Source organism: Protobothrops mucrosquamatus, unplaced genomic scaffold, assembly GCF_001527695.2.
Source record: "Protobothrops mucrosquamatus isolate PMUCROS unplaced genomic scaffold, P.Mucros_1.0 scaffold7, whole genome shotgun sequence".
Lineage (NCBI taxonomy): Eukaryota > Metazoa > Chordata > Lepidosauria > Squamata > Viperidae > Protobothrops > Protobothrops mucrosquamatus.
In genome coordinates, this window is record NW_015386394.1 from 248,419 (window position 1) to 353,711 (window position 105,293).

Genomic DNA, 105,293 nt, shown 5'->3' on the forward strand with positions numbered 1-105,293 from the left:
TAGGGAGGATTTTATTTAGGGTGATTTTAAAAATAATTTTAAATAGAGACACAGCTTCTAATATTCGGTTTTTTAATCTGGTTTTACAGGGGTTTGTATTTTTATGCTTTGTATTTGTACTGTTTTTAATACGCTGTGCACCGCCCTGAGTCCTGCGGGAGAAGGGCGGTATATAAATTAAATTATAATAATAATAAATAATAATAAGAAAGAGAAGAATTTACTTTTGGAGTTAATAATGTTTAAATAAAAAAACACTTGGGACACCTGAACAGTAAATGAATATGTTAGTTTAAGATTAAATATTTGCAAAACTAAGAAAGCATGATACAGGATCTTTGGGATGGATAATGAGTTTATAAACTTTTATTGATTAATAAAATTTATATAGAGTGATACATTTAATGGAAATCTGTTTTAGAAATGTTTTAATGAGCTTATAACAATATAAATAGAGAATGTTAGTTTATTTTTAATTATATAACTTGGATGAAATGTTAGATTATTGAATGAATTGGTTTTAGAAAGATATTGACTTGATTATAATGTTTTTAAATAAATGGAGTTTATGAAGCTTAAAAGTTTAAATGTGTGAAGAAATATAGGTCTCTATAGATTAAAACTTTTTATTGATTAATGAAATTGCTAGACATAGTAATGAATGAATTTATTTGAAAATGTATTAATTTGATTATAATATTCTATATAGATAGAGAGGGAAATTTTTAAGAACTAATGGGTATATATTTATTATGTTATTGTTTGTTTTTAAAAAAAATTGGATCACCATGTTTCCATGTGGGTTCTTAAGCTGTGTTGGTGTAAAATGGAAAACTAATAAAATTGTTTTGAAAAAAAATTGTGTAAGTGAAAAGTTCATCTTAAATTCTGTAACTTCCTGCATTAATACATTTTGATTATTTCTCTCTGATGTTTCTTTTCTATAGAATGTTTGCTGTGCTGAGACTAACAGTTATTTTCAGGCATAACCTGGGGTAATAATCTATATAATTATGGAATTATGGTACTAATATAGTATGTAATTTTAATATATCTGTACATCCTCTTTGTTCTGAAGAAAATTCTGACACTAAATGTTTGAATCAGTTCTGAGATGTGCCCGGATTTGTTTTGGCTATTCCTGTTAAAAAATTGTGATTGGTTCTCTCTTCACAATGAACACTCTTAACTAAGTTTGAAATACAATTAAAACTCAAATATCCACACTAGACCTAATTTTCATCCATAATACAACTTGGCTACATTAATACTTGTTAGATTAGTACAGATTCTTTTGAAGTAATAGAGACATTTACAGGAAAATCAGAACGTTTATTAATTTTTTGTATTTGAAAACAATAAAATTAATTTAATAATAATAATAATAATTTTTGAGAAAAACATTTTTACTAGTTTGCTGCAAAATAAATGTGGAGAAATTTTGTGACACACATACAGAGTGTGTAACATCCTTAAATTGATCATCATTATTAGACCTAATTGTGCCCACAATATAAGTCAATTGTTCAACCACATTTCATTACTAGCTTTATTTATAATTCTAGACTGAGTATTTCAATATCTTAGAAACAATTATATTGGCTAGGAACTGTAAATGAATTTTAAGTTATCTATATGTTGTCTGTATAAATAATAGGTGAGAGGAACAGGTGGAGACTGAATTATCTTAAATTTGTCCTTACAACATATATGTAGAATACCAAAATGAGGCCAAATGTTAAGATGAGCACAAAGGCACTAGCCAAAATGACTTCTACTTCATTCTAGTAGGTTTTTTCACAGACAAGTATAGTAAAAATTCAAGGGGAAAAGTAGTTTCTTCTGACCACAAGGATCAATGGAAATTGAAAGCTATAAACTGAAAGCCAGAAGATGAATTTCTGTCAAAATTGACAATGCTCCAATAATCTTGGAATCCCTCTTTGATAATCATGCTGATGGAGGATACTTGGCATGGATTCAGATGCCATTTTTTTTATTCTTCGAACTGCAATTTCAATTAATCTGGTATTCAATAAGGGATTAGTAGGATGGGAGTAGTGATGAAGGATAATATTGTTATTATCTGGGCATCCGGGTAGAAATATTACCTGGAATAAGCAAAACAGGAAACAGAACAGAGCAACTTGGAAGTACAGATTTTATAAGTCTTGATACTTCCCGATCACTTATAACTGTCTTCCTTTCTTCTGAGCACATGTAAACAAGCAGCCAATTCACCCTTCATTTCCCAAAAGCATTTTCCTGCTTATATTCAAGTGCTGCCATCTGAGAGGAAAAGGTTCCAGCACAATTAATCACTGCAATGTCCATTTGCTTTGAGGGATATGTACTCTGCCTAATTCCTAACCAAAGCATTTTTATTATAACTGTAACAGTCAGTTTAGTCTTGTGGTTAAGGCACTGGGATAGGAAGCAAGAGACTGCAGGTTCAAGTCCTGCTTTAGCCATGAAAGGTAGCTGGGTGGCCAGTCACTCTCACTCAACCCACCTCACCTCACAGAATTGTTATTGTGGGGAAAATAGGAGGAGGAAGGTGTATTGGATATGTTCCACAACCTTGAGCTATTTGTAAAAATAATAAAGGTGGGATACAAATAATAATATAAAAATACTGGGCAGCTAAAGAGGCATGTGGCTTTAATGTTTTTCCTGTTTGCTAATTTTTTATTTTGTTAGGGCATCTCTAAGCTGAGCCACATGTATTTCATATTTTTCACATCACAGCAATCCACTCCTAGAGTATTACTTATTTAGAAGTTGTTTAGTGTGCTACATGTTTTAAAAAGGGAAAAAATGTTCATTACTGCTTTCTTCTTAATAATTGTTTCCTATTCAGCTCAGATCGCAACAAAATAATGTAGCAATTGGGAAAAAAGAGACAACCCAGCAATCCAGCACTGGAAGATAAGATACAGAAGATCTCCACAGCTATCATATATTTTCCTTGGGTACTCAAGTAAGTGGGGACAAATGTGAACCAAACACTACAAAATACCAACATGCTGAACGTTATAAGTTTGGTTTCATTAAAACTACTTGGCAACTTACGGGCAAAGAAAGCCACAGTGAAACTGACTATTGCCAGGAAACCCATGTAGCTCAGGACACAATAAAACATGACTGGGGATGACTCATTGCACTTCAAAACAATCACTTCTATCTATCTATCTATCTATCTATCTATCTATCTATCTATCTATCTATCTATCTATCTATCTATCTATCTATCTATCTATCTATCTATCTATCTATCTATCTATCTATCTATCTATCTGCAATGACACTCCTGTGCACAGAGATGGAAAGATCTACAGATTCCCAAAATAGAAAAATCAACGGTGAAGTTCATGGAACTTATTGAGATGGCAAAAGTAACTACTTTGTGTTGTTGTTTGTTTTTTTTTAAAAAAAGAAGCTTTGTCTAGTTTTATTTCTATATGGAATCCAGTTTTTCTATTTTTTTGCTTGAAAATGATATGTTATTTTTGGGATTTATCAGAATTGTCTACTATTATAGAAATACTATGTTTTGTTAAATTTTAGATCAAAAAGCTTATGTATATAATATCTGCAACTATCAAAGAAAGTTGGAAGTTATTCTTTTCTTATTTTTTCCCTTTTTCTTATTCATTTGCACTTCCCTCTCCCTATTTATTCCTTTTAAATTCCTTTTTTTCTGTTTTTCATATTTTATTTCTTTTTTATAATATTTATAATATTTTAAAATATTTTATAATAGTTTATTAATATTCAATACATTTGAGTATTTAAAAAGCAATGTGGTGATTGGGTTAATCAATAATTCCATAACAAAATCTTTAGTGCAAATCTCAGGTTACAACAACAGATATTTCTTCTCTTTTTCCCTTAACATTTACTATCTCATATTCAGGCTGGTACATTTCTAATTATATCAACTCATTAAAAACATCATTATTAAATTTATCAATAAATTTAACATATATATATATCTTAATTACATCCAATCTTCATAAACAATCCATATCCTGTTATTAATCTTTATATAATTTTTAACTTCTCATTAATATTTCAATTTAACCTTTAATATCCATAATTTTCAAACCTTGGGTAACCAAGATTTCCCTTATCTCACTTCATAACAAATTATAATGTCCAAAATACACCTTTTATCTATTTAAATATAACCTTGTTCTATTTCCTAGAAGTTATCTATTTCCCACCATATTAAATCATCTACTTAATAATACAATATCCCCTTTAATAAATCAAAACCATTATATAAGTTTCCTGGGTTAATCCATAAGTAAAACATGTTCATGATAATTAATTTTCTTTTCCCTTTCAGACCTAATTTTTCAATATTAGACAAATCAAATCCTTATTTTCAACTAGTTTCCAGCTATTTTAAATCTAATAACCAAAATTCCCCTTATCTCAACATCTCCCTTTAATCCTCTAATTGAGAATATAAAATCCCCTCTAGTGGATCAAAACCCCAATTTTTTCAATCTTATTCTAGCTTTCTTCCTTTGCCAACTAGGCTTCCATATCAGCACTTTTAAATCATCAAATAAATCTCCCTCCATTTTTATATATATTAGTTGAATTAAAGGAGACTATTTGATTGCCAGTTTTCTGGAAGGACTAGCCCATTTGTATTCATTTAGTTGTCGCCCTGGTATTCCAGTCCCTATGTTTGCTCTGATGTATTTGTCTTCAATTCAATATGTTCTTCTTCTTTCTCAAATTTCTTCTGATTTGTATAGAAAGTCATTTCCATTTTCAATGTTGTTACTTCCTTGTCAGGGTCCATCAGCTGTACTTGTTGGATAATTGAGTCTTCTGTCTTAATATTTAGTTGTTCCACTTCTTCTGTTATCTTCTGCATTGTTAGTTCTTTGGTTGTAGTCAAAGTTTGGCTTTGTACATCTAAAGTGGCATCTTGGTCTTTTATTTTAGGTCTCATTTTCTCAGAAGCTAAAAGAATAGTTTGATGTATTTTTTTCAACATACCAAGAATTTTTTCCTGGTCTTCATCCATCTTTCATGTGTTTGTAGATAGTCTTTCTAGTGAAAGTTGTTTGTTAAGCAATAGTCAGTAAAAGTTTACATTCATAGTTCAAGAAGGCCAATTTCACTGCCCAGCTATTCTCTTGCAATTGAATCTCTCGCAGGTGGTGCCAAGGTCAGAAAGCTTATCTATGTTCTGGGCTCTGAGCCAAGTCTCTTTTTAGGAAATAGCAAATTGCCATACCAAGCTTCACCACAAGATGTCACTGATACCATTTAAACTTTTCTTCTTTTTTAAAGAAAAGTCCCGAATTTTTCTAATTCTTTATCCAGTTTTATTTCTTTTTTTCTTTTTGTAGATAAAAACAAAAGTTTCCAGTAAAGATAGGAAAGTTTTTGGTCACCAAATCTCAGAAACACATGAATCTAATTAAATTGAAATTGTTCTTTTAAAGCTTTGATTCCCCTAGGTAGTCAGGTGCTGCCATTCTTAGAGGGTGGGATAGAAATTCCTTTCCCTCTCTCCTCACAGGGGGAAGATACTTCAAAGAGCTTTCACAGGAAGAAGATACTTAGGGTAAAGAGAAGATAAGATCTCACCCACTTTCATCCTCATTGCTTTCAAAGTACTTGGTAGTAAATTTGATTTTGGCTGTCAGCAGCTTAGTGACGAGCCATATTGCTATGGCCGGTCTTTTCCCTGTCGGTTTGAAGAGATGCCCCGGATCAAACGGAATAGATTCTGCCCTTCCGTGATCAAATGGGATTCTCTCCTTGCTCATCACCCCTACAGGGTGACTTTTGACCCTTTCCAGGGTCCCCAGTGGGAAAAAAACTGGACATTGGAGACGAGGCTTGCCTCCATGTGTCCAGCAGGGCTGCAATCATGAACTGGACCACATTTTATTTCTTGTACATTTTAAGCAAAGTACATTTTAAACAAAGGGCTTTAATAAAGGATGGTTATATTTTATCATAATCATCCATACATGCTTTGTGTCATTTTCAGTCAAGAATAATGGGGGTCCAAAATTTATTTTTCCACAGTGGAAAAATGTGTTGTGGCAATAACAATGGTACAGAGAATCAGTTTTCATTTTATAGTTGAGTCATCAATTTCTATGTAATCAGAATGTAATCCAAATTAACATGGACACCCATAACTTTTAGAAGTGGTCTAAATGTCAAATTATTATATGAAATGATTTCTCCCCAGAATATAAGTTTAGGAAATTACATATTTGAATATAACCACTCTGTAGATCATATACTTTTTTTGCTTTCTATCTTCAAACATGAAACACTGACAAACCAGATTCGTTTTGGAATGACTTACTATCCAAAAATGATAAATGTTTTTTATGTTTATATTATCAGATTATTGTACATTTAAACTATAGAAGAGAATCAGTATGTTGTAATGGTTTCATTCAAATGGGTACAAGTCAATATTCAACTATAGAGCTCTTTCTGTGAATTTAGGAATGTTGCTCTCTTGAAAACCCCAATGTCATAAGCCTTGGTGTCTCAGACACAAAGCTAGATAAATGGCAACTCAAATTAATATGACTATTAATTAATGCATTTTTATATCATTGGCTACCAAACTTTTGAAATGATAACTTTTTTTGTTCAATTTATAAATTATGTAGAAGAATAAAATGGTTACAGAAAATATCAGGTTGTTGAATCATAGCATAAATGTTTAAATTTTGTTCAAGAGCTGAAGTCAGAATTGGAAACTGGTTTTCTTTATTCTTTTTCTTAAACTTTAATAATCAAGAATGACAATCTTTGAGGGGAAAGCACAGGTTTTATATATGATAGACAGACAGACAGACTGACAAACAAACAAACAAACACATGATTGTCCTGAGGCCACCATTTCTTGATATATCACCAAGTGCAGGGTTTAAAAAGATCTAAATAATGTACCCTCCCTTCATTTTCTTTTAAACAGAATTGTAAAATTGGTGAGGATTGCTTGTTATTTAAGTCTTACTTCTTCTTAGTTATGCTTTGATTACTTAGTTTTATGAATATTTTGGATTTTTTAAAAAATGTGATTATTTTATTTTAAATAGTAGTTACGTCTGCAAACAGTGACTTTCTGCAGTATACATAAATCATATGTGGAAATTATGCCAAAGAGTGAATTGATTGATCATAGAAAATGAAAGTGTATAAACAGCTAAAGTTAGAACCAAATATGTTTTTATAAATCACCAAATTTATATTAGAAATGTAGATGTTCTCATCATTTGCACAACAATGCTAATGGTACTTATATTTTATTGATATATAGTAAAATGTTAGAAAAACATTTAGCATGCAGTAAGAAGAATCTACAATGGGATATTGTGGATAGTAATCTGAAATCATTAAAAGTAGCTAGACATTTCAGATGTAAATAATAGTTGCTTGTGTACATTTTATAGCACTTCTGCCTTGAGGAACTCTAGTTGTAATGAAATAGAAATCTTGACTTGCCATATCTATCTTGTTAAGTGTGCAAATAGAGACAGAAAACTACTTTTCTTTGCCCTCTTCTTGTCTCAATGTGGGAATCAGATGTGGATCTCTTTTCTTCCACTCTGTTTCCTTAGCTAAACAACTATGTAATGTAAAAAGCCAAGAGAGAATTGAAATTTATTCAGGTGTCAAGACCCCTTCAAGACCAATTGCCTGACAAATGCCAGAGGAATCTATGTCCATACTACCTCTTTAATCATACAAGCCCCATTTTCCCATGATATGTTCTTCCTCCTTCCCTGATCTTGTTGTAGGCAGTCAGATTATCTGAGCATTAAAAAAAAAGGGGGGGGGAACTAAAGCTGAGAAACAAATATAAAGTTTGTGCAATCTTGCAGGAATGCAGATAATTCAATTACATAGTTGAATCAAATATTCCAAACAGCCAGACCCGCCCTAAGAATCTAGAGCTTACTCTGCTTCTATGGAAATATGACCAATTAGTGCAGATTAAAGGCAATCCTTTCCTATAATTTTGAAGGTGTGTAGCATACTTTAAAAAGTTTTAAAAAAAAGTTTGACTACTGCTTTTTTCTTAACAATTGCTTTTTGTTCAGCTCAGGTTGCAGCAAAATAATGTAGCATTTGGGAAAAAAGAGACAACCCAGCAATCCAGCACTGGAAGATAAGATACAGAAGATCTCTACAGCTACTATATATTTTCCTTGGGCACTCAGGTAAGTGGGGACAAAAGTGAACCAAACACTACAAAATACCAACATGCTGAACGTTATAAGTTTGGTTTCATTAAAACTACTTGGCAACTTACGGGCAAAGAAAGCCACGGTGAAACTGACTATCGCCAGGAAACCCATGTAGCTCAGGACACAATAAAACATGACTGGGGATGACTCATTACACTTCAAAACAATCACTTCAGGTACTGAATGCATGTCCATATCTGGGAAAGGAGGAGAAGTTGCCATCCACACCAGAGAGATGCTTACTTGAAGAAAAGAGCAAGAAAGAACAATTGAACAAGCCAGGCTGTTCCCTACCCATTTTTTGAGCCTGGATCCTGGTTGGGTTGCCATGAAAATGAGAACCACAGTGATGGTTTTTGCTAGCACACAAGAAACAGCCAATGTGAAGATGATGCCAAAGGCTATTTGCTGGAGAAAACATGTTGCCTTCTTTGGTTGGCCAATAAAGAGCAATGCACAAAGGAAGCACAGTACAAGGGAAATAAGAAGCATGTAGGAAAGGCCACGGTTGTTGGCTTTCACTATCGGAGTATTGTGATACTTCAGAAATATTCCTAGTATCATAACTGTTACCAATGAAAATGAAATGGCACTTGTGCCCAAACTGATACCCAAAGGTTCTTCATAAGACAAGAAGCTTATTTTTTTGGGAATACAGGTATTCCTATCTTCATTAGCATAGTAATCATCAGGGCATTTAACACAGTCAGCCATGTCTATGAAAGAAAGATTTTCAAATAAAATTATATTACATTCACTGCAGGAAGTTAAAGGAGGCATTGAGACAAAATCTGCTTTACTATTTAAATCTGTGCATATCCACCTGAAAGATGGGTGGAGTAAATTGCCATACTAGCATTTTGTGAATAATTCATTTGTAGAGATTAGAATAAAAGGAAGAGAATAAAATAAAGAGTCATGGAGAGAGGCAACAATATCTAAAGTGACTTTAAAACAGAACAGCAAGCTAGATCTCTCTTCCTACCTTCCATTCTTATTTTTATTTTCTTGACACAATGCAAATATATCATAAAGCACAAATCTGATACATAAGTGGTTAGCAGTGAAGAGCATGGTTAGATATATGAATATGGCAGGGATTGTATGACCTATCTCTATATCTTCCATAAATGTTTGCTTTGAAAATAAACTGTATAGTTGTATATGCTAATACTCACCTTTGTAGTGGGATATTGATCCTTTGGCACATGCAATGCAATCATAGCAACAGAAGGGTCTCCCTTCTTTCCTTTTTTTTCTAGATCCAGGTTGGCAATGGGCATTACAGAGAGAAAGAGGCAATGTCTGTCCAGCAATGAAGAAAGAAGAAGTTAATTAAATGGGATCTAATTTCATATTAATTTATTAAAAATCTGTGGTACAATTTTCATCATTATCAGGAGGACAGTAGAGGACCAAATCATGCAAGAACCAGGAGATCTGGCTACTCTGCTGTAGTTCCTACACTTGGGAATATTTTCCCTTCAAGTATCAGATCATTTTGAAATGCTATGAAAATGTTGTGTGCCCAGGTTTGGGGTTCTGTTTCCTGCCTGCATTAACATCCATAGTAATAATTTTATTTGGTGCCATGTGTATTTTTTTTCTACTATCTTAATTGTTTTTAATTATTTTTCTTTTTTGATATACTCTGCCCTGGATCACTTGTTGAGGTGGGTGGCTATATGATGAATTGTTCTTTTTAATTTTATTATTTATTATTGTTAAATTTATATGCCACCCAACTCTTTGTCCAGTGAGATGGTGAACTGTTCTATTAAAGGCTTGAGTCTAGTTTGCATCAGAAATTATAATCTAACCAAATTTGATGTGAAAATCTTGTATCAAATTAAACCAAGGTCGGCAGAAAGGAATTAAACCTATCTGGAACTGAGATTTCTAGGTGAGCCCTATTTTAAAGAATCATGGTATTCACCTAACGTTTTTTTCTCAACAATTTGAAGAACATAATGCTTTGAAAATGAATCAAAGATACATGTACTTTGTACAATACTTACTGTAGGTAAAATGCTTCATTTTCAGGTTTGGTATCCTAGAGTTTATAGTATAGAAATTATTCAATTTTGTTCTGTTATTCTAATTATTCCATTTTATTATATTATTCTATTTACATAAAAAATCTATGTCCAATAATTTATTTATTTATTATTTATTTATTATTTTAATTTGTATACCGCCCTTCTCCCATAGGACTCAGGGCGGTTCACAGCATATTAAAAACAAATAATATACCCAAAATACAAAAAATACACAATACAAAAATACAAAAGATATTTGGGACTATTTTCGGCTTAATTTTGGTTTATAAGGGTCGACACAAAGGCTAATTTATACTTTTAAAATTATCCCTACCTAAAATCCTCCCTAGGTCAGGCCCGCTTGCTGGAAAAGCCATGTCTTGAGGGCGCGGCGGAAAGTAAGGAGATCCGGAATCATCCGGATCTCGGGGGGTAGTTCATTCCAGAGGGTGTTCTCCTTTTTTTCCCCACTTGAAAAAATATACTCCTTAATGATGTGATGTCATTAAAGGAACCCTAAACCCACAGGAAGAATTTTGGTTCCATTGTTCAAAATTTACCTCATATTTCCTATATCATATTTCCACTAAGAAAAATACAAAATAGTTTTCGGGGGAAAAGTCAGAAGTGCATTGACTGAATCAGTGACTAATTCAGGAAGATCTGCCTTGACCCTCAAATAGTGCCATCTAGTGAGATTTCTGCAATGCAGATTCTTCATACTACCCTCTACCTTTTGGAAACAATTTCACCCTGGCAGGCTTTCCAAAAACCTGTAAAGACCTGACTTTCTCTACAAGTTTTGGGATGGTATGAAATGAACTGTAGGGAAACTTTATGGTTCTGATATATATGTGCTTCTGTGCTTTGTTGTGGATATGTTGAGGTTTTTTTTAATGCTTTCTATTTTTTATTATTTTATATTTTATATTATATTGTATTGAGTGTTATATAAAATGTTACTGTGTAAGAAATTTTATGAACTGGAATAGCACAGCAATAAACCAGCCAATGAGAACTGTTTTTGTTTAAGACACAGTATTGGCTGTGAGAGGCATCTGATCCAGCCTAGATCTGGGCGTGTCTTGGTCTTCTCTGTATTTTTCTCTGATCTCCAAGTTAAGAGTTGTTGATGTTCCCCAGAGCTGAATGAAACTGTATGTATGTACAAATATATATATAAAATACTTATTTCAAAAAGATTTGATACAGAGGACGAGTAAAACTTAAACACGAATAAAACCCCCGAATAAAAACGTGACCTTTCGACATTTTGAGATTGTCCAATACCCGGGTCCAGGGTCGATCGGGAACGTGTGTCAAGTCTGTGAAGAAAAAGATTGAGGCTCAACATGGAGCTGTAATTAAGCTGAAAGACTATCTGAGTTAAATTAAGAAAGAAAAGGCAAAGACTCAGCTGAAGGCTTGCAGGGTGGCTGTTGATTTAAAGGAGAGCTCTCTGCCTCAATTGGGACAAAAGAATTATCTTATTTGGGCTGCAAAAATGGAATGCTTTCTGAAGGCTAAGATGCTCTGGGATATTGTGATCCACCCCGAGGCAATTAGCAGCTGCAGATCAACGGAGGCATGATAAGGCACTAACTTACATCATCTTAAGTGTGGAAGATGAACAATTCTTAAATGTAGCTGACTTAAAAACTGCTAAAGAAGTTTGGCTGAAGATGAAAAGCATGCATGTGAGTGAGTCAGCATGCAATATAGTGCAATTATTGAGGCAATTGTACAGAGCCCGGCTGCTGCCATATGAGCATTTGTTCCACATGCAGAAACTGCTTGTTGAATTAAAACAGCGAGGAATGCAGATTCCTGAATCTCAGAAATGCTGCTGGTACTAAATAGTCTTGATGAAATGTGGGCCATCATTTCAGCTGTTTTTGAATGTAGACCAGAACAGGGATTAAGTATAGAAATGCTTAAGGCCTGTTTGATTTCTGAGGAACAGAAACACCATTTTAGAAGAAGCCACCATGAAAAAATTCCTGAAGTGGGGATCCAAGGAGCAGAGAGAGCAAAACAGCAGACTGACTGACTGTCATCTCAGCAGAGAATTCCCAAGAGGAAAGAACATGAGAAAAATAAATGTTTTATCTATGGAGCTGAAATTCATTTAAAGAAAAACTGTTTACAAGGAAGAAACCCAGCAAATGGACAAGCTGCTGCTGCAAAAGTTAGCTATTGTAATAGCAAAGACAAATGATTAATAGATAGTGGGGCTAGTCAAACAATTGTTAATAATTCTAAGTTGTTTTCCAGATTGGATTCAACTGAAGGAGATGCAGTGGCCTCAGCAAATGGCCAGAAGGCAAAAGTCATGGGGAAAGGCAGTGTGCTGATTCCATGTCTGGAGTAAAGGTTTAATAATGTATTATGTGTGCCTGAAATGGAGCATAATTTACTGAATGTATCCAATCTTGATAAACAAGGGTTTCAGACCACATTTATAAATGGGAAATGTCTCATAAAAAGAAGTAGCAGTGTATGTGCACAGGACATAAAACAGGATAATCTTTATGTGTTGCAGGCACAAAAGGTTCTATGTGCCCAAACATTTGGTAATGTGGCATAGCATGATTCATGCATTCATCTCTTGCATAGAAAGCTTGGCCATGCCAGCTTCAGAGTGTTGCAAAGGATGCCAGAATTTGCAGAAGGATTAACCTTAAAACTATGTAAGGCATCCTTAGACTGTGCAGTATGTAAATAATTGAAATCCAAGCTATTCCCAGTAAGCAAGAAGAATACAAGGCTGACAACAAGGGTTCTAGAGCTGGTACATGCAAGCCAGCTTGGGAGGAGCCAGGTATGCACTAGTCATTGTAGATGACCATAGCAGATTTGGGTTCTGCTAATTGCTTAATAGCAAAACAGAGGTGCTGCAGAAGTTCAAGCAATGGATGAGTTTCGCAGAAAGAAAATATAGGCAACAGGTATGCCAATTGCAAACTGACGGGTTCAGAATTCATGTCAGCAAGTTTTCAACAGTGTTTGGGGCAGCTAGGAATAAGACACAGATGTACAAATCCGTACACAGCAGCTGAGAATGTGTGGCTGAAAGACAGAACATAGTCTTGCAGACCATGAAAGACTCACTGCTGGAGGATTCTGGTCTGAGCAGGTCGTATTGGGGTGAAGCCATGTTAACTGCAAATTATTTGGTCAATAGGCTGTGGAGTTCCTCTTTAAATGATACTCCATATGCTGTGCTATATGGGAGAAAGCCATCTCGAGCACATATAAGGGTATTTGGAAGCAATGCATGAGTGCATATTCCAAAGGCAATTAGGAAAAAAAGGGCAACCAAAGGCTAGAAAGCTCAGGTTTATGGGCTATGAGCCTGGCTCAAAGAGCTATCACTTTAGTGATGGGAGCAGAAGTATAGTAATTTCCAGATCTGCTAGCTTTGCAGAGCAGAATTGGGGCAGAATTGATGCCAATTCTGGGGATGATCCACTTAGTGACGGTAACTCACTTAGTGATGGTGTCAGCATTCAGGGAAGAGAAGCTGAAAAGGGATAAGAAAAGGAGTCAGAAGAAGATGGTGACTCTGATGTGAAGCAGGAATGGGTTGACAGTCAAGAGCAGTCAGTACCATGCAGGTCAGAGCAATGGAACAAAGGGATTCCATCTGATAGTTATTCCACCTGACAATAAAGGTGTGTAATGTATGGTATGAGCCAAGAAACTATAAAGAAATATTGGCACTACCCAAAGGGGAGCAAGTGAAGTGAAAAGAGGCCAAGGACAAAGAAATGAAATCCATGGATGAACATAAATTGTTCACCTCTATGACTTTGCCACAATGCTACAAAGCTGTAGGATGTAAATGGGTATACAAAAAGAAAGTGTTACCCAACAGTGAAGTCCAATATAAGGCAAGTTTAGTGGCACAAGGGTTTTCTCAGAAGAAAAATGTGCACTATGATGAGGTATTTGCTCCAACGGTAAAAAGTGAAACTACAAGATTGGCACTAGCATTGGCAACGGCACGTGGGCATAAAATTTGGCACTTTGATATAACCACAGCATTCCTCATTGCAGAGTTGGAGGAAGAAATTTACATGGTTCAAGTACCAGGGTATGAGAGTAAAAGGCCTGGCACTGTGTATAAACTGAACTAGGCCATTTATGGGCTGAAGCAATCAGCCAGAAACTGTAACATCTGTTTAGATGTAGCAGTGAAGGGTCTTGGGTTCAAGAGTTGTAAGGCTGATGGTTGCATATATACTGCAAGGTTCCACAGTGGGGATTGCCAATTATTAACATTTGTGGGTGATCTTTGCTTCATTGCAAAGGATCTGGCTCAGGTGAATGAATTTGTTAATCAATTGGACAAAAAGTTTGAGCTGAAAAGTCTGGGTGAAATACAAAACTATCTTGGTGTAGAGCAGAGGTGTCAAACTGCCGGCCCGCGGGCCGGTTTCATCATACCGGAGTCGCACCCACCCCATTGCCAGCAATGGCGAAAAAGCTCCGATACGTCGCGTGACATCACGTGACGTTGCGAGTTTGACATGCCTGGTGTAGAGATACAAAAAAACTGAGAAAGGTAGCTACATTCTCAGTCAAAGAAGGAAAATTGAACAACTGTTGGAGAGATACAACATGAAAGATTGTAATTCTGCTCCAACACCTATGAGCATCGATTTTCACAACACTTTGGGTGAGGACAAAAGTGAAGCCTGTGATCAGGAGATATATCAGTCAGCAATAGGAAGCCTGTTATATCTGTCACAGTGGTCCAGACCAGACATAGCTTGTGCAGTAAGCATCTTAAGTCGCTTTACTGCCACACCAACACAATTGCATTGGATGGGTGTGAAGAGAATTCTCAGGTATTTGAAGGGAACAGTGAATTTGGGTCTTCAAATACAGGTCTCTGGAGAATTGAAGTTAAAATGTTATGTTGACAGTGATTATGCCAATGATGTGCAAACCAGAAAGTCCAATTCTGGGTTTGTGGTATTATCTGGAGGGACTTTGAATGGATGGAAGTCGAGAAAACAAACAACTGTAGCTATTTCTACTGTGGAGGCAGAATTTATTGCTCTGTCTGAACTTTGTTCAGAGGTAATCTGGTATGTACACTTGTTAAAGGATTCAAGTATAGAAGTTAAAGAAGCCGTAGCAATATTTGAAGATAATGCTGTTTGCATTAAAATGGCAACAGGTAACAGAGTGAAAAGTAGAAGCAAGCATGTGGACATTAAGTATTGTAATGTCAGAGAAGCCATAAAAAGTAAACTAATTCACTTGCTTCACTTTTCTTCAAATAACAATCTGGCAGATGTAATGACCAAGTCATTGAGTGGAGTGCACCATGAGAAGAGTATTAAGTTATTTGATTTTATGTCTATTCCAGTCCATAAAGGGAGGAGTGTCACTGTGTAAGAAGTTTTATGAACTAGGATAGCCATAGCAACAAACCAACCAATGAGAACTGTTTTTGATTAAGACACAGTATTGGCTGTGTGAGGCATCTGATCCAGCCTAGGTCTGGGCGTGTCTTAGTTTTCTCTGTGTTTTTCTCTGATCTCCAATTTAAGAGTTGTTGATGTTCCCCAGAGCTGAATGAAATTGTATTTATCATGTTTATATATAAATAACATTTTTAAACTATGCCTCCTGCTAATTTTGAATGTGTGCTTATTTTGGGGGCTTATTTTTGCGCTGGAAAGCTGTAAAACTCTAACATAAAATAAGCTGCTATACAAATCTGTTAAATTAATAAATGAATAATTTTTCAAGATTCATAAAATTTTACCTCTGTATTGAATGGAACCCTTGAATAAAGTGATAACAAAAGAGAGAGAAATAGACAGAGACAAATCCTTGTCATTCATCTTGCTGAAATATGAATATGGAAAATATGTAATATTTTCAGTTAATTCCTACCTGGTTAAACCAACTGTGCCATATCATTGCATCTTCATTAATGGTGAATGCTTCCTCTGGAGGAGATTGAGGATCCACTTTTCCAACTTCCATTCCAGTGAATGATTGGTTGGGAAATATAACCCAGTTGATGATGTCCAGTTCTTGAACAAGTTCCCTATTCTGATCAAAGAAGATCTTTTCACCAGCACTGTTATTAAATGATACAGATCTCATAAAATGGAATATCTAGATCACAAAATAAAATAGTTTTAGGAAGTTTGCATATAATATCTGTACAATTATTAATGTGGTTGGCTTTTTCATGATTTTATGTATGTCCATTATTTATTAGATTTACTCTAACTGCTCTCTTCAAAAGACTCTGGGTGTCTACAACATATCCAATATTCAATTAAAACAATTACAGCATAACAACAAATTATAACAGATCCAACAAGAGAAGAACAGTCAAAAACATTATACAGAGTAGATGTACATACTAAACCTGGGCCTAAATCAGAACCAAGACATAAGAGCCTCCTGAATCACATTACTGAGGCTCTGATGACCAGGTTTATAATAAGGAATGTTAAATTCTCTCCCAAAAATAGATAGATGAACCAAAAACAAAGAAAAACAGTCATGTAATATTTCAGAGACTCAAGATTTCTTCTTCTCCAAACAATTCTGCTCAATTTAATGCAATTCTGCTTGATACTATTGAAAGGAAGTCACATTGGTAAAAAAACAACAACATAGTGAATCGTCTTTGAGTGATATACAGTGAATTCATATCACTCAAAGATTATTTATTATGTTGTTTTTTTATATTATCTACCAATCTTAGTTTCACATTTCATAGTGCTTGAGGTTTTTCATTGTTTATGAATTGAATCTACCTTTTAAAGATTGCTACTAATACTATTCATTCATGACTTTTCAGTGTTTGCTTCAGCATATTTCTATTTTTATAATTGTGTTATAACTTATAACAACTCTATGAACGGAAAACAAATGCCTTTTTTGGAAAACTCTGGTACCAGGGTCTTTATTCAAAACTTTTCTTAATGGGATTCCTATTATCCTTCTAATCTTTAATTAGTTCTTTATGTAATAAATTTAATGATAGCATAATATTATTTATTAATATTTTATATAACTATTTCCAATAGATACATCTTCAGTGTGTGGGAAAAGTAATTCATTTATCCATTTGATTTTACATTTCTTTTGCAGATGATAAATTCATTCTTTCCACACATACTGTTACCAAAACTAATCACAATTTCTCCCACATTTATTTTATACACAGTAATTGCTATGAAGGTGGCCATCACTTCTATTTCCTAGAAGAAAATCTCTCAATACATGGTCTAGACAACTATTGAGTCCATTACCATCCAGAGCACAGGATTATGAAGCTTCCTTCCTTTTTGTCTCATTATAAACTTTCTTTCAGGTGTGGAAGAATACATGGCTTGCAGAGCATGAGCCACAGCATACACAGCATTGTAGATGCTATAGCTGTGGCCAGTTACTCTTTTGGGAAAAACATGTTCAGGAAGGCTCTCTAACTTCTCCTCTCCACTGCAGATATTCTCCTTCTCATCTCCCAGATTAGAATCCTGAAATGCACATCCAAATGCATGACTCCAGAAATCCTTGATAAAACCATCTTCTTTTATAGCGGAAGGCTTTTGATCTTGAATATATTGTTTGAATCCTTTCAGTTCTTTGGCATGAATGGTAAATGATATTGCACCATGGAAGTCCTGCAAATCCCAGGTTTTTTTACTGGTAAAGAACTTCAACTCCATCCCAACAGTCAGGATCCATACTTTCCCTTTTGGATTTCCAAATAATTCTTTATAATCAATGTTTAGTAAATATCTCAAAAAGATCATGGAACGTGTATCTCCATTAAAGACCAAGACACTGACTTCATTATCTATTATTTTTTCATAAAATGCTACTACACAGTTGAAAAAAAATCCTGTATTGGCATTATAACATGAACTGCTGAACAACTCTATGAAGGCAAAACAAATGCCTTTTTTGGAAAACTCAGGAACCAGGGTCTCTATGAACCAGTCTAAATTCATTCCATTTGCCACCAAGAATCCAATCCACCTCCAACTGAAATGTAGAAGTAAGTGGAGGATACCTCTATACTGATACATTCCATTTGGAACCATTTGGTAGAAGGAAGGGAGATTGGAATCCCCTGCTTCAACTCTAGCAGATCCATACATGAACTGCCAAGAAACAAAAATAATGGAATTATACAGCAGAATAATTTTAATATGTCATAAGTATTTAAATAGTATAAATATTAATTGTACAACAGAAAAGACCAAAAAGATATTGCATTTTAGAGTTTATATAGTGTAGCATATAATAAATGTAATGCAATCTCAAAAAGTAATAATGCACACCTGTCAGTTCTCTAAAGCAAACTACCCCCCCAAAAAATGCAGGGGAACAGTATAGGAATTGACTGGTTAGGTAAGACAAAATCTTCCTCCCCCATTCTTCCTCCTTCCTCCTCTTCCCATAACAAAGCAACGATTAACCACTGCATGCTATTGAAAAAAAGGACATCATATTCAGTTCTATGTAGTCACCAAGAGTCAAGTTTCACTCTTGAAACTTATAAATATATTTATACATTTCTTTATATATTTACATATGTGCATATGTGTGTGAGTGTACATGTATGTATGTATGTATGTATGTATGTACATGTGTATGTATGTCCCAAAGGTCAAATTCAATTAATGTAAAGTTGATTGTCTCCTTTCTATGATTATCAGATTAGGTACCACTGAACGATGTATGAACTAGCCAAGGACAGAACTCATTCTGTATGAAAGACAATATCAGCTAAAGAACTGGATTTCAATGGGGGGGAGGGGGGAAGAGGAGGAGGAGGAGGAGGAAGAGATGTCAGACTATAAAACAATTGTCAAACCAATACCCATAGTTAAAAATTGTTAATAAGAAAATAAAGACCTAGTAAAGAATAAAAAGAGACTTGGCAATGCCAAGAAATATGTGGCCAATACACAGAAAGAGTGACACATACATAGAGAAACAAAGAAAAAACAAAACAGAGAACAAGATCTGACAATGGGTAAGAGCAGGAAAGTTAAAAAAAGAATCAGAACTGCTAATTCTGGCTGGACAAGACCAAGCTTTAAGAACAAATCCATAATTGAGAAGATAGCAACAGATAGTTAATATAGCCTCTGAAAACAGTGAACTAACTGATTAGCTGCTATAAGAAGATCATTCTGATTGGTTACAAACAATGGCATTACATATTAGCACCAATAGGACATTGGAATATGTTCAAGAAATACTATTTACTTTCAAGTAAGAACTGGTGGGACCACAAGATAGACCTAGTGATAGAAAATGAAAAAGCTAAAAGTGCTCCAGGACTGTAGAATTCAAATAGACAAGCACCTGTCACATAATAACCAAAACGTAACAATTCTTGATAAAGATGACAAAAAAATCTGGAGGTTACATTATCTCTTCTAGAATAGAAGAGAAAGAACTGGAGAAAATCACAAAATACAAAATCCCACAAACAGAAATAGAACAACTGTGCCCAAAAAGGAAAAGATTGTACCAATAGTAAAGGTGCTGTAACAATAGTAAAGGCACTCTGAAGCATTAGTTGAACAATTGGTATTGTCAAAATCACCATCAGTTAATTGCAAAAGACAGCTTTATTTGTAATAGCTTACATCCTGCCACAATAACATTAATACCTGAAAAAGAAAACTGCCTATTCCAGGAACTTGGGGAGGACTGGATAAATAGATAAAAATGCCAGATCCAGTCTAAAAATCTGGCTCTGTGACCAGTCCTAATAAGTGCAAAAACACATAAATCCAAGCATACAAAAATGACTTTAGGTGAGAGGGGAGAAGGGGGAACTTACCTGTGGAATTTTATAAAGACTCATAATAATTGGAAATTGATGCATGATGTCTGAGATCAATCCCTCAATAATTGCAAAAAGATTGTCTTGAATTATGCACTTATAGTTGGGCAAAAATTTGCTATTTGGAGAAATCAACTGCATTGCTGCATGGTAAGTCCACTTTGCATTCAGGTGACTGTCATAAATATTGAATCCCAGGGTAACATTGGGTAACATTTGGGCATTCCCATTGATCTCTTTCACAGCAAATATCAAAGCCAGGATGTGCTGGTAGTTCTCAGTCACTACACTGAAAAGGAAATGTTCAACCTTGGATCATATATAACCCTTGAAACTTTTAAAGGAAGCAACATATGTTTACTTCTTAAGATTGCAGGTCTATTTGTATTGAAAGAATCTTTCAATTTCCTGAAATATATAACCCTTGAAATTTTTAAAGGAAGCAACATTTGTTTATTTCTTAATATTGTGTGTGATTTGTATTGCAAAAGGTTTTTAAGTTTCCTGAAATGCTTTCCTCATTCCTTTCATGGTCGTTCATTATGAAGATATTCAAGACCTAAAAGATATTATAGGAATGTCTTCATATAAATATTGGTGTGAATTTGGAAAAGAGCATGAAGCATGTTAAGGCTAAGCATATTATGGAAAGGGGGAAATCAATAGAGCTAATATAGTTTGAAATAATTGTATTGGAAGTGGAGAGTGTACGAGGTGAAGATAATTACAGCAAAATCCATGCTTAAGTTGTTAAGAAGCTTCAAATATTGTTTTTCAGAAAAAAATAATAAGGCAGAGAAAAGTTAAAAACAGGAGAAGAATGAAAATATAATGCAAGTAATAAACCTAAAAGATCTTTAGATAATATTTTCAGCCATATATAAGCAACCTGCTATTCTCCTTTTACGAGTTGATGGCTTCTGCAATAATCGACTGAGAAGGATTTGATCTAAAGGAACTCCTTATACCATAATGATATGCTTCACCCAAAGTGTTTTATTATATTAAATCACAGTAATTGCCTTGATAAAGTGAAGCCATTTGTCAAGGAGTATCACAGGTGAGGTGTTCTCTTCCACATTGTAGTGAAAAAAAAAATCCTTATACAAACATTTTTCCCAAAGGGGGCCCAGAAGGATATCGGTGGAAATAGTATGGATTCATATAGAAGGCGGTTTGATAAATAATGCCTCCATAGATATAATCTCCTGGCTCATAATATTTGGGAACAGTCAGAAGAACATGCTTTGTCTCACATTTACTATGTCCAAACTTGCATCCTACATCAGGTAGTAGCAGCAATAGCATTAACAGCATCATTTTGGTTGCTAATGTATTGACTGCAGACAGTTCTGTTTTTGCAGTTGTTGTGCTATTAATAGATTGTTCCACATTGACAATAGCCAAGGTTTTTTTTGCAGTTGTTGTGCTATTAATAGAGTGTGCCACAATGACAATAGCAAGATTAGAATGGTTGCCCTCTTTGCTGATATTTGGAAGATAAATGAAGAAAGGAAGGAAGGAATGACAAAAAAGTATATTTGTGCTTGTCAGCTGGATTTCCTAATGATATGGTGTTCAAAGATACATTAATAGCATCCTTTACAGCTGTTTTTTTAAATGTTATTGTCCATAGCAATCCCCAAAGGGAATTTCAATGCTGCAGAAGTAATTGTAGCTTTTCTGTTAATTGCAGGAACATTGTATGTTCTCTACCATATTGTGAACAACTTCTGCCCACACAAATTTATTAGAATATATATGTGTGTGTGTGTACATACATACATACATATTACACACACACACACACACACACACACACACACACACACACGGCATGAATGCAGCTCAACAAATTTAGGCCAGCCAGAAGAAGCAATGACAAGCTTCTTCAGAAAAGTATTGATAGGAAAGGCCACAGACTTGTCCATGTATGAGTCAAGATTGAACTTAAGGCACTTACATACAGAGAGGTAGATAGCTTTGGAATAGATATAAACCAAGACTGATTATTATCTCATAGAAGACAAATGATAGCCACACTAGCTGAAGAGAGTTTAAATTCAAAACAAGAGAAAAATTGAAAAAAGGAAGGTTTTCTTTTTCCCAGTTGTTAGAAAGAGTTTTACAAAAACTAAATTTGAATTTCATTTGTGTAGTAATGATTGTGTATTAATTAATGATGAGTGTCCTATTGTCAAGATGTACTGAGTATTATTGAAAATGAATATGCAAGATGAATATGTCTTTAACATATTCATCTTGCATATTCATTTTCAATAATATCAGGTTACAACAACAGATATTTCTTCTCTTTTTCCCTTAACATTTACTGTCTCATATTCAGGCTGGTACATTTCTAATTACATCAACTCATTAAAAACATCATTATTACATTTATCAAGAAAATTTAGCTTATATATATCTTAATTACATCCAATCTTCATAAACAATCCATATCCTGTTATTAATCTTTATATAATTTTTAATTTCTCATTAATATTTCAATTTAACCTTTAATATCCATAATTTTCAAACCTTGGGTAACCAAGATTTCCCTTATCTTACTTCATAACAAATTATAATGTCCAAAATACACCTTTTATCTATTTAAATATAGCCTTGTTCTATTTCCTAGAAGTTATCTATTTCCCACCATATTAAATCATCTACTTAATAATACAATATCCCCTTTAATAAATCAAAACCATTATATACGTTGCCTGGGTTAATCCATAAGTAAAACATGTTCATGATAATTAATTTTCTTTTCCCTTTCAGACCTAATTTTTCAATATTAGACAAATCAAATCCTTATTTTCAACTAGTTTCCAGCTATTTTAAATCTAATAACCAAAATTCCCCTTATCTCAACATCTCCCTTTAACCCTCTAATTGAGAATATGAAATCCCCTTTAGTGGATCAAAACCCCAATTTTTTCAACCTTATTCTAGCTTTCTTCCTTTGCCAACTAGGCTTCCATATCAGCACTTTTAAATCATCAAATAAATCTCCCTCCATTTTTATATATATTAGTTGAATTAAAGGAGACTATTTGATTGCCAGTTTTCTGGAAGGACTAGCCCATTTGTATTCATTTAGTTGTCGCCCTGGTATTCCAGTCCCCTATGTTTGCTCTGATGTATTTGTCTTCAATTCAATATGTTCTTCTTCTTTCTCGAATTTCTTCTGATTTGTATAGAAAGTCATTTCCATTTTCAATGTTGTTATTTCCTTGTCAGGGCCCATCAGCTGTATTTGTTGGATAATTGAGTCTTCTGTCTTAATATTTAGTTGTTCCACTTCTTCTGTTATCTTCTGCATTGTTAGTTCTTTGGTTGTAGTCAAAGTTTGGCTTTGTACATCTAAAGTGGCATCTTGATCTTTTATTTTAGGTCTCATTTTCTCACAAGCTAAAAGAATAGTTTGATGTATATTTTTCAACATGCCAAGAATTTTTTCCTGATCTTCATCCATCTTTCATGTATTTGTAGATAGTCTTTCTAGTGAAAGTTGTTTGTTAAGCAATAGTCAGTAAAAGTTTACATTCATAGTTCAAGAAGGCCAATTTCACTGCCCAGCTATTCTCTTGCAATTGAATCTCTCGCAGGTGGTGCCAAGGTCAGAAAGCTTATCTATGTTCTGGGCTCTGAGCCAAGTCTCTTTTTAGGAAATAGCAAATTGCCATACCAAGCTTCACCAAGAGATGTCACTGATACCATTTAAGATTTTCTTCTTTTTTAAATAAAAGTCCCGAATTTTTCTAATTCTTTATCCAGTTTTATTTCTTTTTTTTTTGTAGATAAAAACAAAAGTTTCCAGTAAAGATAGAAAAGATTTTGGTCCCCATATCTCAGAAACACATGAATCTAATTAACTTGAAATTGTTCTTTTAAAGCTTTGATTCCCCTAGGTAGTCAGATGCTGCCATTCTTAGAGGGTGGGATAGAAATTCCTTTCCCTCTCTCCTCACAGGGGGAAGATACTTCAAAGAGTTTTCACAGGAAGAAGATACTTAGGGTAAAGAGAAGATAAGATCTCACCGACTTTCATCCTCATTGCTTTCAAAGTACTTGGTAGTAAATTTGATTTTGGCTGTCAGCAGCTTAGTGACGAGCCATATTGCTATGGCTGGTCTTTTCCCCGTCGGTTTGAAGAGCTGCCCCGGATCAAACGGAAGGGCTGCTGTCCTTCCATGATCAAACAGGGGTTCTCTCCTTGCTCATCACCCTATAGGGTGATTTTTGACCCTTTCCAGTATTCCCCAGCAGGAGAAAACTGGACGTTGGAGATGAGGCTTGCCTCCATGTGTTCAGCAGGGCTGCAATCATGAACCGGACCACATTTTATTTCTTGTACATTTTAAGCAAAGTACATTTTAAACAAAGGGCGTTAATAAAGGATGGTTATATTTTATCATAATCATCCATTCATGCTTTACGTCATTTTCAGTCACAGAATAATGGGGATCAAAAAATTATTTTTTCGCAGTTGAAAAATGTATTGTGGCAATAAGAACGGTACAGAGAATCAGTTTTCATTTTATAGTTGAGTCATCAACTTCCATGTAATCAGAATGTAATCCAAATTAACATGGACACCCAAAACTTTTGGAAGTCTTCTAAATGTCAAATTATTATATGAAATGATTTCTCCCCAGAATATAAGTTTAGGAAATTACATATTTGAATATAATCATTCCGTAGATCATATATATATTTTTGCTTTCTACTGCAAACATGAAACCCTGACAAACCAGGTTCATTTTGGAATGACTTACTATCTAAAAATGATAAATGTTTTAATGTTTATATTATTAGATTATTGTAAACTTTAAACTATAGAAGAGAACCAGTATGTTGTACTGGTTTCAGTCAAATGGGTACAAGTCAATATTCAATTGTAGAGCTCTTTCTGTGATTTTAGGAATGTTGTTCTCTTTCTAAACAAAATTATCTTGAAAACCCCAATGTCATAAGCCTTGGTGTCTCAGACACAAAGCTAGATAAGTGGCAACTCAAATTAATATGACTATTAATTAATGCATTTTTATATCATTGGCTACCAAACTTTTGAAATGATAACTTCTTTTGTTCAATTTATAAATTATGTAGAAGAATAAAATGATTACAGAAAATATCAGGTTGTTGAATCATATCATGAATGTTTAAATTGCAAATTTTGCTCAAGAGTTGAAGTCAGAATTGGAAACTGGTTTTCTTTATTCTTTTTCTTGAACTGTAATAATCAAGAATGACAATCTGTGAGGGAAAAGGGCAGTTTTTATATATGATAGACAGACAGACAGACAGACAGACAGACAGACTAACAAACAAACAAACAAACAAACAAACCCATAACTGTCCTGAGGCCACCATTTCTTGATACATCACCAAGTGCAGGGTTTAGAAAGGTCTAAATAATGTACATTTTCTTTTAAACAGAATTGTAAAATTGGTGAGGATTGCTTGTTATTTAAGTCTTACTTCTTCTTAGTTATGCTTCAATTACTTAGTTTTATGAATATTCCCCTTTTCCCTTCTTTTTTGGATTTTTTTTTAAAAAAATGTGATTATTTTATTTTAAATGGTAGTTACTTCTGCAAACAGTAACCTTCTACAGCATACATAAATCATATGTGGAAATTTTGCCAAAGAGTGAATTGATTGATCATAGAAAATGAAAGTGTATAAATGACTAAAGTGAGAACCAAATATGTTTTTATAAATCACCAAATTTATACTAGGAATGTAGATATTCTCATCATTTGCACAACAATGCTAATACTACTTATATGTTATTGATATATAGTAAAATGTTAGAAAAACATTTAGCATGCAGTAAGAAGAATCTACAATGAGATATTGTGGATAGTAATCTGAAATTATTAAAATTAGTTAGACATTTCAGATGTACATTTTATAGCACTTCTGCCTTGAGGTATTCTAGTTGTAATGAAATAGAAATCTTCACTTGCCATATCACATGTGGATCTCTTCTCTTCCACTCTGTTTCCTTAGCTAAACAACTATGTAATGTAAAAAGGCAAGAGAGAATTATAATTTATTCAGCTATCAAGACCCCTTGACAAATGCCAGAGGAATCTATGTCCATACTGCCTTTTTAATCATAAAAGCCCTATTTTCCCATGAGATGTTCTTCAACCTTCCCTGATGCATCTTGTTATAGGCAATCAGATCATCTGAGCATTAAAAAAGGGGAAAAAAACTAAAGCTGAGAAACAAATATAATATAAATCTTGCAGGAATGCAGATAATTCAATTACTTAGTTGAATCAAATATTCCAAACAGCCAGACCCGCCCTAAGAATCTAGAGCTTACTCTGCTTCTATGGAAATATGAACAAATAGTGCAGATTAAAGGCAATTCTTTCCTATAATACTATTTATTTTGAAGGGGTTTAGCATATTTTAAAAAGTAAAAAAAAAGTTTGACTACTGCTTTTTTCTTAACAATTGCTTTTTGTTCAGCTCAGGTCGCAACAAAATAATGTAGCATTTGGGAAAAAAGAGACAACCCAGCAATCCAGCACTGGAAGATAAGATACAGAAGATCTCCACAGCTACTATATATTTTCCTTGGGCACTCAGGTAAGTGGGGACAAAAGTGAACCAAACACTACAAAATACCAACATGCTGAATGTTATAAGTTTGGTTTCATTAAAACTATTTGGCAACTTGCGGGCAAAGAAAGCCACAGTGAAACTGACTATCGCCAGGAAACCCATGTAGCTCAGGACACAATAAAACATGACTGGGGATGACTCATTACACTTCAAAACAATCACTTCAGGTATTGAATGCATGTCCATATCTGGGAAAGGAGAAGAAGTTGCCATCCACACCAGAGAGATGCTTACTTGCAGAAAAGAGCAAGAAAGAACAATTGAGCAAGCCAGGCTGTTCCCTACCCATTTTTTGAGCCTGGATCCTGGTTGGGTTGCCATGAAAATGAGAACCACAGTGATGGTTTTTGCTAGAACACAAGAAACAGCCAATGTGAAGATGATGCCAAAGGCTATTTGCTGGAGAAAGCATGTTGCCTTCTTTGGTTGGCCAATAAAGAGCAATGCACAAAGGAAGCACAGTACAAGGGAAATAAGAAGCATGTAGGAAAGGCCACGGTTGTTGGCTTTCACTATCGGAGTATTGTGATACTTCAGAAATATTCCTAGTATCATAACTGTTACCAATGAAAATAAAAGAGCACTGGTGCCTAAACTGATACCCAAAGGTTCTTCATAAGACAAGAAACTTATAATCTTGGGAATACAGGTATTCTGATCTTCATTAGCATAGTAATCATCAGGGCATTTAACACAGTCAGCCATGTCTGTGAAAGAAAGATTTTCAAATAAAATTATATTACATTCACTGCAGGAAGTTAAAGGAGGCATTGAGACAAAATCTGCTTTACTATTTAAATCTGTGCATATCCACCTGAAAGATGGGTGGAGTAAATTGCCATACTAGCATTTTGTGAATAATTCATTTGTAGAGATTAGAATAAAAGGAAGAGAATAAAATAAAGAGTCATGGACAGAGGCAACAATATCTTAAGTGACTTTAGAACAGAACAGCAAGCTAGGTCTCTCTTCCTGCCTTCTATTCTTATTTTTATTTTCTTGACACAATGCAAATATATCATAAAGCACAAATCTGATACATAAGTGGTTAGCAGTGAAGAGCATGGTTAGATACATGAATATGGCAGGGATTGTATGACCTATCTCTATATCTTCCGTAAATGTTTGCTTTGAAAATAAGCTGTGTAGTTGTATATGCTAATGCTTACCTTTGTAATGGGATATTGATCCTTTGGGGCATGCAATGCAATTATAGCAACAGAAGGGTCTCCCTTCTTTCCTTTTTTTTCTAGATCCAGGTTGGCAATGGGCATTACAGAGAGAAAGAGGCAATGTCTGTCCAGCAATGAAGAAAGAAGAAGTTAATTAAATGGGATCTAATTTCAAATTGAGGCATAAAGCAATATGTCATTCAAAGTTCATCATGGTCAGAAGGACAGTAGTGGACTAAATCATGCAGGAACCAGGAGATATGGCTACTCTGCTGTAGTCCTTCCAATTGGAATGTGAAAATCTTCAGTCTGTTTAAGCCAAGGTCTGCAAAAAGGAATTAAGCATCTTTGGAACAGGGATTTCCTACTGAGCCCTACTGTTAAGACTTCATGGTACTGTATTTATATAATATTTTTCTAACCAATATGAAGGATAAAATGATTTGAAAAATACATCAAAGTGAAATATACTTTATACAATACTTAGGTAATACTTCATGTTCAGATTTGCTATCCTATTGTTACAATATGAGGTGATAAATAATTTTTATTCCATTGACCAATGGGAAAAAACATGCCCTACTTCATATTTCCCACCAGATAGTTTCCAAGTGTGATAGTTTGGGATAAAAAGTCAGAAATGCACAAACTGAATCAGTAACCAAATAAGACAGAACTGTCCTCTCCTGTGCCTTAAATGTTGTTATCTGGTCTACTGGAACATCTGAAATACATCTTTATATCAACTCTGACCATTGGAACCCCCTACCACCTGAAATCTGGCAGGCTTTCCAAAAACCGGTGAAGACTTGGCTTTTCCTCCAAGCCTTGTGGTCATCTGAAGCTGAAGTCCAAAGAAAATATGTTGAGAACTGGGTGTGTTCTATTTTCTTATTTTATATGTTTTTTATTGTTTTTATTCTTTGGCTAATTGAGACCCATCAAAGTTTATATTATATAAAATTGGTTGCTATACAAATCTGTTAAATAAATAGGTTTTTAACATTTACATTTACCTGGTTAAACCAACTGTGCCATACCATTGCATCTTTGTTAATGGTGAATGCTTCCTCTGGAGGAGATTGAGGATCTATTTTTCCAACTTTCACTCCAGTGAATGATTGGTTTGGAAATGTAACCCAGTTGAGGATATCAAGTTCTTGAACTATCTCCCTATTCTGATCAAATAAAATTCTTTCGCCAGCACTGTTGTTAAATGATACAGATTTCATAAAATTGAATAACTAGATTAGAAAATAAAAGAATACAAATTTGCATGTAACTGTTACTATGATTCGTCGCATAACCAGCTAAATGTTCAGAGTGGATTCGGCATTTTTATTATTATCATTTTATGTATTGGCATTGTACATAATCCTTGATTTACAATAGGAAGTGGGAATATAAATTCCATTGCTAATTGATGCAGTTGTTAATGAGTTGCATACAATTGTATAACCTTTTGGTTGTGGTTATTATGAAAAGCCTCACAATTATTAATCATCTGGTCAATAAGCAAATCCATCCTCCACCACTGACTTTGCTTATTGGTAGCCCCCTGGAAAGGTCACCAAGGGCAATCACATAACTCTGGGATGCTGTATATATTAAATTTCCTCTAATGGCCACCCCAAAAGACTCTGGGCTGCTTACAACATGGCCAGTATTTAATTAAAATAATTGAAAACATAGAAAACAAAATATAACAGCCCAAAAAACTAAAGTAACCATAACAAATTGAAAACATACTAACTTCAGGCCTTGTAAGAAAGCCAAGCCTCAAGGGCTTTTTGAGACCCTATATATAGGATCACTGTGACTGGTGAGATTCAGCCAATTCACACCACTTCGGCAGAACCGGTAGCTAATTTTTTGTTGCCTAGGCCCAGAATGGACTTCCGGAAGCTGCATCCACACAGAGAACCGGTTGTTCACATATTTGAATCTCACCACTGGTCACTATATGTATCTCTTAAATCTTGTGTCTTAAATCTTTCTTAATAATCTAGAGAATAGTCTGTGATGGCCTAATTCTAATAACTGTTGTGACACAAAATCTAATGTATTCTCAATAGACCCGTTATGTAAAGTCCTCCATAGCTCTCTTTATAAACCTTTTTAGTAGTACATAGATGAGAAGTAGAAAAATATTTTAGTAAAAGATTTTAGAATTGTCAATCAAATTACTGATGCGCTGATATTAATTTCCAGAAATAAAGTATCCATATATGAAATAACAAACATGCAAACAAAAATATTTGTGTAATAATAGGAAGCTTCAAGATTTGTTCTCCTCTAAAATGAGAAATACTTTCGAAAGGAGATCACGTTGGTAGATGTTGTACAAACCCCATATTGAATCATCTTTGAGTGATATGAATCTTGGTCCAACATAATGTTTGAGGGTTTTATTGTTTACAAATTGAATTAACCTTTCAAAAATTGCTATCAATGCCATTTATTCTTGGCTGGTCAATATTTGCTTCATCTCATTTTTATTCTTACCATTTTGTTATGACTCTATACTTGTGCTTTTGTTATATCTTTGACAAGTTGATTCAAAACTTCTATTGATGGTATTATCATTTTTTATCAGTGCATTTGAGTCAATAATAGTAATATTCTTATATATTAATATTATCTATCACAATTTACCATGCATACGTCTTCAATAACTGTCAGAAGATTATTGTACCAGTCTGCTTGACTTGACAATATTTTGAAAATGATAAATTCATTCGTTCGATACATGCATGGACTAGACCACCGACTGAAATACTGAATCCATCACCTGCCAGATCTTGTCGCTATGAAGCCTCTTTCCATCTTCTTTCATCATAACATTTCCTCCAGATGTGAAAGAATACAGGGCTTGAAGAGCATGAGCCACAGCATACACAGCATTGTAGATGCTATAGCTGTGGCCAGTTACTCTTTTGGGAAAAACATGTTCAGGAAGGCTCTCTAACTTCTCCTCTCCACTGCAGATATTCTCCTTCTCATCTCCCAGATTAGAATCCTGAAATGCACATCCAAATGCATGACTCCAGAAATCCTTGATAAAACCATCTTCTTTTACAGCAGAAGGCTTTTGATCTTGAATATATTGTTTGAATCCTTTCAGTTCTTTGGCATGAATTGTAAATGATATTGCACCATGGAAGTCCTGCAAATCCCAGGTTTTTTGACTGGCAAAATACTTCAACTCCATCCCAACAGTCAGGATCCATACTTTCCCTTTTGGATTTCCAAATAATTCTTTAAAATCTGTATTTAGTAAATACCTCAAATAGATCATGGAACGTGTATCTCCATTAAAAATGAAGACACTGGCTTCATTATCCATTATTTTCTCATAAAATGCTATCACACAGTCAAAAAAAAATCCTGTATTGGCATTATAACATGAACTGCTAAATAATTCTATGAAGGCAAAACAAATGCCTTTTTTGGAAAACTCAGGAACCAGAGTCTCTATGAACCAGTCTAAATTAGTCACCAAGAGTCCAATCCACCTCCAGTTGAAATATAGAAGTAAGTGTAACATCCCCCTATATTGATAAATTATATTTGGAACCATTTGGTAGAAAGAAGGGAGACTGGTATCCCCTGCTTCAATTCTAGCAGATCCATACATAATCTGTCAAAAAAGGGAGAAAAACTCTATATTACGATAACTTTTTTGAAAACTGAGATTTCATATTGTTTTAAGAACAAGCAGCAGAAGCAACAGAAGCATCAGCAGAAAGAGGATGAGGATGATGATGGGGAGGAGGAGGTCAAACAGATATGTATCTGCTACACAATACTCCAGACTTAACCATTATTGAAAAGAATTCAAAAAAATCTGGATAGTGAATATTGCAGTACCTGGGACTTCCAGTTTTGGTGGCCGACAAGACGGGTGGAAGAAGCTGGGGCTCCAGCTTCTCAGCCTGATTTCGCTTTGCCCAGTGATCCTAAAGGGTCATAAAGTTGCCCTGGAAGGGCAACGAAGAAGGAGCCCAGACCAGATGGTGGTCGGTCTGAGCGGACTGAAGAAACCCTCTAAAAGGACGGAGGAAAGGCTGCAGGGTGAGCTCAGGCAGCCCAAGTCATTGCCAGCTGGAAGGAAAGCGAGGAGCCACGGCGGTCTGCCAAACAGCTGACTCTCAACAGCGTGCTGAAGCTGGGTGAGCCAGTGTTTTTTTTTCATTTTCCTTGTGGATTAAAAAATATTGAGCCCCTGGTTGGGAAGAGCTAAAAAGTAAAGACCCCAGAAGGATTGAAAGGCGGTGAGCAATTACAAAAGGGGAAGATATTTAAGAAATACCAAAAAAAAAAACCTTTTAAAAATTGAATTCAGATTGATTCAAAGAAGGACTACTTAATCTATAAGAGGTGGAAAATTTTTCTAGATATAATTTTAAGGGTAAACAACCTATAAAGAACTTTAAAAGAAAAACTTTGTAAAAACTTTTCTAAAATCAGACATTGATAAAATAATGTATGAGGACATCTAGTGGCGAAAGAAGAAACTACAATATTTGTTAGCTGCAAAGTTATGTCCGACCCATCGTGACCCCATGGACAATGTTCCTCCAGGCCTTCCTGTCCTCTACCATCTTCTGGAGTCCATTTAAGCTCACGTCTACTGCTTCAGTGACTCCATCCAGCCACCTCATTCTGTGTCGTCCCCTTCTTCTATTCCCCTAAATCTTTCCCAGCATTAGGCTCTTCTCCAGTGAGTCCTTCCTTCTCATTAGGTGGCCAAAGTACTTTAAATACTAAAAATCTGGAACAACACCTGGTGTAAACAAAGTGCCTTGATGTGAGTCTACAATAGAAAAGACTTCTCATAACTATATTTATTGACTCTGGATATAACTAAAACAGGAATTATTTGGAGACAGTGAACATTTTACATCTGAGACTCAACTGGAGGAGTTGGATTTGGCCTAAAGAAATTGGCTTGGGGTTTTTTTAATTGGATTTTAGCCTAAGATAGTTGGTTTAAGATAAGATAAGATAACCTTTATTGTCATTTTTTTACTGTGGGCACAATAGCACACATCAAAAATGAAATTTAGTTGCCCACTCTCAAAGTGAAACACATACATGATGCACACCTAAACATACTATGAACAACATATGTATAGACCCACATCCCTACACATACATAGCAAAAAATATTTTTAAATAAATAAATATTTTCTTTCTTTTTTCTTCTTGCCTGTTCTATTTTGTTTTTGTTTTTCCCTTGAGATACTGGATTTAGCCTCCTTTTTACATTTTGGATTTTACCCTAAGATTGGTGGCTGAAAAATGAGTACATCAAACATCACCAGACTTATGAAGAAGACTTCCTCTGCACCCTCTGTTGGAACACCTAGCCCAACAACTCAGGGGTCTATTGAAACAATGTTTCAGGGAGAAAATAAGAGAATAATAAGAAAATAAGAATATGAAATGCAGACTACACTAAAATTGATTCAGGGAAACAACTGGCACTAATATTCCTAGATGCTCAAAAGGCATTTGATAATGTTTCCTGGCAATTTATGACTCAGCAACTACAAATAATGGACTTTGGACAGAACTTTATAAATAGGATAAAAACAATATACAACAATGATCGTGAATGGAGATTATACTGAGAACTTTGAAATAAGGAAAGAGACAAGACAAGGATGTCCACTATCTCCATTGTTATTCATTTTCACTCTGGAAGTCTTAAACAGAAATATCAGACAAGATACAGAAATTAAAAAAACTGGAAATAAAAGGCGAAACATATAAACCACAAGCATTTGCTGATGATCTGGTATTTATCTTAGAAGAACCTTTGGAGATGATTCCTAAATTACTGGGAAAGGTAGAACAGTATGGAGAAATGCAGGATTGAAAATAAACAGAGAAAAAACTAAGGTAATAGCTAAAAATCTTACAGATAAACAAAAAAAATGTCAGAAAAAACAACTACAGATAGTTAAAAAGATTAAATATTTGGGTATACATTTAACAGCAAGATGTTCGACAATAAAAGAAGATAATTATACAAAATTATTGAATCAAAGAAAACTGGACATGGAAAAATGGAAACATTTGCAATTATCAATACTAGGAAGAATCACTACAGTGAAAATGAATGTATTGCCGAAAATCTTGTTTTTATTTCAAACAATACCCATAAAACTTGAGAATTTTTTTTTCTCAAGATTTAAATGCATTAATTTTGAAATTTGTTTGGCAAGGAAAGAAAGCTATAATTAAGATGAAAACATTACAATATGTTAAAGAAATGGAGGATTTGGCTTACCGAAGTGGGTTTTGTACTATCAAGCATCTGTATTAACATGGGTAAAAGAATAGATAACTTTTAGAAATAAAAGGTTGTTATATCTGGAGGGGCATGATTTACAATTGGGGTGGCAAACTTTTTTATGGTACGGGAAAAATAAAATTCATAAATATTTTCAAAGCTATTATATAAGGAATGCATTGTTAACAGTATGGGAAAAAATAAAAAGTAAAATATATTTGAAAATTCCAGGGTGGTTGTCAACTATGCAAGCATTGGTACACACAAATTTGGTGGACTTTGAAAAAAATCTGGACATATAGAGATATTCTAAATTCTGAAGGGAATCTAAAATCTAAACAAGAAATGGAAAATCAGGGTATCAACCTGTCGTGGTGGGCACATTTACAAATGCAAACTAGATATGAAAAAGATTTTAAACTGAATGGATTTTATAAAGAACAAACAGCATTTGATAAGATTTTGTTAACTTCAGATGAGAAATTAATTAAGAAAATGTATGTATGTATAATATATATTAACTTTGGAAATGGAAAGCAAACAAGTTAAAGAAACAATGATAAGATGGGCAAAAAAATTTGGATATAATATAGAATTAGAAAAATGGCAAAATTTATGGGAAAGGAATTATAAAATGACAATGTCAACTTCTTACAAAGAAAATTTATATAAAATGTTTTATAGATGGCACTTGCCACCAGCAAGATTAGCAAAATTGTTTAAAAATATGTCAGATAGATGTTGGAAATGTAAACATAAGTCAGGCACATATTATCACGTTTGGTGGACATGTGATAAAGTAAAGAATTATTGGAAAAAGATACATATTTGGTTAGAAAAGATGTTGGGAGAACATGTAGATTTTAAACCTGAACTTTTTTTATTAGGTATAATGCAAGAAAAGACTAACAAACAAAGCCTATATTTGATTTTATCATTACAACAGCAGCAAGAATAATATTTGTGCAATTTGGAAAAACGAAGGAATACCACCAGATGAAGAAATAATTAAAAAAAGACTAGAATGCGCAGAGATGGACAGATTGACTATGAGACTGAAAGAAAAAGAAACGAATATTATCAGACTTGGGACTTATTTTACTGATGGTTAGAGGAAAGAATAAAGGATTAGGAATTAAATATGACAGCACATTTTGTTGAAAAATTATTATTGTATGTTTGGAAAAAAAAATAATAAAATCTTATAAATCTTATAAAAAAGAATATTGCAATACCTGGAGATATCAGAACAGAAATGAAAGAACTGGAAAAAATAACAAAATACAAAGTCCTATAAATTTGTTTTGCTTCTATTTACATGTCTGTTCTGTGTTCTTTTGGAAGACTTGATAAGTGAATAAAAATGTCAAATCCAGTCTAAAACTCTGGTTTTATGATCAGACCTAATAAATGCAAAAACACATAAACCTAAGCGTACAAAAACAACCACTTTAGATGAGAGGGGAAAAGAGGGAACTTACCTGTGGAATTTTACAAAGACTCATAAGAATTGGAAACTGGTGTATGATGTCTGAGATCAATCCCTCAATAATTGCAAAAAGATTGTTTTGAATTATGCACTTATAGTTGGGTAAAAGTTTGCTATTTGGAGAAATCAGCTGCATTGCTGCATGGTAAGTCCACTTTGCATTCAGGTGACTGTCATAAATATTGAATCCCAGGGTAACATTGGGTAACATTTGGGCATTCCCATTGATCTCTTTCACAGCAAATATCAAAGCCAGGATGTGCTGGTAGTTCTCAGTCACTACACTGAAAAGGAAATGTTCAACCTTGGATCATATATAACCCTTGAAACTTTTAAAGGAAGCAACATATGTTTACTTCTTAAGATTGCAGGTCTATTTGTATTGAAAAAGTCTTTCAGTTTCCTGAAATATTTCCCATTCATTGTTCTTCATTCTAATATACTCAAAAATACCTGTTATAGTAGTACCTAAAAGCAAATGTGGTAGTTTGGAAAAGAGGAGAAGGCATCTGGCACTCCAGGCTAAGCAGATTATGAAAAAAGGAAATCATTAGATCTAATATAGTATTAAATAACTTTATATAATATAGTTGGAAAAAAAACAGTATAACATTATTGGAAGTGGGGAATGTACAAGGTGAAAACTGATACAGCAAAATTCATTTAGATTATTAAGAAAACTTCAAATATATTTTTTCAGACATATAACGAGGCGCAAATGAGTTAAAAATAGGAGGGAATGAAAATGTATAACAAATAATAAAAGAACATTAGATAATATTTGAGGCAGAGGTGAGCAACCTGTTATTCTCCTGCTGTTGGTGGAGAATAGCTTTTACATACAGTATATTCAGAATAGTAATCAACCAGGAAGAATTTGCTCTACTGTAATTTCTTTTACCATGATGATGTGCTCCCCCAAGGCATTTTGCTATATTAAGTCACAGCAATTGCCCCAATAAGTGAAGCACCTTGTCAAGGAGAATTACAGTTGAGGTATTCACTTCCATTTTGTAGTGAAAAAAATCCTTATACAAACATTTTTCCCAAAGGTGGCCCAGAAGGATATTGATGAAAGTTGCAAGGTTTCATATAAAAGGAGGATTGATAAATAATGCCTCCATAGATGAAATCTCCTGGCTCATAATACTTGAGAGTAGTCAGAGGAATATGCTGTGTCCCACATTTTTTATCTCCAAGCTTGCATCCTACATCAGGTAGCAATAGCAATAGCATTAATAGCATCATTCTGATGGATAATGTATTTCTGCAGACAGTCCTACATTTGCAGATATTGTACTACTATTAGAATATTGACAATGGCATTAGCCAGGTTTCAATGGTTGCCTTTTTTAGCAATAGATTGGAAGACAAATAAAAAAAAATGAATGAATGCGTAAATGAATGAATGCATAAATGAATGAATGAATGAATAAACAAATAAATAAATAAGGAAAAAAATAAATTGTGCCTTGCCAACTCATCTCCTGATACTGTGGTTTTGAAAGTACATTAGTAGCATCCTTTATAGATGCTGTTTTAAATTTTGTTATTGCTCACAGCAATCCTAAAGGGGATTGCTACCAAATTAATTGTAGCCCTTTTGTTAATTGTAGAGGACATTGTTCTTTCTATTTCAATTTTTTTCCCATCTACTCAGAAACCAGATGTAGAATTGGAAGGCATGAACAAATTGATTGGAATAAACCTTTATTTATTTTTAACTTAAATGGAAAAATGATTGTCAAATTTCTGCATAGAAGTCATTTCAATAACCTATTTAGCAAGTGCATCTGTTTTTCAGATATTATCTTAAGCCAGAATGAGTGTAACCCATAAACATAATAAATAGTGCATGTAGATATGTCCATCGTGAATATATCCACTACCTTCTTACAAGTTCCCTAAACTCACATAGCTTTTCTCATTGGCATATCCCAATCAATCAATCAATCAATCAATCAATAATCAATCAGAATAGAGCTAGAAGGAACCTTGGAGGTCTTCTAGTCCAAAACCCTGCTCAAGCAGGAGACTCTATACCATTTCTTAAAAATCTCCAATGATGAAGCACCTACAAGTTCTGAAGGCAAATTGTTCCACTGGTTAATTGTTCTCACTGTTAGAAATTTCTTTTTAATTCCAGGTTGCTTCTCTCCTTAATTAATTTTCATCCATTGTTTCTTGTCTTTCCTTCTGGTGCTTTGGAAAATAAGTTGACCCCCTCTTCTTTGTGCTAGAATACTGCTATCAAATACTAGAATACTGCTATCATGTAACCTCTAGTCCTTTTTTTCTCTAGACTAGCCATACCCAATTCCTGCAACCATTCTTCATATATTTTTTGTCTCCAGACCTTTAAATTATCTTAATTGTTCTTCTATGCAATTTTTCCAAAGTCGCAACATCTTTTTTTGAATGTGGTGACCAAAACTGGATGCAGTATTCAAGGTGCGATCTTACTAAGGATTTATAAAATGGTACTAATACGTCACATGAGTTTGTTTCTTGACCTCTGTTTATACAACTAAAGATAGTATTAGCTTTTTTTGGCTGGTCTTACACATTGCTGGGTCATGTTTAAATGATCATCCACTAGGACTCCAAGGTCCCTCTCACAGGTACTCTTTTTGAGCCAGGTTTCACCTAATCTGTACTTATTCCTTTGGTTTTTCTTGCCTAGGTGTAAAACCTTGCTTCTCTCTAAATTTCATGTTGTTGGATAGGGCCCATTGTTCAAGTTTTGCAATATCTTTTTGGATCCCAAGCTTGTCTTCTGTGGTATTGGCTATTCCTGCCAACTTAGTGTCATCTGCACATTTGATGAGTTCCCCTTCTATTCCCTCATTTAAGTCATTTATGAGGAGTACTGGGAATAAGATGGAACCTTGGGTACCCCACTGCTTACTTCCCTCCATGTAGATGTTGTACCATTAAGTATGGTATGTTAGCCAGTTACAAATCCATCTGATGATGAAGTTGCCTATCCCACATTTTTCTAGTTTATCAAGAAGTAGTTTGTGGTCTACTTTGTTGAATGCCTTGCTGAAGTCTAAGTATACTATATCCACAGCATTTCACTGGTGTACTAATTTAGCCATTTTGTCAAAGAATGAAATAAAATTGGTTTAGCATGATCTGTTTTTACAAACCCATACAGCTTCTAATTATAACTTTATTTGTTTCTAGATATTCACAGATCTGTTTTTTTTTTAATTTTTTCCCCAGTATCTTTCATCTTTCCATGAACTGATGTTACGCTGATTGGTCTGATTTTCTTGGGTCTGTTTTTTTTTTTTTTTAAGATGGGAACCATGTCAGTTCTTTTCCAATCCTCTGGTAGTTCCTTGGTGCTCTAAATTTTTGAAAGATATAGTACAATGGTTCTCAGACAACATTGGATTTCTTCAGAACTCTGGTATGTAATCCGTCATCCATGATGTATCACACAGGGGTTTTCTTACCTTTTTCTTGCTTATTTTAATTTTTATTTCTGGCCTATCTTTTACAGTTATGTTTTTGATAAGCTAGGCTAGTTTTCTTTTGTGTGAAGACTGTTACAAAGAATGAGTTAAGCAGCTCTGCTTTCTCACTACTGCCAGTTACTTCCTTGCCATCTTCTCTCTTTAGTGGACTGATTGTTTCTTTTTTTCTTATTATTTATATATTTGACTTTTGTTGCAAATCTTTGTTCATCATGAGCCTTTGCTTTCCTGACTTGATCTTTTGCTATTTTATTTGTTCTCCATATTTTTTCAAAGATAACAGAAAAGACTTACACAAACTTCATCAAGAATAATGGATTTAACTTGGCTTGGAATCTTTAAATTTGTTCATAATAGCTAGGTGCTCCCTAACCTTCTCTTCCACATCTTGGATTGCCACTCCTTCCTTTTGTCTATTGGCCAATTCATAGCAAGATAGGCAGCATGACAGATAATCAAGTCAAGTTTAGTATTTTAAAACTCAACATCCAAGTTTTAAATTGTGTCTAGTAAGCAACTAGTAGCCGGAGTATAGATTTTTAGAAGCATTATGTCATCCTCATACCTTACAATGTATCAACTGCAACTTCTGCCATTTTTCAAGAGTAACCTCATTTAAGGACACTGCAGTTGTTAAAAATGGATCTGTCCAGTTCATTTTCCAGAACTGCATTAAAGAATTAAAATGGAACTCACATCTTATATTGATCTGTATTTTTTTAAAAAAATAACTTTTTACAAATATAGTTCAAATCGATAACCATGTTGGCTTATCATAGCACTGACAGCAAATATGTTAAATAATAACTTGGACAAACATATTTATGAAGGCATAACATTAATGGGCTGTAGTCATCAGGTGCAATATGTGTTACCATGAAAATTTAAAACTCTCAGTTTTTAATAGTGTTTTATAGTAAGATCACTTTAATTAGCAAATGTTTATCTTTGAGTTTAATAACTTCTGAAATTAATATGTTCCAACATAGATTATTCTTACTTCTATTAAGCAAATTCTATCTTTGGTCAGGTATATCTTTTGTTACACACTTTCAGCCACTATCTATCTTTAATAAAATTGCCAGCAGATAACCTTTCCCTGCAGTTGGAGAAAGATGACTTTTAATCCTAACTTTTTATCCATTTTGGAGAAAATCATTCACAGACATTGTTTCCTTCCATTTACTTATTTAAACATAACTGACATAACAGGTTGAACACAGTCCACCAATGTACAAGCAGGATTTTGGAAAGGAAGAGGAAAGAGTGATCATATTGCCATTCTGTATTGGATGATAAAAAAAGCAAAGACCTCTACACATGCTTCATTAACTACAAAAAAAACTTTGAATATGTTGACTATGAGAAGTTCTAGAACTGCCTCAAAGAACTGGGAACATCACCACACTGCATCCAAATTATTCAGTCATTGTATTCTGATCAGGCAGCCACTGTAGCAATGGTATATGGAGACACAAAATAGTTCAGAACTGGAAAAGGTATCTGGCAAGGCATATTACCTATATGCCCATTTGGAATAATCTACCATTGGGATTAAAATTGGTGATAGAAATACGAGCAACTTATGATATGCAAATGATACAACATTGTTCATGGAAAGCAAGGAGGATCAGGAGTAGTTAATTCTGAGATTCAAAGATGAAAGTAGAAAAATTGGACTGCATCTTAACATCAAGAAAATTGGACTGCATCTTAACATCAAGAAAAGATATTTTCCCACTTTTGCTACTTATGGACTCTGAAAAAGGCAGATAAGAGAAGAGTGGATGCCTTTGAACTTGACAATGGAGGCAACTATTATGCATCTCATGGACTGTAAAAATAACAAACCAAGAAGTACTAGACCGAATGTCACAAAAATATCTCATGAAGCCATAATCACCAAACAAAAGGAGTCATATTTTGGTTGTGTCATGAGAGCTGATTCACTTGAAAATCAATTATGCTAGGAGTGATGAACAAAAAAAGAAGAAAGGGTCACCTAGTACTCACTGGCTGGACATTATAAAAGATGCACTAGGATGACCATGATGGATCTGAAGGAGGCAATTAGAGAAAGAGGGGCATGGAGAGTGCTAATCCATAGAGTCACCAAAGATCAACATGATTGAATGGCTGACAACAACATAACAAGACAAGACAGGAACTAGTCCATAAACTAGTAGACTAAGAATTCTAGTTCTAGTTTAGGCATGAAGGCAGCTGGGCAGATTTGGGCTAGTAATATCAAAGTTTCAGTTACTGAATTATTGGGAGCAAAAAATATTTCTTCATTGTGGAAAAGCATATGTTTTAGCAATAAGTAGAGCACAGATAATTTATTTCTATTTTATATTCCAGTCATCAAATTCTATATAGTCAGAATATATTTCAGATTAATGTGGATATAGAAAACTATTGAAATCAAATTACTATATGAAATTACTTCTGCCCAGAATATAACTTTAGGAAATTAGAAGAATATATATTTGAATAGTTTCTTTTCAAATCAGATACATTTTCTGCTTTCTGTCTACCAAAATGAAGCCCTTTACAAACTGGGTTCTTTTTGAAATGATTTACTATCCAAAAATGATTTCAGCATGAAGAGTTTTTAAGCTATTAGATTTCTCTGAACTGGAAACTGCAGATGAGAACTTGTATATTATATTGCTTGTGGTGCTGAATATCAAATGGTTCACTATTCAGTTTGTCTGACTTTAGGATTGTTGTTCTCTCTCTTAACCCAAATTGGCTTAGAAACCCCCATGTCATCAGCTTTGTAGTCTCACAGGCAGAACAAGATAAAGTACATCAAATAAATCAATACATAAATCAATATGACTCATTTATTAATTAATGCATTTTGATATAAGTGGTAGCCATTTACCAATATATCAGCAAGTACAGGTTATACAAAATGCCTAAACTATTCTACCTTTGTCTTCTTTTAAACAGAATTATAAGATTAGTGGGAATTACTTAAAGTCTTATTTTTTTATTTGTTACATACTTTTATGATTTTCCTTTCACTTTTGAACCCATGCTTGCTCTTATTTGGATTTTTTAAAAATTGCATTATTATATTTTAAATGATAATAATTTTGAGTTTAATTTCCTTCTGCAAAAGAAACCCTCTTCAAAGAAAACCTACAATAAAAATTATATCCATATAATATTTTTCCCTCTACTACAACTGCATTTATCTTGGGAAATGTATTGCTACTGCTTGGACATGCATGTAGAAAAATTGCCTGAAACCAGCAGAGAGAATGTCTTAAAAATGAGATTATGAAAGGCCTACTACCTTCCCCCATCATTCACTGCTGTCTTTTTTTCTCCAGAACCCTTCACTTCCCATTCTGCTGCCCATATTCAAGTGCTGCAGCTTGGAGGAGAGGGTCCTAGCATATCAAACCATTGTGATATTCATTTGCTTTGAGCAAAGAATGCCCTACTTATATCCTACTGAAATCATTCTACTATAATCACAAGGACTTGATAAATAAGGAAATATTGTCAGCTAAAGAGGCATGGGTATTTTAGTTAATTGCTTCATTTTGTTAGTGCGCCTATCAAGAGGTGTGCATATACTTAGTATTTTTCACATCACAGTAATCAATTCCTAGCACATTTTAATGGAGTTTAGCATGCTTTCAAAAGAAAAGAAGGTTCTCTACTGCTTTCTTCTTAAGAATTGTTTCTTGTTCAGCTCAGGCCGCAACAAAATAATGTAGCATTTGGGGAAAAAGAGACAACCCAGCAATCCAGCACTGGAAGATAAGATGCAGAAGATCTCCACAGCTACTATATATTTTCCTTGGGCACTCAAGTAAGTGGGGACAAATGTGAACCAAACACTACAAAATACCAACATGCTGAACGTTATAAGTTTGGTTTCATTAAAACTACTTGGCAACTTGCGGGCAAAGAAAGCCACGGTGAAACTGACTATCGCCAGGAAACCCATGTAGCTCAGGACACAATAAAACATGACTGGGGATGACTCATTGCACTTCAAAACAATCACTTCAGGTACTGAATGCATGTCCATATCTGGGAAAGGAGGAGAAGTTGCCATCCACACCAGAGAGATGCTTACTTGAAGAAAAGAGCAAGAAAGAACAATTGAACAAGCCAGGATATTCCCTACCCATTTTTTGAGCCTGGATCCTGGTTGGGTTGCAATGAAAATGAGAACCACAGTGATGGTTTTTGCTAGAACACAAGAAATAGCCAATGTGAAGACAATGCCAAAGGCTATTTGCTGGATAAAGCATGTTGCCTTCTTTGGTTGGCCAATAAAGAGCAATGCACAAAGGAAGCACAGTTCAAGGGAAATAAGAAGCATGTAGGAAAGACTACAGTTGTTGGCTTTCACTATCGGAGTATTGTGGTACTTCAGAAATATTCCAAATATCATAACTGTTGCCAGTGAAAATAAAAGAGCACTGGTGCCTAAACTAATACCCAAAGGCTCTTCATAAGACAAGAAGCTTATAATCTTGGGAATACAGGTATTCTGATCTTCATTAGCATAGCAATCATCAGGGCATTTGACACAGTCAGCCATGTCTGCAAAACAGAAGTTTTCAAGTGAAATTATAATATGTTTACTTTAGGATCTTAAAGGAGACATGAAAACAAAGTAAGATTTGAAATCTTCTATGTGCATTCATATCAAAGATGAGTGGCCTAGTTACCTTGGCAGAAAATTTATTCATTTCTAAGGAGTGGAGAAAAGGGAATGGATAAAAATAAAAATAAAAATACTACTGACCTTTGTGATGTGATATTGACCCTTTGGGGCATGTAATACAATCATAGCAACAGAAGGGTTTCCCTTCTTTCCTTTTTTTTCTAGTTCCCAATTGGCAAAGAGCATTACAGAGAGAAAGAGGCAGTGCCTGTCCATTAATAAAGAAAGAGCAAATTAATTATTGGCAATCAAATTTCAAAGTGTTTCATTAAAACAAATATGGTACAAAGATCATCATGGTTAGAAGGACAGTGGTGGACAGATTCTTGCAGGAACCAGAAGATGTGGCTTTTCTGTTGTAGGTCTGGTATATTATGTTATGTTATGTTATGTTATGTTACGTTACGTTACGTTACGTTACGTTACGTTACGTTACGTTACGTTACGTTATGTTAGGTAGGTTAGGTTAATTATATTATTAAATATATATATATCTTATACTATATTGCCTTCTTTTTAATTATTTTTCTTTTATCATATACTATGCCCTGAGTCATTTGTTGAGATCAGTGGCTATAAAATATAAGTAAATGCAATAAATGAATAGAACATTAAACATGGTTTTCCTTTCATTTCTTTCTCCTTTTTTCAACTATTTGAGAATCAGAACTGCCATAGAACCCCTCCAAAACCTGGAAGGAAATTGTAAGTAGCAGATAGGAAAGGGTCATTACTATCACCAGAGGGTTATTGCCTGTCCTCTCCTCCCCCACCCCGGACGAACTATACAGGTCCTGTTGTCTTAGGAAAGCTCAAAATATTCAGAGAGAGAGAGAGAGAAGGAGAGAGATCCTTGTCATTCATCTATGAATATGGAAATATATAAAATATTTTCAGTTAATTCCTACCTGGTTAAACCAGCTGTGCCATCTCATTATGTCTTCGTTAATGGTGAATGCTTCCTCTGGAGGAGATTGAGGATCCATTTTTCCAACTTTCACTCCAGTGAACGATTGGTTTGGAAATGTAACCCAATTAATGATGTCAAGTTCTTGAACTATCTCCCTATTCTGATCAAAGAAAATTCTTTCACCAGCACTGTTGTTAAATGATACAGATTTCATAGAATGGAATAACTAGATCAGAAAATAAAAGATTACAAATTTGCATGTAACAGCTGTATTACTGTTGTTATTATTATAAGCCATTAGTTGTAGTCCTTGACTAATGGCCAGAATTGAGACCAGAAATTCCATTGCAACTCATTGAAGTTGTTAAATGATTTGCATCTGATTTTACAACTTTCTTTGTTATGATCACTATGCAAAGCACCATACTTGTTAAGTAAATCATCTGGTCAATAATCGAATTAATCTTTCCCCACTTTGCTTATTGGAAGCCATCTGAGAAGGTCACCAATGGCAATCACATAATCCAGGAATATGGTAGGAATATGGTACTTATGGGATTTACTTAAACTGCCCACTCCAGAAGGCTCTGGGCTGCTTACAACATAGCCAGTATTTAACCAAAACGAGTGAAAATATAGAAATAAAATATAACAGCCCAAAAAATACAGTAATCATAACAGTAAAAAAATTGACATGCACACTAACCTCAGACTTAGTTGAAAGCCAGGTTTCAAGGACTTTTGAAGGCCTACAGGTAGAGACACTGCAGGTATCTCTTAAATCTTGCATCTTGCATCTTTCTTAATAATCTAGAGTAGGGGTGTCAAACTCACAACGTCACGTGACATGTTGTGATGTATCATGACTTTTTTTGCCATTGCCGGCAATGGGGTGGGCGCAATTTCTCTATGATGCATCCGGCCTGCGGGCCGGCAGTTTGACATCCCTGATCTAGAGAATAGTCTGTAATGCCCTAATTCTAACAACTGTTGTGGCACAAAATCCAACATATTCTCAATGGATCTTTTGTGTAAAGTCCTCCACAGCTCTCTTTATAAACCCTTTTAGTAATGAGAAATGGAAAAAAAATGTCTTCTTAGTAAAAGATTTTAAAATTATCAGTCACATTACTGAGGCCCTGATGTTAATTTCCAAAAGTATAGTATGAACATATGAAAAACAAACATACAAACAAAAACACTTGTGTAAATTAAGGAGCCTCAAGTTTGTTCTTCTCTAAAATGGGAAATACTTTTGAAAGAAGATCAGGGTGGTAGATGCTGTACAAATTTCATATCAAATCATTTTTGAGTGATACGAATCTGGGTCCAACAAGTATTTGAGGGCTTTTGTTGTTTATGAATGGAACTTGTCTGTTAAAAATTGCTAGTAATCTATTTATTCTTGACTGCTCAACATTTGCTTCACCTCATTTCTATTCCTGAGATTTTGTTATAACTCTATATTTGTGTTTTTATTAATGGTATTCATATTATCCTTCTAATCTTTTATCAGTAACTTATGTATTGAAATCAATGATATTAATATATTATCTAGCAACATTTATAATAGATACAACTTCAATGAAAGTAATTGCAACTATCCACTTGATTTTACCATATTTCGCATATTATAATATCATTCTTTCAACACAAACACATAGACTACAGACTAAAATATTACCAGCCAGCCTTGATGATGATGATGCTTCATTCCATCTTCTTTCATCATAACCTTTCTTCTAGATTTGGAGGAATACATGGCTTGCAGAGCATGAGCCACAGCATACACAGCATTGTAGATGCTATAGCTGTGGCCTGTTATTCTTTTTGGAAAAACATGTTCAGGAAGGCTCTCTAATTTCTCTTCTCCACTGCAGATATTCTCCTTCTCATCTCCCAGATTAGAATCCTGAAATGCACATCCAAATGCATGACTCCAGAAATCCTTGATAAAACCATCTTCTTTTACAGCAGAAATCTTTCGATCCTGAATAAGTTGCTGAAATCCTTTCAGTTCTTTGGCATGATTTGCAAATGATATTGCACCATGGAAATCCTGCAAATCCCAAGTTTTTTTATTGGCAAAGTACCTCAACTCCATCCCAACAGTCAGAATCCATACCTTTCCTTTTGGGGTTCCAAATAATTCTTTATAATCAGTATTTAGTAAATATCTCAAAATGATCATGGAATGTGTATCTCCATTAAAAATCAAGACACTGGCTTCATTATCCATTATTTCCTTATAAAATGCTATTATACAGTTGAAGAAAAATCCTGTATTGGCATTATAGCATGAACTGTCAAATAACTCTATGAAGGCAAAACAAATGCCTTTTTTGGAATACTCAGGAACCAGGGTCTGCAAAAACCAATCTAAATCCATCCCATTTGCCACCAAGAATCCAATCCACCTCCAACTGAAATGTAGAAGTAAGTGGAGGATACCTCTATACTGATGAATTCCATTTGGAACCATTTGGTAGAAGGAAGGAAGATTGGTATCCCCTACTTCAACTCTAGCAGATCCATACATGAACTGCAAAAAAAAGGGGGAGGGGAATTGTTCAGGACAATTATTATTGATATAGATATATGATATAGATATAGATGTACAACAAAAAAGACAATTTCTTTCTGTTGAAAGTTGATAAATTTTAGAGCTCATAGTATGTGGCAGAATATACGGTAATAAACTTTGTGACCTCAAAAAGTAACAACCTTTACCTATTATTTTTATAGTTTATCTACTTTAAAGGAAACTTCCAGGAAATAGCAGGGCTATTCTATCAGCTTGATTGGCAAATAAGACAGTATCATTATCACCACCATCATTGTCATCATCGAAAAAAGCAAATAATAATTTTTGCATACTACTGCCAAAAGAGACATCATACCCATTTCCATGTAATTACCAACAGTCAAACTTCATTTGGGACATTCATTTTTTTAAAAAAAGATATATATTCATATGTTAATTCATACTTAACACCAAATGTTAACTATGGTGAATGTAAAGTGGGTTGTCCCCTTACCTTGATAATGGGATTAGGTACATTTGTATGTACCTAATGTGTATGAACTTGATGAGGAGAGATATCAATTAAAATATTTACTAAAATAAAGAGTGACAAAAAGTCTAATCCTTAATCCCTAATCCAAATTATTTGGTTGTTTTAAGTAATGTTTATAGGTTCAGGATGGAAACCAGGAGACCATGAGTTCTAATTCTATCTTAGACATGAAGTCACTTTGGCCCAGTTCTCTCTCTCTCTCTGCCTGTCAGCCTTAAGAAGGAGGCAATGACAGGCAATTTCTTAAATCTTGTCTAGAAAACTGCAACAACATGTTCAGGCAGCCACCTGGAGTCTACACTGACTCAAAGGCACTAAACAACAATGATAAAAATAATGTCAATTGCAAAAGGCAGCTTAGCTGGAACAGCTTACATCCTGTGACAATATTTGTAACACCGTCAAACATCCACATCTGTCTATACTAGTCAATAAATGGGGAAAAAATGACAAATCCAGTCTGAACATCTGGCTAACTGTGCAATGAACCAAAGTTATAAGTTACAGTAGAGAAGAACTGGGTATCAGTTAGAAAACCCAAAGCAAAAACATCTTCAGTTCCAAAGTGGAAATTAAGACTACATGCCAAGATAAAGAAATTAAAATCAGGTGTGAATAATGAAGAACATGAAAGAGTAAAAATTAAAGAATGTAAGAATCAAGACAAGAGTAATAAAAATATTGGCTTAGCACCTGAAAAATTGAAGAAGGTTTGGGAAGCAACAAATCACAGCAATAGCTGGGAAAATTTAATGCTTTGAGACATTGATCATCCATTTTAATCAAAATCATTTATTTCAATCAGATAAGAGAAATTCTGAAAAAGGAAAAACCAAACAAAAAAAATAAGTTTTTGAAAGATCTATGAAAAACTCAAAATAATGAATGGATAAAAGATTTTAAAGAAGAATTTAGTAAAAATAAAATGGAAGAGCTAATAATAGCTGAAATTAATAAAAATTGAATGAGAAGAATTAAAAACAGGACATGCCCTAAAATTTATCAATTATATGGCTTTTGGCTCAAATATTTGACTAGTTTACATCTAATTATACCTAAACAACTTAAGGAAGTAATGCATAAAGTTTATATCAATGACTGATTAATTGGCAAAACTTATCTTACTGAAAGGCCCATCAAAACTATAGATTGATAAAATGCTTGCCTACAATGCTTAAGATGCTCACAAGCACATACCATCAAATCTACCAATACCTGGACCATAGTTGTGATATGTATACTGCTTGAATTATTAATTGGACACACACTTTAATATTACTATAGGGTCATAGTGCATAGTTGCCTTACAGAAATAGAGGCAGTTTACTTTAAAACAAATATACTGTTAAAGAAGAAAAGCATGCAAATGTATTAGTTTTGGGAAGAAACATATCTAGATTTAGAAAATAATGAGCCAAGACTTAGATCCTGAGAGCTTTAAGTTTAAAACATGAGTTCTCTACCACTGCTGAACTGAAAGCAATTGAAAAACAAGCAACTCAAATTTCAGGTTTATTCAGAATTACCAGTAATAATACCAGGGTCCTGAGTGAGCACAAACAGTAGAAATTGAAGAGAGAATTTCTGTTAATGAAGAACAATAAGGAGAGGAAACTAAAGTTGCTAAAGACTTGCAAGCATTATTGCTTAATCAAAAACTAGCTGGGAAAATCAAGAACTAAATGGAGGGAGCTGAAGGAATACATTGGCTGAATTGAAGTAACAAAAAATCTTTGGCTAAAACTTTGAAGAACATTAATGAAGTTGTTAAAATGATTTTAATTGCAACATTGGCCCAAACAAGCCAGCCTGTGTAACCACTGAAAAACATGCTTTAAAATACTATGGGATTAAGTAATTAAGAAAAAAAAATCTGAATGGAAAATGTTGTTGTAATTGAAGATAAAGAAAGTTGGAATAGATTTGAGGAATTTGAGATATGAAAACTTTAAAAATAACAAAATCAAAACTAGTCTTTCTGTGTCTAGCATAACCTGAAGATTAAAGAAATTGCAGAGGCTATAGAACAATTAAAATAAAGAGTAGTGAAATTTAGAACAAATCAATTCTACAAATCCCTTGAAAGTGAAAAAGAACTGACCATAAATAATGAAACCTTGTCAAAGAAGAGATCTTAAAATTTTGTAGACGTTTGTGGGAAAACAACAGAAATAATAATAAAAAAGGAATACCACATGGATTAAGCAAAGTCAAAAATGCTGTGAAAGTACTTAGTATGGAAGATATTAGAATAACTAAGGACATGGTACAAAAGCAATCAGAGAAAATTTAAGTTTCCTGGACCAAATATGATCTATGTATTTTCATTAAAATAACTGACAAATATACACTTGAGGTTGGCAGATCAAATAAATAAGGTTTTGGAAACGAAACCTTATTTATAATGAAGCCCTAAATGAAAAATGGCTAAGAACTGGAAGGATATGTCTAACTCAGATAATTTATAGTCTCATTTCCTTTCTTCTTCACCTGAATTGGGAATGTCTTTCCAGTTATTTGCCAGTAAAATATGAACTACTTCTGAGTATAATTGCAAATCAAATTTAGTGTTATTTGAAAAGAACAAAAAGAGTACTATAAAAAATTAAGAGGAATGAAGTGTCAGTTGTTGATTAACAAACTTATTTTTTTAAAAATTGAAAAAAAGAACATATATGTTTATAGCTTGGTTAGAGTATAAAAAGGCATTTTATTCTGTTTCACATAACTGGAATGGGAAATGTTTCAACATTTTTTGAAACAGCAGAAACATCAGGCAATTTATGAATACTTCAATGAAGTTTTAGTGAACAAACATAATGGCTACTAGTGAAGGAAAAGTTGAAATAAAACATGGAATTTTCCAAGATGATTCGTTATTATCTTTAATCTTTATATTATCAATGATCCCACTGACAATAATTTTGAACCAGACAAACCATAGATATGAATTGGCCAAATAAGGATGAACATTTCACATTTACTCTTTATGGATGATTTAAAATCATTTGAAAAAATAAAGGCTGAACTTGCTTCCTTATTAAAAAAACACAAAAGACTTCAGGTGAAACACATTATGGAGGAAGAAAAGCATGATGTGAAAGTCTATATTAGGAAAAGCCATGAACCTTCTCTGAAGGCATTTAATTAAGGAAAGCACTGAAAAAGAAAAAGATGAAGGCTGAATATAGAAAAGAAACAAATGCGCACTGATTTGTTAATTGGAAGAACAAACCAATGTATGGTCAATACTTGAAAGTTATAGAAGGAAAAGTTGATAAAAGATATAGAAGGAAAAGTTGACAAAAGTTGATAAAAAATCCCACATGGTTAAGATCAGGAATATTAAAGAAAAAAGAACTGAAGACTATTTTTGTGCTTAGAGCTAATTGCAAGAAGGCAAAAATTTAATATGTAACAAACTACAACAAATGTTGCTTTTGTAATGAAAAGAATGAAACAATTGACTATTTGATCAGTGACTGCAGTTAAATTTCACAAGTTAACTACCAGTAGCAACATGACAGTAGCTACATGACATAGTAACATGACTGAATTATCAGATTGAGTGATTGGGAACTTTGCCATTGGATTTGAATGTAGTAACAAATATTGGGACCATCAAATAGAAAATGCTTTGGAAAATAATCTTGTTAGGATATTATAGGACTTTAAAATCCTAACACTAAGAAATCTTCTTCCTAACCTACCTGATATAGTAGTTATTGAAAAGAAGACAGTCTGGCTCTTGATTCTTGATTCTAGTGATGCTAGGATTACAAAATATCAGGACTTGCAGATTGAAATTGAACCCATGTGGAAAAAGAAATCAATTGTTATACACAGTGCTTTTTTTCTAAAAAAAAAAAAAAAAAAAAGATGCTTAAACTCACACACATCATACAACCTGCCTTGCCTACTCTACAAGGTTCCATCCAAAAAAGGTGTCGGAACTCCGTTCTGGGCGTTCTATGAGAAAAAAAGCCCTGGTTATGCAAATTCTGATTTCAGCCCTTAGAGCAATACCCAAAAGATATATCTCCATACTTGAAACTGCTTAGAGGCTACCTTAATCATTCTTAGGTCCTTGCTTAGAAATTGAACTGTTACATTTCCACCAATTTTAGACTATGAATCTAATTGTAGATTAGCCACAATAAATGCAGCATGCACAAGTACATGCATAAGCAGGTAGGTGTGTGTGTGTGTGTGTGCGTGTTTGTGTGTGTGTGTGTGAAAACTTACCTGTGGGATTTTATAAAGACTCATAAGAACTGGAAACTGGTGTATGATATCTGAGATCAATTCCTCAATAACTGCATATAGATTGTCTTCAATTATGCATTTATAGTTGGGCAAAAGTTTGCTATTTGGAGAAATCAATTGCATTGCTGCATGGTAAGTCCACTTTATGTTCAGGTGACTATCATATATATTGAATCCCACGGTAACATTGGATAACATTTGGGCATTTTCATTGATTTCTTTCACAGCGTATATCAAAGCCAGGATATGCTGATAGTTCTCAGTCACTACACTGTAAAGGAAATGTTCAGCCTTGGATCATACATATCTCATGAAACTTCTAAAGCAAGCAAGCAAGCAACATTTGTTTGTTGATTAAAACTGCATGCATGTTTATATTGCAAAGGGTATTTCAGTTTCCTGAAATACTTCTTTCATCCCATTATGGACCTTCATTATAACAGTACTCATAATCTAAAACATTTTATAGTAATTGCTGAATATGACTATGGCAGCAAGTTTGAAAAAGAATGGGACATATGTGGCATTCCAGGCTATGTAGATAATGGAAATGGGGAAATTATTAGAGCTAGTATAATCTGAAATAACTTTATAACAAAGTGTATTGGAAGTGGGGAATGTGCAAGGTGAAAATAGTTACAGCAAAATTCATACCTCATTTGATAAAGGAGACTTCAAATACTGTTATTCAGACATATTAATGGCATAGAAGAAAGAAGAATTAAAAACAGGAAGGAATTAAAATTTAAAGCAAGTAATAAGCCTAAATGAATATTAAATAATACTTTCAGCCAGAGCTGGCAACCTGAAATTCTCCTGTTGTTATTGGAGAATGGCTTATGCACATAATCAGAGGAGTAGTTGACAAAGAAGGATTTGCTCTACAGTGATTTCTTTTACCATAATGCTGTGCTTCCCTAAGACATTTTGCTATATTAAATCACAGCAATTGCACCAATAAGGTGAAGCATCTTGTCAAGGAGGATCACAGATGAGGTGTTCACTTCCATAATGTAGTGAAAAAAAATCCTTATACAAACATTTTTCCCAAAGGTGACCCTGAAGGATATTGGTTGAATTTATATGGATTCATATAAAATGCAGTTTGATAAATAATGCCTCCATAGATGAAATCTCCTGACTCAAAATACTTGGGAATGTTCAGAGGAAGGTGCTCTGTCTCACATTTAATATATCCAAGCTTGCATCCTACATCGGGTAACAGTAGCAATAGCATTAACAGTATCATTCTGGTTCCTAATGTCTTTGCTGCAGACAATTATCTAATTGTAATTGTTGAACTATTAGTAGAGTGTTCACAATCACAACAGCTAAATTTAGAATGGTTGCCCTCTTTGCTGATAGGATGGGGAAAAAATAAATAAGAAAAAGGTCAAGTTGTGTCTTGTCAACTGGATCTCCTGATGCTGTGGTGTTTAGGGATACATTTATGGCATCCTTAGTAGCTGTTGCTCTTCCTTTTGTTATTGGCCATAGCAATTCCCAAAGAGAATTTCAACACCACAGAAGTAATTGTAGCCCTTCTGCTAATTGCAGAGAACATAAAATGTTCTCAGCTTTGTTGTGAACAACTTTTTGAAAGAAAAGATGTGAACAAGTTGATTAGATTAAACTTTTTTATTTATTTTAATTTAACTAAATGGAAATTTGATTTCTAAATTTCTGCAAAAAACTAATTTTGATAATCTATTCAGGCTTTCATATATTATCTTAAACCAGCATAAGCACAACACATGAGCAGTGTAAATTCAACATATAGATATACTCATTAGCTTCTTACAGAATTCCTGTACTCACAAGCCCTTTTCTTATAAGCATAACTCCTTTCTTCATCATCTGTTTCTGGAAGAACTGCCATAGCTGACCTTTCTATCCAGTTGGAAAATATGATTTTTTATCCTTATTTCAGATCCAGATTAGAGAAAGTCACTTCCTTAGATTGCTTTTCCTTCCCTTTATTTATTTAATTAAATATAACTGACACAATAGGACAGGCCAAGACAGGAACTGGGCATTAAGGCAGTTGATAAATGGGTTCAGTCATTTTCTCTCATGCACAGGAAAAAGACAATGGCAAACTGCTTCAGAAAATTGTTGCCAAGAAAAATCATGGACTTCAGCTAGAAGTCAAGATGGATCCAAAAGCATTTACCTACACGCAGATACAAAGAACAATGAACAAACAGGTATATAGACACTTCTATATAAATGTTTCAATAAAGAATCTTCATATTTTATCATAATTAGTAATACGTAGTTTATGTCTGGAATCAACTCACTCAGAAGTCATAAGTAATATTAGGCTTTCACTTATTGAATAATGGAGGCCCAATATTGATTTTTCCACTATTGGAAAATCAGCAATAGGGTTCAGGGAGAGTGGTGATATGATTTTTTTAATCAATGTTCCCGATTTTCTTTTTTACTATTGATTTGGCCTCCTCCAGGATTAATTGGATCAAATATTCAGGGGAGAGGCCACAACTACAGAATTATGTTATAAAATATACTTCCATTTCTCCTGATTCTTCCAAGTTCCAATTTCATTGGGTGACTCCAGATTTTAATGCTTTGGAAAGATGAAAATAGGCTCTTTTTGTCCACTTTATTCATTCATTGCATATGTTTGGGCACTTCAATCATAACTCCTCTCATTTGCCTTTTTTCTAGACTAAAAGCCTCAAATAGTGTAACCTTTACTTATAATAAAGCTTCTTCAACACTTTAATAACTTTCTTCTCAAACTTCTATCTCTGTTATATTTTTTTGATGTGTACACAATATCCCAAAAGTATTATTGATTTATATAATGGTGTTAAAATATTGGCATTCATATTTTCAAATCAAATCTTTATTATGGTGAGAAACTACATAAGGAGGTTGGGTATAAACAATATTTTTAAAGCAAATAAAAGATTAAAACAAAAATTATGCAAAATAAAAAAATACTATTTCATATTATCTCTGAAATGCTGTTGGCTTTTTCTACAGCAGATGCACACTTCATTGATACTTTTATTGAACAGTTTATCCTCACTCCAATATCCATTCCCTCATCATTCCCTATTAGTTCTGTTCTGATTTGTTTGAGTAGTTTGGATTTTTGACATCAATGAGCATCACTGTACAAATTATCTGGGCAATGGAAAGAAATCAATGAAATTTTTGGTGCATAAAGGTGAAAATATTGGACTTCATTATTAAACTGGTTAACTATAAAATCATATTTTTGAGAGCCAGTTTGGTTAAGATATCAGGACTTCCAGTTTGCCGACACAATTACCATGGACGTCTGGAAGGCGGGGTCCGTCTTCCGTGTCCAGTTTCGCATCACTGGGAGACCCTGAAAAGGGTTGAAAGTTGCCCTGTAGGGGTGACCAGCAAGGAGGGGATCCCTGTTTGATTGTGGGGCAGCCCTCCAAACCAGCGGACGAAAGACTGGCCATAGTAATATGGCTCATCACTAGGCTGTAGACAGCTGAAGTCACACTTACCACCAGGCAATTTTAAAGCAGCGTGGGTGAGATCAACCATTCTTAAATCCTAACTATATTTTCCTGCATAAGCTGCTTAAAGTACTTTCCCCCCTGTGGAGAGAGAAGGGAGATTTTATCCCTCTCTCTAGAAACAGTGGCGACTGACTATCCAGGGAGTTTAAAACGTTGCAAGAATAACCTGATCCTAATTGGAATCTTATTTCTTAAAGATTGTGGACTAAAAGATTTTCTATTCTTACTGAAAATCTGGGTTTTTACTTATAAAAGAAGAAAAAAAACTGAAAAGATTATAAAAACATTGGATTCAAAACAAAACTTTAAATTAAGGGTGACATCTTGTGGCTAAACCTGATATTACAATTTGTTATTGCTTAAAAGAGACTTGGCCAGCAGCCTAGACAATAGATAAGACCTATGTAATCTTCAGGCATTAGCTGTGAAGCCCAGCTGTGTTCCATACTCAATGACATTTTTTTCCTGTATTCTCTGATTGTAAAGCTTTTAATACACTACTAAGAGAATATGGATGAAGATCAGGAACAGATTCTCTTTATGTTGAAAGCAATTCATCAAACTATTCTAACAGGTACTGATGAAATAAGAGATTACAGAAAAGAACAAGATGTCAACCCAGAGATATGAACTCAAACTTTGACTACAATTAAAAAATTAACTACACAGAATATAACAGAAAAAGTGGAACAATTAAATATTATGACAGAAGACTCAACTGATCAACAAATACAGTCAATGGAAAATCCAGAAAAGGGACTAACAATATGGAAAAGGAAAAAGACTTTCTATACAATCAGAAGAAACCTGAGGATCAAGAAGAAGAACATATTGAAGAGAAGATAAACAGTTCAGGACAACCATGTCAAAATGGAAAAATAGAGAGACAATTTGTTAGTCCTCTAAAAAAAATGGCAACCAGATAGTTTTGTCTACATCAAACAATATACATAACAATACAGGAAGAAATATTTGATGATTCAAAAGCACGGACATGGAAGATGATTTGGCAAAGAAAGAAAGCTAGAATAAGACTAAAGAAAATTGGGGTTTTGACTTACTAGTAAGAATTAAAATAGAATATACTTAAATAGATAAGATGTGTATTTTGAATACTAGATATTGTTATGAGCGGAAATAAAGAAAACTTTGGTCATTTAGAACTTGGAAGTAGAAATATTAACAGTTGAATTTGAACATTAATTTCCTTATAAAGGTTAAATGTAAAGGTAATTAAGATATATATAAGCTAAAAAATTATCGAAGAATGTAATAAATATGTTCTTATTTACCGGTAATAAAAAATTACTAGTTTAAATATGAGATAGTAGATATTAAGAGAAGAAGAGAGGAAGTATTAAAAGTTGAAATAAGAGAAACTTTTGTTACTAAATTTAAGATATTTGGAAATTACCAGAAAATAAGAATATTATATTGTATTATTAATTGGTTGATATAAGATGGTGAGAATTCAAATAGATAAGATGTGTATCTTGAACATTAGATTTTGTGATGAATTGGGATAAAAGGAATTGGGATTATTTAAAACTTGGAAATTATAAATGTTAAACGTTAAATTTAAATATTAATGGGAAACTAAAAATTGGGGAAAACTAATCAGGATATTGATGTATGTGGTGGGGCAGGCAACTACACACTCTCACTAATATACTAACATCCAACGGATTCCAAAGAAATAAGATTACCAACCTAATCCAAAAAGAAACCCCCACTAAAATCCAAGACAGAGAACAAGAAAACGGCAAAGCCCTCCTCCCATACATAAAAGGCACCACAGACAGAATCAGCAAGATCCTCCACAAACACAACATCAAGACAGCATTCTGCACAAACCGAAAAATATNCCAAAGACAAAATTGAGTTAGAAAATCAAGGAGTATATGAAATCCCATGCACCGCCTGCCCCACCACATACATCGGACAAACCAACAGAAGAATAAGTGCACGCATTGAAGAACACAAGAACTCAGTCAGAAAAGAGGAACCAACTTCTTCCCTGGTCCAACACCTTAAAGCCACAGGACATAAAATTGACTTTAAAAATACCAGAACTATCGCCAAAACTGAACACTGTAACAACAGAATAATCAGAGAAGCCATCGAGATAGAAAAACGCCCACACAGCATGAATAAACGAGATGATACCTCCCGCCTACCAGCCAGAGTACTTTGAAATTTGGAATAAAGTGTATAATTGGTTGGATTTAAAGAGGTATGCTGGGACAAAGGCTGATGATTAAGTAGGTAACCTAGAAATTCTTATTTTAATATTTGTTATATCAGATAGAACCAAAAGTTATTTAACTAGGATGTACTTTATTGAAAGAATGCGTACTGTGTAACAATGTAATAACTTAATGTAAAGTAATATTAATACTATTGTTTAAACAGGGAAGTTGTATCATGTCCAATTTGTATTTGTTTTTGTTTATGTATTTGTTTTTGAATGGTTGTAAGCCGCCCTGAGTCCGCAGGGAGAAGGGCGGGGTAGAAATATAAATATTATTATTATTATTATTATTATTATTATTATGAGTCTTTTTTGTCTTTAATTGTATTATGCTTAATGTGTCTTTTGTGTTTTTTAATTGTATATTCAATAAAATTTTGTAAAATAACAATAATAATGTAGTTGGTATTGTGAAACAGGATTATCTTCCTCTCAGAAGACTGACACTTTTTCCCAAGCTGTAGAAATCTCAGCTAAATGTATTATTTAATATTAAGGAATATTTTTTCTTATTTTGTGTTGAAAAAAGTTTTAGTAAGAGACATTCTACTTAGACACTTGAAAATGTCACTGCATGTCATGTTGTAACCCAAGTATTAATATTTCTGAGGCCAAATCTTTGAGGATTTTGTCTAGCCAACTGTCCCGACCTATCTCTGTGTATAATGCCAATTGTCTGCCTGGTTATCAGAAAGAAACAAAGGAAGGAGAACCATTTTGTTGTTACAATTGTGTACCTTGTCCAAAAGGATGGATATCTAAAAAAAATAAAAGATGAGGTGGTAGCTAAAAATAAAAGACTGAACAATAACAACTATAACTACAACAAAAGGCTGCAACATGTTTTTCTATAGCTGTTTCTTACCTTTCTCATAATATGAATAGCCACACCCTGTTTGTCTATACAGTGTCCTACACGTGTATTGAGAAAATGGAATGTAAAGCCAGTCAGACTTGCCCCAGTAAAGTGCCTTAGGAAAGGAAGACCCTTGACTCCATTTGACTGAAGTGATATGTTCTTTTATGAAAAGTAGTTGGCTGTAGTAAAGTCAGGCTAGAATTAAGTTTCCCACATGAAAGGCTACAAATATTTCCCTTTATCCCACCATGACCAGTTTGTCTTCAGCCAACGTACACCCACATAAGTGTTTTGAGAATTGCTGAGATGTTTCAAGCAATCCACATTCCATTCTCAGGGTTTGTGGCCTTGAGTATTGGCATAAAGTGGTTTTGTGATTCCCTGGTCTTTGAAAGCTGTCATCCCCCTTCTCTTTTTCCCATCACATCCTCATACATATTTACTGCCCATTTCTCCCCCAATGCTCCTTCCTCTCAGCTTTTGATGGCAGGATGCCAGCAAGGTGCCAAGATGGCAAAACTGACAAAGATAAAGAGTTGTTTAACATGCTTTCACCATTTCTTAATTAGGATTACTAGAAGATTTATCTATATTAACTGGTAACCCAATAATATTAGTCTCAGAGATGTTCTCCCCACCTAGATCTAGGCTTCAGCACAAGCAAAATGGGGGAGTTTTGGCTAGGAGACTTGCAGCTATCTTCAGCTTGTATCCTAGTTTTTCAACAGCTAAAACCATACTGCCCAGGAGGCATCACTCTTTTTTTTCCATTCTCCTCTGCAGTAGATATTTTCCCAATATTTTTCATAAATATCATGAATTGCTTTGTTCTCCTTCTACTTTAGAATATTTTCTTTTTTAAAAAAAGAAAAACATTCTATATAGATACTAGGTGTCCATGCAGATCAAGAAATAATGTAAACATACAAAAATTACTATATGCTGTACAGAACACTGCCTAAATTTGTCATTTTAGTGCATGCCACAATTTATAGGCTTTAATGTTAAGTCAGATTAACCAATGACAATTTGTCACAGAAAAAGTCATAAGCTCTTTGATCATTCTTAGGCAGCCCTCTTTGTGTTTGCTCGTTCCACTGTCTACGGTTGTTCAGAGGTGATCCTGCAATGACTTTGAGCAACCGTAGACAGCGGAATGAGCAAACACAAAAAGGGCTGCCTATACATGGGATGAGTGAAGACAGGAGTGATCTGAGATGCTCAACCATAGAGGGGAATGAGACCTCAGTAGGTGGAGGGATGGAGGCACCAACATGGCCCTTTGTAGGATCAAGAGAGAGACGATAGGCTGGTGTGATTAGGACAAGACGTAGGACAGAGGAAATTCCTCTAGATGGAACTACTTGGCAATTCACCGAAGCTACTAGATGAGGGGAAAGAAGGGGTGATCCAGTGGTGAGGTTGGGTGGCCACATGCGGCAGAATGGATAAGCACAAGGACCATCACTTACATGCAGGGCAGATGGGGATAGGAGGGGACTGGGATGCAACATGAGATCCTAGCAGGTGGAGGGATGAAGAGACAGACGCGGCTCGCTGTGGGATTGGGGGAGAGATGGGAAGCTGGTGTGATTAGGGCAACAAAGAGAATGGGTAATATATCCGCCCCTCGTTCTCCCTCAATCAGCTGTGTTATTCATGATCGTGCTGTGCTCGTCTGCATCCACTTGACACCTTGTGCCCCCCTCCTCTCACTTGCTCCCCCCATCCACCCTGCTGCCCGCAATCGCCCAGAGTTATTGCATGATCACATCTGGCAGCCTTGGCAGGTTGCAGCGTGGTCTTGTTCAGGGATATATTAATATGAAAAAGTACAAATAGTACAACTGAAAAGATCTATCAAGATCTACTTGTGTTTTTGTGTTTGTGGTTTTTTTTTGGGGGGTTGCTGATCATAGAGGTATGCAAGTGAATACAGCTGAAATGTATATTGGGGTTTAATATCCCTGGCTAGATAACAATAATATTAAAAAGTACAAATAGTACAACTTAAAAGATCTATCAGTTTCATGCCTCCAATTCATAATATGCAGTTAAGCTTCTGTCCTCAGTATCTTAATGCCTGCCAAGAAAGCATATCTTCAAGGATTTCCACAACGTTAAGAGCGTGTAGCTTGATGGATGACATATGGAAGGTTTTTCAGGGCAGGGGCGGCTATGGAAAATGCAGGTTTCCCAAGCACTTCTATATGGCAACGTTTAAGTAATTGGTCATAGAGCATGTCCACTTTATCCAATTTGTTCGAATGAGCAGATATTCCCAAAATGTTTTGGAACTAACATTTCCCTATGCTGTTTAGGGCATTAGAATTGATAACCATTCCTTTCATTATGTAAGGAAATAAGCTGGCAGCCAATGCAGCTGTTACAACAATGGTTTAACATAGGCAAACTGAGTGGGACACAATATCCTATAAGCTACCAAATTCTGGATTGTTATAATTTGTGGTTGGACTTCAGGGGCGGAGTTATGAAGAGTGTGTTCACTAATCCAACTTTGGGGTGTCCAAGGCATGTCATAATAATTAAAAGTATCTTCTCAACTTTTCTCTTTGATGAAAGAACAAAATATGACCAGGTTTATACACATGATTCTGGATTGTATTGAAACAGGCATTGTAAGGTTTCCTCTTAAATTGCAAGTTGCAGCTGTTGACACAACTCGTTTTGCACAGATATTTCTGATCCACCAGTTTGGCAATATTTTTCCTTCATTCTTATCTAGAAACACAAATATTATGGAGTTAGACTAGGCTCCCTGTCTAAACAAGAAAGTTCTTCTCTCCTTTAAACATTCAGTCATTCCTTGGTAAACGGGAAAGGTCTCATTAACAGTTTGGGAGGTCAGCAAATATATGTTTAATTTTACTATAGGAGGTAATGAGGCAGAAGGCAGCATGTCTGGAGGTAAAGAAGCAGAGAGGCAGGAGGGGGAGGAGGCAGAGCTGTCAGCACAGCAGGGAGGCAGGTTAATGATTTTAAAAGACACTGGGGACATTGGACCCTGGGATCCTGGAGCACACAAAAAAGTTCTCAATTGCAGTACAGTGAAACCCCCATACTATTTTGCAGGAAATATAGTCCTTTTCCTCTATATTAATTATATATCAAAGATAAATAAAGTAGCTAAGGGAAATGGAGATGTTATGAACAGAGCAGAGGTGGAAGAATTCTATAAATATTGTAGTTAAAATAGATATAAGGTTTCTGTGCTATTATTACTGATACCTGCTATTTAGTCATGATACAGGGAATATAGGGTTAGAATTCCAAAATGAGCAGGATAATATTTTTGCTGTAAGAGATTCTCATAATAATTCAGGGAATGGGAGAACACAGGAGTCTATCTTTGCAGGACATATTTGAATTCCCCATATTGACATTAATACTTCTGTTTCTTCTGTTTCCTCACACTGTGAGCCAAACTCAGGATGCTAAATGTAGGGTATGGCATTCCCCACCAAGAGTTCACAGATATTCACAATCAGAAGATTTCATCTATGGAGGTATCATTTCTTTGTCTATTGTGAATGGCAAGAAAATAGACTTCATCCAACTTCCACTTGAACCTGCCTTATCAGAGATGTTGGTATTCCTTCTTTATTTTTTTTTCTTGCCTACTTATATTTCATTCTTGGTAGGGCCAAAGATACAGAAAACATATCTAGCAGTTCTTACTCAGTAATTCCACCCAACCAGTAAAAGAAGAAATGCCTGGGATAGTTATCGTTTGTGAGAAGCAATTAGTAAATCCAAGCATTTGTTCTGAAGAAAACTTTAATTTTGAGTCCAGTTGACTGCCTTCACAAATCTCTGAAACTCTCTTAGCAAGATTTTCAATAGTTGCTTACCACTGCCTTCTTGCTAGAGCTGGAAAAGTATGACTAGGCAAAGTCATCTACTTGATTCATGTCTAATGAAAGATTAGAAGTCAAGGTCTCCCTATTTCAAGCCAGGTTCTGTAAACAGCACACCAAACTGTCTCTCTGTTCATTTCTTATTTGGATTACTGTTAAATATATTTACCTTCTTTTGTTATATTAAGAAATAACTGAAGACAGTGAATATATACTCTGTTCCCCCTCTATATTCCCCACTGATGCCAATGTTTTAATATTATTACAACTTCACTTTTGAAATTAAATGGTTAATTTTGTTTAAAATAATTTTAAACTGTGGACTTGTGAACAAAAAATATTTAGACATAGGTTTTGTCATGGTTCTACTGCATGGAAATATCTGTCATTGAAATGTAGCATACATGAAATCTAATGGATCGTTGAATTTCAGGAATATATTAGGTAAAAAGGTGCTATTCACATAGTTTCCAACAATATGGAATGCCTCCATGTATATAGATAAATATCCTGCTTTTTTTAAATATGTCCTGATAATATGGTGAGAAAGTGGATGCTTAAATTATTTTCATTTATAATTTTTATCACTTTATACCTATCTATCAAATAGTTTTCCTTTGTTCTAGTTATTTCTCATTGTTTCTTATTATAAAGGATGAAGGAATCAGCCTAAAATCACTGGAAAGTGACCTATTAAACTCAAACCTAAAATCCCACCCCCCTAAAAAATATCTCTTTACCTGTAGTTAAGCTTATAAGAAACTCTCTGAGATGCTCACTTAGGTTCCCAAGATTATACATTTGCATTTTTCCCTTATAATTTGAAGAGTGATAGTAAAGGGGAAAAAAACTCTTTTAAGCAAACCTGGGCTAACAAAACTTACTGGATTAGATAACTGGTCAAACATTAGGAAATAAAGGAGTATATTTGTAGCTCAGAGTTGAAATGAGGGGTCTTTGTTACTCTCTGAGCTTGCTTATTTTCTTGCAGACATTTCATTACCCAACTAGGTAACATCACCAGCATTCATGATGTTACTAGTTTGGGTAATGAAATGTTTGCAAAAAAACAAGCAAGCTCAAAGAGAACCAAGGACCCCAAATTAGGAAATGTCATTCTCAAGTGTACTGCCTATTAAAAAAACATTTCCTTCTTAATCAATATCTAAAATATTTTAATGAACAAGAAACATTACAATGAAAATTACCAAGAAGCAGACAATAAAATGGTGAACTGAAAATATGTCCAATGCTAACAGCATGTAATGAAAACCTTTGTGCAGAGTAGTGACTGAGAATTACCAGCAAATCTTAGCTCTGGCCTTTGCTGTAAAGGAAATCAATGAAAACCTCAGGATACTGCCGAACATTACACTGGGATTCAATATTTATGACAGCTATTTAAGTTCCAAATGGACCTATCATGCTGCAATACAATTTCTCTCTTCAAAAAACAACCTTGTGCCCAACTACAAGTGTGGCATCCAGGACACTCTATTGGCAGTTACTGAAGATCTGACTTCTGAACGCTCCCATCGAAAGCCCAATATTTTGGGCATTTACAAGATTCCACAGGTAGAATATGTATATGTGGAAAAGAAGATAGAAAATGCATGAGAGCTTTTTCATGTCTGCACATCTTTCCCATAGCTGCTATTGACAAAAGGAGGAGGAGGAGGAGGAGGAGGAGGAGGAGGAGGAGGAGGAGGATGGGGAAATGGTTGGACCACCAAAGGACCACCAAACTCTAATACAGGATATAGCCAGGTTCTATCTGTATATTTTGTATGTTCCCATCAAAGCCATATTTTCAGCTTTTAGATCATTTAAAGTTTTATTAGTTTACAGTATATGATACAATGAAAATACAAAAATAAATCGTGGAAAAGATGGGGAAGGGAAAAGGGAATAGGGAAGTGAGGTTGGAAGAAAAAAATAAAATAAAAAGGGCTTTGACTTCTGACTTCTCTTGGTGCAGCAAAGTTGATTATCAACTTCATACTTCAACTTTTGACTTTTACAATATAATATAAGCTAGCCACTTCTAATTGGTAAAACCCAAAATCAAATTTTCTTTTTTTTTACTTCAAGCACAAATACTAAAAGTGGTCTCCACGTGGCAGTAAAAGTGTTCATATTCTTTTCTTTAATAAGTACTGTCAGTTTAGCCATCTTTGCTAGCTCCATTAGCTTTTGTAACCATTCCTCCATTCTGGGAATCAATGTAGACTTCCTTTTCTGAGTGTAAAGTATAACATATATAACATCAATGTTTGCCATATTTTCAGCTGTTATAGAATATTCCAAAAGGTAGTTCTTGGTTTTTATTTAATTTCATTATCAGTTCCAAAACAACTATGTCACAGTGATGACCATCAAAATTTGGAACTGGTGAAGTAATATTAGGACTGAAATATATTTAAAATATTTTCAAATTCATTCTTAATAATCAGTAATAATTATTTAAAATTGCAGTTATTTTTAATGCCAGGAATACATTGTTTTACTTTGCTTTACTATATTTAGGATACTTCTACCCTAGAATTAGAATCAGAATGGAGCTGGAAGGGACCTTGGAGGTCTTCTAGTCCAGCCCCATGCTCAAGCAGGAGACCTATATCATTTCAGACATGTGACTCTCCAGTCCCTTCTGAAAAACATCAAGAGAAGGCAAGCTGTTGTAGTGGTTAATTGTTCTCACTGTTAGGAAGTTGCTCCTTAATTCCAGGTTCCTTCTCTCCTTGATTAGTTTCTATCCGTTGTTTCTTGTCTTGCCTTCTGGTGCTTTTGAAAATGAGTTGACCCCCTCCTCCTTGTGGCAGCCTCTCAAATATTGGAATACTGCTATCATGTCCCCCCCCCCCCCACTAGTCCTTCTTTTCTCTAGACTGGCCATTCCAAAATCCTGCAACTGTTCTTTATATGTTTTGTTCTTAGTCATCTTAGTTGCTCTTTGCACTTTTTCCAGTCTCAACATCTTTTTTTTAATGTGCTGCCCAAAACTGGATGCAATATTCCAGAGGTGGCCTTACTAAGGGTTTATAAAGCAGTACTAATACTTCATGTGATTTTAATTCTATGCCTCTCACAATTACTGTTTTTGTGCCAGGTTTTCCCTAATATATACTTGTACCTTTTTTTCCCCTGGCTAAGTGTAAAACCACATTAAATATCATTTTATTGGATAGGGCCCATAGTTCAAGTCTATCAAGATCTTTTATGGATTCTGTGCTTGCCTTCTAAGGTGTTAGCTATTCCTGCCAGCTTAGTGTCATCTATATTTTGCTCAGAATTATATTTCACTGTCTCCTATATTATTGCAAAATCAGAATGAATTTCATTGTTTTTCACTTGAAACATGATTCATTAAAATATAGAATTTTTTTTAAAAAACCAATAAAAGACTTTTGGATGGAAAGATAAAAATCTCTTAAGTGCAAAAGGTTTCAGTAAGGAAGTCTTTTATTACTATTACTGACCTTTTGAGAAACCTTATTTCTTTATTTATTTTTTTTATTTATTTATTTAAATAAAATTTTATTAATTTTTATAATTAAACAATAAGTAATATGATGCATTTATATACACAAACAGAAAAAACAATCCAAATCAATACCTTATCGGAAACGCTCGGCAGTCCCCGCCTTGCCTCCGCCCTCATCCACTTTCCTTTCCTTCCTGCCTCTAGCCCACAACCTCTCCTCCTTCCTCCTTCCCACTCTACATCCCCCCTCTTCCAGACCACCTCCTCGAGTGCAATTTGGGATACCAGCCGATACCATCTCCTCTTATCAGTACAATTATTATTTACCTATAGCATATGAATACATCAATTTTTTTAATACCCCTAATCCCATTCTCCCCCCCCTGAGCTTCCTGGAACCAAATACAGGATTGAAACACATCATTCCAAATCTAAATTACAATTTAACTAAACAAATATAATGCTATCAATATATACCTACTTTAACTCTAATAAGGCAATTAAATTCATTAAAATTAATTAAAAACCAATATATCTACTCAAAAACTATATAACATTTAATCACTCCATACTTTCTCTAAATATAATCTATCCACCTTCAACATTTAAACTTTACATAATTTTTTCTTACATTTTACACTTAAATTTTCCCTTCACTTTCTTCCCTCTCCAATCTATACTTTCAATAAAATCTTGTCAATACTTCCTGCTTCACAGCTGGAAAAATAAAATAAAATCCCAATCTTAATTTTTTACATCTTTAAAAAAAAACCTATCAGTTCTTTACAAACATATAATAAACTAATTTCTTCCATTTCCATAATAAAGTCTCACTTCCAGCGTTTATCCATCTTTTGGCTTACAAAGCTTGCTAAGCATTCCCTGCATGTCTGTCGTTGCAGATCTCTTTGGCCTCGCCCCTCCCACTGGCTCCGAAGGCTGTGGATATGTTATAGAGACTGTTTCTTTTTGTTGCTCTCTCTCTCTTTACGCCTATAAGCAGCACGGGTCATCCTTTGCTCCTTCTGAGGATCTTCTAACGATAATGACATGGCCCCAGGCAATTCCACAACAAGTTGCTCCATCAGATCTTCCTGTGCTTTAGGTGTCGATGATGGTGACATATCAGCTTTCAGGACCGACAAATAAAAATCTTTGGCTTTTTGAACAGAGTTTAATCTGTGTCTGGTCCCTGCGAAATTTAATATAATACCCAAAGGAATTTTCCATCTGAAAGGTATCTGCCACTTCTTTAACTCCTGAGTCAAAAATGTAAAGTTCTTTCTTCTTCTTAAAATCTTAGAAGGTATTTCTTTTAAAAGTATAATATCTTGTGCGGCAATTTGAAATCTCTGCTGATAAAAGAGCTGTATAATTTCATTACGACGTACTCTTGTGGTAAAATACACAACCACATCTCTAGGTAGGTTTCTTTGACGTGCAACCCAGGAGTTCACTCTAAAAAATTTTTCTATTTCTCCACAAATCACCTCTGGGTTGCAATTCAATACCAGGGCGTTTCGACATCGTTGAAGGAGAAATTCAAAGAGAACACCCAGGAGAAATTCTGGGGACTAAGAGTCTCGTTTAAGGTTAACAAATATAACATTGTAATGGTACAGTAAAACTTTTCAAAGGTGAGGAAGGAGATGGAAAAGTTCAGAATCCTCCGTTCCTTCCATTTTCTCCACTAATTCATCCACTCGTCCCTCTACATGGTCAATATGAGCTGCAAGTCCTTGAAAAATATGTGATAAATTTTCACAAAGTTCCTGATTTTTCTTATCCAAAAGTTCTTCTGTTTGTTTCAGAGTCTGCAATGAGGACTTGGCTAAAGCCTCTTGTAAATCTTTAAGTGTAATGGAGGGAGGAGGTGTTGGTGGGGGAGATCTAGGTTTTTGTTGTTGAATTTGCACCACAGGAGAAGAAATAGCTGTTTTAGGCAATGCAGGAACAGTACGTTTTGAAGCCATTCTGCCAAATTGTTTTTTTAAAAATCAGCACAGCAAGTATAAACTTAAAAAGCTTGACTTTAAATAAAAAAAAAATAAAATCCTTTAAAGTACATCCACAACCGGAAAGAAGAGAAAGTTTTCCTTTTGTTAAAAAGAAGGAATGCTTCCGTGGCCATTTTCTTGTCACTTTATAGCAAGTAACAAAAATCCCAATAAAATCTTCGAGTTAAAGTCACATTTTAACTGAGATAAAAATCCCCTTTCAGGTTCCGTCTGTTTCAAAAGTTACTCACAAGCAGATACAATGTAGCAGCAGTGGCGGCGACGTCTGGCTTCGCTCCAGGAACGAAGACACACCGAGCTGCGGAGAAGAGGTCCGGACTCCGGGGGAGTTCTCACCTTCATCCCCCCAGGATCGCTCCTGGGGGGACTAGGGAACTCAGCCCCTATCCAGACCAAACTCACTTTCTCCCCTTCGCCCGGGGAGAAAGTTCCGAGCCGCAAAATAGCTGATCCATGCTGTTTTGACGGCTTTGACGCAGTCCCGGGCTGGAGGCTGAAGAAAAAGCCTTCTTCGGCGACGCCTCGCCACCGGAAGCTCCGAGAAACCTTATTTCTTATCTGAATGTCTTTTCAGTTCATATATGGCTCTGGAATGGTGGTAACAGAAAAGGACCATCTACTTTACTACTTTCAAATGATTCCAAATGTACTTTTTCAGTATAGAGGGATTATGAAGTTAATCCAGCATTTCAACTGGAATTGGATTGGATTCTTTATTGCTAATGGGATGCATTTAGAGAGTGTCATGAACGTCATCATTCCAGAATTTGCAAAAAATGGTATCTGTACTGCAAACATATATACATTCATTTTGTGTCATGGTGAAAACCACATGAAATGTTTAGAACAATCTTACTATGAAGTCATGAACAGTGAAACCAATGTGCTGGTTTTCAGTGGAGACATGCGTTCCATGATCTTTTTGAGATGGTTGCTCTCTTCCAAATTTGAGTGTCTGATAGAAAAACCTAAAGGCCATGTTTGGCTTATGACTGCTGGGATGGAGCTGAAAAACTTCATTGCAGCTTCTGAGATGCCTATACTTGAATTCCACGGTTCATTTTCCTTTACAGTTCATTCTGAGGAAATCCAGGGATTCCAGCAATTTCTCCAGAAGAGAAACCCTTTGAATTCAGAAAGGGATGGTTTCATCACAGATTTCTGGGCTAGCACATTTGACTGTCCATTCCAGGACTCTAGGTTCCATCCTAAGAATAGGGATGCCTGCACAGGGATAGAAAAACTGGAGAACCTTCCTGAGCATGTCTTTCCAATGAGGATCTCAGGCCAAAGCTATAGTGTCTACAATGCTGTTTATGCTGTGACTCATGCCTTACATGCCATCTATGCATCAGTCTTCAGACACAAGGCAATGGATGGAAGGGAGAGAAGAAAACATCTGAATCAGCAGCTCTGGCAGGTAATGGCTCAAAAATTGTGGCATAGAAAATGATGTCTGGTACTTTTCATATGGCAGATTTGCAGTATCTATCTGTCCTACCCAGTAGAATTAATGATCATCTATAGTTACATTTATAGGTAATGAACGTAGTATTCTGGTTGATTAAACATTAACTGCCAACCTGAACTCATTTTCATAAAATGATTGAAATTTCAGTTAACAAAGAAAGAAGAACATCAATCTGTGAGATACAATAGTATATAGCGTACTATATAATATACTATATAAAGCAGAACATCAAACTGTGAGATATAACAGTATATACAATTGTATATATGAGATATAATGATAACTGAAATCAAATTTTGCTGTCATTGTGAGCCTCCTTTACAATGTCCCTGAATCCAAAACCAGATCGAGCAAAACCTCAATCACTTTTTGTTTTCCATTTCAGCTTTCTCATATGTTGAAAACATTATCATTTAACAACAGTGCTGGAGATAAAATTTCCTTTGATCAGGAAAGCTCTCTGCTTGCAGGATTTGACATCATAAATTGGGTCACATTCCCAAACCAATCTTTCATTGGAGTGAAAGTTGGAAGGATGGATCCATGGGCACCTCCACACAAACAACTTACCATTAAGGAAGAAGACATAGTATGGCATCATGGATTTAACCAGGTTAAAAAAAACCATCTTATTACCATTTGTTGAAAGACTTTGGCTACCTGATTTTTTTCATTGATCTTCATGCCATTAATTCCAGTGAATGTAGATTGAAATGCATTTCCTTCCTCTGAGGAGTCCTTTATCAGTTCTTCCAGAAAATGTCATATATTCGTGATAAAAATTCTCTACTTCTCCCTCAATGTGCAGCCAATTGAGGAACTCAAGAAAAGGGTTCAGAATATTTAATCAAGTACCCTTAAGTTTTTCCTTGGTCAGTAGTAACCATAAGCAATGTGATACTTTCTAACACACTAAGACATTTCCATTGATTATTCAGAATTCCAAAATGAGGAATTCCCATTGTGTAAAAACACCATTTGGAAATGCTGATAATTATGTGATTGTTATTGTGAAACAGAATTATCTCCCTCTCAGAAGAATGATACTTTTCTCCAAGCTGTAGAAATCTCAGCTAACTCAGTTATTTAATATTAAGGAATATTTTTTTTTATTTCATCTTGAAAAAAGTTTAAGTATGAATCATTCTATTTAGAAACTAAAAAAGTATCACTGCTTGGCATGTTATAACCCAAGCATTAATGTTTCTGAGCCCATATCTTTGAGGATGATCTTTTTCATCTTACCTTGCCAACAGTCACAACCTATCTCTGTGTGTAATGCCCATTGTCAGCCTGGTTATCAGACGGAAACAAAGGAGGGAGAACCATTTTGTTGTTACAATTGTGTGCCTTGTCCAAAAGAGTGGATATCTAACAAAACAGGTGAGGTGAATAGGTAAAAGATTAAACAACAGGATTATCTTCCTTTCACACAATTCACATTTCCCCAAGCTGTAAAAATCTCAGCTAACTCAATTATTTAATATTAAGGATTTTTTTTATTTTGTCTTGAAAAAAGTTTCAATAGGAGTCATTCTACTTAGAAACTACAAAAATTCATTGCATACCAATATATAACCCAAACATTAATGTTTCTGAGACCAAAATTTTGAGGATGTATCTCTTCATGTTGTCTTGCCACAGACATAACTTATCTCTGTATAATGCCAGTTGTCAGCCTAGTTATCAGAAAAAAAAGAGAGAAAGTGGTTGTTGTGTGCCTTGTCAAACAAAAGGGATGAGGTGATAGCTAAAAATAAACAGGTTGAACAAAAACAACTACAACAAAAGGCTATAACAAAAAAACTAATGCAACATATTTTTCTGTAGCTGTTTTCTCCCTTTCTTATAATATGAATAACCACACCCTGCTTGTCTATACAGTGTCCTACATCTGTGTTGAGAAAATGGTATGTAAAGCCAAAGAGTTGTTTAACATGCTTCCACCACTTCTTAATTAGGATTACTAGAAAATCTATTTATATTAATTGTTAACTGAATAATATTAGTTCCAGTGATGTTCTCCTCACCTAGAAATAAGCTTCAGCACAAGCAAAATGGGGCAATTTTGGCCAGGACACTTTCAACCACTAGCTTGTATCCTAGTTTTTCATCTGCTGGAACAATACTGCCCAGGAGGCATCAATCATTCTTTTCATTCTCCTCGGCAATGGTTATCTTTCACAGTATTATTTATAAATATCATGAGTTGCTTTATTATCCTTGTACTTTAGAATATTTTTTAAATTATTCTTTATAATTGCTTGGTGTCCTTGCAGATCAGGAAATAATGTAAACACTAAAGAAAATTACTATATGCTGCACAGAACACTGCCTAAATTTGTCGTTTTTGTTCATGGCACAATTTATAGGATTGAATGTTAAGTCAGATCAACCAGAGACAGCTTGTCATATAAAAAGTGATGTTCTTTGTTCATTCTAAATAATATGCCAACTATTAGGCCATACACACACACACACACACACAGACACACACACATGTATATATACACAAACACACAATGTCATTATCGATTCCACTGCTACTATATGCTAACAGAAAGAATTAAAAATTCACAGATTATTATTTTTTCCTTTTAATTTTGTGAACTTTTGCAGATATGGACAATTGCTTTAAATGCCCACAGGATCAGTATGCAAACAAGGAACAGAACAGATGCATTCCAAAGGTCATTAGCTACTTGTCCTATGGAGAACCATTAGGTATCAGCATAGCCACTTGTACAGTCTTGCTATCTGCTATTACTGTTCAGATCTTGAAGACATTTTGGAAGCATCACAATACTCACATAGTGAAAGCCAACAATCGTGACCTTTCCTACCTTCTGCTCATCTCACTTCTGCTCTGTTTTCTTTGCTCATTGCTCTTCCTTGGAAGACCACTAACAATAACATGTCTTCTTCGCCAAACTACCTTTGGAGTCATTTTCACAATGGCAGTTTCTTGTGTGTTGACAAAAACTCTTATTGTAGTTCTGGCTTTCATGGCCAAGCATCCAGGATCCAAGATGAAGAAGTGGACAGGGAGAAAACTGGCCATCTTCATTGTTTTTTCTTGTACTTTTCCTCAAGTAGGAATATGTGTTGTGTGGCTTGCAACATCTCCCCCCTTCCCAGATAGTGATATGCTTTTGATGAGTGAAGAAATTGTTCTTCAGTGTAATGAGTCATCACCCATCATGTTTTATCTTGTTTTGTGCTATCTGGGCTTGCTGGCCATTGCCAGCTTTGCTGTCGCTTTCTTTGCTCGGAGGTTGCCAGACACTTTTAATGAAGCCAAATTCATCACTTTCAGCATGCTGGTGTTTTGCAATGTGTGGCTGACTTTTGTTCCAACTTACCTGAGCACAAAGGGAAAATTTATGGTCACTGTGGAGATCTTCTCTATCTTAACCTCCAGTTCTGGATTGCTGGGTTGTATCTTTGCTCCCAAGTGCTTCATTATTCTATTGAGACCTGAACTGAACAAAAGAGAGCACTTAATCAGCCATAAGACTTGAAGATTTCAGTTTTCCAGTGGCTGCATCATCAACATAACTAGAAGATATTTAAGTGACATAGCCTTGAATATTCATGATTTATATTGTTCCTTCCTTCCTTCCTTCCTTCCTTCCTTCCTTCCTTCCTTCCTTCCTTCCTTCCTTCCTTCTTGTATACTTACTTACTTATTTATATACTTACTAACTAACTTGTTTACTTGTTTACTTCCTTCCTTCCTAGTTTTATATGTCCACTCTGCTCATTTTCTGGCATACACACATACAGAGGTCATAATATGACATCTAAAACAACTACATCCTTTTGAAAATGGATTTACAGTTTATACAGTATACAGTATACTGCATGCCCAACAAAGCTGAGCATCCCAACAAAGCAGAGCCAGAGCTTGTATACTTTTGGCCCAAAGCATATGAAAGACATGACTACAGAAAAATTAAGAGACAGTGAAAATTACAGCTTTTATGTTGGAATCCCTGGGATAAATACATTCCTTTGACATTATTATTATTTACTGCTTCCAACTAGGCCAGGATAGAGCTATACTATAGTTGAGATATGGTCAGCAGATAAAAGTATTCTGGTTTATTGGGCCACAGGTTCCTGTTTTAGTTTTCTCCTCTTCAGTTTGCTGTCAGTATTTTTTTACAAGGGCAATATCAGCAATAAAATTTATTTGTGTTTTTTGGGGAGACGTTGCAGATCATAGAGGTATGCAAGTGAATACAGCTGACATGTGTATTGGGGTTTAATATCCCTGGCTAGATAACAACAATATTAAAAAGTACAAATAGTACAACTATCAGTTTCATGCCTCCAATTCATAATATGCAGTTAAGCTCCGTCCTCAGTATCTTAATGACTGCCAAGAAAGCATATCTTCAGGGATTTCCACAATGTTAAGAGCATGGAGCCAGATGGATGACATGTGGAAGGCTTTACAGGGCAGGGGTGGCTATGAAAAATGCAGGTCTCCCAAGCACTTCTATATGGCAACGTTTAAGTAATTAGTCACGGAGCATGCCCACTTTATCCAATTTGTTTGAATGAGCAGATATTCCCAAAATGTTTTGCAACTAGCATTTTCCTATGCTATTTAGGTTGTTGTTTTACATATGCCTGGCTGAACATTGTTGTTTTACATATGCCTGGCTGTGTTTGGAGTTGCCTCTAAATGGGTGAGGGTTGCACTGTTCATATTTTCCTTGGGAGAAAGTTTTATAATGGGGGTGCTGTCTCTGAGAAGGCTCTGCTTTTGGACACTGTTCTATAAACCCAAACAGGGGGACCATCTGGTCTAAATGGATGGTAAACATAGATGATTAGGGGGCTGGAGGCTAAAACATATGACAAATGTTTGTGGGAATTGGGTATATCTAGCTTAGTGAAAAGGACTAGGGGTGGTGACAGGATAGCAGTGTTCCAATATTTGATGGGTTGCCACAGAGAAGAAAGGATCAACCTATTTTCCAAAGCATCAGAAGGCAAATAATAGATGGAAACTAATCAAGAAGAAAACCAGCCTAGAACTAAGGACTTGTGAAAACAACTAACCAGTGAGTTGCAGTTTAAACCTATTGTAGTTAATAAAATTAAATAAATACAATTGGTTATTTAGAAAAGGAATTATCAAACGCATTCTGATATTTAGTTACTATATCAAGATACATCTGCTTTTATGTCTGTGGTCTGAAATTAATGTCCAACATTGCTGGATACATTCGTAGGATCATAAAGTTACAAGGGGCTACAAGTAATTCGGCTAGCAGCATAACTGTAATGGAAACATAATTTTTTAGCTTTACTAAGCATCTAATATTTATGGACAACATTTCAGGGTTCTTGGTGCTCTCTGAGCTTGCTTATTTTCTTCCAGACATTTCATTACCCAAATTAGGTTTCATCATCAGTGCTATTAAGGAGTGCTGTTTGCTGTCAGTTTATATTCTAGTGGCTTGCCTGTCAGTCTTGGTTGAAGTAGTCTTAGATATTCTTTAATTGGGCTGTTTGCTGTTGGCTTCTTTGCAGTTTCTTGATTGGGGTATAGTTTGCTTGATTATTGGTCTGATGTTAACCTTGGAGTTAATCTATGCTGATCTGGGTGCTGATTGCTCATGGAGGAATGCTGAGTGATAATCTCTTTTGTATAGTCTATAGATGTTGTTAATATCTATGTGAATATTGATTGACTGATCTGTCAGAATGCCAGGCTTCTAGAAATTCCCTGGTGCTTTTGGACATGGTTTAGTCTAGGATGGTCAGATTTTTCCAATTGAAACTATGGTTAAATCTGTCTATATGTTTTGATATTAAAGAATTTTCATCTTGTCTTCTGACTGCTAGTTGGTATTTGTGGATGAGTTCTGTCAATCTTCTGCTTGTTTGTCCTACATAGTGGTTGTTACAGTTCTTATATTGTATGTTACAAATGACTCCTGTTTTTTTCTTCTGGGGTTGTTGGGTCTTTCATCTGCTTAGGATGTTTTGAAGGGCTTTAGTTGGCTTGTGTGCTATGCTGACTCCATGTGGTTGTAGTAGTCTGCATTCTTGATGTTTGGCAGTGTAATTCTTTTTAGGGTTTGTGTTGGTTGTGCTGTATTGAGTGGTCAGAGATTTTTTGATAAAGTTGTGCAGATATCCATTTTGTTGGAATATGTTATATAAATGCCCTATTCTCTTTTCTGCTGTTCTGAGTTGTTGCAGTATGTTTGGGCTCATCAAAATAAAGTCCTTATGCAGTTTCTCTTGTGGCATATTGGGTTGTTATTTTGGTAGTGGAGCACCTGAAGGTTGTCATGCAACATCTAGAATCCATTGCACTTCAACAAATACAACCCAAAATATGGATCAGATGACACCTTCACCATAATAAAAAAGGACCAATTAGAGAACACCTACAGAACCATCAATAACATTTTTAAAGGAATCCAGTTTACTAAAAGAAGAAGAAAATGACAATTTGCTATCCTCCCTGGACATCCTAATCAACAGAAAGCACATTAGCAAACTAAAAACACAAGTCTACAGAAAAAACACCCATTCTAACCAGATGCTCCACTACCAAGGCAACAGCATAAAAAGTGTTTGCGCACCTGTGTGGCTATTCAAAATGCAGGGATTCGCTGCATTTTGAAGCTCTGTGTGCAGTCACTTTTTTTCTGAAGGGAAACTTGAGAGTGATTGGAAGGTCTGTGTGACTGCCAATGAAGGGCTTCAGAAATAGAAAGAAACACTCCATTTCTAAGTGCCCCATTGGCAATCACATAGGCTTTCCAATCTCTCTCAAGTCTCTCTTCGGATAAAAAGTGTTTGAGTGGCAGCAGCTCGAACTTCTCCACTCCATCTGACTGGAAAGAAGTGAAAGCGCAGAGCGGGATTGCTCTCAGTAAGGCTGGCACACAAAACGAGCAGCACACCCACATCTACTTGAGAGCAATCCTGCTCTGCGCCTCCAGTTTCTCCCATTCAGATGAAGTAGAGAAATTCAAGCAGTTGCTGCTGCTTAGTGGAGAGAATGACAAGGAGAAGAGTGTGTCAGGATTTTTGCCACTGGCAGGTCAGGCAAGGAGTATGTAGGGCGGATGAATGGCTGTCTGGGGAGGAGAAATCATGGCTGCTAAGGTGGTTGTTGCCACCACCACCATTAGCAGGTTGGATGCAGGTGCAAGGGGACTCATCCTGCGATGGCTCCCTACTCAGTTGAGGACTTCGTTCTTGCCCTCAGACTGAGGCCAACAAGCAGCACACCTGGGCCAGAGACGGCATTGGTTCCTGCGCCTGGCCGATTCCAATTCCATACTTTGTCACATAGGCATGCAAATGAAGCAAACACTCCCCTACCCCCGAATGGAAGCTTCCGGGGGCCATGATCTCTTTTGCAAAAAAAATGTGTTTGAATTCATGTAATATTATGGCACCCAGGAGCTTCCATTGCACTTCCCCTATAGTTGGAATGATTAGCAGAGTAAAATCCACAGGGACTCCTTTCCTTCCTTCCTTCCTCCCAAAGCAAATCTACCCAAATCTGCATTTTCCTGCAGTTCAATAGGTAATTTCAAGATTCATTCAATTCATTCACTATGTATTTATAAAACTGAATGCATTTTGATACAACTTAGTTTTATAAAAATAATAAAGGCAGGAAATCAATAAATTAATATATCAGTAAAGTCCAGAGAAAATGGAGAGAAAAAGAGAGGCATAGAGCTTGGGGCTGCTTAGTATCTAATGAGTAGTCTGATTATAGTATTTTGCTGAAGTGTCATTGTACTTAAAAAGAATAGGAGTATTCTGTGTTTTTGAATAGTATATGGAGGTATATCATCCCTTAAGATTTCAATATAGAGTGATACACATTACATATGCCATGTCTCCATATATGAGAAGTGTTCTAGTGTTAATTTCTTTCATTAGATTTTTGATGCAATTTTAGATATCTGAGATGCAGCAGCACCTGGGAAAATAGACAATGTCCTAGTATTTTATTCAGTGATGTAGTTGTGTTGCATATTCTGATCTCTCAACATGTAACATGTTCTGCTGCTATGATGTTTACTTTCTTTCTTTTCCAAGCTTGATTGCTGATCTTTAAATGTGTCTTTATTTGTCACCTAGTAAGATGTAGCTGTTAAAGGGCCAGACTACTAGCATAATTACTCACATTCTTGTCCTTTCTTAGACACAAAAGCCAACTAGGTGGCCAAGGAGAAGGAGAAGAAGTATTTCTCTACAGTGTTTTACTCTATAGAGAATTTTTCTCAGAAAATTTAATATGACTTCATTAACCATTTTAAACTGATACATTTCAACTGACATAATAAAGAAGTTTTAAACTGCACCCTCAGGTATTTAATCCATATTAATAATTTGTAAACAAAGCATCCATTACTCTCTATAGGGCCTATTAAAAATATAGAAATGCTATCACTTTCCCAAGAGAATTATTTCCAGTCTCAAAATTACATGGAGACAGATATCCACTTAAGTTTTCTCAGAGGTAGTTTGAATTAATTGAAAAAGTAGGGTTAATTGGAACAGTAGATGAGATCTTCTGGGATTCAGTGTATAAAAGTGTTAACATTTCAGAGTAATGTTATTATGCTATAAACTAGCACGACTTAATTAATGCCTATATAACAAACAATATTCTTTTGTGATAAAAGGAAGTTTTGTCAGTTGAAGTAGTGCAGAATTTGAAATGAATATTGTGCAAAGAGACAAAATTTCACAAAATTCTGTCCCCTTGCACAATACAATATAATTTAAAACTTGTATCTTTGCTATTAACAGAACTGATGTATTCCTGATCTTCATTCAGTTTTGGTAGTTGAAATGAATTATTGCTTTAATTTGTGCTAAGAAAAAAAATGTGAGAAATATATCTAGGACTAAATAAGAACCCATGGACCAAATTCTGTTCTTGCAAGTTTGAATCTTCACTATGAAATTTTATATATTTCCTCCCACCATCAACAATGCTTATGCTTAATTAAACATGATTATGCTAAGTAGGGCCACCAGATGTGGGCTGCAAGAATCTGAATAACTACCACTAGATGGGAACAAAGACATACAGAAAATATAGCTCCATTTTTATTTTTTATTTTTTGCAACTTACATCTGGTAGTCCTAACATTAATACCAAATACATTACAAATGAAATGATAAACAAAGGCCATGGTCCATGATTATCATACATATTACCTCAGGAAAAAGTCTTATACAATTAATATTAATTGATCCAATTAATATCTACTGATTGAAATGGAAAGTATTGTCATTGCCATGAAACATGCACTGCTTTCCTGTTTTTCTTTGTTTTCTTACTTGTTGCTTCCATACCTGCTTCCTTGGCAAGCCTAGCCTTATATATACCATTGTCCTCAAGCAGCGGCATTCATACCAAATCATGATGTCAAAATGACATCAGGTGCACAATTATTTTATTATACACTAGCTGTACCCAGCCACGCGTTGCTGTGGCTCAGTCTGGTAAAAGTGTGTGTTGCTTTTACGTCCAACAGATGGTACTGTTTTTCAAAAAAATCATGTTTTACCTGTCACAGGTGTGACATCTATATAATATAGGTATATAAAAACATGCATGTATTCGAATGCAACACTGTGTCAAAATTTCAAAGCAATCAGTAAAGAACTTTCAGAGATTTAAGATTTTGAACAAATGAACATTTACATTTTTATTTATATAGATATCTCATTATGTCTCTGTAATATTTGTGTGATAATACTGCCAAAAATGTTGTTTGCCCCTCTGTGCCCTCCTACGGATGTCCGTAATATTAATAATATTAACTGTAATTTGAGATCTTGGTTTATATTGCATCTAGCTATTATTGCCATCTTTTTTCTTTTTTTAATCTTCCTTAGTTCAAACAGAGGTGTCTTCAATAGCCTATTTTTATGTCTGCCACATACAGTGTAAGAGCAATGAATATGGTGGTCATACCTTTGGTGCTTGGAAATGCAAATCCTGGATTATCTTTAACCACCTTCAGATGAGCCACAGTCATGAATACTATCCCTCTAAAAGAAAACCATGGCAATCCCTATAAAAAAAAAAGAATACAAACATTTTTCTCCCACAAATTGTCCCGTTTATGAAATAAGGAAAGAAAATAGTAGGAGTTGTGAAAGAATCAATGAAATATATCAGGATATTCCAATTTGTAACTTCTTCCTTGGGTTGTTGGGGAACTTAAGTGTATAGTCATTCACGTGTTGATTTGTGTATTTACTGTGTGTTATGTAAGCATGAATGTGTATCTTCCACTCTATGTTTGTGATCAAACTTGATAATAATGTACTTTCTCAAGGTTCAAAAAGTTAGAAATTGTATTATATATGGAAGAAGGAGATAGCAATAGCACTTAGACTTATATACTGCTCCATAGTGCTTTCACAGCACTTTCTATGCAGTTTACAATGTCAGCACATTGCTCCCAACAATCTGAGTCCTCATTTTACCAAGACTGAGTCAATCTTGAGCCACATCAGGATCAAATTCCAGACTATAGGCAGTTTGTCTGCAATGCTGCATACTCACTGCACCACCAGAGCGTCTGGAAACACCTTTCAACCATTTTTGTTCATTTTGTGGGGAAGGACTCATTTAAATCAACTTTGGAGGAATTCTGTTTGTTTGATAGAGAAATATTTTTTTGCTGGAATTCTTCATATTCTTCTAAAAAACTCATAAATGTTTCACTATATTTATCTTTCCTACTGTAGTTATCTGAGCCATTAAGTGAAGGTGAAACAATACCTGAAAAGACAATGCCCAAATTAATAATAATAATAATAATAATAATAATAATAATAATAATAATAATAATAATAATAATAATAGTAATAATAATAAAGTTGGAAGGGACCTCAGAGGTCATCTAGTCCAACCTCCTGCTCAGGCAGGAAACCCCATACCATTTCGGACAAATAGCTGTCCAGTTTCTTCTTAAAAACAAGCCAAGTATAAAAAAAAATGGAGACTGCTTCAGGAAAGAAGATCCGGTTTATTGAGTTGCCAGAAACTTCAGTGACACAGCATGTGTCTCTGGGGTGGTGACAAAATGGAGCTTGGGATGTTGGGTTTTTATACCTTCTTGGGCTTTTGTGTTTGGAGTTGTTCCTGTTTGAGGTTGTTCCTGTTCTTATGCAATGGACTTTGATCTGAGGTTCAGTGTGCCCTTTTGGTATTCTAGTAGTGGTGGGTTAATCCTATTATGTCCTAAAGGCAGGGCTTTTTTTGTCATAGAACGCACTGGAACAGAGTTCCGGCACCTTTTTTTGACGGATTTTCCAGAGTTGCCTTGAACAAAATCCTAGTCTTTTAGATAAAATAAAAATGGAAGGGTTTTTTCTTTCAATTACAAAGGTAAACCTTGTAGGATAGGCAAGGCGGATTGTACGATGTGTGTGAATTCCGGCACCTTTTTCTTTTTTCTTTTACAAAAAAAGCACTGCCTAAAGGTCATGTCTTAAGATTTTGGATGGGGGATGTAGATTTTAGGGATCCTTGTCTTTCTAATCCCATCAGCTCCAAGGTTCCTGAACCCAGTCTTCCTGAATGAATCATCAAGTCTGCATTTCTAATAGCTGGTTTCTGTTTGGGGCAGAGAGACTTGGGAGGGGGTTCTGCCTAAGATTTTCTATTATTCCTTTGGGGAAATATAATATTCTGTCTTTTTAAATATCTCCTAAACTATTTCCTTTTCTAGGAAGGCAGGTGCTGACTTCCTACAGTATTAAAAGTCCTATTGTGTTTTGAGGAAATACTTCCTCACCAAAACAAACAAAATAATGCATGTACAAAATATGAAACAAGTTATAAATATACCTGAAAAATACCATAAAAGTAGACATTGATATATGTAGAAATTATGTGTATATGACTAAAAATATGAAAAAAAATATAAAGGATATTCAAAAGTCAGGAAAGTGAATGCTTCATAAATGATTCCCAATATTCTGAGACATAGAGGAACAGAGTTACAATAGTGGAGCATAAATGGAATATTTGAAAATCTTGAAAGAAAATTCTCACTTTAAAAAGTATCACTATTACATGTTAAAACAATGCCTTTTTATTTATCATAATATAAAACACAAAGAAACACATAAATCTACACATTATTGCATCTCTAAATTACTCATATTTCTTCCAATTACTTGAATAGTTCATTTTTCTTACTCTTTTATAACTTCTTTAGAACATAATTGAGCCATAAAGTGAATAGCTTTCTGTAAATATTTTTCAAATACGTCTCTGAATAACTCAAATTCATGGTTCTCCATCTTCTTAGCTCCCTCTTGTGGTTAAAGAATATATATTTTTATAAATCAATTAATAGTTCCTGGTCAGAGTTCATAGAAGTCAGAAAGTTTCACAACAAATAGTCCAAAGTCACAGTCCATAGCTACAAATTACTTAAAAATAGTAAAATAAATCACTACTTTCTATCTTTAAGTTTAAAAAGATTCTTCACACTTCCTTATATTAGCTTGCTTCTAACAACTCTCTTTCCTATCATTTAACAATAAAGAAGTTTCAGAAATGGTGCAGATCTTCAAAAAGGAATAACAGACTCTGACTAAAAAGAACTTTTTAAAGCTAATATAGATAAATGATTATAAATGGAAAGCACTTATTGTCTATTTGAAAAATAAATTCCAAAATGATGGCTTTTTCAACAATGAAATGATTGCAGTCCCATCCACGCTGGCTGAGGAATTCTGGGAGTTGAAGTCCACAAGTCATAAAAGGGCCAAGTTTGAAGACCCCTGCCTTAGCTGAATGGCTCACCATCTGTTTCAAAGCAAATCTCTCAAGGCTTCCTGAAGACCGCTGCTCTATGGAGGACCTTGTGGGGTGATTCTAGGACTCTCCCTAACCCAGGAGGGTCATATAAACTAAAGGAATGCCTGTTCCTTCTGTTAGTAAGTGGGAAAAGATTTAGACTAGAGAAAACTGGGCTAGTCGTAGGTTCTCCGTCCTCACAGAAGCCCATATGTTCAAACAATAAGAAAATTCTTTAATCAGAATCTAGGATTGGATTGCCCACAGTTTCTTCCAAATGAGCATGACAGATTCAACCATGTAACAGATGACTTAATAAGAATAACCTCACTTTAAAACTCTCTCTATTATTTCAGTATATTTAACATAAAACATGATATGTAATTTGAAATCTGTGAATAAGACCATGGGAATTCTTACCTAAAGCAGAATATTATCCTTATTACTATCATTCACATATTCTGATTCAGAAAGGCATTTTCTAATTTCTCTTTAATTAGAGTTAGTGGATCAAAACCAGAAATTAATGAAACAATCAGGATGTATACTGCTCAAAAAAATAAAGAGAATGTTTTACCATGGAACTGAAGGAGTTTGCATTCCCTTTATTTTTGTGAGCAGTATATTTTTTAATGATAAGATCTTCAGGAATTGTTCTTCTTTCTTTCCCTTTTAAATAGTAAAATCCTCCTTAGCCATCACATGCAATTGCTAACTCTTCATCTAGCTCAGACTTCCAGGAAATGGAAAGACATAATGTGCATAATTTGAGGAAGTTCCTATTATGCATAGGGCATTGCAACATATTTTTTTGGGGGCAAGGGAGATAGACTGCCTATAAAGTTTTATATTTACTGTAATTTTTGACAGTAAAAGATGATCTATCTTAAGCTGTTTTGTTATTTTTCCCCACAGGTTTTTTTTTCATCCTATCCTGGTTAATCAGATCACATATGTGAACTTCAGTAAATTGACTAGCAATATATATATTTCCTACTACTAAAAATGCTTTACCTCAATTTATATTTTTAAAAAGGAACTTTCATTCCAAGTCAGCAAAATAAAAGGAAAAAAACGTTTTACATCTAAGATAAGGATTAACTTCTATTCTGATTCACTGGCTGTAAATGCCTTTTCATAAAGAGTTATATTCTTTGTTTTATTAGTTCAGTGTTGTATATTCCTTCTGGTGTCATAGAGAACATAGATTATCTGATTTCTTGTGAAATCAAATGGCCTCAAAGATTATTTTCTTTGGTTGAAAAGTAAAAGTTGTCAGTCTTCTATTGCCTACAATGAACTGATAGCATTTTAACTATCTATACTTTCATGTAAGATCATTTTTACAAATTATTTATTTTGCTTTTGCTTCAGTTATTCTTTAGGCTGTATAGACATATGTACACACGCATGAAAGCACACACATATAAGAATATAAGATAAGAAGCTGGACTGGGTGGATCATTATGTAGACATCTGCTTCATAGTTCATAGAATCACAATGTTGAAAAAGACCATTTCAAACCAGCCCAGACATTCATATTGGCCCAGCCTCAACCTGTGCATGTTGGAATACAGTGCCTCTCTGTTTATCTTGTTTCAGTGCCAAACTGCTCTTGACATTAGAATGTTCATTTCTAGCACAGTTGCTGTTCCTTAGTATGCATTCATTAGTTTGCACCTTGTAATGATAGTCTTGATCTTATAGTCTTAAATTTCCTGTCTGGGATATACAGAGATTATCATATCACTTCATAGCTTTCAAATGAAGGCTAAACATCTGTTTATACCAATTACATCCATCTTTTTTCATTGGGCTTATTTTCTGGTTTGCTTGTTCTTCTCAGAATCTGTCACACTTTACCTTAACAAATACAAAGAATGGTGATGGAAAGATATGTGAAATCTCCTTGGAAGACAGGTGGAAGGGCCACTGACTAGACCAGTGGTGGTGAACCTATGGCACAGGTGCCACAGGTGGCACTCAGAGCCCTCTCTGTGGGCACACGCACCATCGCCCCAGTCCTAGGCCTTCAGCTGGGTTTTATAAAAACCTTTTCGCTTTAGGCCTCCGCCGCCATGTGCAAAAAGAAAAAGGTTCAATCAATCAATCAATTTCAACTTCTCGCGGGAAAAAAAAGATCTCGCAAAGTTGTAATTGATTGACTGAACTTTTTAGTCCCACCCAGTCTGCTGTTACCACCACAGCCACGCCCACCCAATGGACCACACCCATCCAATGGGCCACACCCACCCGGCACCCAATGATACATAAGTGGGTTTTGGGTTGCAGTTTGGGCACTCGGTCTCTAAAAGGTTCGCCATCACTGGACTAGACAATGGTCTGATAAATGAAATCTGAATCTGCAATAAAATGAAGACATGGCAAATATTCTAGGAGGGGCCCTAGCTTCCTGGCTTCTTGGATTGTAAAGATGAAGGATATATATATATGTTTTCTGAGGTTTTCGCGGGTATTTATATGTAGGTCTTTGGATATTCGGGTTTTCTCCCGCGTAAAATTGGAAGTGTCTTGGCGACGTTTCGAGCTTCAGTGTAAGCAGTAGAAGTCCGACCACAGAAGTCGAAGGACGAAGACCCTCATCAGGGTCTTCGTCCTTCGACTTCTGTGGTCGGACTTCTACTGCTTACACTGAAGCAGCTTTGGTCGCCAAGACACTTCCAATTTTACGCGGGAGAAAACCCGAATATCCAAAGACCTACATATATACTTTCAGACTTGCAAGATCCTGTTACTATAACATTACAGTAAAGTAGAGCTATTACTAGAGCTAGTGCCTCTGGGTGTGGTTCTTGTATGGACTCTCTCACAATGCTGACAGGTAATGACAGTTCTCCATACATTCTTCTGAAATGAACTGTCTAGCCTTTTGCCTTTAGAGCAGGGATGTTAAACTGGTGGCCAGCAGACCAAATGCGTCACACACAGGTGTCTCCCACCCTAGCTCCACAAAGGCAAAAAAATGTCATGATATGTCATGATGCATCACCTGATGCAATCGAGTTTTGCAGCCTTGCTATAGAGCATCTCATTCATCAGAGAAGCTTATCCTTTTACCCATGCTGAATAAGATTCAATTCCATATATTTTGTGACTCTAACATTCAGAATAGATGCCTCTTTAATCTATTATTCTACTATCACATTTTTTAATCAAATGTTTAACTAGCAACATAATCCTCTTTATTCAAGGAGATATTACTTATAGTACTGGAAATGTAGTCATTATGACTACATTGTAACTATATGTACTCCATTAAGTATCTTATCTCCTCTCTAAACTATCAAATCACCACTATTTGATTGTTTTAGTACTTTATTCAATGAAGTAATGTTCCTTTTGTTTCCCACATTTCAATTTGGCAAATACCATATTCTGGTATCCTGTTCAGAGATGCAAAACTTTTCCTTCTCCACTTCTTGTACTGCACTTGTATCATATTTCAAAAAAGGTTCTTTCTCCCTCTTTCTGAAATGAAAATATCTCCATCAGTCAAAAGAAGTTAGCAAATAATTAGCTCCCCAATTATTTGGAATTATTTTTTTAAAAAAACAAAGTACAGCTTTTTCATGTCTGCAACATATTCACCAAATCAAGCAGTAGAACTGACCATAGAAAACCATGAGGCTAAAATGAGAATAAGCATGCAAAAGCATAATTTTGCAGATGACACTTTGCATGCTTGTTTACTGATGTCTAATACAAGCATGTAAGTTTCAGCATTTCTTTTTTTAAAGATTTTTTTAAAATCTGTCCAAATTTTCCCATTTAGGTACATCATCCCAATATTTTATGTCATGCATATAAAACTAGTATACTTTTTATCTGTCTTATGGAAACTAGATATAACAACCCTAAATCAGTTTATATTTCACTTATATTAATAAAAGTTACATCAACCTGCTATTTTTACATTTCATATATTATGGAACATGCTATATTACTTAAATCTCTTATCCTTCTTGTTATAAGGCCCCTTTATGTTCAAAATTCTCTGTTCTTTTAGCCATATTCAAACAAATGTTTATTCATGTGATAGTCCATCTGGTAGAGCAAGTCAAATCTCTTGTACCTGTTTCTGGTCTTCTTTTGCCGAGTAGTTTTCCAAGTTGATGTAATCCGCTTACCCAGCGGTTCCTATGTTTTTACAAATGTTGGGAATACAAAAGGTGAAGTAAGTAAGATGAATACTTTCTGTCTCCCAAACTTTGATTGTTCTCCTAGTAATTCTATAGTCCATTCCATTTTTCTTGTATCAGAATCTTGTATATTTTTTCCTGTTTGTGTTAAATTGTAATTCTTTTCATTTGTTATTTCATCAATTTGATCACACTCTTCTAATTTGTAGTCTGTAATCTGATTTATTTGTTCATTCGTTGTTATTTCCTGGGTGTTTTTTAATTGTAGATTTAGATTGGAAATATGCTTATTTAAATCACCAAAGTTGTTTTGAATTTCCTCGTGGTTTCAGTCTATTGTCATTTGTATTTGTCCTAACATTACATATATTTTCTCCTGGAAAGTATTTATCTTGCCTTGAAGTATTGCTTCTGGAGGCCCTTGATTTTCCAGGCTAAGTCCTTCAGGAGAAAATATTGAATGTGGCATCCTGTCATTTTTTGATAGGTATGTGATATCCATGTTGTCTCTCCCCTTCAAATAATCTTTCACCAATGTTTTAATTCAAAAGTCAATTTATCAGTCAATCAAAATTACAGTTCACTTAAATCCTTCCTGTAGATTCTCCTCTAAAAGATTAGCCAAAATCCAAGGTTCTTCTTTTCCATAAACAGTTCTTAGATTTAAGCAATAGTCCAGATGGTTTTTTTTCTTTCAATCTTATAGCTGGCTCTTCCTTTATTCCAAGCTGTCTTCAAGGTTATTTGCAATTCAAAGGAACAGCTTTTTCTATTTCTAGGCATTCTGTCAATTTCTGAGTCCTTATTGTTAGTATTCTATTCTCTGATTCTCCACTAGATGTCAGCAGTTATTTCTTTTTTCAGTTTTTTTTTCAATCAAAAAGTTATTTTTGTTATATATTTTTATAATTCCATCAAAAACTCTTTGGGGTATAATCTTAACAGTTTTTTAGTTCCTAGATTTTTCCAGACTGTAGTATTTTAAATCAAATTTTAGTATATCTCTTTCCTCCTTAATAATAATTTGCCGCTTCCATCTGTAAAGGAATAGGGATATAGTCCTCTCCCTTCACTTCCAGAGATTTTCTTGCTTTGGGGATCTTTCTCAAGGATTCAATTAGTAGATAGACGAAAGAAGATCAGTACTCTCACTAATTCCAAGCACGCTGTTCACCGATGTTCAGGTTCGTGCTCTGGTACTTCGGCTGCAAGTAGCTTGGCTAGATGCTGATCTCACACTAGCCTTTCTCCTGTCGAGTTTGGAGGGCTTACCCCAGATTAAACAAAGTGATTGCCATTGCTTTGTGATCAATGGGGAACTCCTCCTACATGATCACCTCTTCAGGGCGACTACGGACCCATCTAGGTTCACCCTGGCAGGACGAAACTAGCCATGGGGAGCTAGCTAGCATGGCCATGCACTACGGGCACAAAACCGGAAGTCCTCCTGGCTTTTCATTAGACAGAAGAGAGCTTGATTTTAGAAAAAAAAAAGATTTTATGCAGGCATACATTTCTGTGTCAGATCTGTGTCAGATCATGTCAGATTCATTTATTTACACACACGCACACACACACGCACACACAAGCATACATTTATATTCATTCAGCAAAAACATAGAAGTCTGAGTGATTCCTATTTACTTTATTGCAAGTCTTATATAGAAGTACAGATAATCCTCAAGTTATGAGAGTTCACTTAACACTCGTTCAAACTTATATGATGAGCACACCCTAGTGGTTATGAGCAAGTCCCGAAATTACGAATGTTGCCACACCACAGTAGTCATTTGCCCTGGGTGGGGGAGGGGAGGGCAGTCCCTCCCCACCCCCACCCAGGTCTCCCTAGGCACTAGGCCTTCAAAAGATCAAGATCCTTCGCTTTACTGGCTGCTCCAGGCTTTCAATGCATTCTCAGAGATTGGAGGCCTAAAGTAATGCAAGATCACACAAGATCACGTAATCTCATGGTACTTTAGGCCTCTGTTCTCTGCAACAGAGAACAAAACTGAAGCCAGGGAATGCTTCCATGTGTCTCCAGAGGCTGAGTTTAGAGTTTCAGAGGCCTTTTCCAGGCTGCTGCCACCTGGATCTGAGGCCAGGGGATGCTTATGTAGCCCTCCAGCAGGCCATTTCTGGGTGGCAGCAGCCTGGAAAAAGCTTCCAGGGCCCATATCGGCCGGTGGGCCTCAGATCCAGGCAGCAGTTTTTCAGAGGCTCTTCTTCAAGTAGCAAATACTCACTAACTATAAGGTAACCTCCAGATTCACAGATAGTTATATAAGAAGTTTGATAGACAGGCAGATGAAAGATATCTAGGTAGACCATATGCCAAAATCCCTAAGTTCTATTTTTCCTTCCCTTAACTATCTCTCATTGCCCACCCCAGTATAACAAATCAGTTTCAGGCAAGATGTTTTCTTAATGGCCAGTCCAAGTATAGTTTAATATGTGACCCCCTCCTTCTTCCAGTTGGGTGACCTTGAGGCAGCATCTCAAGGAGATACAGTACTTACTTTCATTTCCCAAAACATTCCCCCCTTCATTCCCCCTCTCCACAGTTCATGGCAGTCTGTCGCCACATAGCAGCAAAGCACAAGCAAGCATAAGGTGACAGCTGAGAGATAATTAGCTAGCTAGCTAGTTAGCTAAATAGACAAACAGACAGACAGACCAAGCCATAAGTTATATTCAAATAAATTGGAAAGTATCTGTAAATTGTGTTAAATCAAAGTGCTGTTGAAATATTCCATCATTCTCTTATGGGAAGTCCCAATGGAAATTAATTGAAAGAAGCTAAATTCATTAATCATTCTGTATATTGCTGCTTTGAATATAACTCTTTCTCCTCTTTCTGTTTTACTATCAGTGGAAGTGCCTGGAACTGTTTGTAGAAATGGAGCTATAATAATTAAACTTCAATAATTCTTTATACTGCATGAGTGTTTGAAAACTACATTCAAATTTTAAGAAAAGCTTAGCTTTTCACTGGTAGGTATTTCTCTTCAGACTATATCCTGCCTAGATTTTTTTTATTCTTTTTATATGTCTTGCTAGTTATTTTACTGTCTACAACAGGAATATTCTATATATGTGTCAAATTATATCACATGCATTTTTAAAAGTAGCATTTCTATCAGCATGTAGATAATATAAAACTGTGTAAGAGCTACATATCCTGAGCTGAGCTAGCACTAGAATGAATGAAGATATAACAGGACTCCATCAAAACAGTCTTGATGCTTATACTGTAATGATTGAGAGATATAGGTCAATGTATTTAATTATATAAAAAAGCAAATTATCATATATTTGCAGATCTTAGGAGAAAAACTTACTCAGAAAAAAGCATATTTGTGCCTATAAAATAATTATATCTTTTTCTGATCATAGGTTTTCAAATATTTAGTTATTCAAAAAATACTCCAAATTTATCTTAATATCTTTACATTGTTGATACATGAAAGTAAATGCATTCTTTGTATCTCTTTCATCTAAATACAATATATATTAATTTTGCAATCTATCTAGCAGGAAATGGAAACAGGACAGTTGTACTATAAATGTGTTGGTTTTTTTTTTACCTACATGATCTAACAAAGGAACAAACCTGAAGCAATATATTCAGCTAAATTGATTATTAGTGTTACTCTTAGATAAAAAAAAATCATGAACATACTGAAGTGCATTTTTTAATCCATTTCCATATTGTCTATCAAATAATTCCCTCCTTTTTAATTTAATGTTTGCCTTGTTTCAAATACACAGTCATTTCATTCCTTAAAATTAAAGTAGTTTTTAGTCAGAATTGGAGCTTGTGCTTGTTCTTCTTTCCATTTTCCCCTATTTTTTTTGCAATGTATATATAAATTTTCCCCCTGATGTAATGGATTCTGTACCTGGATTTTGAATGCACATGTGCATTTCAAACTCAGAAGAATGCAAAATAAAATTAAACTTGTTTCAAGTTAGAAAAAGTACAAACCATATGTTTACAATTACAATGTGAACACCTTAGGTAAGGTTCTGATATTTATATGAAATTCACATTGCTAATTCTCTTTTTGTCATAAATGTGAGAAATGACCAAGTCCTAAATTAATATGTATCTTCCTTATTGCCTTCCTACTTCCTTCTTCTTTCCATATAGAAAAAGCACCCAAAAATTATGAATGGGAATAGTAGCACTCCTACTGAATTTGTACTCCTTGGAATTTCTGAAAGAACTGATTTACAAGCTTTGCTTTTTGCTGTTTTCCTGATATTCTACTTTTTTATCCTGATGGGGAACATGCTAGTTTTTGTGGCCACTATTTCTAGTCAGGCTCTACACACTCCCATGTATTTTTTCCTTAGGCATTTATCTTTTCTGGATATCTGTTATACATCTGTCATTCTGCCTCAAATGCTTGTACACTTCATAACAAAGAGAAAGACTATCTCATTCTTGGGTTGCGCCATGCAGATGTTCTTTTACATCTTCCTGGGAACTGCTATGTGTTACCTCCTGGCTGTAATGGCATATGATCGCTACTTGGCAATTTGCCATCCCTTGCATTATATGAGACTGATGACCAGGAGAACCTGTTTCCTCTTTGTCTCTGGTTGTTGGGTCATTGGTTTGTTTGTATCTCTACTACAGACATGGTTGATATTTTCTCTACCCTTATGTGGTTCTAATGTTATTAATCACTTCTTCTGTGATATCTCTCCACTGATGAGACTGAGTTACCCAAGCAATTTTATAAATAATGTGGAAAATATTCTAGCTGTATTCCTGGTTCTTGTCACCCCATTCATATTCATCCTGGTTTCCTATATTTTGATTATTACTGCAGTCTCAAAGCTTACTGTCCCAGCTGGAAGGCAAAGGGCCTTAGGCACATGTTCTTCACATATGGTCTCTGTTATCCTCTTCTATGGCACAGCTATGTTCACTTATTTAAGTCCCAAGTTTGAGCATTCTGATTCTTTAGGCAAGCTCCTTTCTCTCATCTATACAATGGCCCCTGCAATACTTAATCCTGTTATCTACAGTTTAAGGAACAAACCAGTAAAAGATGCCATAAAAGAAATACTAGCAAAATTCTGCATGAGTATGAAACATTATTTTTGTTGACTTTGTAGACAATTCCTTAAAAAGTAGTCTTACTCACCAATTCTTAAACTGTTATTGTATTGCCATTATTATAGTTATGTAGATGTTGTTGCTGCTGCTGCTGAAGACATATTTTCAACTATACAATATATTTTTGTGTATCTTATGATGTCTTGTTTTTAATTTTTCTTAAAGCCTAGTTTGTTACATAAAAAATGAATGAAGATTCTTGTACCAATTGAAAGATCATATTTATTATAGCAGATGCTTACTTTAATTCAATGTCATCTAGAAGGCCAAATTTCTCCATTAAATCCACATGCAAGTCAACAATAGATACCTGCATGATTTGAATCATAATGGTTTTATTCCAAAATATTTAAAAAGCTGCAAGACGTTACTCTGTTGCACATTTAATTCTATAATTAAAAAAAGCTTGGGAAAAACAGGGGTAGATTTATACAATTCTATTCACTGTTACACCAATTCACTATTCACTATTCACAACAATTTCCAAAATCAAAATATATTTAGGTAATGTCATGTTCTGATTCATTGAGCTGATAATTATATTAAAACATCAGATTAAAATTTGCAATTCATATCTGCAATGCCAGAACAGAATACACTTTGCCTTTATAAACTATATGCCACTTCATATATATGAAATGCATTTTACATGAAGTCATAATTATTTACTTATTAGGTTTAGATTGTGGCTCTATTTTGTATAGAGCCACAATTTTGTATTTTCCTTGCAACAAGCAAGTAAAGTGGGCTAAAATAGAAGAGAATGACTGGCCAACATCATTCAATAAGTTTTTGTGTCTAAAATAGAATTAGAATTCATAGTTTTCCAATATCCAGCCCTTTAACCGTTACTCTGCTACAGGAAATGTATTATGAGAATGATTTTCAAAAACTACTCTGAATCTGTGTGAGAAGAAATTTCATCTAAGATTCATACTTTTGGGGAGGAGGGAGAGAGAGATAAAGAACTTTACCTAATTTAGATTAAGTATTATTCAAATGCAAATCAAACACATTTCTCCCAAAAGTTTTATTTTCTTCAAATTTGATGTTTCTATGATGTTTTATTTATAGGAACATGATGTTTAAGTGTACCTATAACAATACTAGTGATGTAAACAGATACATAATCATTTCAATCAGAGGTTTTTCTTTGTTTGCTTTGTTTATACTGATGTACAGCAATATAATAAGGATAATTGCAAGATGAAATACAGTTCTTTTCTTTTGGATTGAAAACTCTCCAACGTATGTCTAAATTCCATATGGGTAAAATGCACATTAAAAAAAAAAAAGATTGTTAGGGACAAGAAAAGAGAAGAATAGCAAACATCATTTTTTTCCCCAAACAATTTTATTGGTTTTTCCATTTTTGCACAAAGAAACTTAAGAGCCAACGTGGAGATAGGGTAATCAGTTGAATACAATAACATCATAAATATATGGTTCAAATAATACTCCTTAAAATTTCCTTCTCTATCAATTAACGTAATATGGTCAAATTAATACATTTCTAAATAAAATTCATTCGTTAATACATTCCTAAATAAAAATTCTATTAATCAATAAAAGTTATCAGCAACCCATTACCTATGTAAATCAAAATCCTGTTTTCAGCTATTATTAATTTCCAAATACCAAATCCAACTTAGCCTTAAACAGACATATTATTTACCATTTGGATGTCTCTAACTTCTCTTATTTAAACATATTATTTCCATCATTACATTCTTACATTTCTTAACTATATTCTGTTTCTTATTCGGTAATTCTTCATTTGTTAATTTCATCTCTTCCATTATTACAATCTTTTTCTCATTATATCTCCACAAATTAATTATCATGCCTAATAATAAAAAAAAACATAAAAAATAGAAAAAATAGTTAAAAAAAGACAGAAACAGACCAGAAGGAAGAAAGAGAAAAGAAGGAAGATCTATTATTCCAAAAAGTGTATTCTTACTATATTTCAATACTAAATTCTAAATCTTATCCTAATAACACCTCTTAAAAGTCCAAATCCAAATCAATCTGCATCTCTATGAAGCCTTTGCAACCCATAACTGTAATCTTAAATTCCATATTTATATCTTATTCTAGCTTTCTTTCTATTCCAAACAGGTTTCCATAATAAAGACTCTAGATCTGCAGATAAGTCTCCCTTCATCTCTAGCCAGAATACATAAACCAAAGGAAAGTCTCCCATTGTCCATTGTAATAGGCTAGTAACAAAGTTGTAGCGATTCTCGATAGCTTGTAATTGGACCTCAATCACCATCCTTTTTGAAGTTGCATATGGTTTAATTGCAGTCACTTTTGAATCATCCAAATCTGAATGGATTGTATATAAGATGATGTATAATCCTCTTTAGTGTTATTTTGTTCTTTTTCTGTTGATTTTTTATCTGTCAAGAAATCAATTGGATTCTGCACATCAGCTTGCCCTTCTGGGGTAACATCCTTAGTTTCTGTGTTAAAAATCATTTGTTCATTAGCATCAACGTTTTTTTTTAATGTAGGTTGATAATCCAGATGTGAATTTAATTCCTTCATCTCAGTGAGTTGTAAGCAAAGTTGAGAACAGGTCTCTTGGGTATATATCTAATGTTTCTTGGCCTGCAAAGTGCTCACTTTCACCTTGTGCTTTAATTTGTCGTTGAAAAATAATCTCTCTTGTACAGGCAACTATTAGCTTAGTATTTTCAAGAATTTTATACAATATATACTTGTAATTAAAATCTAGGCAGGCTTCCTCCATTTCAGTAATGTTTAGAGCCATTATTCTTTTGGTGGAGGCTGTATTTAATAACAATCAGTCAATATCTGCCTCCACCCAGCTGTACAGCTTCTTTATCTTTTCCTTTTTGTGATAATTTGAAGGTCAAAGTCAAACTCAGAGTCCAAGAAAAGGAAATAACAATTGCAGTTGGTAATTTCACCACAAGATGTCCCCAGAAGGTTATCCAAAGTTATTCAGTCTTTCAAAAACCCCAGTAAAAATAATTTCTTTCCTCTTTTCCATTTTCCTTCTTTTCTTTAATTAAAAAATAGTGAAAAGTAAAAGAAAACAATATTCTTCAAATAACTAGCATATTAAGTCTCTATATCAGGGAATTTTAGGACCCCCAGATGTCCCAAAATAATATCAACCATTAAAAAGTAGAAATTATTTTTTCTTTTGTTCCAAGGCTTTTCTTCCCCCATCAACAATGCTGGTTTAACAAAATACGGAAATAGTTCCCAAAAAGCTTTTCACAGGAGTAAATAGGAAAAGTAGAGGCAAGGAAAGATCTCACCGAATCTTCTGCGGTGGTTCTATTTTGCTTAGATGTTCTTGTGGCTTACGGCTGGTGCAGCTAAGTGATCGGCCATTTTACTGACCGATCTTTACTCCGTCGGCCCAAAGGAGCTTACTCAGACTGCAGAAGATGCCGCCACCCTTCTGCAGTCAAACGAGAGGCCTCCTCAAAAGTAGTCGCCCCTCCAGGACGACTTTCGACCGGATCAAGGGTCTACCAGCGGAGGAAACTCGGCCGGCAAAGAGAAGTGTCTCTTCGCACGACCGCGGCGCTGCAACCTGAAACCGGAAGCCAGCAAACATCATTTTTTTAATTGCAGGAAATATACAGTATATAATAATAATAATGATGATGATGATGATGATGATGATGATGATGTCACTTTGAATGTACACCAAAATTTCATTGCATACAGCTCTCAAAGGGCACTCCTTGTTTGTGGTCAGCTCAAGTTTCAGATCATCCATTTTAATCTCTAGGGAGTGAACAATGGAAAACAGGACAGATGGAAATGGAACTCCATGTGGATTAGCCGCCGCCTCCAACTCCTCCAAAAGCCTCTCTCCCTTCCTCAGGGCCTGCCAACAGCCTCATCCAGTTCCTTTGCTCCATAAGCCCTGGGACTCTCCTCCTCTGCCTCCTTCAGAAACAGCCCTGATTTGCAATAGAATCCATCACTGTGCCAGCAATCAGATCTTGCTGCCAGCAGAACAATTTTAAACAGCACAAACAACTTTTAACAGTCTCACCAATAGTTCTGAAACAGCCAAAAATTCGCCATGCCAGCAAAGATTGTCGGTCATATGTTAGCTGAGTCCCACTACATTGTTCAAACACATCAAATCCTTCCTGATCATGTAGCCTATATTCCTCAATATCCCTCCAAATAAATTTCACCTTCGAGAGCCAATGCAGCTGCAGCCGATCCAGATGCCACCATTTTAACTTAGTGGTTGTTGTTGTTGTTGTTATATTATTATTATTATTATTATTATTATTATTATTATTATTATTATTATTATTATTATTATTATTATTATTATTATTATTATTATTATTATTATTATTATTATTATTTTCTTATACTATTTTCAAGTAACTAAGAAAGGTTTTATGAATTTGCTTGTTGCAATCAATGTGATGTAACAAGTTGGAAGTGCCAAAGTATTTACTTACAAACAAGATATTTGACTCTTAGTTTCCAAAAAGTGGAAAAATATTAGCCTGAACTCAGGTATGTTTTTGATGTATGTTTTGAGCACAGATCAAATTTCAGTTGATAACTAGCCTTCTTATTGGATGTTTAATCTCTTTGACATAGCAAGGTCTATGTATTGCTTTGGTGTAGGCCAGTGGTGCCCAACCTTTTTGGCTTGGTGGCCCAGTGGGGGGTGGGAGGGAATAGTTCCCAGCAAGTGGTATGCAGGCATGCTCAAGCATGTGCAGTTCCATTTATGTGAAGGGTGGGTGCGCGCGAAGGAAGCTTGTGCTGCCTGATTCTGAACAGGCCATGGCCTGATGAGGAACCTGGTGTAGGCTGATCAGATGTTTCTATAGTACTCTGCAGAATCATTTTACCTTGTTTTTGTCATAGCATTTAGTTTTAAAAATAATAAAAACAATAACTATGGTTTATTATTATGGTTGGGATACAAACATAAAATTTCAAGGAAAACAAAATAAACATAAATAAAAATACTCTTTTTTGTTTATTGTGATGCACTTCACCTTGCAACCAAATCTCAAAGTGATGGTTAAAGCAACAAAAATCCTCAAAGCCTCCTCACCCTGCGTAAACTGCAGCTGTAATATATGCTTCTAATGGTTAAGACATCAGGCTAGAAAGCAAGACACTATGAATTCAAGTCCCACCTTAGCCATGAAAGCCAGCTGGGTGACTTAGGCCAGACACTCCCTCTTAGCCCAACTTCCCTCACAGGGTTGTTGTCATGAGGAAAAAAAGGGGGAAGGTGTTTTTGATATGTTTGCCACCTTGAGTTATTTGACAACTAGATTCCATCAGTGCTGGCTGACTATTGTTGGAAACTGTTGCAACAGTTGCAATGGACACTAAATACAATGAAAAGCATCAGTTAAACACTTTTAGCCCTCTTGAACTCATGCAGCATGTCAGAAATTGTATGTGTTTAAATACATTATAGTAATTAAAAGTTAATTTCATATTTCTCATGAGTCCTATGCGATACAGGCATTCTGAAATTACATTTGTGTTCACCAAAACTTTTTCAGAAAGCAAAACATTTGAAAAAAGTATATTGACCAGTATTATCAAAGCAATGTTTCTGATAAGTAAGTAAATAGATAGATAGATAGATAGATAGATAGATAGATAGATAGATAGATAGATAGATAGATAGATAGATAGATAGATAGTCTTTCACCATAATGAGTATATTGAAAGAATTTGAATTTTTTTTTTCTTTAAAAAAAAAAATCCCACACCGGATTGAAGACAAAGATTAGATATGTTAGGGTATTTTTGGGGGAAAAAATAATTCCAAAGGAATCATAAAATAAGGAAAAAAAGACCTCACTAATAAGGGTAAAAATGACATTTTTAAAGAAGTCCCTAGAACAAACCATTCTAGCACTAGGAATATTTGAAAATTCTGCTACATATTTTGTGGATAGGAAGTTTATGATTTGTGTTTCTTTTTTGCCTGTTACTCTGCCAATTTTCCCTGTTTCAAAGAGAGAAATTTTGCTTTGGGAACATTAAATTCTCATTGGGAATCTGCATCAGGGAGTAAAAAATTCTCAACTACTTACTTAGGGAGAAGACTTTTCTGCTGTTCAAAAGGTTTGCTGATTGTAATAAATTATGACTTTCTAACTCTTACTGTTCATTCTACATTAACTATGACAGCCAATTTGGGTGGGGGGAGTTTAAGAAGGCACAACAGAAACTCTCACAAATACAGAATTAAAAGCTGCTTAAGGAAGTAGAAAGTATCAGAACATTTTCCTTCAATTGTTTTTATTGAAAGAGAAGTTTTAAGACTGGACACAAAGGAAGGTTAATTTAGTAGTTTAATTACCTTGCGTTCAATTATTTGGTTACTCAAATTGTGAAATGAATGTATTGAGACACTATTTCTAAGCTACATAATTTGTTGGAATATGTATGACAAAAACTGGAAATAGGTGAGAACATCTAAACTTGGTATGTGCAAACAGGATAAATATAGACTGGCTGTGCAGTGCTTTGAGACCTACATACAAATCAAATTATTTGTGGCATGGCAGTGGATAATGAAACAACAAAAGAAAATATAAACCTGCAGACTGAAGAAAATCAAGTATTTGTTAGTACAATCCTGTGCAGGTCTACATTGAAATCAGTTTCAGTGACTTAAGGGGGACTTTTTGTGTGAACTCCAATATCACATAGATAATGGCATAATGTTCTAATAGATCATTCTAAGTGGGACTGGTATTAGACACATATTATTATAGTCATCTTTTTGGTTTATCCTTTTTCACAACTTTTTCAAGGATGTAGGCGCTGAGTTTCTAAAAAGAAAGTCAGATATTATCTGTACAACTTATCTGTTGAAGTTTAGCAATCATGTATGATAAAAACTAAATAGAAAATTTACTGAAATTTCTTTAGGGGAATTTGAACTTCTTCATAAACTTAACAAGTGCAGGTTCTTCTTTTAATGATGTCATAAGCATCACTATCGTAGAAAAAAAGAAAGTTGAAAATTTTCTCCCCATGGTTGCTGTTATTATTATTTTTCACAAAGACAGCTAGATGTTTAGACTGAATTTGGCATTTTTATCAACCTATCGTGATCTTTCTAAGAATTTAGGATATACAGATGTTGTTATTTGATGGTGTTAAAGGTATCAGTGCAGGATGTAAGCTGTTCTGAGTAAAGTTGCCTTTTGCAATTGACTGATGTTGACTTGCTGATAGCAATGGTATTCTAGTAATGCTGCAGTTTTGGGGATTGCAGCCAAGGCACCTATTGCTATTGGTATTTGTTTTGCTTTTTTTTAATCCATGGTTGTTCTACTTCTATTTGCAGATCTTTGTATTTTGTGATTCCCCCCCCCCCCCCAGTTCTTTCTCTTCTCTTCTTCTTCTCTAGGTACTGCAACATCCACCATCCAGACTATTTTGTCTTTCTTATTGACAATTGTTAAGTCTGGGATGTCATGTGGGAGGTGGTGGTCTATTTGAATTCTAAAATCCCAAAGCACTTGAACTTGTTCATTTTCTATTACTTTGTCTATTTTGTGATCTGTCCAGTTTTTGCTTGCAAGCAAATGTATTTCTTGCAGTTATTCCAATGCACCATTGTTGCTATTTTGTCATGCCACTTTTGTGGTGGCATCATCATTATTATTTCATTCTGCCATTTTTATATATGACTCAAGATGGCTTGCATACATAATTTTCTCATCTCCTATTTTCCCCAAAACAACAATCCTGTGAATGGTTTTGATTGAGAGAGAGTGATTGGCCCAAGGCTACACAGCTAGTTTTTTTATGCCTAAGCATGGGGGGAGTGTAGAATCCACAGTCCCCTGCTTTATACAGTTACAATATTGATATTTATATCATTTTGCTTAACAAAAAGAAAACAATAGGATTTCTGATATTAAAATACTTTTTGGAATTACAAGAGGATATGAGCTCCTACTTGATAAGAAAGAACCACCTCCCACATAGTTTTTTTTCCTTTTTGCTTCCTATTAGTTCCAAAACAGTTGATATAGAAAGAGAAAAAAAGCATCCATAAAAACAAATAGTAACATTATACATTAAATATATGAGAAGAGATCCTGTAAAACAGGTAAAATAGTGGTGTATTTTAAGTTTCACTTCCCAAAATAGCTAAGTCATGTTTTTTCCTAAAAAACATGTGTAGGTCTCCAATACAGGTGATTTTTCTCTTGAAAGAAACATTTCAAACAATAGAAACATGAAATTGGGTTGCAAAATCATTTCCTGTATCAGATATTCCAGTTTCTTATTATACTTTTTATAATTTATACTTTATACTTCCATTTCTTTTGAAACCTAGAAATATCTGTAATAGGTTTATTTTGTTTAAAAATCCTTGAATCTTCCAGTCCTGAAGGCACTGATTATTGTTAAAATGTATTGTCCTAAAATAAAATACACTTCAATTTTCCAAAGAAATGATTCTTAACATAAAAAATAAACTGAAAATTAGACTCAAATAGGTTGTGATATTATTATAATTAGGGAAAACATTTTCTTTATTGTGTTGAGTGCTGAGAGTAGTTAATCTAATGGCATGAGATTAAGGCACTGGTTATATTTGTTTTTAATAAAAAGTTTGGTGTTAAAGATAACATTTTAGAGAAATGCAAACAAGTCCTTCTTTATGTACTGGACTCTTGTAACTCTTCTTAAGATGCCTTATACTGGAATGATGAATGAATGTTTCATCAGATTGAACATTCTAACTGGAGAAAACAGGAGTGCTCTTGTCATAACAATGTTTTTTTTTACTTGCAGGTAGTACATGTATGAGCAGTTCATCAGCTGTCTGATAAGCAGAAATTGGCCAAATTGCATTGATACACCATAGATTTATCCAAAGTCCCAAGTTTAATATTACTAAGCCTTAATATGATTTCACACATAACTGAATTGAATAAAACCAAATTTTAATTTATGAGATTAATGGATGGTTGATTTTCTTTTCCAGGATGCATATAAAGAAAGAAAATGTTTTACAAAACAGCACAGCACCAAACAAATTCATCCTCCTGGGTCTTTCTGAAGAGTTCTATTTACAAAGCATACTTTTCTCGATTTTTCTGGGAATTTACATCAACGCCTTGACCGGAAATCTTTTAATCATTCTCCTTACATTGGTTGATCAAACCCTACATACACCCATGTATTTTTTTCTAAGGAATCTATCCTTCCTTGAGATATGTTTCACATCAGCTATTGTCCCCAAGATGCTTGCCAATTTCTGCTCAGGGAATAAATCCATCTCTTTTTTGGGTTGTGCTCTACAGAATTATTTTGCATTGTTTTTGGGTGGAACAGAATGTTTCCTCTTGGCCTCAATGGCTTATGATCGTTACATTGCCATTTGCAAGCCTCTCCATTACTCTGTCCTGATGGGGCAAAAAATTTATACTAGTTTAGCTGTAGCCTCTTGGTTAAGTGGGTTTTTCATGTCCTTTGGCCATACAACTATGGTCTTCACAATGCCTTTTTGTAATTCTAATGTTATCAATCATTATTTTTGTGACATTCCTCCATTACTGAAATTGGCTTGTGGGAACACGTTTAGGATTGAAATAACTGATTTCATAGTTGTAGTGATTTTTGCAACTTTTCCTTTTCTTCTGATTTTAATGTCTTACTCTGGAATCATTGCTGCCATTTCAAAGATCTCATCCTCTGAGGGCCGGAAAAAGACTTTCTCCACTTGCTCTTCACATCTCATTGTTGTGACCTTATTCTTTGGTTCTGCTTGTATTAAGTATATGAAACCCAATTCCTCTTATTTTCCAAATACAGACAAATACCTTTCCCTTTTTCATACAATCATTAGCCCTGCTTTAAATCCTGTCATATACAGTTTGAGGAACAAAGAAGTGAAAGGTGCCTTTATGAGACTCTGGGAAAGAACATTTTTGGATTGATTTATTAGCGTGTATTGTAAAATCTGAAGTAGTTGTAAGTTTTGTACCATGTGATTCCAGGAGTTCTAACATTCTTTTAGAAAATTCCTTCAATGAAGAGGAATGAAGAGTTCACTTAGATATGAAAGATCTCAAATTAGAAATCATTATTATAGAAACAATGCCTAAAGTTTTGGTTAGCCTACTAATATAGGTCAATTGTTTATTATGGAAATTTGAAAAATTACATAAAGAAATATGTAAATCTACTTAATCTTATTCACTGTTTGAAGAAGAAACTACAGCCTACAAAGACTGAAAGAATGAGGTCTTATTTTTATTGTGATTAGCAAAATTGCTATTTCTGACCAACAGCCAAGTATAGATGTAGGTAGTTTTAATACTCTTATCTAGTTAAAATAATGAGTTTTACACATAATTTGAGAGGGAAACTACAGCTTGCATATTTACACTGGAAAAAAAACCAGACAAATTGGAGGATACCAGAATTTTAATTTTATTTCTTAATTTTCTTTCTTAATTTACTTAGAATATCTTTCTCCAAATAATTTCTGAACCACTCGGCGATGAGCTGTGGTGATGATAGTAAATGTAAAAGTATAGGTTACTTAAAGCTTCTGAAGAATATATGAGTCTTTTACTGTGGGGAATATATTGACAGAATTTGAAAAACATATTAGTGAAAATAAGAGCAGTGCAGTGGCCTAGAGGTAAAGACTCTCACCTCCCACTCAGACGGTTGAGAGTTCAATCCTAGGCAGCAACAGTTGTTTCTCTATCAGGGTGCAAAAGATAAAATATCTGTTGGAAACATCAGGTAGGCATCCGGTGGGCATCTGGCCAGTAAATGCTCAGCTTCATTCAGTCATCCTGAGCCCACCTCAACCCCATCCTGATGCAAGGGATTACAGGGTCATAAAAAGAAAAAAAAAAGTGAAAATAAATTTTAAAAATCCCACATCTTCATGGATTGGAGACAAAAGTTAGGTACATTAGAATATTTGTTAAATTATCCTCTATATTTTGTAAATAGTGAGTTTATGATTTATTCCATGCTTCTTTTTGATTTATTACTCTGCCAGTTCTATAACTAACACCTTACTCAAAACAAGAAATTTTGCTTTGGCAACATTACATTCTCAGTGGGAACCTGCACCAGGGAGTCCAAAAAAAAATCAACTATCTATTTAGGGAGAAGACTTTTCTGTTTTTCAATATGTTTGCTGATTGCTTTGAAATAAATTATAAATCATATTCTCCCATCCCTACTGTTCATGCCACACCAGCCATCACAGCCAATTGCAGGGGAAGGGGTAACAGTGTTTAAGAAGGCATACCAGGAGCTCACAAAATACTGATTTAAAGGCTTTTGAGGAAGTAGAAGATATCAGAATACTTTTCTTCCTTTTATTTTCTTATAAAGAAAGAAGTTGGTTTTAAGAGTGGACACTCCAAATGAATTAATTTAGCAGTTTAATTAACTTGCATTAAATTATTTGATCACTCAAATTGTGCAAGGAATACATTGACGCACTGGCTCTAAGATGCAGAGTTAATAGGAATATGGATAATAAAAAGTGAAAAAAATCAGTTTTCAAACAAGGAACATGGTCTTCAAAGAGAAAGCTAGAATTTGGTACAAATGGTCTGTTAATTTAGTCAAATACATATGATAAACTAAACAGAAAATTACTGAAATGTAATTAAGAGAAGGTGAAATAGTCAAACAACTTGTTAATACAGAATTTTATGGTGTCAGGAGCACCTCTACTATAGGAAAGAAAAAAGAAAGCTAAAATTTTCTTCCAGATATTATTGAACAATAAGGATATATAACAAATAAAAGATAACCCTGATAGAATTTGTAAAGTGAATTAAAGGATATTTTAAAACAGTGGTTCTCAACCTTTTTAATGCCATGACCCCCAACCGGTCGTAAGTCGAGGACTAAACCGGTTGTAAGTCGAGGACTACCCAACCGGTCGTAAGTTGAGGACTTTCCCTGCCCGGGAGCGCTGCGCATGCGTGGTTTCGCCCCCTGCGCCGGCCGAGGCGTAGCTGGCAAGCAGCAGAGACGGAGCAGGCCGACCACCAGCTGGCCCAGCTCAAGGGAGGTAAGGCACCTGCCGGAAAAGGGGAAAAAAATGGTGGACAACCTTGCTTGGCGACCCCCGTGAAATGGTTGATCGACCCCAAATGGGGTCGCGACCCATAGGTTGAGAACTGCTGTTTTAAAAGCTATAGTGGTGTAGTGGTTAGAATGTAGTACTGCAGGTTAACTCTGCCCACATTCTTGACTGGCTTAAGGGTGACTCAGCTTTCCATCTTTATGAGGTGAAATGAGGTCCCAGGGGGGCAATATGCTGATTCTGTAAACCACTTGGAGAGTGCTGTAAAGCACTATGAAATGGTACATAACTAAGTGATATTGCTGTTAAAAGATATTTAGTCACACTTCTTGATCACAAAGTAACTCATAAAATTGTCTTAAAAAGTGTATTTTTTTTCTTGCTTTCGGTTATAAAACTGCTTGAAAATTTATCCATATTGCACAGATCAGCATATAGTAAGCCATTGGAATCATGCATCGGAATCTGAATATCTGTATTAGATGAGTTCCATACTTTTCCCCTGGAAAAATTAGAAGCACAAGTGAACAATTGGCAGCAAGTGGTTCTTTATGACTGTACTATTTTCTGTAAGTTTCAAATTCTTGCTTTTCTGTGCTTTTAAAATTAATTGTTTTGTTGAGTACACATTTTTATTTTGTACAGTTAACGACATTGAATTATAAATCCTGTTGATTTTAGTGGCTGAGACATGTACAGTATATATTTAACTCAGAATGTATGAAGCATGCTATATAACTGAATTATTGTAGAAATAAGCAAACCAATAAACCTATTCCTGAATTAGAGTTGAAATGCACTCATATGCTGAAATGCAGTTGAATAAAAATAATATGACAAAAATATGCAGGCTCTAGTGCTGTAGTTCTCACAGCATTGTAAACACACTTCTAAGTCTTTTTTTCTGTTCAGTCAAACATAATTCTTGGAAAAAGGAGATGCACACATCCATGCAGTTAATCTAACAACATACAGTATTTCAAGTGGTTTGGCACTGTCCTCTCCCTAGGGCTGCAAGACAGTGATTGGCCCACCCAGTTGGCTTCCATGTCTAAGGCAGCATTACAACACAGATTTTCTAGATTCTACTCCAACAGATCAACATATATCAATGGCTTTAGAGCACTCATGTCTAAATCTAAATCTAATGTCAATTTTGCTGACCTTATAGGGAAACGTTAATCCTTAAAGATTAAGCACAATATCAAGATCTTTTTGGATCTGTTCTATTAATTTATCGTAATTATCCCTTTTAAGTGTAACGCATCTGGCAGACAGTTGTATCCCTAAATATCTAACTTTGTTTGTAATTTGAACACCTATTCTGTCAACCAATTCATTTTCCTGGATTTTGGTCATGTTTTTGACGAGCATTTTAGTTTTTTCTTTATTTATCTTT

At 34.8% G+C, this 105,293-nt stretch overlaps 6 protein-coding genes across 6 annotated transcripts; 3 read left to right on the plus strand and 3 right to left on the minus strand.

Moving 5' to 3' along the window:
* Positions 1-8,069: 8,069 nt before the first annotated feature.
* On the minus strand, positions 8,070-21,461 carry LOC114922211 (vomeronasal type-2 receptor 26-like). Its single transcript, XM_029282993.1, has 6 exons — positions 21,253-21,461; positions 20,139-20,430; positions 17,584-18,441; positions 16,205-16,432; positions 9,431-9,557; positions 8,070-8,968 (listed from the first exon to the last, which is right to left on the minus strand). The coding sequence occupies exons 1-6, from the start codon at positions 21,459-21,461 to the stop codon at positions 8,070-8,072; spliced, it is 2,613 nt and encodes an 870-aa protein (XP_029138826.1).
* A 5,136-nt stretch (positions 21,462-26,597) lies between these two features.
* On the minus strand, positions 26,598-36,999 carry LOC114922212 (vomeronasal type-2 receptor 26-like). The gene is made up of 6 exons (XM_029282994.1): positions 36,791-36,999; positions 35,744-36,035; positions 30,753-31,601; positions 28,978-29,205; positions 27,959-28,085; positions 26,598-27,496 (listed from the first exon to the last, which is right to left on the minus strand). Exons 1-6 carry the CDS (start codon positions 36,997-36,999, stop codon positions 26,598-26,600), a joined length of 2,604 nt encoding a protein of 867 aa, XP_029138827.1.
* Positions 37,000-42,912: 5,913 nt separating this feature from the next.
* Positions 42,913-52,311, minus strand: LOC114922213 (vomeronasal type-2 receptor 26-like). The gene is made up of 5 exons (XM_029282995.1): positions 52,168-52,311; positions 46,530-47,387; positions 44,844-45,071; positions 44,017-44,143; positions 42,913-43,811 (listed from the first exon to the last, which is right to left on the minus strand). Exons 1-5 carry the CDS (start codon positions 52,309-52,311, stop codon positions 42,913-42,915), a joined length of 2,256 nt encoding a protein of 751 aa, XP_029138828.1.
* Positions 52,312-52,611: 300 nt separating this feature from the next.
* LOC114922214 (vomeronasal type-2 receptor 26-like) lies at positions 52,612-73,200 on the plus strand. The gene is made up of 6 exons (XM_029282996.1): positions 52,612-52,759; positions 63,995-64,281; positions 68,783-69,628; positions 70,065-70,292; positions 70,936-71,062; positions 72,299-73,200. The coding sequence occupies exons 1-6, from the start codon at positions 52,612-52,614 to the stop codon at positions 73,198-73,200; spliced, it is 2,538 nt and encodes an 845-aa protein (XP_029138829.1).
* Positions 73,201-90,840: 17,640 nt separating this feature from the next.
* Positions 90,841-91,791, plus strand: LOC107282328 (olfactory receptor 10C1-like). Its single transcript, XM_015810098.1, has one exon. It carries the CDS (start codon positions 90,841-90,843, stop codon positions 91,789-91,791), a length of 951 nt encoding a protein of 316 aa, XP_015665584.1.
* Positions 91,792-100,811: 9,020 nt separating this feature from the next.
* Positions 100,812-101,765, plus strand: LOC107282329 (olfactory receptor 10A2-like). The gene has a single exon (XM_015810099.1). It carries the CDS (start codon positions 100,812-100,814, stop codon positions 101,763-101,765), a length of 954 nt encoding a protein of 317 aa, XP_015665585.1.
* The last annotated feature ends 3,528 nt before the right edge of the window (positions 101,766-105,293 follow it).

Coding starts and splice junctions, on each gene's coding strand:
- LOC114922214 (XM_029282996.1), top strand. CDS start 52,612: ATGGACCTTCATTATAACAGTACTCATAATCTAAAACATTTTATAGTA. Junction 64,282..68,782: donor GCATTTACAAGATTCCACAG/GTAGAATATGTA, acceptor ATGTCTTTTCAG/TTCATATATGGCTCTGGAAT. Junction 71,063..72,298: donor GTGGATATCTAACAAAACAG/GTGAGGTGAATA, acceptor GAACTTTTGCAG/ATATGGACAATTGCTTTAAA.
- LOC107282329 (XM_015810099.1), top strand. CDS start 100,812: ATGCATATAAAGAAAGAAAATGTTTTACAAAACAGCACAGCACCAAAC.
- LOC114922212 (XM_029282994.1), bottom strand. CDS start 36,999: ATGATGCTATTAATGCTATTGCTATTGCTACCTGATGTAGGATGCAAG. Junction 28,086..28,977: donor GGCACAGTTGGTTTAACCAG/GTAAATGTAAAT, acceptor ATTGCTGGACAG/ACATTGCCTCTTTCTCTCTG. Junction 27,497..27,958: donor ATCAATATCCCATTACAAAG/GTAAGCATTAGC, acceptor TTTCTTTCACAG/ACATGGCTGACTGTGTTAAA.
- LOC114922213 (XM_029282995.1), bottom strand. CDS start 52,311: ATGCAATTGATTTCTCCAAATAGCAAACTTTTGCCCAACTATAAATGC. Junction 45,072..46,529: donor ATCATCATCAAGGCTGGCTG/GTAATATTTTAG, acceptor TTTCTGATCTAG/TTATTCCATTCTATGAAATC. Junction 43,812..44,016: donor GTCAATATCACATCACAAAG/GTCAGTAGTATT, acceptor TCTGTTTTGCAG/ACATGGCTGACTGTGTCAAA.
- LOC107282328 (XM_015810098.1), top strand. CDS start 90,841: ATGAATGGGAATAGTAGCACTCCTACTGAATTTGTACTCCTTGGAATT.
- LOC114922211 (XM_029282993.1), bottom strand. CDS start 21,461: ATGATGCTGTTAATGCTATTGCTGCTACTACCTGATGTAGGATGCAAG. Junction 18,442..20,138: donor GTCTTTATAAAATTCCACAG/GTAAGTTCCCCC, acceptor GTTTCTTGGCAG/TTCATGTATGGATCTGCTAG. Junction 16,433..17,583: donor ATAATCCTGTGCTCTGGATG/GTAATGGACTCA, acceptor TTTGTGATCTAG/ATATTCCATTTTATGAGATC.